We start from the raw sequence: 144,179 nt of genomic DNA on the forward strand, positions 1-144,179 counted from the left end.
CAACAGAGTAGACATTAGCAGAAGAGACAGCTAGGAGGAGAATAAACTACAGGTAAGGTAAACAACCGAGTATAAAGGTATGTAAGTACACAGGGGCTGTGGGGGTGGGGAGAGTACTTCAGTGCCTAGCGGATTGTGTTTTCTTAGGGAAATATTTTCTAAGCCATCCCTTACCTAGGAAGCTGCTGACACATCTAAATGATTCAACTCTCTCACTCCGGTCTGTTTTCTTTCTTTTTGTTCAGTTCCCACCCTCGGGGGGAATCTGACCTTCTTAAGTGTTCTGTCACCACAGCTGAACAAATTAGCAAGTTGGTTTTTTTTCCTGAAGTCTATCATCTGCCTCCTAGTAAAGAGAAAAGCCTCTTCTCTGCCCTCTGCAATCTCCTTTCTGCCTCGAAAGTCTCCAGTTGAGCTTACTCTGGGCCTTTGTCAGGCCCAATGAAGCATTTCCTGTTCTCTGGACCAATTAAACAATGAGTGATTAACTGAAGAGGTTTTCCCAGGATGACACAACCAAGCTTTGAGCTGCCAAAGGAAGATTTAAAAAAACCCTCAGTTTTACTTGAGTAACAATATTAGTTTTAGTCCATCCATTTGCAAGTCGCTTAAGGAATAACACTGTTAAATTGCTAGATTCTGATGGTATCTTAGCGTTCAACCCCGTCTCCCCTCTTCTTCCTCTCCCTCCCCCCCATTTTGTCATGGAATCAATAGCCACATTTTGCCTCTGTCATTCCTGTTTGGAGAATTTTGTCTCATTGACACAAAGCCCAGGAATTGACAATGGCTATTATCCTGCACTCTTATGTGATCATTGCAGACAGAGGCAGTGCATTAGCAAAGTGCTGATAGGTTATGTTATGGTAATAATTAATAATGATGTGTTTGTTAAGCACTTACTATGTGCCAGGCACTGTACTAAGCACTGGGGTGGATGCAAGCAAATCGGGTTGGACACAGTCCCTGTCCCACGTGGAACTCACAGCCTCAATCCCCATTTTACTGAGGCCCAGGGAAGTGAAGCGACTTGCCCCAGTCACACAGCAGGCAAGTGACAAAGCTGGGTTTAGAACCCATGACCTTCTGACTCCCAGGCTCGTGCTTTATCCACTATGCCATGCTGCTTTTCTGATGGTACTGCAGAGTTTAAGCCACAGGAATTTCAGATCATGTCTCCACTGGTCATTACCCAGCTATGATCTCATTCATTCATTCAGTCGTATTTATTGAGAGCTTACGTGAGCAGAGCACTGGACTAAGCGCTTAGAAAGTATCCTTAATAGGCTGATAGCGAGGGCTTGGATTTGCTGGGAAGGTGTTGAGTCAATTGGGTCACCTTGTTTGGTCAATTCACCACCTTGTGAATTTCCTCATTTGCTTTTGTGATTACAAAGGGAAACTACCTTCAGAACTGACAACTGCACCTGCCACTCCCTGCTCCGTTCCACACAGGAGCTTCATTCCAGCACAAATTAAGCAACCCTGTGACTTGGAATTTGGTGAAATATGGCTGGCTTTCTTTTTGTTTTGCCCATAGGTCAAAACTGGGTCTGCCCACCTTAAACTTGGAGAAATTTAGCACTATGTTAAATGGTATCAGCGTTCAACCCCATCTCCCCTCCCTCCCCACCCCCCATTTTGTCGTGGTTTCAATGGCCACATTTCGCCTGTCATTCCTGGATTGGAGAATTTTGTCTCATTGACACAAAACCCAGGAATTGACAATAGCTATTATCCTGCCCTCTTATGCAGTCATTGCAGATGGACCTAGGCAGTGCATTAGCAAAGTGCTAACCACCTTGCCCCCTCCTCCCTCACTTCACTACTCTCCTACTACAACTCAGACAGCACACTTCGCTCCTCTAATGCCAACCTACTTGCCGTACCTCGATCTCATCTATCTCACCACCAACCTCCAGCCCATGTGCTGCCTCTGGCCTGGAATGCCCTTCCTTTTCATATCCAATGGACAAATTACTCTCCCCAACCTCAGAGCCTTATTGAAGGCACATGTCCTTCAAGAGACCTTCCCTGACTTTCTTTTTCTCTCACCCCCATCACCCTGATTTTGCTCCCTTTATTCACCCCCACCTCAGCCCCACAGCACTTATGTGTCTGTCTCCCCCTCTAGACTGTAAGCTCATCATGGGCAGGGAAAGTGTCTGTTACATTGTTCTATTGTACTTTCCCAAGCATTTAGTACAGTTCTGCACACAGTAAGTGCTTAATAAATGCGAATGATTGGGTGAAAAATGTGGAGTTGTGCAGGAGGGAGGGAGAGGCAAGGTGAGCAAGAATAATAATAATAACAAGTGAGGTATTTTTTTAAGCACTATGTGCCGAGCACTTTACTAAAGCACTGGGGTAGATACAAGATAATCAGGTTGGGCACAGTTCCTGTCCCACATGGGGCTCATAGTCTAAATAGGAGGGAGAACAGGTATTGAATGCCCATTTTACAGATGAGGAAATTGAGGCCCAGAGAAGTCAAGTGACTTGGCCAAGGTCACACAGCAAGACAAGTGGCGGAGCAGAGATTAGAACCCAGGTCCTTCTGACTCCCAGATCTGTGCTCATGCCACTAGGCTATGCTCTGCGCTTATTTCTCCCACATGGAATCTAAAACTGGGAAAGAATCAACCCAGGAGCGAAGTAATGAAATCTCCCATCAGGGACATCAGGTGAGTCTTGGGCCTGAAAATTCAGTACCAGGAACCTGCCCAGGAAACTGCCAATGCCCCTCACACTCTCTTGTTGAGTGTGAATCAGTCAAATTCCTGCTGGCATGGAGGGCAAAAATCTAGTGGGTGGGCAGCGGTGGAATAGAGACTGGTCTACCTGCGAGTGACCTAATCCACCTCGTGACGTCCTCTTCAAAGCCATGGGTGGGATTAACATTAGGATGCAGGTGCGAGACAGGTGTGGGTTGGGCCAAGGGGGCAGAAGGATGGGTGCAGGTAAATTCCACTGGGATGAAAGAATGAATGAATAGTTGCTGCCAGTGCTGTAAAGACACTCAGGATAAGCAACCAGTGGGACTGTGCCATGACCCGGCTAGACGCCATCCTGCCTTACCCCCGCCATAGAGCCCGGACCTGGGAGTCAGAAGGACCTGGGTTCTAATCCCAGTTCTGCCACTTGTCTGCTGCATGACCTTGGCCAGGTCACTTTAACTTCTCTGTGCCCCAGTTACGTCATCTGTAAAATAGGGATTAAGACTGTGAGCCCCACCTGGGTCAGGGACTGTGTCCAACATGATTAGATTGTATCCTCTCCAGCACTTAGTACAGTGTCTGGCACATAGTGAGCACTTTAAACACGATTAAAAAAACTTCTCCCTTTCCTTCCTCCTCTCACTCTATCCTCAGCCCCTACCTATGCCACTCTGCCCCAAGGAGAAGAATGGCAGGGCATGGCATAGTGCATAGAGCTCAGGCTTGGAAGTCAGAAGTTCGTGGGTTCTAATTCCAGCTCTGCCACTTGTCTGTTGTGTGACCTTGGGCAAATCACTTCACTTTCATTCATTCAATCATATTTATTGAGTGCTTACTGTGTGCAGAGCACCGTACTAAGCACTTGGAAAGTACAATTCGGCAACAGATAAAGACAGTCCCTATTCAATAACGGGCTCACAGCCTCACCACTTGTCTGCTGTGTGACTTTGGGTAAGTCACTTAATTTTTCTGTACCTCAGTTACCTCATCTGTAAAATGAGGACTACAACTGTGAGCCCCCTTGGGAGGTGGACCATGTCCATTCATTCATTCAATCGTATTTATTGAGCACTTACTGTGTGCAGAGCACTGTACTAAGTGCTTGGGAAGTCCAAGTTGGCAACATATAGAGACGGTCCCTACCCAACAGTGGGTTCACAGTCTAGAAGGGGGAGACAGACAAAACATATTAACAAAATAAAATAGAATAAATATGTACAAGTCTGGGCAGGAGGGTCTAAAACACCACCTCTTTCAGGAAGCCTCTAATCCTGGCTCCATCACTTGTCTGCTTTGTTACCTTGGTCAAGTCCCTTCATCTGTAAAATGGGGAACAAATCTGTGAGCCCCATATGGGACAGGGACTCCATTTGCTTGTGTCCACCCCAGTGCTTAGTACAGTGGCTGGCACATAATAAGCACTTAATACCACAGTTATTACTACTACTCCCCAATTAGCGACTTCCATCGCCCACGCTGAATCAAAGGGCTCCTTGGAGCACTTCTGTATGATGATAGTGGTATTTGTTAGGCGCTTACTTTGTGTCAAGCATTGTTTTAAGCGCTAACGATAGACATAAGCTAGACAGGTTAGACAGTCCCTGTCCCACGTGGGGCTCAGAGTCTTAATTCCATTTTACAGATGAGGAAACTGAGGCCCAGAGAAGTGAAGTGACTTGCCCAAGCTCACACAGCAGACAAGTGGCAGAGCATCCATGATACAAGTGTATCTATTCGAACCAACCTTTTTCACTTGGTGCCAGTCGTATTTATTGAGCACTTACTTCAGGGCACTATACTGTTTGGGAAAGTCAATATAACAATAAATGGACACGTTCCCTGCCCACAGTGAGCTTACAGTCTAGAGGATCAGCATGGCGTAGTGGATAGAACACGGGTCTGGGGAGTCAGAAGATTATGGGTTCTAATCCCAGCTCCTCCACTTGTCTGCTATGTGACTTTGGGCAAGTCACTTGGATTCTCTGTGCCTCGGTGACTCCATCTTTATGATGGGGATTGCGAATGTGAGCCCAAGCCCGGCATAGGAGAGCAGCTGTTTTCAATACGATTTGCATATATCCACCCCAGTGCTTAGTACAGTGCCTGGCACACAGTAAATGCTTAACAAATACCATTATTATTATTAGAGGTGCACAACGCTTAACATTACCCATTCAATCATTTTTGAGTGCTTACTATGTGCAGACCCCTGTACTAAGCGCTTGGAAAGTACAATACAGCAATACAACCTTTATTAGCTTGTATCCACCCCAGTGCTTAGAACAGTCCATGGTACAAAGTAAGCACTTAAATACCATTTAAATAAAGGAAAAAAGGAAAAATTGCTATGCACAAATCTCTCTATAAATGTATATCTACAGAAAGGGTTACCTCTGGTTCATTAATAATAATAATTTTGGTATTTGTTAAGCGCTTACTATGTGCCAAGCACTGTTCTAAGTTCTGGGGTAGATACAAGGTCATCAGGTTGTCCCAAGTGGAGCTCACAGTCTTTCTCCCCATTTTATAGATGAGGTAACTGAGGCCCAGAGAAGTTAAGTAACTTGCCCAAGGTCACACAGCTGACAAGTGGCAGAGCCAGGATTAGAACCCATGACTTCGGATTCCCAAACCCATGCTCTTTCCACTAAGCCACGCTGCTTCTCTAATTGAAAAATATCTTATGTATCTTTCTTTTAAATGAGATGAAGATGTGTCTTGTCAAGATGCTCAAGTCAAAAGCTAAAAAGCTAGTTCATTGTCACAGCTTATTCTGCCTAGAAAAGTGTAATAATAATAATAATAATAATGATCACATTTATTAAGCGCTTACTAAGTGCCAAGCACTGTTCTAAGCGCTGGGGGGGTTACAAGGTGATCAGGTTGTCCCACAGGGGGCTCACAGTCTTCATCCCCATTTTACAGATGAGGGAACTGAGGCCCAGAGAAGTGAAGTAACTTGCCCAAAGTCACACAGCTGACAAGTGGCAGAGCTGGGATTTGAACCCATGACCTCTGACTCCAAAGCCTGGGCTCTTTCAACTGAGCCACACTGCTTCTCTGTAATAAAACCATTAGTCATTGCAAAATGTTATTATAAACATCCAAATACAAGGAATAAGGTGCAACCTAAAGATTTGTTAAGCACTTAGAACAGTGCTTTGCACATAGTAAGCGCTTAACAAATGCCATCATTATTATTTAAACCAGTAAGTAATCTGGGCCTCAGTGACCTCATCTGTAAAATAGGGATTGAGACTGTGAGTCCCATTTGGGATGGGATTGTGTCCAACTCCAGAGTTTAGTATGGTAAACCACTTCCGGATTTTTACCAAGAAAACTCTCTGGATCCACTACCAGAACAATTGCAAATGGAGAGCGGGGCATTCTGGGAGAGATGTGCTCATGGTGTCGCTATGGTTCAGAAATGACTCAATGGCATAAGACAAGACAAGAGCTTAGTACAGTGCCTGGCACACAGAAAGCGCTTAACAAATACCACATTTACTATTTTTATTATTATCGTTCTGTGCCTGTGAACCAGGAAAAGAAGCAGGTGGCGGGTTCATAGGCAACCGCCCAACCAGCCCTGTCCATTTTACCATACAGACTTGCGATATCATAAATTACCTGACATGACCCACAAATGCCCACAGTAAAAGGGAAGTTCCTGTCATCCTGAAGCATGAACCTACCTCAATCGTACTGAATGCTTACTGTGTGCAGGGCACTGTGCTGAACACCTGGGATAGTTCACTATAACAATAACAGACACATTCCCCACCCACAACACTAGGGAAAACCTTTACCTATATTAATGTCTGCCTCTCCCTATAGACTGTAAGCTTGTTGTGGGCAGGGAATGTGTCTGTTTATTCAATCATATTTATTGAGCACTTACTGTGTGCAGAGCACTGTACTAAGTAAGCACTTGGGAAATACAAGTTGGCAACATATAGAGACGGTCCCTACCCAACAGTGGGCTCACAGTCTAGAAGGGGGAGACAGAGAACAAAACAAAACATATTAACAGAATAAAATAAATACAGTAAATATGTACAAGTAAAATAAATAGAGTAATAAATACGTACAAACATATATACAGGTGCCGTGGGGAAGGGAAGGAGGTGAGGCAGGGGGGATGGAGAGGGAAGAAGAGGGGGAGAGGAAGGAGGGGGCTCAGTCTGGGAAGGCCTCCTGGAGGAGGTGAGCTCTCAGTAGGGCCTTGAAGGGAGGAAGAGAGCTAGCTTGGTGGATGTGCGGAGGGAGGGCATTCCAGGCCAGGGGGATGACATGGGCCGGGGGTCGATGGCGGGACAGGCGAGAACGAGGCACGGTGAGGAGATTAGCGGCAGAGGAGTGGAGGGTACAGGCTGGGCTGTAGAAGGAGAGGAGGGAGGTGAGGTAGGAGGGGGCGAGGTGATGGAGAGCCTTGAAGCCGAGGGTGAGGAGTTTCTGCCTGATGCATAGGTTGATTGGTAGCCACTGGATATTTTTGAGGAGGGGAGTAACATGCCCAGAGCGTTTCTGGACAAAGACAATCCGGGCAGCGGCATGAAGTATGGATTGAAGTGGGGAGAGACAGGAGGATGGGAGGTCGGAGAGGAGGCTGATACAGTAATCCAGATGAGATAGGATGAGAGCTTGAACGAGCAGGGTAGCAGTTTGGATGGAGAGGAAAGGGCGGATCTTGGCAATGTTGCGGAGCTGAGACCGGCAGGTTTTGGTGACTGCTTGGATGTGAGGGATGAACGAGAGGGGAGTCGAGGATGACACCAAGGTTGCAGGCTTGTGAGGCGGGAAGGATGGTAGTGCCGTCAACAGTGATGGGAAAGTCAGGGAGAGGGCAGGGTTTGGGAGGGAAGACAAGGAGTTCAGTCTTGGTCATGTTGAGTTTTAGGTGGCGGGCAGACATCCAGATGGAGATGTCCTGAAGGCAGGAGAAGATGCGAGCCTGGAGGGAGCCTATTTATTGTTCTATTGTACTGTCCCAAGAGCTTAGTACATTGCTTTACACACAGTAAGCGCTTAATAAATTAAATTAAAAATAATTCAATAATTAAATAATTATTAAATAATTATTATAATTATAATTATTAAATAATAATTAAATAAACATAATTACAATAAATTAAAGAAATGAATGAATTAATGAAAAGCAATCCATCAAGCAATAGCATTGTCTGAGTTCCTACTGTGGGGAAAAGCACTGTACTAACCACTTGGGAGAAACCAATAGGGTGAGTAGACATGAGCCCTGCCCAAAAGGAATGTACAATCTAGGGGACAGCAGGACAGAACCCCAAAACCCCTTCTGCACATCCTGCTCTCTCCCATCTCCAGACAAGGTGTATGAGAGGGCATGAATGAGTATGCCGCCGTATAAAGAGGAGCTGGCATCGTCACGACAATCTCAGCCCCGTGGTCATTCGGTCGTATTTATTGAGCACGCGCTGTGTGGAGAGCACTGTACTAAGCATTTGGGAGAGTTCAATATCACACTAAACAGACACGGTCCCTGCTGAGATCACCATTTCCTCCCTTCACTCTTATTCAGGAGAAGAGTGAAGCAAGGCCAAAATGGGTGGCACCTCTCATCCTGTTGGAAATGTATTGTTTCTAAGCAGTGGGGCAGGTGATAGGTGCAGACAGGTGAGTTGACACGGAGAGACAACAAGCTTCAATGCAAACAGGCATGGAAACCACTGCCAATTTTGTTAAATTACATAAGTGCAATGACTTATGCTGGACTTAACGTCAGGTCTTTCATCCAAGCATCTTAAAGAGTCTTAGGGACTTTCCATAAAACCTTCCAACACTCCTCTGAGCTGGATCTGAGCATCTAAATCCTGCCACAGTGGGTCAGACCAATTTGTCCATCTAGTTCAATCCTCTGCTTCGGACAGTGGCATCAGGATACTTGAAAACGAGTGGTTTCCTATTTGATTTTGATTATTTGATTGACATTTGATATCCCCCCCACAATCCCACAGCCCTTTGTACATAAATTTAAATTATAAATTATTCATTTACAGTAATATCTGTCTCCCCATCTAGACTGTAAACTCATTGTGGGCAGGGAACGTGCCAGCCAATTCTACTGTATTGTACTCTCCCAAGCATTTAGTACAGTGCTCTGTAATAATGATAGCATTTATTAAGCACTTACTATGTGCAAAGCACTGTTCTAAGCACTGGGGAGTTTACAAGGTGATCAGGTTGTCCCATGGGGGGCTCACAGTCTTAATCCCCATTTTACAGATGAGGGAACTGAGGCCCAGAGAAGTGAAGTGACTTGCTCAAAGTCACACAGCTGACAAGTGGCAGAGCCAGGATTTGAACCCATGAACTCTGACTCCAAAGCCCATGCTCTTTCCAGTGAGCCACGCTGCTTCTCCAGTACTTTGTACTCTGTACAAAGTAAGCGCTCAATAAATAACATTGATTGATTTTCACCAGGCACCCAATGCATGGTGAGGAATAAATCATCTAACCATTCCTGACTTTTCTCTCTAATAACCCATTGTGGACCTCTCACCCATAAATCAAAACAAGTAGAATAATACCTACTTTACAGATGGAGAAACTTAACATCCCGAGATTGGAATGAACTAGCCCAAGTTCACTCAGCAGATTGGGGCAGAGCTAGAAATCAATAGGACATGTGCCAGTGATTAGTAATCAACTACTCTACCCCTGCAACCTGCCCTAAATTTGCATTGATTGTGTCAGCCACCCCCTGGCACTGATTCCAGCACTCCCTCCGACAGGGACTTAGAGGTGTGTTTGCCACGCTTCTCCCTGTTCTGGCCAAGGGGAAGGCAAGAGATTGGCATAGCAGAATAGGCATGGCCGAGTAGCCAGCCACAGCAGGGGAGAGAGGGCTTCAGTCCGGGAAAATGGCATGAGGCAAAACCGGCAAGGGACATTCATTCATTCAGTCATATTTATTGAATACTTAACTGTGTGCAGAGCACTGTAGTCAGCACTTGGGAGAGTACAAGAGAACAATCAACAGATTCATTCACTGCCCACAGTGAGCTTGCGGTCTAGAGGACAAGCTCTGAAATGCAATCCTGGACTGTGTCTGGAATATTGAAATATCAGAACATCTGCCTTGTCTCCCAACTCTCTTACTCTCCCAAGTTCTAAGTACAGTGCTCTAAACACAGTAAGAGCTCAATAACTACCATTGATTGACTGGATGATGATCCAAGACTGGAGGAGGCTTAGGGGTGGGGAGAAAGGGACTGCACACATTTTTCAGAAATTCTATTTTCAATCAATGGTGTTTATTGAATCCTTACTGGGTGCAGAGCACTTGGGAGAGTACAGTGCAACAGAATTGGTAGACACGTTCCCTACCCACAAGGAGCTTACAGTCTAGAGGGGGTGACAGGCATGAATATAAATAAATTACAGACACATAGATAAAGGCTGTGGGGGTGAAGGAGGGTTGAATATCAAGTGCTTGAAGGGTACAGGTCCAAGTCCATAGGTGACGGAGGAGGGAGAGGGAGTCAGGGAAAAGGGGGCTTAATTGGGGAAGTGGTGAGTCTTTTTGAGGTAGTGTGTGGCTTAGCGGAAAGAGCCCGGGTTTGGGAGTCAGAGACCATGGGTTCTAATCCCTGCTCTGCCACTTGTCAGCTGTGTGACTTTGGACAAGTCACTTAACTTCTCTGTGCCCCAGTTACCTCATCTGTAAAATGGGGATGAAGACTGTGAGCCCCATGTGGGACATCCTGATTACCTTGTATCTACCCCAGCATTTAGAATAAATGCCATCATTATTATTATTATTATTATTAGAACAGTGCTTGGCACATAGTAAGTGCTTAACAAATACCATTATTATTATTATTATTATTGTTATTGGTATGACCTAGTGGGTTTGTAACTGTGATGTGGAACATAGAATAATAACAATAATTGTGGTATTTGTTAAGCGCTTACTGTGTGTCAGGCACTGTACTAAGCACTGGGGTGAACACAAGGAAATCAGGTTGGACACAATCCCTGTTCCACATGAGGCTCACAGTCTTAATCCCCATTTTCTAATTGACACACAGAGAAGTCAAATGACTTGACCAAGGCCACACAGCAGGTGTGGCAGAGCTGGATTAAAACCTATGACTTTCTGACTCCCAGGTATGGACTCTATCCACTATGCAATGCTGTCATTGTGACTTTCACCCTAGAGATCAACTGTTCATTTTTAGTTCGGGGGTGAAAAGGGGGCAGGGATATGCAGTTAGGAGTGAAATTGAGAGAAGGCAGACTTCTAAAAACTAATAGGTCAGAAAACCACCATTTGGGGTCTTTGCTATTCCTGATTGGAAACTCTCATGGCTGATCAGAAAATGTTCATCCCAGAGCCCTGCCATGAGCAGAGTGAGATGTATAAATGCTCTCTCTCTCTCAACTTGGATTTCCTGAAATAATTAGGTGTGGTGGGGCACATCCCAAAAGGGCAAGTAGGAGTTATGGGGAAACTCTGACTCTATTTGAAGGAATAAGACACAGTAATGCCTGGCATATAGTAAGCACTTAAATACCATCATCATCAAATGCCACATAAACAGTGAGCAGCTGAATAACCTAATGAGCCCAGGTGAGGTAACTCCAGCCAGGTCTACACTATCATTATTCCATGGACCCAGGCCAAAGGAAAACCATGCTCAACTGGATATTTCAGGTGAAAGTGTAGGGGGACAGGGAGAGGAGAGATTCAGGAAAACAAGGGTGCTATGTCCCTGACTAACTTCCTTGTAACATGAGGCCACTTTCCGAATGCTACCACCCCCCGATAAAACTCCCTCCTCAGTTTGGCCTCTAAGAATTTAGGGAGAACATTTCCCTGCTAAACCTTCATCTTCCTTAAGAGCAGTTTCATTTTTTGGTGTGACTAACAGGCAGAAAGAACCCTGGAACCAGGCTGACAATCCCAGATTTTTCTGGGCCATCCTGGACAATTTTAGAGAAATTCCAAGGTCTCAGACTGAGGACTACCTGGTGAGGTTCGTCAGCCAATCTCCAGCTGCTCTGGCTCACTTTAAGTGCTTGGAAAGCCACATCCTAGCTACAGCATGCTCATCCCATGCTAGGTCCCACAACATTCTGGGATTTATAGTCTGACCATTTCAGGATGCTGTGGGCCTGGTCACCCAAGAGGAAAGGGGAAGAAGGTGTGGGAGCCTGGGATGGAGTCCTCATGGCCCAGTTTTCAACACTGTATGTTCAGCCTGGCTAGGATGAAGTGCCTTGGGACAAATTGCCCAACCTCTAGCTCTGTTTTCTTGTTGTTGGTGAGGGGTTAACTTGGAAATAATCATCTCAACCAACTAGCTACCTATTTCACTGGTGTTTCTGGAAAATTTCACAATGAAGCAGCATGACCCAATGGAAAGAGCATGGGCCTGGAAGTCAGAAGGACCTGGGTTCTAACCCTGGTTCTGCTGTGTGCAGAGTATTCTATTAAGTGCTTGGGAGGGTACAGTACGACAATAAACAGACAAACATTCTCTGACCACAATGAGCTTACAGTTTAGAGGGGGAGACAGACACTAGTGTAAATAAATAAATTACAGATATGGACATAAGTGCTGTAGGGCTGGGGGAAGGGATGAATAAAGGGATCAATTCAGGGTGACAGAAAGGAATGGGAGACAGGGAAGGTCTCAGAATAGATGTGCCTTCGAGAAGTCTTTGAACTGCCAACTTGTTGCCAACTTGTACTTCGCAAGCGCTTAGTACAGTGCTCTGCACACAGTAAGCGCTCAATAAATACGATTGAATGAATGAACTGGGATAGAGGCCCCGTCCAGGTAAAAAGGTATCAAACATCCCCTGGATTCTAATCCCGGCTCCACCACTTGTCTGCAGTGTGACCTTGGCCAAGTCACTTCATTCATTCATTCATTCAATCATATTTATTTAGCGCTTACTGTGTGCAGAGCACTGTACTAAGTGTTTGGGAAGTACAAGTTGGCAACATATAGAGACGGTCCCTACCCAACAGTGGGCTCACAGTCTAGAAGGGGGAGACAGAGAACAAAACATATTAACAAAATAAAATAAATAGAATAAATATGTACAAGTAAAATAGAGTAATAAATATGTACAAACACATATATGTACTGCACCAGAAACACCAGTGAAATAGGTAGCTAGTTGGTTGAGATGATATATGTATATACATCTACAGGTGCTGTGGGGAGGGGAAGGAGGTAAGGAAGGGGGGACGGGGAGGGGGAAGAGGGGGAGAGGAAGGAGGGGGCTCAGTCTGGGAAGGCCTCCTGGAGGAAGTGAGCTCTCAGTAGGGTTTTGAAGAGAGGAAGAGAGCTAGCTTGGCCGATGTGCAGAGGGAGGGCATTCCAGGCCAGGGGGAGGACATGGGCCAGGGGTCGACGGCGGGACAGGCGAGAACGAGGCACAGTGAGGAGGTTAGCGGAAGAGGACCGGAGGGTGCAAGCTGGGCTGTAGAAGTAAAGAAGTAGGGTGAGGTAGGAGGGGGCGAGGTGACAGAGAGCCTTGAAGCTGAGAGTGAGGAGTTTTTGTCTGATGCGTAGGTTGATTGGTAGCCACTGGAGATTTTTGAGGAGGGGAGTAACATGCCCAGAGCATTTCTGCACAAAGATGATTCAGGCAGCAGCGTGAAGTACAGATTGAAGTGGGGAGAGACAGGAGGATGGGAGATCAGAGAGGAGGCTGATACAGACCAAGCGCTTAGCCCAGTGCTCCGCACACAGGAAGAACTTAATAAATATGATTGAGTGAAAGTCAAGGTCACACAGCAGACTTGTGGCGGAGCTGGGATTAGATCGCATGACTTTCTGACTCCCAGGTCCTGCTCTACCCATTAAGCCATGCTGCTTCTCCCAAAGTGTGAGCCTCATGCAGGACAAGGACAGTGTTTGACCTGATTACCTTGTATCTACCCCATCACTTAAAATAGTGCTTGGCATATAGTAAGCACTTAAAAAGTACCATGATTATTATTATTACAAACTTAAGATAGCCCATCAAAACTATAAAATTTGCCAAATCAGCTTTTCATCAGCAGGAAACATTAAGCACAATAAAAATTTTTGGGTATTTTTTTGTTTTAAGCTAGCTCTCTGGGCTCAAATGGTATAGTCCTGCAAACCAGGTACATGACCTAGTGGGAAAAGCATGGGCCTAGGAGTCAAGGCTTGGGTTCTACTCCTGGCTCTGCCAATTGCCTGCTGTGTGACTTTGGGCAAGTCACTTAACTTCTCTGTGACTCAGCTTTCTCATCTGTAAAATGGGGATTTAATACCTGTTCACCCTCTTATACTGTGAACAACATGAAGGACAGGGATTGATTATTTTATATCCACCCCAGAGCTTGACAAATAACCCAGTTACTATTGAAGAAATGTTAATTGTCACTTAGGGAAGAGCAAGAAATGTTGCTAGATAGCAGGAGCAACTAAGTATGAAGATATGTTCATGATGCAGAAGGGAGGGAGAATAAAGTGAGCTCGGAAGAGGTTCCCGAGGAGGCTTCCCGGAGGAGGTATGATTTTTTTTTTAGTAGGGCTTTGAAGATGGGGAGGGTGTGAGCGAGGCACAGTGATTACCTGAGCTACACTTCTGCTGTTAGGATCCATGGGTCAGGTCACCTGAAGTGTGGGTGTGTAGATCTCTCTTTATATTACGTGTATAGCTAAGGCATCAAGAATTTCCAAATGGCTATCAGTAAATGTCAAGAACCTTGCTTTACTGATAAGTCCTCTTTCTACATTCAAACCGCTACTTGCTGGTTCAATTTCTCATCCTATCCTGACTGGATTACTGCATCAGCCTCCTCTCTGATCTCCCATCCTCCTGTCTCTCCCCACTTCAGTCTATACTTCACTCTGCTGCCTGGATTATCTCTGTACAGAAACACTCTGGGCGTGTCACTCCCCTCCTCAAAAATCTCCAGTGGATGCCTGTCAACCTACGAATCGAGAAAAAACTCCTCACTCTCGGCTTCAAGGCTCTCCATCACCTCGCCCTCTCTTACCCCACCTCCCTTCTCTCCTTCTACAGCCCAGCCCACACCCTCTGCTCCTCTGCCGCTAACCTCCTCACTGGGCCTTGTCTCGCCTGTCCTGCCGTCGACCCCCGGCCCACATCCTCCTCTGGGCCTGGAATGCCCTCTCTCCACACATCCACCAAACTAGCTCTCTTCCTCCCTTTGAAGCCCTACTGAGAGCTCACCTCCTCCAGGAGGCCTTACCAGACTGAACCCCCTTTTTCCTCTCCTCCTCCCCATCCTCCCTCTGCCCTACCTCCTTCCCCTCCCCACAGCACTTATGTATATTTGTACAGATTTATTACTCAATTTATTTTACTTGTACATATTTACTACTCTATTTTGTTAATGATGTGCATATAGCTATAATTCTATTTATTCTGACGGTTTTCACACCTGTCTACTTGTTTTGTTGTCTGTCTCCCCCTTCTAAACTGTGAGCCTGTTGTTGGGTAGGGACCGTCTCTATATGTTTCTGACTTGTACTTCCCAAGCGCTTAGTACAATGCTGTGCACAAAGTAAGCGCTCAATAAATACGACTGAATGAATCCCACACTTTTCTTCCTGTGGGCAAGTTGAGTAACTCAGGGGGATGACTCGTCCAATACCCTACAGCCCAATCAATGAGTGGCATTTATTGAGTGTTTACTGTGTGCAGAGTACTGTACTAAGCGCTTGGGAGAGGACAATAGAACAATGTAACAAAGTGGGTAGATGCGTTCCCTGCCAGCAATGAGCTTAAGGTACATCAGTGCTGTGGGGGTGAGAAAACATCAATCATTCAATCAATCATATTTCTTGAGCACTTACTAAGTACAGAGCACTGTACTAAGTGGTTGGGAGAGGATGGTATAGCAATTTAAGTCCATCAGAATATAAGCAATTCCATAGGGATCAACCAAGGTTCTTTCCAACCCAATATTCTAGCTCTGAATAGCATAAAAACATCCATCAATCAGAAGAATTAATTGAGCATTTTACATGTTCCGACCATTGTGATAAGGTTTGGGAAAGTACAATAATAATAATAATAATAATAATAATAATAATGGTATTTCTTAAGCTCTTTCTATATGCCAAGCACTGTTCTAAGTGCTGGGGTAGATACAAGGTAATCAGGTTGTCCCACGTGGGGCTCACAGTCTTCATCCCCATTTTACAGATGAGGTAACTGAGGCAAAGAGAAGTTAAGTGACTTGCCCAAAGTCACACAACTGACAAGTAGCAGAGGCTGGATTAGAACCCATGACCTCTGACTCCCAAGCCTGTTCTCCTTCCACTAAGCATGCTGCTCATCTGTCTACTTGTTTCATTGTCTGTCTCCCCCTTCTAGACTGTGAGCCCACTGTTGGGTAGGGACCATCTCTATATGTTGCCGATTTGTACTTCCCAAGCTCTTAGTACAGTGCTCTGCACACAGTAAGTGCTCAATAAATACGATTGAATGAATGAATAAATATGACAATGAATTAATGAATGCTTCTCTGCTGCATTCAGACAGAGACACAGTCTTTGCTCTCCACATGCTTACAGTTGACAAATCATCATCAGTGGTATTTACTGAGAACTTAACGTGGGTAGAGCACTGTAATGAGCACTTGGGAAAGAACAATATGATAGAGTTGTTGGACATATGCCCTTGCCCACAATGAGTTTACAGTCTAGAGATTAATATGAGGTATTCACAGAAGGAAGAGGAGAAGCATTACGGAGTGGTGGATAGAGCATGGGCCCGGGAGTCAGAAGGTCATGGGTTATCATGGGTTAATATTATCATCATCAAACAGCCACCACCCTGATCCAATCATGTGTCATCTCCTGATTAGTCTGTTGTATCAGACTCCTCCCTCCAGTCCAAACTACACTCCACTGCTTGGATCATTTTTCTAAAATATTGTACTGTGTACCTCTCCCCACTCCTCAAATTGCCCCCCTCTGATAGTTGGCCATGGCATAGTGGATAGAGCACGGGTCTGGGAGTCAGAAGGTCTTGGGTTCTAATCCAGACTCTGCCCCTTGTCTGCTGTGTAACATTGGGCAAGTCACTTCACCTCTCTGTGCCTCAGTTACCTCATCTATCAAATAGGGATTAAGACTGTGAGCCTTATGTGGGACAGGGACTGTGTCCAACCTGATATACTTGTATCCATCCTGATAGTACGGTGCCTGGCACATAGTAAGCATTTAACAGATACCATAAATTATTATTAAGAGAGACAAACAATGCTAGAGATGTGGATACCAGAAATAGGAAAGGATAATGAGACTTTTAACAAAGGTGCAACCTGGCTACCGTCCAGTCATAGGCGAGTTTCACTTCACTATGCCGAAAGACCAAACATTCTCATGCTGGAGATTCTTGGAATTTTAGAACAGGTCCCCGTTCCCTAAAATGGCAGATGACATCACCAGGAGGGGGTGTGGCTTTTCTTCCAAGTGGCTGAAACTTCAGAGGAGCAGCGAAGAACAGGTTTGAACAAAGTGAGCTGGCAAGATCTTTCAGAGGCTGCACACATGGAACTGAAGGAGTCTCTCAGTGCTAACAGAGAAGATGGTCATAGTAACTCTGCTTATCAGGTGAGACTTTATGCTTTAGTTTGGGAAAGCCTTGGATTTTTTACGGGAATTTTTCTGCTGTTGGTGTTTGAGGAACAGATAAACAAAAGTTTAGGATCTCTGAACCGAGATGACATTTCTGTGCGTCCTACCCTTTACCTCGTTGGCAACCTGCTTAGATACAGAAATGACAAAAGTTATGCCCGGGCCAAAAGAGTGACTTTATAAAGCTCTTGGTTTCCTTCTTCCCTCAAACTAGGCAAGTCACTTCATTTCACTTCATTGGGCCTCGGTTACCTCATCTGTAAAATGGGGATTGAGACTGTGAGCCCCATGTGGGACAGGAACTGTGTCCAACCCAATTTGCTTGTATTCACCCCAGTGCTTAGAACGGTGCCTGGCACAAAGTACTTAACAAATACCATGACGATGATTATTATTATTCAACCTGAAAAGTCTCTTGGGACAAATCTATTTGGGTTCCTGACTCTGCATTTATCCATTGGATTTTCTGTTATTATTGCGGGGGGTGGGGGGAGGAAGGCAACTGATTTTGCATTCCAGGCTAAATTGAGCCCATAATGGGCACTAAATAAACATTTATCACGATAAAGAGGTCAGAGTAGCCATCCAACACCTCTGGGGCAATAGAAAAGAACACATATATCAGCTAAGCAGCCTGGCTCAGTGAAAAGAGCCCGGGCTTGGGAGCCAGAGGTCATGGGTTCGAATCCCGGCTCCACCACTTGTCCGCTGGGTGACCATGGGCAAGTCAATTCACCTCTCTGTGCCTCAGTTCCCTCATCTGGAAAATGGGGATTAAAACTGTGAGCCCCACGTTGGGCAATCTGATCACCTTGTATCTACCCCAGCGCTTAGAACAGTGCTTTGCACATAGTGAGCGCTTAACAAATGCCATCATTATTATTATTAGCTAAGCTCTAGCACTTGGACAGAATACCCTTCGTTCATTCATGCATTGTTTCAACAGTGTTGAGTGCACACTGTGTGCAGGGCACTGTACTAAGCACTTAGGAGAGTACAACAGAACTAAAAGACATGATTCCTTGCCTTCAGGAATTGAAAAATCTGGTGGATTATATGCCCAGGACATTTTCATTCATTTATGGACTTGCACCGTAGCTATTAAATTGCCCTCTGGGCCAAAGGGCAAAATATTAGCCATTCAACTAAACGTCACAGGGAGACAGATTCCCTGGGGAAGTTAGGATTCACTGTACCTCCATGTCATCTATCTCGCCGCTGACCTCTTGCCCAAGTCCTGCCTCTGCCCTGGAACAGTCGCCCTCTTCATATCTGATGGACAGTCACTCTCACCAGCTTCAGAGCCTTACTGAAAGCACATCTCCTCCAAGGGGCCTTCCCTGACTAAGCCCTCATTTCCTCTTCTCCCACTCACCTCTGCATTGCCCTTGCACTTGGATTTGCATCATTTTATTCAGCCCCTCCCTCAGCCCTATAGCACTTATGTGCATATCTATCATTTATTTATTTATAATAATGCCCCTCTCTCCTCCTAGACCGTAAGTTCATTATGGGCAGGGATCACGTCTACCAACTCTGTTATAGTGAACTCTCCCAAGCACTTAGTACAGTGTTCTGCACACACTAAGTACTTAATAGGATTGATTGATTTTACAATCAACTTGCTGATGCCAGAAATTACATTGTAAACTCCTCAACTAGATTGTAAACTCCTTGAGGGCTGGGATCGTGTCTACCATTCTAGTGTATTGTACTCTCTGAACTGCTTAGAACGCAGCTGTGCACTCAATAAATAAACGCTCAATAGATACCATTGATTCAAACAGTCTCTGGCCGATAAGCACCCCCGCAAGGGACCATTTTGCTCACTGAAAATTGAGCAGGTTGAAAATACCAGCAGGCTCAAGAGTGGCTTGGATAAATGCAAGGGTCAGAGGTCTCTAATGAGTTTCTAATGAGAGGAACAAGTTAGGGACGTTTGGGAGGTTTTCCCTGACCACAAAGATTTGGTCTGTCGTAAATCTGTTCATAAATGCCTCTGCATTTCCTCTCCATCCTTGGGAGAAGCAACAAGGCTTAGTGGATTAGAACCCCGGTCCTTCCTGGCTCTGCCACTTTCATTCATTCATTCAATCATATATATTGAGCGCTTACTGTGTGCAAAGTACGTATTAAGCACTTGGGAGAGTACAATATAACAATAGACACATTCCCTGCCTACAATGAACTCACAGTCTATAAAGGGAGACAGACATTCATATACATAAATAAATAGCAGATAAATTGCCACTTTTCATTCATTCACTCAATCGTATTTACTGAGTGCTTACTGTGTGCAGAGATTTGTACTAAGCTCTTGGGAAAGTACAGTACAACAATAAACAGTGACATTCCATGCCCCAAATTAGCTGACATTCTAGAATAGTCTTACTTGTCTGCTGGGTGACCTTGGGCAAGTCACTTCACTTCTCTGGGCCTCAGTTTCCTCATCTATAAAATGGATATTAAGACTGTGAGCTCTGTGTAGGACGGGGACTGTGTCCAACCAGATTTGCTTGTATCCAGCCCAAAGCTAAGTACAGTGCCTAGCACATAGCAAGTGCTTAACAGCGACCATGATTATTTATTATTGTAATCATCATTCAAACAGCCTCCGCCCTGATCCAGGCGTGTGTCATCTCCTGTCTAGTCTATTGTATCAGACTCCTCCCTCCAGCCCAAACTATATTCCGCTGCTTGGATCATCTTTCTAAAATATTGTACTGTGTACATCTCCCCCCTCAATAGTTGGTCATGGCGTAGTGGACAGAGCATGGGTCTGGGAGTCAGAAGGTCTTGGGTTCTAATCCCGGCTCCGCCACTTGTCTGCTGTGTGACCTTGGGCAAGTCACTTCTCTGTGCCTCAGTTCTTTCATCTGGAAAATGGGGATTAAGACTTTGAGCCCCAGGTGGGACAACCTGATCACCTTGTAACCTCCCCAGCACTTAGAACAGTGCTTTGCACATAGTAAGCGCTTAATAAATATCATCATTATTATTATTATTACTAAGCTTGTGGACAGGGTTCTTGTCTACCAACTCTAGTGTTTCATACTCTTCCAAGCACTTAGTACAATGCTCTGCCCACAGTAAGAGCTCAATAAATATGATTGATTGATTACTTGACAGGTGCTGAGGATAGTTATATGTACGTAGAAAACTCTATAGTTGTGGAACTTGTTAAGCACTTGCTATGTGCCAGGCACTGTACTAAATGTTGGGGTGGACACAAGTAAATCGGGTTGGACATAGCCTCTATCCCACATGGGACTCACAGTCTCAATCCCCATTTTACAGATGAGGTAACAAGCAACTCGCCCAAGGTCACACAGCAGACAAGTGGTGGAGCCGGGATTAGGACCCGTGACCAGCTGACTCCAGGCCCGTGCTCTACCCACTACGCCATGATGCTTCTATGGATACTCTATCAAAATGATTTCAGATGGATAGACCCCTCTGGGAGAGGGGTGTCCATGGAGTCGCTATGGGTCATAAACAACTCGACAGCATAAGACAAGACATAAGTGCTAGAGATGGTTGATAGGAGGATATGTCTTAGAATGCTGGTAACTAATTGGGGAAGGCAAGATGGGGGATTCAGGAGGGCTTTGAAGATGGGGATAGCTGTAGTCTGTCGGGTGTGGGGAGGGAGGGAGTTTCAAGCCAGGGGAACAGAGTAAGCAAGGGGACAGAGGCAGGAGAATAGAAAGCGGGATGCAGCTAGAAAGTTGAATGAGGAGTTGCAGGAGAAGGGATCAGATCTATGTGGTGGGGCGAGTTGGTGGAGAGTGCCTTGAAGGCTATTATGAGGAGACAGATGAGCCAAACACTGGATCTGGGGGTCTTTCAGCAGACCTCAAAATTGAGATCGGCATTGATAGCTGGCCTAGGCCTTACCTTCATGTAAGACACTGCAGCATAAGGGGCAGCGTGATTCAGGACAAGTCTCTTAACTTCTCATTTGTTCAATGGGGACTCAATATCTGCTCCCTCTGAGACTGTGAGCCCCATGTGGGACAGGAACTGTGTCAGATCTGCTCTACACCTGTGCTTAGCACAGTGTTCTGCACATAGCACGGGTTTAACGAAAAACCCAATTAGTACTTATTTGTGTTCTAAAACTGACAAATCCCGTCTCCAGTTCAACATAAAAATCTCTCCCCCTCTAGACAGTGAGCTTGTTGTGGGCAGGGAATGTGTGTGTTGATTGTTCCATTGTACTCTCCCAAGCGCTTAGTACAGTGCTCTGCACTCAGTAAGCACTCAATAAATACAATTGAATAAAACGGAGGCAATAGCCTGCAGCCTGTTTCCTGCTCACTTCAATCAGGTCCTGGACTTGTTCTCCAGAGCGGTCTGGAGGAGGAAACAGAATCAGAAGGGACTTGGTTTCAGTGACTCCCTGGCCTTCTGTCTAAAGGAATTTGAAAGGATTAGGCCCTCCTTTGATTTTTCAGCTAAAGAAGGAAGTTTAGAACGTGAGAAATCTTCTCAATTCTCAGAAGTCAAATCTAGAGAAGGTCAGGATAGGTCTTTAAGAACCTTTATTGAACTGGAAAGAGCGGTGACCTTCAGCATCAGAAATTATACTCTTTAATAAGTCCCCCGAGTAGATTCCCTGCTTCTCTGATCCTTCTACCTCAGGAGTTACTTTTCCAAACTGGAGAAACCAGTTTGAGAAGGAAGGTCTTCTTCCAACTCCACCCCTGCTTCACCCCTCCTCCTCCTCTTTAGTTCCTTCCCCAGCCATGGGACGAGGTCTCTGAGGTGAAGCAACTACAAACTAACATGTAAACTAGTTTTTTTACAAACATGCAAACAATGCAAACTACATGCAAATGTGCGAATCCTTTTACTCAGAAGGGAGAACTCCTGTCTTGTGGCAGTCACAAAACAGCTCTTTCCCATAAATGGGTACTGGGTATAGTTGGGGCTTAATCACCCTAGGGGAAGAGGAAATTCTTCCAACTCCACCTGGCTTCACCCCTCCTCCTCCTCTTTAGCTCATTCCCCAGCCATGGGACGAGGTCTCTGAGATGAAGCCTGCTAGCCTGCAAACTACATGCAAATGTGTGAATCCTCTTACTCAGCAGGGAGGACTCCTGTCTTGTGGCTGTCACAAAACAGCTGTTTCCCAGAAATGGGAACTGGGTGTAGTTGAGGTTTAATCACCCTAGGGGAAGAGGAAATCCCTCCCCTCCTCCACCCTCAGGAGACAGACCTCACTCACACATTAAGCCCCTGGGCTCTTGACAGAGAGACAAGCAACCTGCTGATCCTGTGCTCAGCACCACCTGATTGAGGTGAATCCTAATCCAAAAATGTCAATCCTCGTTGTCCTCCACCTCTACGGCACCTTTCATTAAGCACTTAGTAATAATTTTTTCTGGCCCTCAGTTACCACATCTGTAAAATGGGGATTAAGATTGTGAGCCCCATGTAGGACAGGGACTGCATCGAACCTGCTTAGCTCGTATCTAAGAGAAGAGGCAGTGTGGCATAGTGGGAAAAGCACAAGTTTGGGAGTCAGAGGACGTGGATTCTAATCCCGGCTTCTCCACTTGTCTGCTGTGTGACCTTGGGCAAGCCATTGAATTTATGTGTGCCTCAGTTACCCCATCTGTAAAATGGGGATTAAAATCTGTGAGCCCCACGTGGGACAACCTGATTATCTTATATCTACCCCAGCGCTTAGAACAGTGCTTGGCATGTAGTAAGCACTTAACAAACACCATAATTATTATTATTATCTACCCCAGTGCTTAGTACAGTGCCTGGCACATAGTAAGTGCTTAACAAATACCACTTAAAAAATAACGATCGGGGTGTTTTTCTAAGTGCTTACTATGTGCCAAGCACTGTTCTAAGTGCTGGGGTAGATACAAACTAATCAGGTCTCACATGGGGTTCACAGTCTAAGTAGGAGAGAGCACAGGTAATTGAATCCCCATTTTGGAGATGAGGGAACTGAAGCCCAGAGAAGTTAAGTGACTTGCCGAAGGTCACATAGCAGACGAGAGGCATAGCCAGGATTAGAACTCATATCCACTGGCTCCCAGGCCTGTGCTCTTTCTATTAGGCCACATTGCTTACTGTAAGCAGAGCAATGTACTGGACCCTTACTCTGAAGAGCACTGTTCAGGGCACCTATTCTGCAGAACACTGTACCGGGCAAGTACTTTGCAGGGCATTGTACTGGGCACCTATGTGCAGAGCACTGATTTGAGGGCCTATTGTTTGCAGAATACTGTAGGGAACCCCCGCTGTGCACAGAGCACTGTACTGAGCATCCACTGTATGCAGGGTACTAATTGGGCCTATAGAAGCATGGAATAGAAGTAAAATATGCCATCCCTGGCCTCAAGGATCTTATAATCAAATGGATGTATCATTCATTCAATCGTATTTATTGAGCACTTACTGTGCAGAGCACTGTCTAAGCATCAGAACGTTGCTTCTACGACCCAGAGCTCGGAAAGGAAATCTTGATTCTCCTCCCTGCTAATCCCTCCTGATTCCTGTTCCCCATTCCCCACTATTTTCAGTTGCCAATTTTTTTTTTTAAGGGCACTTGTTCAGCACTTATCAAGCACTTTTCTAAGGGCTGGGTTAGAGACAAGTTAATCAGTTTGGGCACAGTCCCTGTTCCACAAGAGGCTCGAGGTCTAAGTAAGAGGGAGGAGGATTTAATCTCCATTTTACAGTTGAGGAAACTGAAGCACAGAGAATCAATCAATCAATCATATTTATTGAATGCTTACTGTGTGCAGAGCACTGTACTAAGCGCTTGGGAAGTACAAGTTGGCAACATATAGAGACGGTCCCTACCCAACAGTGGGCTCACAGTCTAGAAGGGGGAGACAGAGAACAAAACCAAACATATTAACAAAATAAAATAAATAGAATAGATATGTACAAGTAAAATAGAGTAAGAAATATGTACAAACATATATACATATATACAGGTGCTGTGGGGAAGGGAAGGAGGTTAAGGGAGGGGGGATGGAGAGGGGAAGGGGGGGAGGGGAAGGAGGGGGAGAGGAAGGAGGGGGCTCAGTCTGGGAAGGCCTCCTGGAGGAGGGGAGCTCTCAGTAGGGCCTTGAAGGGAGGAAGAGAGCTAGCTTGGCGGATGTTGGGAGGGAGGGCATGCCAGGCCAGGGGGAGGACGTGGGCCAGGGGTCGATGGCAGGACAGGCGAGAACAAGGCACGGTGAGGAGATTAGCGGCAGAGGAGTGGAGGGTGTGGGCTAGGCTGTAGAAGGAGAGAAGGGGGGTGAGGTAGGAGTGGGTGAGGTGATGGAGAGCCTTGAAGCCGAGGGTGAGGAGTTTCTGCCTGATGCGTAGGTTGATTGGTAGCCACTGGAGATTTTTGAGGAGGGGAGTAACAAGCCTAGAGCGTTTCTGGACAAAGACAATCTGGGCAGCGGTGTGAAGTATGGATTGAAGTGGGGAGAGACAAGAGGATGGGAGATCGGAGAGGAGGCTGATACAGTAGTCCAGATGGGATAGGATGAGAGCTTGAACGAGCAGGTTAGCAGTTTGGATAGAGAGGAAAGGGCGGATCTTGGCAATGTTGCGGAGCTGAGATCGGCAGGTTTTGGTGATGGCTTGGATAAGAGGGGTGAACGAGAGAGCGGAGTCGAGGATGACACCAAGGTTGCGGGCCTGTGAGACGGGAAGGATGGTAGTGCCATCAACAGTGATGGGAAAGTCAGGGAGAGGGCAGGGTTTGGGAGGGAAGACAAGGAGTTCATTCTTGGACATGTTGAGTTTTAGGTGGCGGGCAGACATCCAGATGGAGATGTCCTGAAGGCAGGAGGAGATGCGAGCCTGGAGGGAGGGGAGAGAGGAGGAGCAGAGATGTAGATCTGGGTGTCATCAGCGTACAGATGATAGCTGAAGCTGTGGGAGCGAATGAGGTCACCAAGGGAGTGAGTGTAGATCGAGAACAGAAGGGGACCAAGAACTGAACCTTGAGGAACTCCCACAGTAAGGGGATGGGAGGGGGAGGAGGAGCCTGCAAAAGAGACTGAGAATGAACGACCGGAGAGATACGAGGAGAACCAGGAGAGGACGGAGTCTGTGAAGCCAAGGTTGGATAGTGTTTTGAGGAGAAGGGGGTGGTCCACAGTGTCGAAGGCAACTGAGAGGTCACGGAGGATTAGGATAGAGTATGAGCCATTGGATTTGGCAAGCAGGAGGTCATTGGTGACCTTTGAGAGGGTGGTTTTCCATGGAATGTAGGGGACAGAAGCCAGACTGGAGGGGGTCAAGGAGAGAGTTGGTGTTGAGGAATTCAAGGCAGCGCGTGTAGACAAAGTGAAGAGTTTGTAGAGAGTTGTAGTTCGTTGAAGTGTAGAGAAGTGAAGTGACTTGCCCAAGGTCACACAGCAATTGGCAGAGGCGGGATAAGAACCCAGAACCACTGACTCCCAGGCCTGGGCTCTTTCCACTAGGCCATGCTTCTTCTCTAATGTTGCTAACGTGGCATTAATTTTAGAAGTGTGTTCGTTTGGCATCACGGCAAGCGTAGACCTTTCGTTGGGAGCATAAGAGATGCTCCTCTTAGCCCCACAACACTTACGTCCACATCCATCAAGTATTTCTTCATATTAATGTCCGTCTCCCCCTCTAGACCGTAAGCTCGCGGTGGACAGGGAACGTTTCTACTAACTCTGTTCTATTGAACTGTCCCAAGAGCTTAGTACAGTGCTCTGGACACAGTAAGCTCTCAATAAATACCACTGATTGAGCATTTGCTCAACTGTGCCCTGGGAGGATGGATGATGACCCAAAGAGGACACCGAGTTCAGGAGGCTGTCACCTCACTATCTCGATTAAAATTCAAAATGGCCCGGCCAAGTATGGAGATCTGGTCCAAAATAAGTAGGAGCACCTTTAAGGACGTCTCCTCCAAGAGGCCCTCCCTGATTAATCGCTAATTTCCCCAGTTTATCTCCCCTCCATGGGCGTGTCAGCATTTCTGAGTCTCCTAACCACTGGTGGACTCACCCAAGCTCCCATAGCATTTGTGTGCATACCTTCCTCAGCCTATTACTTAAGTACTAACACTTGTACATATTCCCTTTCTTTCTTTCTTCCTTCAGTGAATTATTTTAGCATCTGTCTCTCCTGTTAGAGTTTACACATCTTGAGGGCAGGGATTGTCTCAATTTATTGTACTTTCCCAAGTGCTTCATAATGATAATAATAATAATAATTTTGGTATTTGTTAAGCACTTACTATGTGCCAGGCACTGTACTAAATGCTGGGGTGGATACAAGCAAATCAGGTTGGACAATCCCTGTCCCACGTGGGGCTCGCAGTCTCAATCCCCATTTTCCAGATGAGGTAACAGAGGCCCAGAGAAGTGAAGTGAAGCGACTTGCCCAAGGTCACACAGCAGACAAGTGGTGGAGTCATGATTAGAGCCCATGACCTTCTGACTCCCGGGGCCCATGCTTTACCCACTATACCATGCTGCTTATCAGTTCAGTGCTCTGTAAGTGGTAGGTGCTTAATAAATACGATTGTTGGATTAATTGACTGATTGATTGACAAGCCAACCCCATCCACCCGCGGTGAGAAATGCCTGACTAGGTGGAATGCTGGATTGCCTGGATGTGATTGATAGGTGGAAGTTGGACAGACAATGATCTAGAGGTCCTAATGGACCACTAACTAAAATCTAATTTAACAAGGCTATGATTTTGTGAATACGCCAACCGGATACAGATCAGATGGTGTGAATAGGAATGTGACAGGTAGGAACCAGGAAACAATTGTCCCCGTTACTCTTCCGGGTGCTCAGTCCCTTACTAATGGGCCCTACAGCATCAGAGAGATTTGGAAATCTTGGTGATGGTCAGTGGAAATTAGCACATGATATATTGCGCAACTCCTAAATACTTCTGGAGCCCTTTTAACTAGGTACAGAATCTTGCATAATCATTTTACGAACCAGCCCTGTTAAGTAACACTGAGCATAATTTGCTTTATCTTTAGAGAGATTCAAGTCAAGAGGGGGTAAAAATGTATTTGCCAAGCACTCAGGTAAATCTGAATCATAATGATTGCAATCAGAACTTTCTACATTGTTTTTTGCAGCTGAATGTTTGCATTCATCTACAGGTTGAATCAGTCAATTTATCAATGGTATTTATGCAGCACTTACTTTATGCAGAGAACTGTACTAAGTGCTTGGGAACATACAAGAAGCAGCACTTAGAACAGTGCCTGACACATAGTAAGTGCTTAACAAATACCACCATTATTATTATTAAAAGAAGAGTTAGAACAGTGCCTGACACATAAGTGCTTAACAAATACCACAATTATTATTATTAATAGAAGAGTGTTTTACAGATGAGGAAACTGAGGCACAGAGCAGGTAAGTGTCTTGCCCAAGGTCACTCAGCAGACAAGTAGCAGAGCTGGGATTAGAACCCAGGTCCTCTGACTCCCAGGCCTGGGCTCTCCCCATTACACAATGTTGCTTCCTAAAAAGATCAGATCACCTGTAAGACATGACAGGGCCATAGTTAAAATAAATCCCAAACTCTTACCAGCTAAGAGATGAGAAGGCAGTATGATGTAGTGGATAGAGCATGGGCCTGAGAGTCAGAAGATCATGGGTTCTAATCCCTACTCCTCCACTTGTCTGCTGTGTGACCTTGGGCAAGTCACTTCACTGGGCCTCAGTTACCTCATCTGGAAAGTGGGGAGTGAGACTGTAAGTCCCATGTGGGACAGGGACTATGTCCAACCTTACTTGCTTGTATCCACCACCAGTGCTTAGTACACTTCCTGGCATAAAGTAAGCACTTAAAAAATACCACAATTATTACTATTATTGCTATTACATATACTGAGGCCAACCTGATTGGCATTCCCTAGTCCTTGCCAAACTCTGCTCCACCACACATCTGCTGTGTGACCTAGGGTGAATTAGAGAAGCAGCGTGGCTCAGTGGAAAGAGCACGGGCTTTGGAGTCAGCAGTCATGGGTTCAAATACCAGCTCCGCCAATTGTCAGCTGTGTGACTTTGGGCAAGTCACTTAACTTCTCTGTGCCTCAGTTACCTCATCTGTAAAATGGGATTAAGACTGTGAGCCCCCTGTGGGACAACCTGATCACCTTGTAACCTCCCCAGAACTTAGAACAGTGCTTTGCACATAGTAAGTGCTTAATAGATGCTATTATTATTATTATTATTCTCTGGAATTCAGTTACCTCATCTGTAAAATGGGGATTAAGAGTGTGAACCCCATGTGGAACAGGGACTGTGTCTAACCAGATTAATTTGTATCTACCCCAGCATTTACAACAGTGCTTGGCACATAGTAAGCATTTAAGTACCATTATTATAAAGTCTCCAGCCACTCATCAAAGGAGACCCTCCCATGTTGAGTAACTAGTCAGCATCATTCTCAATCAGTCATATTTATTGAATGCCTCCTTGGGTGGGTGAAGCATTGTGCTAAAGTGCTTGAGAAAGGACACTGGAAATGAAAGGCACAATCCTTGCCCTCTGGAAGCTTCCAGTCTAATGGGGGAAGCAGGAAGATGTTAATCAGCACTTAGTACAGTGCCTGGCACCTAGTAAGTGCTTGACAAATACCGTCATTATTAATTAGAAGGGGTGGAAAGAAGACATAGAAGGCATAGAAGGATCTATGCCTTGTCGGGACAAAACAGTTGTACTTCCCAAGCGCTTAGTACAGTGCTCTGCACACAGTAAGTGCTCAATAAATATGATTGAATGAATGAATAAAGTATTGGAAGTAAAATTGACAATGCAGAGAAAGCCAAGGGCTGAGGATGGGCACAAATCTAATTTTGCTAATGGGTTAATGCCAAATATTCCTTTGTGAATAACCAACAGCAAGAACTACAGAGACGCAATGTTGCTAGAGCACAGGCTTGAAGGTCAGAGGTTGTGGGTTCTAATCCCGCTCCACCACTTGTCAGCTGTGTGACTTTGGACAAGTCACTTAACCTCTCTGTGCCCCAGTTACCTCATCTGTAAAATGAGGATTAAGACTGAGCCCCACGTGGGACAACCTGATTACCTTGTATCTACTCCAGCATTTAGAACAGTGCTTGGCACATAGTAAGTGCTTAATAAATACCATTATTATCATTATTATTATTATTATAAGAAGAGGAAAACTCTTGGACTACAAAGATATCAAAAGATCAGACACAGCTTGGTGTCTTCTGTGAGTTTGGATTGCAGAGAATAGAAGGATGTCATCGACCAATCAATTAATCATCATCATCAATCATATTTATTGAGCGCTTACTATGTGCAGAGCACTGTACTAAGCACTTGGGAAGTACAAATTGGCAACAGATAGAGACAGTCCCTACCCAACAGTGGGCTCACAGTCTAAAATTAATCAATCATATTTATTGAGCACTCACTGTATACAGAGCATTGTACTTAAACGTTTGGGTGAGTACAAAACAACAGAGTTAGTAGACACGTTCCCCACCCACAAGGAGCTTGCAAGTCTAGAGTGTAACAGTCTATTACAGTCTAACAGTATAACTGAGAAGGGCATCAATCACCAATTAATCAATAAGATTTATTGAGCACTTACTATGTGCAGATCTCTATTTCTAAGCACCTGGGACAGTACAATGTAATAGTTGGTAGATATTTTTCCAAATGATCATCATCGCTAACATCAATGCTATTTATTAAGCACCCAGGAAGATAGATGAAGTAGCTTCCATATGAGGAGACAGAAAAGGTTAGCTTCAGAGAAGCAGCATGGCCTAGTGGAAAGAGCAAGGGCCTGGAAATCAGAGGACCCAGGTTCTAATCCCAGCTCTGCCGCATCTCTTATGTGTGACCTTGGGCTAGTTACTTCACTTCTCAGTGCCCTCATCTGTGAATGGTGATTAACTCCTACTCCCTCCTACCTAGACTGTGAGTCCCACATGGAACAGGGACTGTGTCCAACCTGATGATCTTATATCTACCCTAGGGCTTAAGTGCTATGCTATGCTCCTAGTAAGCACTTAACACATACCAAAATTATTATGATTATCCATCTGTCTGGAAAGAGGAAGGCTGAAAGTAGTCATGATTGTCATTTGCTGAAAGAGGAAAAGGAAGGAAAAGATGAACATGGAATTGCTGGATGAAGAGGCGCCTGTTGAAGCTTGAGGTGGGAGGGTCAAAACAGGTGACAGACATGAAATTCATTACCACTAGAGGTGAACCTGGTGCCACCGAAAACTGTGGGAGGGCAAGTCACTTAACTTCTGTGCCTCAGTTACCTCATATGTAAAATGGGGATTAAGACTGTGAGCCCCGCTTGGGACAACCTTGTATCTAGCCCAGCGTTTAGAACAGTGCTTGGCACATAATAAGAGCTTAACAAATACCATCATTATTATTGTTATTATTATTTACATTATTTTGGTCTTAAATGGGCCAGGATGGCTGAAACAGAAAGCATTAAAGTAAGAGCATCGCAGGCCAGGAGAGCTGAAGTTTGGAACAAAAGATTTCTTTTGTTTTGGAGTTAGCAATAAGCTTTTGGAATTCAACTGGACCTGAGTCTGGAACCCTAATTCCTAACTGTTCATTTAAGAGAAACTAAGTGACTCCCTAAGGAAGTCGGGAATGGAATGCAGGGAGTCAGAAGGACCTGGGTTCTAATCCCAGCTCTGCCACCAGTCTGCTGTGTGACCTTGGGCAAGTCACTTCATCTTTCTGGGCTTCAGTTATTCCATCTGTAAAATTCATTCAATTGTATTTATTGAGCGCTTGCCCACTGTTGGGTAGGGACTGTCTCTATATGTTGCCAACTTGTACTTCCCAAGTGCTTAGTACAGTGCTCTGCACACAGTAAGCGCTCAATAAATACGATTGATTGATTGTGCAGAACACTGTACTAAGCATTTGGGAAGTACAAATTGGCAACATATAGAGACGGCCTCTATGCAACAACCGGCTCACAGTCTAGAAGGATTAAGAGTGCGATCCCCATGTGGGATTGGGACTGTGTTCAACCTGATTAACTTGTCTCTACCCCAACCCTTAGAACAGTGGTTGGCACATTGTAAGTGCTTAACAAATACCATCATCATCACATAGTAAGCACTTAACAAGTACCATTATTATTATTATTATTAACAGCATGTAAACAAGGAGAGTTCTCATTGATACATAGAAGCAATCTGGCCTAATGAAAAGAGCATGGGCCTGGGAGTCAGATGACCTGGGTTTAATTCCAACTCCGCCACTTGTCTGCTGTGTGATCTTGGGCAAGTCCCTTCACTTCTCTTTGCCTCAGTTACCACATCTGAAAATGGGGATTAAGATGGTGAGCCCCATGTGGGGCAGGGACAGTGTCCAACCCAAATATCTTGTATATACCCCAGCGCTCAATACAGTGCCTGACACATAGTACACACTTAACAAATACCATAAAAAAGAGCTATGGAGTCAGGTGCAGATAAGAAAAACACTGCTTCCCCACCCAGGTTGGTCAAAAGCCTCAGAGGAAAAAACAAATTAGAAGTTCTAGTGTCCTTTCTTTTCATGGTATTTGTTAAGAGTTTATTCTGTGCCAGGCACTGTACTAAGCACTACTCAAACTAATCAGGTTGGACACAGTCCCTCTTCCACATGGGGTTCACAGTCTTAATCCCCATTTTACAGATGAGATAACTGAGGCCCAGAGAAGTGAAGTGACTTGCCCAAGGTCACACAGCAGATAAGTGGTGGAGCTGGGATTAGAAACCACTTCCACATCCAGCTCAAATTCTGGCTTCATCTCAATTTACTCTTCACTGGACCAAACCTATAGGACCCTCTAACTCAGTTTTTCTCATTACCTCTGAATTCAAAGGGCCACTTAGTTAAGCAGGCAAAAGGTTGGCAAAATCAATAATAATAATTACAAGTCCTAGTGGGTGGCAGTAGCAGGAAAAACAGAAAGCTCTTTTCTGTTTTTTTTTTAATTGTATTTGTTAAGCATTTTCTATGTGCCAGGCACTGTACTAAGCACTGGGGTAGATAAAAGCTAATCAGGTTGGACACAGTCCATGTTCCACGTGGGGTCCACAGTCTTAATCCCCATTTTACAGATGAGGTAACTGAGTATCAGAGAAGTGAAGTGACTTGCCTAAGGTCACCCAGCAGACAAATCACGGATCTGGGATTAGAACCCAGATCCTTCTGACCCCCAGGCCCGGGCTCTCTCTACTAGGCCACCTTGCGTCCCTATTTTTATGTACATATCCATAATTTATTCATTTATATGAATGCCTGTCTCCTCCTCTAGGCTGTGAGCTCATTGTAGGTAGGGAACATGTTTACCACCTTTGTTATTTTTGTCCTTTCCTAAGCGTTTAGTACAGTGCTCTGCCTGCAGTAAGCACTCAATAAACACCACTGATTGATTGATTGGAAAAACACTGCCCAGCAAAAGGGGGTGGAGAGATAAGTCAACAGCAACAGAATCCTCTAACACTCCATGCAGTCTCTAAATCCATGCGAGACTCCACTTTGCTGGGTGAAGAAGAGGCCTTCAAACCAATTTAAGGATAACATACAACTAAGGGGACTGGCACACAAAGCAACAGAAAGTCAATCCTATTTTCACCTCTTACAATAGTGCTTGGCACAGAGTAAGCACTTAACAAATACCATAATTATTAAAGAGGAAAAACCTGGAGAAATCCCTACCTATGGGGCAGGTGTCAGTTGTGCAGTTCAGCATGGTCAATGAAAAGCAAAGGGATTAGAGGCAAAGCATACTTCAATTACCTTTACACACATTCCTAAAGGGCTTTGTTCCACAGCAACTCAGAGGAGATAAAACCGGAGATTAGAGTGGGTTAAATTCTTCCATAATCCCCACCACCCCCCTTCAGAAAATAAGCAGTTTGTGAGACCCATCCATCACTCCCATTCAAATTTGTTGTTTGTGATTAGTCAATCGTATTTATTGAGTGTTTTCTGTGTGAAGAGCACTGTACTAAGTGCTTGGGAGAGCACAATAGGGCATTTCATCATCTAGGAAACCCCACTAGCTTATTTGTCCTTGTCCTATATGCATAGAGGGGTGAAATCCACAACATTCACTCCTATCCTCTGCTCAGGACCCTGGCAAAGACAGAGGTTCAGTGATTTGAGCCATCTACTCATGCAAGTCAGTCACAGGGAGAGCCGAGATTGGAGTGTTCTGTGTTTTTTCTGAAACATTCAATCACTTTCCTCGACCCAAGCTTGTTACTGGAAAACATGTTTTAAAGGGTAAAAAAGGTAAAATGCCTGTGAAATTATCTTCATATAGCCCTGCACCTCAATTGCTGAAGGAAAAGAGTTTGAACTCAGATATGCCTAGCCCCAAAGATGAGGTAACTGAGACCCAGAGAAGCAAAGTGACTTGCCCAAGGTCACACAGCAGACAAGTGACAGAGCTAGGACTAGAACCCATGACCTTCTGACTCTTATGACCATATTCTATCCAGTACCATGAAGAGTGGGTAGACGTGTTCCCTGCCCACAAGGAGCTTACCGTCTAGAAGGGGAGACAGACATTAAATTATGGATATATACATAAATTCTGTGGGCCTAAGGGGTGGGTAAAAGGTACAAATCCAAGTGCAAGGGCTCCGTGGTGGTGGTGGTGGGGGGGGGGGGGGGGTGGGGGGGGTGGGTGTGTGTGTGTGTGTGTGTGTGTGTGTGTGTGTGGAGAGACAGAGAGGAAATGAGGGGTGTGTGTGTGTGTAGAGAGAGAGAGAGAGAGAGGGGAAATGAGGGCTTATTCAGGGAAGGCCTCTTGGAGAGATGTGATTTTAATAAGACTTTGAAGGTGGGGAGAGTGATCTCTGTCTGATATGAAGGAGGAGGAAATGCCCCTTCTGCTACTGAGTGCCTATTGTATGTAGAGCACTACGCAAAGTCCTTGGGAACATCAATCAATTGTATTGATTGAATGCTTACTTTGTGCAGAGCACTGTACTAAGCACTTGGGAGAGCACACTACAACAGAGTTGGCAGAGACATTCCCTGCCCATAAAGAACTTACAGTCAAGAGGGGGAAGACAGACAGTAATATCAATAATTTATAAAATATTTGAATTAAAACCAAATTTTAGGAACACATTTTCAGTGGGTGCTTCCAAAAAGGGACCTCTATTGTGGGAACATGTAAGAGTGAAAGATACAGTCCCTGCCCTCAAGGAATTTACAATCTACAGGAGTTACCACATCAGTAACCACTTGGCTGACCAGAACTAAGAGACTGGAATCAGTCAGTCAGTTGTATTTATTGAGCACTTACTGTGTGCAGAGCACTGTACTAAGCACTTGGTACAGTATACAGTACAACAACATAACAGACACATTCCCTGCCCACAATGAGTTTATAGTCTAGGGGGGAAATAGACATTAATATAAATAAAATTACAGATATGAACCTAAGTGCTGTGGGGCTGTGAGGGAGGATGAATAAAGGGAGCAAGTCAGGGTGATGTAGAAGGGAGTAGAAGAAAAGGAAAAAAGGACTTAGGGAAGGCCTCTTGGAGGAGATAGACCTTCAATTAGGCTTCGAAGCGGGTAGAGTCTGTCAGATATGAAGAGGGAGGGCATTCCAGGCCAGAGGCAGGATGTGGGTGAGGGGTCGGCGGTGAGATAGATGAGACAGAGGTACAGCGATAAGGTTGGCATTAGAGGAGCAAAGCATGTGGTCTGGGTTGGAGTAGGAGAGTAGCGAGTTGAGGCACGAGGGGGTAAAGTGATTGAGTACTTTAAAGTATCAAAAGGCCATCAGATTTTGGGCATACTTAACCTCCACGTGGCCCTCCCTGAAACATTATATGTAATTAAAAACAGCACACAAAATGTCTAGGCAAGTTTCGTATGTGACCCTTCCATGTTCTGCCTCTCTCATAAAGCAAGCTACAGTTTCCCTTGTGATGTCATGCAGAACATCGAAGCCCAGAGCTCTCCCCAGACCAGCCACAGAGCAGCAGAGGGCCACACGCATGAACAACAAGGACATCTATAGCAGAGGGGGATGGGGGTACCTTTCTAAAATAACATGGATTCTCGTTTGAAGCAAAGTGCTGTGATGGTAAGGATTAGGAAAAGAAGAAAACTTGCTGAGGGGACAGAGCAAGGGATTAGTGGAAAGTAAAATATAAATCTGGGGTTCTAATCCTGGCTCTGCCAGTTACCTGCAATGTGTCTTTGGGCAAATCACTTTTCTCCTCTGGGCCTTGGTTTCCCTCATCTGTAAAATGAGGATTCAGTGCCTCTTCTGCCTCCTACTTGGATTGTGAGTCCAATGTGGGGCAGGCACTGTGTCCAACCTGATTAATTTGTGCTAATAATAATAATAATGCTATAAGCTTTGTAGACAGACCTAGAATTCAGCATCAACTACAGAAAGTTCCTCGATAAACACTACTGCTGCTGATACTGATAATAATAATAATAATGAAATTGATTAAACACTTACTAGGTGCTGAGACGGTAAGCTTGCAGTGGGCAGAGAATGTGTTCATTTATTTTTTGTAGCATACTCTCCCATGCGCTTAGTACAGTGCTCTGCACACAGTAAGTGCTCAATAAATACGACAATGAATGAAGCACTATGCTAAGCGCTGAGGTAGATACAAATTAATCTGATTGGATTCAGCCCTTTTTCAAATAGGGCTTACAATCTCAGAAGTAAGGAGAAGCGCTATCTCATCCCCATTTGACAAGTGAGAAAACTGAGGCTCAGTGAGGTTTAAGTTCTCACAACAGGTCAATGGATGAGCTTTGGTCATGAGATATCAGGGCGCAGGAATCGATCGGAGTGCTAATTGCTTGCGCTTAGTGGAAAGAGCATGGGCTTGGGAGTCAGAGGTCATGGGTTCTAATCCTAGCCCCACCACTTGTCACCTGTGTGACTTTGGGCTAGTCACTTAATTTCTCTGTGCCTCAGCTACCTCATCTGTAAAATGGGGATTAAGACTGTGAACCCCATGTGGGACAACCTTGATTACCTTGTATCTATCCTAGAGCTTAGAACAGTGCTTGGCACATAGTAAGCGCTTAACAACTACCATTATTATTATTATTATTCCTGTTGTATTCCCGCTGGGAATCAATAAATTCATAGTATTTCTCCGCTAGACTGTAAACTTTGTGTGGGCAGGGAACCAGTCTACTAACTCTGAGAAGCAGCATAGACTAGTGGACAGAGCCTGGGCCTGGGAGTCAGAGGACCTGGTTTCTAATCCCGGCTCCGCCACTTGTCTGTGTGTGAACTTGAGCAGGTCACTTCACTTCTCTGAGCCTGTTACCTCGTCTGTAAAATGGGGGGTAAGACTGTGAGCCCCATGTGGGACATGGACTGTGTCCAATCTGGTTATCTTGTATCTATCCCAGTGCTCAGTACAGTGCCTAGCACATAGTAAGCGCTTAAATACCATTAAAACCCCCCCAAAAAACTCTGTTGTGTTGTATTCTCCCAAGTGCTTAGTACATGCTTAGTACAGTGCTCTGCACACAGTGCTCAATAAATATCACCTGAGTACAATAAAGTAGGTAGACACAATCCCTTACACTCTATTGTGTGCAGAGCACTGTACTAAGCATGGGGAAACAGTGCAGTGAGCAAATAGGCAGGGCAACAGCACATTGCGAAGTTTATTCTGCCCATTCAAACCAGGTACAATAAGTCAATCAGTCAATTGTATTTATTGAGCGCATACTGTGTGCAGGGCACTGTACTAAGTGCTTGGGAGAGTACAATAGAACAGTAAAACAGACACATTCCCTGTCCATATGACCCGATAGTCTAGAATCCAGGTCTCCCGATTCCCAGAGACTCCACTGTGGGAAGGCTTTACTGGAGACAAAAGTGCAAATCAATCAATCAATTAATAGTGTTTATTGAGCGCTTACTACATGCTGAGCACTGTAGTAAGCAGGTTCTGCTGAGAGTTCTGAGGGAACAATCTTGAAAGGGAAAATAAGAGGTACATTTCCGAACCTGAATAAACTATGTCTAGAGCCAGTCCAGAAAAGGAACTGCCCATTCTAGAAACACCCATTTCCTCCAGAATGCATCTGGGTTGGAAAGAGAAAGAGTGAACTGACAGCAGGACTTTCTGCAGTAAAAGAGTTTCAACAGCTGGAGTTTTCTAGTGTCTAGGGGTTTTCCATCAGTGATAATGCAATATTGAGAGAGAAAGTGGAATCCGACCAGCGACTGGCACATAAAGGCATACACTTTGTTGACTTTCTCAACTCTAAGCTGGTAGTGATAGGTGTAATCAGTTCAGCCCTGAGTTGCAATTAGAACACAATTGTAGCTGTAGGTGCTGGATGCCTATTAGTGCTAATTGCTTAATGAAAGGAAGGGGAACAAATGCTGGAAGTGTTAGTGGGTCTTTCTACTGTAGCTCTTTCATTATCTTAGGGGGAAAAAATGAGGAGTGTGCAGATAATATATCTTAAAGGTTACATTCCCTAGTTCATTCATTTAATCGTATTTAATGAGCGCTTACTGTGTGCATAGCACTGTACTAAGCGCTTGGAAGAGGACAATGCAACAATAAAAAGACACATATATTCCCTGCCCACAATGAGCTTAGGGTCTAGAGGCGGGGAGACAGACAAATAAAAATAAATAAATTACAGATATATACCTAAGTGTTGTGGGGCTGGGAGAGGGAGAGCTAAAGTGCCAGTTTAGTATTCTGTGTCCTCTGTTTCATCACCTATTTGGGGAAAACCCCCACAGAGGTTGAAGTGTAAAGCCATGGAGTCAGTCACCCAATAGACACTTGCAGCAAGCATCTATTGATCAATTAATGGTGTTTATTGAGTGCCTGTGTACAGAGCACTGTACTAAATGCTTAGGAAAATATAGTACAACAGAATTAGCAGACATATTCCCTGCCCATTATGAGTTTACAGACTAGAGGGGGAGACAGACATTATCCCAGCTCCTCCTCTTTTCTGCTGTGTGACCTTGGATAAGTCACTTCACTTCTCTGGATCTCAGTTCCCTCATCTGTGAAATGGGGATTGAGAATGAATCCCACATGGGACAGGGACTGTGTCCAACCCGATTTGCTGTGTCCATCCCAGCGCTTAGTACAGTGCCTGGCATATAGTAAATGCGACCTTGGGCAAGTCACTTAACTTCTCTGAGCCTCAGTTACCTCATCAGTAAAATGGGGATTAAGACTGTGAGCCCCACGTGGGACAACCTGATCACCTTGTACCCCCCCAGTGCTTAGAACAGTGCTTTGCACATAGTAAGTGCTTAACAAATACCATAATTATTATTATTATTAACAAATACCACAGTTATAATTTATAGCATATAATTTAAATTGATGAAAACAATGGCAAAGAGGATGATGAAAGGCTTTGGTTTTGATGTTTTGGTTGGTGTGGGTTTTTTTATTTAAAGATCATATGTACACTAGGCTTTGACATTTTCAAACAATAGCTCCGGTCCCTTCATTCATTCATTCAGTGGTATTTACTGAGTGCTTACTGTGTGCATAACACTGTACTAAGCAGTTGGGCAAGTACTTCCTTCATGCTCTGAGGTAGGGAGCTTATTTGCAGATCTAGGCTGGGATTAGACATTTCCTGAAGAAGGAGAAAGCAGTTTCATGCTGTGGTTAGCAGCCGGTTAGTAATCTCTCTAGTTTGTAAACTCCTTGAGGGCAGGTATCTTCTCAACCAACTCTATAGGATTATCATCTCCCAAGCACTTAATAAAGTGATCTGTGCATGGTAAGTGCTCAATAAATACCACTGGTTGGCTGATAGGGGCCTTTCTCTACAGAAGTGCTTGAGAGAATCCAGAGGGAAGAGGAGAGTCAGAGGAATGTTTGCTTGGTCAAACCGAATAGTTGTGTTCTAGAGCTAGTCCAGAAAGAGAACTGCAGATTCTAAAAACACTCGTTTCCTCGAAAAGAGTGTTGTTGGTTTTTTACTCCCTTTAGACTGTAAGTTCACTGTGGGCAGGGAACTCTGCTATCTTGTGCTCTCCCAAGCACTTAGTAGAGTGCTCTGCACACATTATTCATTCATTCAATCGTATTTATTGAGCGCTTACTGTGTGCAGAGCACTGTACTAAGCTCTTGGGAAGTACAAGTTAGCAACATATAGAGACGGTCCCTACCCAACAGCGGGCTCACAGTCTAGAAGGGGGAAACAGACAACAAAACATATTAACAAAATAAAATAAATAGAATAGTAAATATGTACAAGTAAAACAGAGTAATAAATCTGTACAAACATATATACAGGTGCTGTGGGGAGGGGAAGGAGGTAGGGTGGGGGGGATGGGGGAAGAGGAAAGAAGGAGCTCAGTCTGGGAAGGCCTCCTGGAGGAGGTGAGCTCTCAGTAGGGCTTTGAAGGGAGGAAGAGAGCTAGCTTGGTGGATGTGCGGATGGCAGATGTGTGGAGGGAGGGCATTCCAGGCCAGGGGGAGGATGTGGGCCGGGGGTCGACGGCGAGACAGGCGAGAACGAGGCACAGTGAGGAGGTTAGCGACAGAGGAGCGGAGGGTGCGAGCTGGGCTGGAGAAGGAAAGAAGGGAGGTGAGATAGGAGGAGGCGAGGTAATGGAGAGCCTTGAAGCCAAGAGTGAGGAGTTTTTGCCTGATGCGTAGGTTGATTGGTAGCCAGTGGAGATTTTTGAGGAGGGGAGTAACATGCCCAGAGCATTTCTGCACAAAGATGATCCGGGCAGCAGCGTGAAGTATAGATTGAAGTGGGGAGAGACAGGAGGATAGGAGATCAGAGAGGAGGCTGATGCAGTAATCCAGTCAGGATAGGATGAGAGACTGAACCAGCAGGGTAGCGGTTTGGATGGAGAGGGAAGGGCGGATCTTGGCGATGTTGCGGAGGTGAGACCAGCAGTTTTTGGTGACAGATTGGATGTGAGGGGTGAACGTGCTTAATACACCACATTAAGCACTCAATAAATGTAATTGTTGGATTGATTGACTGAAAATGGTGCCAAGTTGAGGGGAGGAGAAAGAAGGGTGAATGAATGGGGGGAAAGGGGCTGGATTTATCCAAAGGATAATTTAGCTCATTTTCTCCTATTGTTTGCTGTCATAAAATGAAATGTTTCATGAACCACTAAAGGAATCCAGTATTAAAGCTGAGCAAATGAGGCATTTCTGAAGAAAATCATCCAGGTAATCTAGAGTTCCCACATTGAGTTAACTGTGGCTCCAATTTTTCTTCAGGTCATTCACAGATGGGTCATAAATTGCCAAACTTTGACAATTGGGAGAAAATGCAAGACAGCAGAGCCCTGGGTGGGCAGATTCTGAGTCTGCTGTAATTACCCCGCATCAATCAATCAATGGTATTTATTGAGCATTTACTATGTGCAGAGTACTTTACTAAATGCTTGGAGCATGCAATTCAACAGAGTTGGCAGACTGGTTCCCTGCCCACAACTAGTTTACAGTCTAGAGGGGAGTTTAAAGTCTAGACCTTAAAATGTATTTCAGCACCTAGCACACAGCATCGCTTAATACCATTATTATTGTTATTATTATTACAAATAGCATGAACATGGCTTTTTTAAAACTTTTGAACTGCTTTCTTTTTTGTGATCTCTGTGTTGCTCAGAATGAGGAAGACTTTGGAAGACAGAGCCCATCAAACAACAGAGTAAGAAACAGGAACATGGTAAATGGAGAGGACAGAAATGTGACCCAGGTAGGTTTTCTTTCAATGGAGCAGAAACACCAGAGTAACTATTGCTCAGTTTCAAAAATGTGATCATAATGGCCACTTATGATATTGGACCAACAGAAAATATACTCTGCTTGCAGTTACATGTCCAGGGTCGAGATCATAAAAAAGAAAGAAAAGAGATTAGTTAAGTTAAAAAAGACAAATCATGTTTCATGTTAATTGTAATAATATTTAAGCACTTTCCCTACTAATAATAATAATAATAATTGTGGCATTTAAGTACTTACCGTGTGCCAGGCACTGTACTAAGCACTGGGGTGAATGCAAGCATATTAGGTTGGTCATGATCCTTGACCCACTTGGGGATCACATTCTCATTCCCCATTTTATAGATGAGGTAATTAAGCCCAGAGAATGAGGTGACCTGCCCAAGATCACACAGCAGACCAGTGGTGGAGTCAGGATTAGAACCCATAACCTTCTGCCTCTCAGGTCCATGCTCTATCCACTACTCCATACTACTTCTGGGGAAAAAGCACTGGGTTAGGAGTACAGGAGGCCTTAGTTCTACTCCTGGCTCCTCCCTGAGCCTTCTGGGTGACCGTGTGCTAGTCACTTAGCCTCTCTGGGTCTCAGTTTCCTCATCTGTGAAATGGGGTTACATCTGCCTCTCCCTACCTCACAGGAAGGTGGTGAGGATTTTTTTAAAAAAGAGATCGTTGAAAGGGCTTTGGAAAAATAAAAGAGGTGCCACAGAAAAACCAGGAGTCCTTATTATTATTATTATTACTATATGAAACAAATAAATATTAAATAAATAAATAAGGCTTCAAGGCTCTCCATCACCTCGCCCCCTCCTACCTCACCTCCCTTCTCTCCTTCTCCAGCCCAGCCCGCACCCTCCGCTCCTCTGCCACTAATCTCCTCACCGTGCCTCGTTCTTGCCTGTCCCGCCATTGACCCCCAGACCACATCATCCCCCTGGCCTGGAAGGCCCTCCCTCCCCACATCCGCCAAGCTAGCTGTCTTCCTCCCTTCAAGGCCCTACTGAGAGCTCACCTCCTCCAGGAGGCCTTCCCAGACTGAGCCCCCTCCTTCCTCTCCCCCTCCTCCCCCCTCCATCCTCCTCACCTTACCTCCTTCTCTTCCCCACAGCACCTGTATATATGTATATATGTTTTCACATATTTATTACTCTATTTATTTTACTTGTACATATCTATTCTATTTATTTTATTTTGTTAATATGTTTTGTTTTGTTCTTTGTCTCCCCCTTCTAGACTGTGAGCCCACTGTTGGGTAGGGACCGTCTCTATATGTTGCCAACTTGTACTTCCCAAGCGCTTAGTACAGTGCTCTGCACACAGTAAGTGCTCAATAAATACGATTGATTGATTGATTGATTAAGGTCAGAAATCTTAGAAGCAAAACATGAGGGAGAAATTCCGTTTAACCTGGTTCTCCTAAAAGTCTCCCAGCCATAGAAATGACCGGAAATGATAAGCCACAGATCTTCCAAAAAACTCACATCAACATTTTAAGATCACCCAGCCTCCCCAGTGTACAGACAGAGCTGAAACGCTGAATCTGGAGATGCTGCTGGAACGTCACTGAGGGGATATTCCCCATTTGGCAGCCCAGTCTGACAAGCAGCAGAAAGCCTAGAGCTGTAAGGGTGGGGAGAGAAAAAGGCAAACTGACAGATCTCGTCTTGGCTTGTTTTATGCTGTCGAGTCGTCTCCGACAGATCTTAGTTTACACATAAATTTCTCCAGCCCATTTAGCATAAATATTTCAGGCAATACACACTGTAAAATTACCTCAGCTTCATGGTACCAAATATATTTTCCCTCTGGACACTGAGGTGCCGTCTCCAGTGTGCCCTTGATGCTGTGTATGAAAGCTCACTGTCCCACTCCATGAATTGAATCACACACTCTAGCCACACCACAGGGAAGGAGGCATGTCAATGAGGCTTTTTTGAAAATTTGATCTTTTCATTTTCCAGTTGAAAAAAAATTCTGGACACACACACCAATCCCAGCTTTCCCTCTTAAAATAGATTTTTTTTAAAAGAACTAACTCTTAATCAGTGATATTTATTCATTCATCCATTCTATAATGAGTGCTTGCTGTGTGCAGAGCACTGTACTAAGCACTTGGGAGAGTCTTCTATAACAGACACATTCCCTTCTCACAATGAGCTTACAGTCTAGAGGATGAGCTTTCAGCACTTACTGTGTGCAAAGCACTGCACCAAGCACTTGGAAGAGTAAACTATAGTAGGAAGACAAGATCCCTGCCCTCAATTATACTAATAATCGCGTTATGTGTTAAATGTTTACTAAGGGCCAGGCACCATTCCAAGAGCTGGGGTGGGTACAAGCAAATTGGGTTGGACACAGTCCCTGTCCCACACGGAGCTCATAATTTTAATCCCCATTTTACAGATGAAGTCACTGAGGCCCAGAGAAGTGAAGTGATTTGCCCAAGGTCACACAGCAGACAGATAGTGGAGCCGGGATGAGAACCCAGGTCCTTCTGACTTTCAGGCTCGGGCTCTATCCGCTGCTTCTCAAGAAGCTTAATATCTAGCTGGGGAGTCAGACATTAAAATAAATGCACAGCTAAGAGAAGCAACAGAGTATACGGCTAGGTACATAAATGTGAGGGGATGGGGGAGGTATCAAAGTGCTTAGGTGCATAGGTGACGCAGAAGGAAGGGAAAATAGAGTGGAGAATAGAGAAATTAGACAATAGTCAGGGAAGAGATGTGATTCTAGAAGGGTTTTCAATATGAGGAGAGCAGTCGTCTGTCAGAGTTGATGGGGAGGGAGTTCCGGGTAGGAGGAAGGGACATGAGCAAGGGCTCAACAGCCAGAGAGGTGACATCAAGGTACAGTAAGTACTTTGGGGTTAGAAAAGTGAAATGTGCCAGCTGAGTCACAGTGGGAGAGGAGCAAGGGCAGGTAAGGAGGGAGAAAGCTGACTGAGTGCCTTAAAGCTGATGGTGAGGTGTTTCCGCTCAACGCAGTGGTGGATGGGCAACCACTGGAGGGTTTTGAGAAATGGGGAGACATACACCAAATGATTTTTTTAGAAAAATGATCTGGACGGCCGAGTGAAGTGTGGACTGGAGAAGGGAGAGGTTGGGAGGTCAAGCACTTAGGTATAGTGCTCTCCACACGGTAAGCGATCAATAAATATGTTTGAACACATGAATGAACAATCCCTGCCCTCAATGGGGCTTATACTCTACTGTACTGTTGAGAAGTACTGTGGCTTAGTGGAAAGAGCATGGGCTTGGGAGTCAGAGGTCATGGGTTCTAATCCCGGCTCCGCTACTTGTCAGCTGCGTGACTGTGGGCAAGTCACAACTTCTCTGTGCCTCAGTTACCTCAACTGTAAAATGAGGATGAAGACTGTGAGCCCTATGTAGGACAACCTGGTTACCTTGTATCCCCCCAAGCACTCAGAACAGTGCTTGGCACATACTAAGCACTTAAATGCCATCATCATTACTGAGTACTATACTGAGCGCTTCAGAGAGGACAACAGAGTTAGTAGACACAGCTCCTTCCCTTAAACTTACGGCCTACTTGACGATCAGAAGACCAGAGTTCTAATTCTATTGTCTATTTGTATTCCAGGAGACAGAGCACTCCACCATTGAAGTTGATCCACTTGACGACAAACTCGATGAAGAGGCTGGTGGACAGACTGGCAGTAAAGGGTACAACTGTCATGTTCCTTACTCCGGGGCCTTGAACCCTCTCCCACTGTCCAGTAGAAAGAGCATGAGACTGGGAGTCAGAGGACCCAGGTTCTAATCCCAGCTCTGCCATTTTTTTATGGTATTTAAGCGCTTAGTATGTGTTAGGGACCGTTCTACATGTCCCACATGGGGCTCACAGTTTTAATCCCCATTTTACAGATGAGGCACCTGAAGCACAGAAGTTAAGTGGCTCAGTTTCCTCATCTGTAAAATGGGGGTTCACTACCTACCCTCCCTCCCCCATAGCCTGTGAGTCCTAGGTAGGACAGAGACTGTGTCATTCATTCATTCAATTGTATTTATTAAGCGCTTACTGTGTGTAGAGCACTGTACTAAGCTCTTGGGAGAGTACAATACAATAATAAACAAGGACATTCCCTGCCCACAATGAGCGCACAGTCTAGTCTGTCCAACCTGCTTACCTTCTATCTTCGCACTGTATTGCACAGCTGAAAAGCAATGTTCCCTAGTGGAAAGAGCACAGGCCTGGGAGTCAGAGGACCTAGATTCTAATTGCAGCTCTGCCACTTACCTGCTATGTGACTTTGGGCAGGTCACTTCACTTCTGTGTGTCTCAGTTCTGTCATCTGTAAAGTGGGGATTCAATACCTGTTCTCCCTCCTACTTAGACTGTGAGCCCCATGTAGGACCTGATGATCTTGTATCTATTCCAGGGCTTGGTACAGTGCCTGGCACATAGTAAATGCTTAAATACCGCAATTATTATTATTATTCTTTCCTCTGAGAGGCTTTAGAAAAATCAATCCATCAATGGTATTTATTGAGCACTTACTATGTGTGAAGCACTGTACTAAGTGCTTGGGAGAGTACAATACAACAGAGTTGGTAGACATGTTCCCTGCCCACAATGAGCTTACATTTTAGAGGAAAAGCCTGTATTCTGATTTGAGTAAAGAAAATTCAGACCTTTTTCTAAAATTTGCCCTTGATGTCTGTAAGGACCCACTGCCAATTCTCATTTATCCTGGAAGATGACATCTACAAAGGATTTGAGTCTGATAGGACATGATCAATTCTGGGAAAAAGTATGGTTTCTCTCTTGGCCCAGGTGATCTTACACTTGGACAGCTGTTTTTAGTTGCATAACTAGGATTTGAAAAGCAGCATGGTGCAGATGGATAGAGCATGGACCTGGGAGGCAGATGGTCATGGATTCTAGTCCCAGCTCCGCCACTTGTCTGCTATGTGACTTTGGGCAAATCACTTCTCTGGACCTCAGTTCCCTCATCTGTAAAATGGGGATTAGGACTGTGCACCCCACAAGGGACAAGGACTATGTGCAACCTAATTACTTTGGTTAACTGATTCTCCCATTCCAGGAGAGGTGTTGGGTTCTAGCTGTTGGCACTGTTCCCAATGTCAAATGGGAGTTGAGCTCCCCAGGGAGTCAAGGGGGAATTTGGGGAGCGGGAGGTGGCATCCTCAAAGAAATCAGAGCTGCCAAACTCTAAGCAGCTGCACATACAAGGGGAAATCGGTCTCTTGGACCTCCCCCTGACTCCCTCTGCCCCTTCCTCCCAGCCTTTAAAGTCACTCAAGGGTCCAGGGAAGTCTCGAGGGAATGACCGTGAGATGTGTATCTATAATTCTATTTATATTAATGTTGGTTTACTTGTTTTGATATCTGTCTTCCCCCTTCTAGACTCTAAGCCCTATGTGGGCAGGGATTGCCTCTCTTTCTTGCTGAATTGTACTTTCCAAGCGCTTAGTGCAGTGCTCTGCACACAGTAAGTTCTAGACTGTGAGCCCACTGTTGAGTAGGGACCGTCCCTGTATGTTGCCAACTTGTACTTCCCAAGCGCTTAGTACAGTGCTTTGCACACAGTAAGCACTCAATAAATACGATTGATTGATTGCTCAATAAATACGATTGAATGAATGAATGAAGTTTGAACTTCAAGCTCTAAAATCCTCTGAATGACCACCAGATGTTGCTGTTTGGCTTCTTCCTTACTATAGATTGTCTCCTTGAAACACACATCCAGCTAGGGTTTCAAAACTCTTAACTGGACTTGGAATTACCCCCTGGACAAAAAAAGTCATCAGATTCAGTGAGGATGGGTCACCAGGGCCCCCATCTAGTTGAATCCTCCCCAACTCTGAGCTGACTCTGATTACTTCACCCTGCCCCTAGATGAGACAGGACAAGAGAGGAGGAAATGTCTTGCCCTGTTCCCACCTTCTGAAGAATTCATAATAATAATACCAATAATAGAACAATAATAATTGTGGTATTTTTTAAGTGCTTACTATGTGCGAGGCACTGTACTAAGCACTGGGGGTGGGGGTGGAATACAAGCAAATCGGATTGAACACAGTCCCTGTCCCATGTCAGGCTCAGAGTCTTAATCCCCATTTTACAGATGAGGTAACTAAGGCCCAGAAAAGTGAAGCGACTTGCCCAAGGTCACACAGCAGACAAGTGGCAGAGCTGAAATTAGAACCCAGGTCCATCTGACTCCCAGGCCCGGGCTCTATCCAATAGGCCATGCTGCTTCTCTAATAATTGTGACCAACCTGATTACCTTGTATCTACCCCAGCACTTAGAACTGTGCTTGGCACAGAGTAAGCATTTAACAAATACCATTATTGTTATTATTTTGGTTGTTGTGTGCTTATTCTGCACCAAGCACTGTGCTAACTGCTGGGATAGATAGAGGTCAGACATAGTTCCTGTCCCACAAGGTATTCACAAAAGGAGAAGGAGGAGGTGGTGGTGGTGGGAGTGGAGAAATCTTTCCCTGAAGCTCCAGTTCCCTTAGTCTCTGCATCTGGCAGGTCCCTGCCAGAGATCAGGGCCTTAATGGACCTGCTGGGGGCCTTCCAGGTGGCAGGATGGAAACCCAAAACTTGAGAGTCCTGCTTAATGTGGGACATCTGGTCTCATTCTCCTCCCCCTCCTTGTTTCAACTACGCACAAGGAGGCTCCATGTGACTAGGGGATAGGCCCCTAATGGCCAACTCAGTTTAGCCAATCATATTTATTAAGTGCTTACCATGTGCAAAACACTGTACTAAGCATTTGGGAGAGTCCATTTTAACAGTTGGTAGACACAGACTCACCGTAAAAGGAAGAGGTGTCGGTTTCCTTCTCGCCCCCCAAATGTTGCTTTCGCACTATCCCTCCTCCCACCTTCCCTTTACTTCCCTTCCTTTGAAGCCCACATTATTCGCCTCTACCACCCCCTCCAGATTCTTGTAGCTGTCATCTACCGCCCACCGGCCCCACCTCCAACTTCTTTAACGATTTTGACCCCTTCCTCACCTTCCTTCTCTCCTTTTCCATGCCCACTCTGATCCTCGGAGACTTCAACATCCACATGGATATCCCTGATGACTCCTCTGCTGCCTGCCTTCTATCTCTCCTTGATGCTGCCAACCTCTTGCTCCACCCCACCTCGCCCACTCACCAACTTGGTCATACCCTCGACCTCATCATCTCCTACCGCTGCACTGTGTCCACCCTCACCAACTCTGAAATCCCTCTCTCTGATCATAATCTTCTCACCTGCCTCCTCACTCACACTCCTTTCCCCTGTAAATCCATATTCCTCACAGAGATCTCCGCTCTCTTGACCCCATCCATCTTTCTGAGCGCCTCACACCCCACCTCACCTCCCTCTCCTCTCTGCCCAGTCTTGATGATCAGATTACTGCTCTCAACTCTACCCTTTCTACTCAGCTAGACTCACTTGCTCCCCTTTCCCTTCGCCACTCTCGTACCACTAACCCACAGCCCTGGATCACTGCCACTGTCCGCCTCCTTCGCTCTTATGCTCGAGCTGCCGAACGCTGCTGGCGAAAGTCTAAACACCATGCCAACCTCGTTCACTTCAAGTTTATCCTTTCCTGCCTTAACTCAGCCCTCTCCTCTGCCAGACAAAACTATTTCTCCTCCCTTATTGACACCCATGCCCATCATCCCTGTCAGCTCTTCCGTACATTCAACTCCCTTCTCAGGCCCCCGGTTCCTCCCCTTCCTCCTTCCCTCACCCCCAACGATCTGGCCTCCTACTTCATTAATAAAATTAAATCCATCAGGTCCGACCTCCCCAAAGTCACTCCCCCCCCCACTTTCCCAACCCCCTGGCTCTCAACACTGTCTGCTACTCTCCCATCCTTCCCAGCAGTATCCTCAGAGGAGCTCCCCTCCCTCCTCTCAGGTGCTACTCTGGCCACCTGTGCTTCTGACCCCATTCCCTCTCATCTCATGAAATCTCTCGCTCCGTTCCTTCTCCCCTCCTTAACTTCCATCTTCAACCGCTCACTCTCCACTGGTTCCTTCCCCTCTGCCTTCAAACATGCCCATGTCTCTCCCATCCTAAAAAAAACCTCTCTTGACCCCACCTCGCCTTCTAGTTATCGCCCCATATCCCTTCTACCATTACTTTCCATACTCCTTGAACGAGTCATCTACATGCGCTGCCTCGAATTCCTCAACACCAACTCTCTCCTCGACCCCCTCCAGTCTGGCTTCCATCCCCTACATTCCACGGAAACTGCCCTCTCAAAGGTCACCAATGACCTCCTGCTTGCCAAATCCAACGGCTCATACTCTATCCTAATCCTCCTCGACCTCTCAGCTGCCTTCGACACTGTGGACCACCCCCTTCTCCTCAACACGCTATCCAACCTTGGCTTCACAGACTCCGTCCTCTCCTGGTTCTCTTATCTCTCCGGTCGTTCATTCTCAGTCTCTTTTGCAGGCTCCTCCTCCCCCTCCCATCCCCTTACTGTGGGGGTTCCCCAAGGTTCAGTTCTTGGTCCCCTTCTGTACTCGATCTACACTCACTCACTTGGTGACCTCATTCGCTCCCATGGCTTCAACTATCATCTCTATGCTGATGACACCCAGATCTACATCTCTGCCCCTGCTCTCTCCCCCTCCCTCCAGGCTCGCATCTCCTCCTGCCTTCAGGACATCTCCATCTGGATGTCTGTCCGCCACCTAAAACTCAACATGTCCAAGACTGAACTCCTTGTCTTCCCTCCCAAACCCTGCCCTCTCCCTGACTTTCCCATCACTGTTGACGGCACTACCATCCTTCCCGTCTCACAAGCCCGCAACCTTGGTGTCATCCTCGACTCCGCTCTCTCATTCACCCCTCACATCCAAGCCGTCACCAAAACCTGCCGGTCTCAGCTCCACAACATTGCCAAGATCCGCCCTTTCATCTCCATCCAAACCGCTACCCTGCTCGTTCAAGCTCTCATCCTATCCCATCTGGACTACTGCATCAGCCTTCTCTCTGATCTCCCATCCTTGTGTCTCTCCCCACTTCAGTCCATACTTCATGCTGCTGCCTGGATTGTCTTTGTCCAGAAACGCTCTGGACATGTTACTCCCCTTCTCAAAAATCTCCACTGGCTACCAATCAATCTGTGCATCAGGCAGAAACTCCTCACCCTCGGCTTCAAGGCTCTCCATCACCTCGCCCCCTCCTACCTCACCTCCCTTCTCTCCTTCTACAGCCCAGCCCACACCCTCCGCTCCTCTGCCGCTAATCTCCTCACTGTGCCTCGTTCTCGCCTGTCCTGCCGTCGACCCCCGGCCCACGTCATCCCCCTGACCTGGAATGCCCTCCCTCTGCCCATCCGCCAAGCTAGCTCTCTTCCTCCCTTCAAGGCCCTACTGAGAGCTCACCTCCTCCAGGAGGCCTTCCCAGACTGAGCCCCTCCTTCCTCTCCCCCTCGTCCCTGTCTCCATCCCCCCCTTCTTACCTCCTTCCCTTCCCCACAGCACCTGTATATATGTATATATGTTTGTACATATTTCTTACTCTATTTATTTTACTTGTACATATCTATTCTATTTATTTTATTTTGTTAATATGTTTGGTTTTGTTCTTTGTCTCCCCCTTCTAGACTGTGAGCCCACTGTTGGGTAGGGACCATCTCTATATGTTGCCAACTTGTACTTCCCAAGTGCTTAGTACAGTGCTCTGCACACAGTAAGCACTCAATAAATACGATTGATTAATTGGTTGATTGATTCCCTGCCCACAGGGAGTTTACAGTCTAGAGGGGAGACAGACATGAATATGAAGAAATGACAGATATGGACGCAGGTGCTATGGGGCAGAGGGAGGAGTGAAGAAAGGGCACAAATCCAAGTGGAAGGGTGATACACAGGGAATGGGAGAAGATGAAATGAGGGCCTAGTTTTTTTGTTGTTGTTCTTTTGGGTTTTTTTATGGTATTTGTTAAGCGCTCACTATGTATCGATCACTGTTCTAAGCGCTGGGGTAGATAAAAGGTAGTCAGATTGGACGCAGTCCCTGTCCCACATGGGTCTTACAGTCTTAATCCCCATTTTACAGATGAGGGAAGAGGCACGGAGATTGAAGTGATTTGCCCCAGCTCATATAGGTGGTAGAGTCAGGATTAGAACCCAGGTCCTTCTGACTCCCAGACCTGTGCTCTAACCACTAGGTAATGCTGCTTAATCAGGGAAGGTCTTGGAGCATAAAATAGCCCATAAAATTCCTAAAAGTGATAGTATTTAAGTGTCAACTATGTGTGCAGCATTATGTTGAGCCCTGGGAAAGAATATATAGGTGGGAATTATAGGTGGGAATCTGTCCCTCAAGAGGACCACTTTAGCTCTGAAGGCTATTCAGGTCAACAGTGCTGATTGAAATTCTTCTGCAGAATTGTACAAACTTGAAAAATCTCTTCACATTCAGACTTGTCTGCCCATTTAGCCATGAAAACATAAACTTTGTTTTTTGGGGGGGGTTTAATAGCATTTATTAAGCACTTACTATGTGCCAGGCACCGTTCTAAGTGCTGGGGTTGATAGAAGGTAAATAGGATAGACACAGTCCATGCCCCATGAGGGGTTCACAGTCTTAATCTCCATTTTAAAGATGAGGTAACTGAAGCCCAAAGAAGAGAAATAACTTACCTAAGGTCTCACAGCAGACAAGTGGAGGAGCTAGGATTAGAACCCAGGTCCTTCTGACTCCCAGCCCCATGCTCTAACCACTAGACCACGCTGCCCCTCATGCTGCTTTGTTCCCCATTTCACTTCTCCTTTTAGTTCCCTTGTAATGGGTGAAATAGTGCTAGCCCTGCTGTGGGCCCAATGGAAAGAGTCGGGCCCTAGGAAACAGGACAGTGGGGTTCTAGTCCCGGCTCGGCCTGCCCGGGCCATGCCATCGGAGGGAAAGGTTTCTGAGCAAAGAACCATCCCGGGAATTCCCCAAGGTGGATGGGCCCGGCAGGAATCTTGAAAATTAGCTGGTGACTTCCGAGGCCACCCCCTGCTGGGTCACGCGTCAGTCACTGCGGCCTTCAGGGAGTCCTGATGCTAAAGGCCTCGGCGTGCACTTTACAACACGCTGCACCCTCAGCCTACCCACTTGCTTGCTGAAGTTCCTGGTCCCAGAGGGAATTTGATGGGGCAGGGACAAAAGATCGCATGAAGCGTTGGGCAAGCCACCGTCAATTCCTGCCCATGGGTTCTTGGTCCCGAAGTCTCGGGACGAAGCTCTCCCGTCATTCTCGACGGGAGATTCTATCAATAGCGTAACCCTCTACGGCAGGGATGGGCAAGGCCCAGATCTGGCTTCAGGCAGGGAATGTCATCCTGATCCACGAAGGCCCAGAGACTAAGAGCACATGGGGTTACAGACAGTATCGGTGGCCGGCTCTGAGTAGCCACAGCCTCCACACACCTCCAAAGCCCGCTAAACTATTATCCCTGCTCCCATTCTGGAAACTGAGAAAGCTACACAGCGCCATCAAGATAGAAAAGAAGTTACAAAAAAGGTGCTCAAATGACCCATCATGCCATCAGCCAATACACCACCAAATCCATCTGGAGGAACATCTTATTTGGGCCGTCAGAAGTTGCTATCGGTGTGCATCTGGTTTTTCTCAAGCCATGCTTCAGCTAGGGCAAATTTGAAATCCAGGGCAGTTCAAGTTTTAAAATTCAAGTGACCAGAGGAGAGGCAGTGAGGAATGGAGCCTAAAGGTCCCCTTTGAAAGGCACTTAAGCTTTTTTAATCTTTTATCAGAATTACCCTTTGGGGAAAGCACATTGTCCCTGGAACTTCATCATCATCAACAATGGTAGTTATTGAGCGCTTATTATGTGCAGAGCACTGTACTAAGCCCTTGGGGAGACAGTACAACAGAATTGGCAGACACGTTCCCTGCCCACAACAAGCCTCCCTCCCATCTCTCCCGAATCAGGCCAGGAGAAAGCGGAGCCTTCTTGACACCTCATGAGCATTTGATCTTTTAGCCAGCTCTTGAGACTGCACACCCTTGCCCGAGCCATCTCAGGTCTGGTGCTTGCCAAGGCAACCTGCTTTGGAAAGGGCTAGCTCTTCTTGAGCAGAAACTTTGGGAAAACCAGGAGGCATGTGTGACTAAGATCCGTCTTCAAGTCCCCAAGACAGCTCCACTGCTCCTACTGTCTCGAAGGGATGCATGGATGGTTTTTCCTCAGTTACCCCCAAGGTAGCCCTAGCCAGCAAGATGCCTTCTTGGGTCCACACCTGGTCCTTCTGATTCCTGGTCATTTTCCTATGTGAGCACTCACCTGTTTCTTGTCTCCTTTTTTGACCTCTTCTGTCTTGTGATAGGTTCCTGGAGACCAAGTATGATGAAGGTTGTGAGTTTTGTAGGAAACACAAAACCGTGATTCGCTACGTGATCATTGGCCTTTTATCAGCAGGTACTGGGAAAGGCCTGGGACCTCAAGCCCCTTCAGTTCCTTTCGTATCCCCTCCCCACAACTCATGGTTGGTTAACCAATCGGACAGGAAACTTCCACCAGGTTAGGTGTGTCATGCCAAACTTGGCAGAGTAGAGACGGTTTCCTGGATATGCTTCCCAGCCTTTGTGCCACTGAGCCACTGGCGGGCGACGGGGAGGAGGGTGGTCTGCTTTTGGAACCCCCAATGCAGGGTACAGAGGGGTAGATTGGTGAGCAACCGGAAGATTGAGGACCAGGCAGTAGATGGGCTGACTGAAAGCCCAGTGGGGGGGCCACTGTTTGGGCAGGGTGTGGAAACGCCCTAATTACATGCCTCGATACCCCATGTCTCCAGTTACAAGGGGTGAGGTCATCATTTGGGTACTTACACCAGTTAGGACCGAACTCCCAGATTCACTCATCCCAGGTCTCTGTCAAGACCCTTGAACTTCCAAACATGGTGGGAAAGACCCCAAATTGGGTTTTCATGGCCCGTCAGTTCTTCAAAGCTCACCACCCAATTGCTCCCTTACCTAAAAGCTCCATCCTCTTTTGGCTTCTCTTTCTTTCTCTCTTTTTCCTCTCTCACACACAAACGCACACACCCAAAATAAATAAAAAGATCATCTAATTCATCCCCCTGCCTTCAGATCAGACTGCCTCCAGGACATTCCACAACCCAGTTCTACAGGTTGTTCAATGTAGGTATCCTAATAATAATAATGATATTGTTAAGTGCTTACTATGTGTCAAGCACTGTTCTAAGCACTGGGGTAGATACAAGCTAATCCGGTTGGACACAGTCCCTGTCCCACATGGAGCTCACAGTCTTAATCCACATTTTCCAGATGAAGGAACTGAGGTACAGAGAAGTGAAGTGACTTCCCAAGGTCACACAACAGACAATAATAACAATAATGATAATGATGGTATTTGTTAAGCGCTATGTGCCAAGCACTGTTCTAAGCAGCGGAGCTGGGGTTAGAATCCAGGTCCTTCTGACTCCAATGTCAGAAAATTCTTCCTAATATCCGAAACCTCAGTCAGCCAAACATTTGCCACCGAGACTGTGAGTCCGCTGTTGGGTAGGGACCGTCTCTATATGTTGCCAACTAATACTTCCCAAGTGCTTAGTACATGCTCTGCACACAGTAAGCGCTCAATAAATATGATTGAATGAATGAATGAATGAAAGTGGGACTCAGACCACCGAAAAGGTGGCAGGGGCTGGAAAGCTAAAAGGGCACTCTCCTACCCAGCAGGACAGAGGGCCCACTGTTCTCTACTCCCCAGATCAATAAGGTGCAGCCTGATATGTTTTATTTTCTTTGCAGGTTTTCTTGCTATGGTCATTGCAGCCTGCGTCCTGAACTTTCAACGAGCCCTTCCTCTTTTCCTGTTTTTGGTGGCTGTCATTCTGTTTGTGTCCTGGGATTATCTGATACCCAGATATGAAGAGAAGATTGTTGCACTCTTCTCTCGGGGCCATGGATTCTTGAACAAGCAGTGGTTCTGGCTGAAGTGGTAAGGACAGTGGTTCTCCCAGTAAGACTGAAAGTCAGCCAACAGAAAGCATTGAGCAACCACTGGTGCAGAGCCCCACTTGGTTCCGTAGGAAAGAACAAAGGCAGGAGAAAAATGCAGGCTGAAAGTCGGGGAGCAATCATAATAATTGTGGTATTTGTTAAGCACTTACTATGTGCCAGGCACTGTACTAAGAACTGGGGTGGATACAGTCAAATCGAGGTGAACACAGTCCCTGTCCTACATGGGGCTCACAGTCTTATTCCCCATTTTACATTTGAGGTAACTGAGGCACAGAGAAGTGAAGTGACTTGCCTAAGGTCACAAAGCAAAAGCAGCGGGGCTGGGATCAGAACCCATGACTTTCCAACTCCCAGGCCCATGCTCTATCCACTACACCATGCTGCTTCCCTATCTTTTATTTTCATCTGTCCTGTGGATAAATCCTTCAGTTCTTTTAACCCAGTGAGATCTAGTGGAAAGAGCATGGGCCTGAGAGTCAGAGGACCCAGATTCTAATCCTGGTTCTACCCCTTGCCTGCTGTGTGGCCTTGGGCAAATCACTTCACTTCTCTTTGCCTCAGTTTCCTTAACTGTAAAATGGGGGTTAAATACCTGTTCTCCCCTCCACCTCCAGATCGTGGGACAGGCGCTGTGACTGGCCTGAATATCTTGTAGCTACCCCAATGCTTTGTACAGGAATTGGCACATAGTATGCCCTTAATAATTATGATTATTTTGTACTCTCCCAAGCTCTTAGTACAGTGCTCTGCACACAATAAGCACTCCCTAAATAGGACTGATTATTATTATCATTATTACAGTAAAAAAAGGATCAGTTTGCTGCCCACAAGATTCACCTTCCCAAGAGCTGATGGTGGCACCAGGACACAAGGCTAGAGATTGTGAGGAATCTGGAGGTCAGGAATCAGCAGCATAGCAAGAGGCTGGAGCCAATTCTTTTAAGAGCCAATGAGTGACCCATCGTTCCAGAAGGTTTCGCGCATCAGCATTCACCTGTCCCTCTCTGACAGAAACCGTTTGGTCTTCTGATGGGTGGTGATTCCAATCCATTCCCTGCCCTGTTGGAGCCTCACCAACCCACCCATTCTGTCAAACTCGCCATTTGCATTAGAGAAATCACTTTCTGTGGCTTCTTTCTCCTGACTTTATTTCTTTCCATTGAAGAATTCCTTTGGTTGGAGTGGTACTCTTTGGTTTCAAAAATGAAAATGAGAGACCGTGTTGCCCTGTTGAAACTGAGCCACATTTCCCCATAAGTAGAATCCAAGGTGATCGTAACGAGATCTTTAGTACAGATCACGATGGTCGGTTCTGTCACAGAGAAATTCTTCCAATTCCTCAGACTCCCTGTGATTCTGGTGGAGCAGAGACTACCAAACTCAGAAGGGGGAAATAGGGCAGGGGCTAGATCAGTCACCTTTAAGGTTATTTTAGCAATTTGGCAATCATTTATTCATTCAATCATATTTATAGAGCACTTATTGTGTGCAGAGCACTGTACTAAGTGCTTGAGAGAACAAAATAACAATGAACAGACACATTCCCTGCTCACAACGAGCTTACAGTCTAAAGGGGGAGACAGACATTAATATAAATAAATAAATAGCAGATGTGTACATAAGTGCTGTGGGCCTGGGAGTGGGGGATGAATAAAGGGAGAAAGAGCGATGTAGAAGGGTGTGGGAGAAGAAGAAAGAGGACTTAGGGAAGGCCTCTTGGAGATGTGCCTTCAAAAAGGCTTTGAAGGTGGGGAGAGTCATTGTCAGTCAGATATGAAAAAGGAGAGTGTTCCAGGCCAGAGGCAGGAAGTGGGTGAGAGGTCGGCAGTGAGATAGACGAGATGGAGGTATAGCGAGAAGGTTAGCATTAGATGAGCGAAGTGTGAAGGCTGGGTGTAGTAGGAGGTAGGAGAGGGCAAGGTGATTGACCATAGAAGCTGATTCATTCATTCAATCATATTTATTGAGTGCTTACTATGTGCAGAGCAATGTACTAAGCACTTGGGAAAGTACAGTATAATCAATCAATCGTATTTATTGAGTGCTTACTATGTGCAGAGCACTGTACTAAGCGCTTGGGAAGTACAAATTGGCAACATATAGAGACAGTCCCTACCCAACAGTGGGCTCACAGTCTAAAAGGGGGAGACAGAGAATAAAACCAAACATACTAACAAAATAAAATAAATAGGATAGATATGTACAAGTAAAATAAATAGAGTAATAAATATGTACAAACATATATACATATATACAGGTGCTGTGGGGAAGGGAAGGAGGTAAGATGGCGGGGATGGAGAGGGGGACGAGGGGGAGAGGAAGGAAGGGGCTTAGTCTGGGAAGGCCTCCTGGAGGAGGTGAGCTCTCAGCAGGGCCTTGAAGGGAGGAAGAGAGCTAGCTTGGCGGATGGGCAGAGGGAGGGCATTCCAGGCCCGGGGGATGACGTGGGCCGGGGGTTGATGGCGGGACAGGCGAGAACGAGGTACGGTGAGGAGATTAGCGGCGGAGGATGCGGGCTGGGCTGTAGAAGGAGAGAAGGGAGGTGAGGTAGGAGGGGGCGAGGTGATGGAGAGCCTTGAAGCCCAGGGTGAGGAGTTTCTGCCTGATGCGCAGATTGATTGGTAGCCACTGGAGATTTTTGAGGAGGGGAGTAACATGCCCAGAGCGTTTCTGGACAAAGATAATCTGGGCAGCAGCATGAAGTATGGATTGAAGTGGAGAGAGACACGAGGATGGGAGATCAGAGAGAAGGCTGGTGCAGTAGTCCAGACGGGATAGGATGAGAGCTTGAACGAGCAGGGTAGCGGTATGGATGGAGAGGAAAGGGCGGATCTTGGCAATGTTGCAGAGCTGTGACCGGCAGGTTTTGGTGACGGCTTGGACGTGAGGGGTGAATGAGAGAGCGGAGTCGAGGATGACACCAAGGTTGCGGGCTTGTGAGACGGGAAGGATGGTAGTGCCGTCAACAGAGATGGGAAAGTCAGGGAGAGGGCAGGGTTTGGGAGGGAAGACAAGGAGTTCAGTCTTCGACATGTTGAGCTTTAGGTGGCGGGCAGACATCCAGATGGAGATGTCCTGAAGGCAGGAGGAGATGCGAGCCTGGAGAGATGGGGAGAGAGCAGGGGCAGAGATGTAGATCTGGGTGTCATCAGCGTAGAGATGATAGTTGAAGCCGTGGGAGCGAATGAGGTCACCAAGGGAGTGCGTGTAGATTGAGAACAGAAGGGGACCAAGCACTGAACCTTGGGGAACCCCCACAGTAAGAGGATGGGAGGGGGAGGAGGAGCCTGCAAAAGAGACTGAGAAATAACGACCGGAGAGATAAGAGGAGAACCAGGAGAGGACGGAGTCTGTGAAGCCAAGGTCAGATAGCGTGTTGAGGAGAAGGGGGTGGTCCACAGTGTCAAAGGCAGCTGAGAGGTCGAGGAGGATTAGGATAGAGTATGAGCCATTGGATTTGGCAAGCAGGAGGTCATTGGTGACCTTTGAGAGGGCAGTTTCCGTGGAATGAAGGGGACGGGAGCCAGACTGGAGGGGGTCGAGGAGAGAGCTGTTGTTGAGGAACTCGAGGCAGTGCGTGTAGACAACTCGTTCAAGGAGTTTGGAAAGGAATGGTAGGAGGGATATGGGGAGGTAACTAGAAGGTGAGGTGGGGTCAAGAGAGGGTATAAACAATAAACAGACACATTCCTGTCCACGACAAGCAGGGTTACTATGGCTTTTTTTTTACCTATCCGAGATCTAAACAATGTGACCTCCACAATAATTATAATTATAGTATTTCTTCAGTGTATACTAGGTTCCATGCATTGAGTAAATACAAGATAATCAGATCAGACTCAACAGCCTAAGAGATTGCATCTGACTTCCTGTTTCTAAGACAGAGACAGACACATCAACACCCAGAACCCAGATTCATCCCTTCAAGGGGCGGAAATGGTTAAACCCATAGCTGGATAAAGACTACCTTGGAATCCTTAAATAACCTAATGCTGGGGGCCTGGAGAGAATATCTCCTTTCTATGCACAAGTTGTTAATCAAATCAAATCTGAGAGCTTATTGTGTACAGAGCATTCATTCATTCAATCGTATTTATTGAGCACTTACTGTGTGCAGAGCACTGTACTAAGCACTTGGGAAGTACAAGTTGGCAACATATAGAGACGGTTCCCTACCCAACAACAGACTCACTATACTAAGCACTTGGGAGGGTGCAATATAACAGACATATTTCCTGCCCACAGTGAGCTTACTATGTGTTACATAGTTGGTAGACACATTTCCTGCCCACAACGAGCTTGCAATCTAGAGGGAGGAGACAGACATTACTATAAAGAAATAAATGATGGATATGGACATAAGCGCTGTGGGGCTGAAGGAGGGGTGTCTAGAGGGAGCAAATTCAAGTGCAAGGGTGATGCAGAAGGGAATGGGAGAAGAGGAAATGGGGACTTAGGGAAGGCCTCTTGGAGGAGGTGTGCCTTCAAAAAGGTTTTGAAGAGGAGCAGGGTCACTGTCTGTCAGTTATGAGGAGGGAGGCCGTTCCAGGCCAGAGGCAGGATGTGGGCAAGAGGTCAGCAATGAGATAGAGGTACAATGAGTAGGTTGGCATAATGCTCATTGTGAGCAGGGAATGAGTCTACCAACTCTGTGGTATTGTACTCTCCCAAGTACTTAGCAGAGTGCTCTGCACACAGTAAGTGCTCAACAAATACAATCGATCGACTCAGAACGTCTGCTGGAACAGAACTGCCAGCAGTGGAATGGTTCCATTCAATCGGTCTGTCAGAGTGGGAAGCAGTGTGCTTCGTCACAAGCCCTGTCTTCAAGGAGCTTACAATTTAAACATCCAGTCAATAGAAATTAACATCCAGTGACTGCAATTTTTCCCAGGGCCTAAAGTTACTCCCTGGCCAATGTTAGGCACTGTGGGAGAGGTACTAACCCTTGCAGACTGCTAGGAGATAGTTTAGTACATCACAGCCTAAACATTTTCAGGGCCTTACATCATCTTTCAACAATCTGAAAGACTTAATACTGTTCCCTAATAATTGTGGTATTTGTTAAGCACTTACTATGTGCCAAGCACTGTACTAAGGGCTGGGGTAGATCCAAGATCATCAGGTCCCACAAAGGGCTCACAGTCTAAGTAGGAGGGAGAGCAAGTATTGAATCCCTGTTTTGCAGATGAGTTAACTGAGGCACAGATAAGTGAAGTGACTTACCCAAGGTCACACAGCGGGTAATCAATAAGTGGTATTTGAGCACTTACTGTGTACAGAGCACTGTACTAAGCACTTGACAGGTAAATGGCAGAGCCGAAATTCGTACCCAGGTCCCCTGACTCCCAAGCCCATGCTCTTGCCACTAGGCAACACTGCTTCCTTACATGCCTAAGGAAATTATCAACGAGTAAGTTTAGGCCCTGGGAGGAAAGCATGTCAGCTGGGTGATATTTCATCAGGCTTCAGGTGTGATGCCGTACTAGAATACAATTCATTAATATTAATAATTAACAATGCTATTTGTTAAGCACTTACTATGTGTCAAGCAATGTTCTAAGCAGTGGAGCTGGGGTTAGAATCCAGGTCCTTCTGACTCCACTGTCAGAAAATTCTTCCTAATATCCCCATTTTACAGATGAGGTAACAGGCACAGGGAAGTTAAGTGACTTGCCCAAAGTCACACAACTGACAATTGGCAGAGCCAGGATTTGAACCCATAACCTCTGACTCCAAAGCCCGTGCTCTTTCCACTGAGCCATGCTGCCTCTCTGGGTTTAAATCCCAGTTCCTCTACTTGTTTGCTGTGTGACCTTGGGCAAGTCACTTCACTTCTCTGGGCCTCAGTTCCCTCATCTGTAAAATGGGGTTTAAGACTGTCAGCCCCATGTGGGACAATCTGATCACCTTGTAACCTCCCCAGCACTTAGAATAGTGTTTTGCACATAGTAAGTGCTTAATAAATGCCATCATTATTATTATTATTAAACCCACACCCTCTGACTCACAAGCCCGTGCTCTTGCCACTAGGCCATGCTGATTCATTTTCAGACCAAAGACCTGGGGAAAAGCAGAGAGGCCTGGGGGCTCATGGGACCTGAGCATAGTTTTAGAAAATCCTCTTTAATTTAAATCCCAAAATGGTGCCAGGAGATGAGTCTCTTTAGCAACTGTGGTGTGTTAAGCCTGGGAGAATTAGGCTCAATGCAAATAGTACCATAGCAGTACAGTGGAAAATGAATAACCAGTGACTGTTTGCAAATTGTTTGACTTCAGTTCTCACTGATATTTCACTTTAACCCATATTGCCCTTTCTTAGTAACAAGTAGTTAAGCATTTGCCAAGTGCTGGGGTAGATAAGATCCTGTCCCACACTCACAGTTTAAGTAGGAGAAAGAAAAGGAATTTCATTCCCATTGTACAGATGAGAAAACTGAGGCAGGGAGAAGTTAAGTGTACTCTCCCAAGTGCTTAGTACAGTGCTCTGGATACAGTAAGCACTCAATAAATGCAACTGACAGACTGAAGTGACTTCCACCCAATGTCCCACAGCGGGCAAGGAGATGAGCTGGGATTAGAACCCAGGTCTCCTGACTTCTGGTCCTGTGCTCTTTCCACTAAGCCAGGCTGTTGGCACTTTCTTAATAATGATGGCATTTATCAAGCGCTTACTATGTGCAAAGCACTGTTGTAAGTGCTGGGGAGGTTACAAGGTGATCAAGTTGTCCCACAGGGGGCTCACAGTCTTAATCCCCATTTTGCAGATGAGGTAACAGGCACAGAGAAGTTAAGTGACTTGCCCAGAGTCACACAGCTGACAATTGGTGGAGTCGGGATTTGAACCCATGACCTCTGACTCCATAGCCCGTGCTCTTTCCACTGAGCCACACTGCTTCTCCAGCTCTCTTGAAGTTGCTTCACTATTCCCCTTCAAGAATTTCCTTAGTTAGCTGAAGATCAGGATTAAAGGGGCTAGAAAGTAGGAGGGGGTCGTGGGGGGTGCGGGGCAGAGGGAGAAGTACACAGCACTGGTCACAATGGTCTCTTTTCCTTTCTCTTAGGGTTCTGTGGAGCTCCCTGGTATTAGGGGTCATTCTCTGGCTCATCTTTGATACAGCTAAACTGGGAAAGCAGAACCTGGTATCCTTTGGTGGACTCATAGTGTTCATTCTTCTGATGCTGATATTTTCCAAATACCCAACCAAAGTAAGTCCTGGATACTCTTCAGAATCTTTTTCAGTTAATCTGTGATTCCACTCTACTAAGGACTAACTAAAACAACAGCAAGATGCCCATTCCCTACCCTCAAGAAGCTTACAATCTAGTGGGGGAGACAGAGAGAAAAACAAAAGTTAATTTCCTGCACCTCTACTATCCATCTTTACCATGTGAGCCAGAAACTCTGTTGTATTGGGCTCTGTGCACAGTAGTGCTCAATAGACACCACTAATTTGATTGATTACTAGCAATAGAATGCATTGAGCACTTTTCCCCTAAACAATCAAAACTTTCAGATTCTGCTCCAAGTCAATAAATTACACATAGAGGAACAAGCAGAATATATGAATATGTAGATAAGGGCTGTGGGAGAAGGGCAACTAAGCAAGTGCTTAGGTGATAATGATAGCATTACCACCTACAGACCCAAGCACATAAGCGACGCAGAAGGGAAGGCTAATATGTTAGGAAAAAAAAAGGTTGGTCAAGAAAGGTTTCCTGGAGATGTGATTTTAGTAGGGCTTTGAATGATGATGATGATGGCATTTGTTAAGTACTTACTATGTGCAGAGCACTGTTCTAAGTGCTGGGGGGATACAAGGTGATCAAGTTGCCCCACATGGGGCTCACAATCAATCCCCATTTTACAGGTGAGGTAAGTGAGGCTCAGAGAAGTTAAGTGACTTGCCCAAGGTCACACAGCCGTCATGTGGTGGAGTCAGGATTCGAACCCATGACCTCTGACTCCAAAGCCCGTGCTCTTTCCACTGAGCCACGCTGCTTTTTGGGGAGGGTGGCAGATGTCAAATATGAAGGAAGAAGAGAGGGTGTGCGCAAGGGGTCAATGGCAAAACACACAGGATGGAGATATATTAATCACTTGCTTAATTTAAGTGTGCTCCCCAGGCCTTGCTTTAAAACGCAGCATGTCGGCTACTAACTGTTTTTATGGTATTTGTTAAGTGCTTACTATGTGTCAGACACTGTTCTAAGCTCTGGGGTAGATACAAGTGAATTATTTTGGATACAGTCCCTGTCCTGCCTGGGGCTCAGAGTCTAAGTAGGAGGGAGAAGAGGGGAATTGAGGCATAGAGAAGTTGACTTGCCCTGTTTCCTCTGTTTCCCCCATCACCACCACCAATCACCCGGACTCGCTCCCTTTGCCTCCCCGCCCCATGACACTTGTGTATATATGTACATATCTATAAGTTTATTTATATTAATGTCTGTTTACTTGCTTTGATGTGTATGCATATCTATAATTCTATTTATATTGATGCTATTGATGCCTGTTTACTTGTTTTGATGTCTGTCTCCCCTCTTCTAGACTGTGAGCCCACTGTGGGTAGGGATTGTCTGTCTTTGTTGCTGAATTGTGCTTTCCAAGAGCTTACTACAGTGCTTGGCACACAGTAAGCGCTCAATAAATACTATTGAATGAATGAATGAATGAATGAATGAACAGCAAGCATTTGACAGTGCTGCTGGGAGTAGAACCCAGGTCCTCTGACTCCCAGGCCTGTGCTCTTTCCACTAAGCCATGCTGCTCCTCTAAACTGGGGCAATACTAACAATTAGTAATTATGGTATAGATTGTGCACTTACTACATGTGAAAGAATTGTGCTAAGCACTGAGATAGAGACAAGATAATCAGACAAAACTTCTACTTCTTTACATATACCTAGTATTGGCCACGTATCCATTTCATTCTCCACACGATTTATTTCTTTTTCTTCTGGCATAGGTGGTGTGGAGACCTGTCATTTGGGGAATAGGATTACAGTTCTTTCTCGGCCTCCTTATTCTAAGAACGAAAATCGGCTTTGAGGCTTTTGACTGGTTGGGTTCCCAAGTACAGGTAAAAACAAAAACAAACAAAAACAACTTCAGCCTGAAAGTAAGCTGTGATTCTGAAATGAACCTAATATCTTAAAACGGGGCAAAGTCATTGAACCACCCACTTTATCTCATTCAAATTTGGATTCTACAAAATAGGTATTTGGAAAAAAGCACCCAGAGAACCAAACTGGGATTTATAATAATAATGATGGTATTCGTTAAGCGCTTACTCTGTGCCAAGGACTGTTCTAAGCACTGGGGTAGATATGGGTTAATTAAGTTGGACACAGTCCCTGTCCCACATGGGGCTCACATTCTTAATCCCCATTTTCCAGATGAGGTAATTGAGGCCCAGAGAAGAGAAGCGATTTGCCCAAGGTCACACAGCAGACAAGTGGCGGAGCTGGGATTAGAACCTGGGTCCTTCTGACTCCCAGGCCCAGGCTGTGTCCACTAAGCCATCGTCGCACCCATTATTTGCATTTTATACTAAACTAGATATTCTCCATCCGGGAACTCCCTAGGAATACGTTTGGTTCCTTTTGGAAGCTGCACTGGGCCCACCATGAGCCAACATGGGTCTCAATCCCTGAAATCCCTGGTCTGCTCCTAAATCCACAGTTACTAAGAATTATGGTGTTTGTGATGCTCTTACTATGAGCCAAACCCTGTGCTACGCACTGGGGTAGATATACTACAAGCCAATCAGATGCGGTCCTTGTCCCACAAAGGGCTCACAGTCCAAGGGAGAAGAAGAATTTTACAGATGAGGAAACTGAGGCTCAGAGAAGTAAGGTGACTTGTCCAAGGGCACATAGCCAGCCAGTGACAGAACCGGGATTAGAACTCAGGTCTCCCGACTCCCAGGCCTGTGCTCATTCCACTAAGCCACCCTGCTTCTCAGGTGCCCTTGGGATGCCGGAACTGGGTGGGAAGATGTTAAGGAGCTTGGGTCCCTTGGGTACCCAACCCCCTACACCAGCCTGATACAGTTTGAATGCTTTCAGTAGCCCTCAAGGGGGTGCTCATTGGGTATTGGCACTTCCTCTGGATGGCAAACCGTCCCTCCATCTTCAAACAATCCCTTGCCCTTGGCCACGGGGACAGGACACTATACCTTGTAGTTGCCCTAAGAGATTGAAAGAGCAAGAAGCTGTTCGGAAATGCTCTATCTCCTGAAGAACAAAACCATTACTCTTTGGGGGCACTTTTTCATGCCTACCCTCTCTCCCTGCCAATGCTCTAATGTCATACTGTTGCCCCTGGGTCTAACATCACTGTTTGAATCACTGTCCGCTTCTTCACTTATTTAACCTAGACATTCCTGGGATACACCGATGCCGGGGCTGAATTTGTCTTTGGGAAGAAATACACGGATCACTTTTTTGCTTTTAAGGTAAGATCTGCCAGTCTTTCCATCAAATCCGCAGCCACTCCATCCCTCTTCGATATGTTCATTTCCGTCAGATTCAATCATAGACTCCTTTCTTAGGCAGTAAGTCGAGAGACCCATAAAAAAATATTTTGGTAGGAGACAGGGCCCATTCAAAATCCCTGCATTTCCAAAACAGTTATTTTTATTTTAAACATCACCCTCCATCTTGGAAATCTGGGAGAAGCAGCACTGGGCTCCAGACCTGAAAACAGACAGGTCATCTGCCACGAAGGACCTGCATTCTAGTCCCGGCTCCGCTATTTGTCTGCAATGTGAACTTGGGCGAGTCACTTCACTTCTCTATGCCTCACTTACCTCATCTGTAAAATAGAGATTATAACTGCGAGCCTACTGTGGAACATGGAATGGGTCCAATCCAATTACCTTGTATCTATCCCAGGGCTTAGAACAGTGTGCCTGGCACACAGTCAGTGTTTAACAAATATCATTAAAAAAATGCTCAATATCTGGGACCACAGTTTACAAGATTCATACAAAGATTCTGTTGGGTTGGAGACTGTAGAGGTATTTACTGCCCCCCTTCTGTTCACAAGAGTGCTGTCTCTGTCCTCCTGGAGCTGAGGGAAGGAGGCAATCAATCAATAGTATTTACTGAGTGCTTAGTCTGTGCAGAGTGAGATCAATAGTATTTGAGTGCTTAGTGAGTGCTGTACTAAGCACTTTGGACAAGGCAACAGACATGATCCCTCCTCTAAGAAAAGAGTTTAGAATCTACTGTGAGCAGTGCATTGTACTAACATCTTGGAAGAGTACAATAGAGTTAGTAGACTTGATTCCTGCCCTCAAGGAGCTTACAATTCACTTTATCCTGTGAGCCTTGAACTAAACACTTGGGAGAGTATAATAGAAGGCCTGATTCCTAAAGTTTGCAGTCTAGTAGGACCACCTGATGCACATGTTTATTTTTGAGCATCAGTTTTTCCAGGGTTTTTTGGGGGGTTTTTTATGGTATTTGTTAAGCATTGACTATGTGCCATTAATTCATTCAGTCATTTGTATTTATTGAGCGCTTACTGTGTGCCAGGCACTGTATTAAGCGCTAGGGTAGATATAAGCAAATCAAGTTGGACACGGTCCCTGTCCCACATGGGGTTAACTCTTGATTCCCATTTTACAGATGAGGTAACTAAGGCACAGAGACTTGAAGTGACTTGTCCAAGGTCACCCAGCAGACAAGTGGTGGAGCTGGAATTAGAACCCAGGTCCGACTTCCAGCCCCATGCTCTGTCCACTAGGCCATGCTGCTTCTCTGGTCTGAAACCATAGGACTCTTCAGGGGAGGTACATTATGGGCTCCTACCTCCATGTAAATCACTCAGTCAGTACATCCATCATAGTTATTGAGCGCTTACTGTATGTAGAGCACTGTACTAACTGCTTGGGAGAGGACAATAGAACACAGTAGGTAGACATGTTTCCTGCCCACAAGGAGCTTACAGTTAGAGAGGAAGACAGACATTAAAGTCATTTATGGATCTGGACATAAGTGCTCTGGGGCTGAGGGTGGGGTGAAAAGGGTACAAATCCAAGTACGAGGGTGATGCAGCAGGGTGAGGGAATAGAGGAAATGATGATAAGCGCTTAGAACAGTGCTCTGCACACAGTAAGTGCTCAATAAATATGATTGAATGAATGAATGATGATGGTATTTAAGCACTTGCTAGGTGTCAAGCACTGTTCTAAGTGCTGGAGTAGATACAAACTAATCAGGTTGGACACGGTCCCTTGTCCCACATGGGGCTCACAGTCTTCATCCCCATTTTACAGATGAGGGAACTGAGGCACAGAGAAGTTAGGTGACTTGCTCAAGATCACCCAGCAGACAAAAGGCAGAGCCGGGATTAGAACCCAGGTCTTTCAGACTCCTAGGCCCGGGCTTTATCCACTCTCTCTCTCACTTGGTTGGAAGCTAGTAGAATCACTGGCCTTACATAGGTGGCCTTCATTGATCTCTTTTTCCTTCTCCAGTGGCTATTAGAGCCACTAGCCTTTTCCTTCTCCAACCTTGATCTGGTCTGGGGAACCCAGGGCCAATGGGGAGTCATCGAACCCAAATTTCTATGAGGGCCAACAGGGTGGCCCATCCCCCCTTTAGGAAATGTTTACTGTGGTAGTTGCAACTCTCTCTTTGAGTGCAGGAATAGGTACTTGAAGAGGGCAAAATGGCCTTCTAATCCAAAATGAAACTGGGCTGGTCATTCCATGTTTATTCTTTTAAAATCTGCATGCTGATAAAACCCAGAGATTAGCAAGGCCAACTTCAATCAGCAGGATGAAGTCATGAAGAGCTTGGGTGTGCCCCAGTTCTCGGTGGAAAGATTAATCAGCCAAAAACGCAATCCTAATCACTCGTGCTTGTCAAAAATCTCACTCCACGGGTCAGCAAAGCCATTTGAATACCCAGATGAGAATGACGAGGGTCCCCGCTAACAAGCCAGTGAATTGATTTTGATTTTTCTATCTGATTAATCCCTCCTCATTGAGAAGTATTTATCCATGCTCATTTCCTTCCAGTTCAGATGCAGCAGTCCCCAGCCCATTTGATTTGTTGGAACATCTGAAAAGGTGTTAACTGCATTCAGGTGGTACTTCTGGGGCTCGAACGATCATTTCTCATTTTTTTGGCTCCTGATTCGGGACACAGAACAACCTGACTGATCAAAAGCAGATCATCCCATATGAATTAATGAGCTATCAAATTGTCCGAATGAATAGCAGGGATTATTTTGTCCTTCTGTCGTTTTAGTTTTCTTTTGGTCCATTGCCAGAGATTTAGACAACACCTAACTTGAAGGAGTGTATATTGAGAAGCAGCATGGCTTAGTGGATAGGACACAGAAATGGGAGTCAGAAGGATGTGGGTTCTAATCCCACTCCACCACATGTCTGCTGTGTGACCATGGGCAAGTCACTTCACTTCTCTGTGCCTCAGTTACCTCATTTGTAAAAAAATGGGAACTAAGAGTGTGAGCCCCACGAGGGACAGGGACTGTGTCCAACCTGATTTGCTTGTATCTACCCCAGCATTTAATACAGTGCCTAGTACATAGTAAGCACTTAAATACCATCATCATCATTATTATCATCATTATGGAAGCAAAGGCCCCCAAGGATTCAGAGGTTTGCAGAAACCTCAGGGGGACAGTCAGGGAGTTGCATCAGGTGCCTCATACTGCTATGAGAAACAGTGGATAGAACCCAGATCTGGGAGTCAGAAGAACCTGGATCCTAATCCCAGCTCCTCCACTTATCTGCTGTATGACCTTGAACAAGTCACTTCACTTCTCTGGGCCTCAGTTACCTCACTTGTAAAATGGGGCTTAAGAGTTTGAGCCCCATGTGGGGCATGGGCTGTGTCCAACCTGATTTGCGTGTATCTACTCCAGCGCTTAAAACAGCACTTGACACATAGTAAGTGCTTAAATAAATACCATTATTATTAGGTGGTTTCATGGAGCCAGGTAGCTTGACTTCTGAGGGAGACATTTATAATGTCAGTTTATAATTACTATGATTAGTAACAATGAGTAATTCATTAAGTGGTTACTATGTGCCATGCACCATACTAAGTACTGGGGTAGTTACCCACAATCGAGCAGCATGGCCAATGGATAGGGCACAGGCCTGGGAATCAGAAGGATCTGGGGTCTAATCCCCACTCCACCACTTGTCTGCTTTGTAAGCTTGGGCAAGTCAGTTCACTTCTCTATGCCTCAGTTACCTCATATGTAAATCAATCCATAGTTATTGAGTACTATGTGCGGAGCACTGTACTAAGCACTTGGGAGAATACAAACAGAATTAGCAGACATTCCCTGTTGATAGCAAGCCTACAGTATAGAGGGTAAAATGGGGATTAAGACTGTGAGCCCCATGTGGGACATGAACTGTGTCCCACCTGATTGACTTGTATCTACCCCAGCACTTAGTACAGTGCTTGCCACATAGTCAACACTTAAATACCATTTAAAAAAAGTTCCTGTCCCACATGGGACTCATAGTCCGAGAGGGAGAGGGAGAGAGAATCCCCATTTTTTCAGATAAAAAGCAGCATGGCTTACTGGAAAGAGCCCAGGATTGGGAGTCAAAGGTTGTGGATTCTAATCCTAACTCTGCCACTTAGCTGTGTGACTTTGGGTAAGTCACTTAACTTCTCTGTGCTTCAGTTACCTCATCTGTAAAATGGGGGTTAAGACTGTGAGCCCCACATGGGACAACCTGATTACCTTGTATCTACCCCAGTGCTTAGAACAGTGCTTGGCATATAGTAAGCGCTTAACAAATACCATCATCATCAGATAAGCGGAAACTGAGAAGGTGACTTGCCCAAGGTCAAGCGGCAGGCAAGTATCAGGGTCAGGAGCCAAGTTTCCTGACTCCCAGGGTCACACATCTAACACAGGGCCACATTGCTTCTCAATTTAGAGGTTCATGCAACAATAATAATAATAAAAATAGCTGTGTTATTTGTTACATGCTTACTGGGTGTCAAGCATGTTCTATGCACTGAGGAAAATAAAAATAAAAAAACAACCACCGTAGACAGTTCCTGTCCCATACAGGGCTCACAATCTAAGTAGGAGGGGAAAACAGGTATTGAAGCCCAGATAAGTAAAGTGGTTTGTCCAAGGTCTCACAGACAGCAGATGATGGAGCTGGGATTGGAACCCAGGTCCTCTGACTCCCAGGGATATATACCAAAATCCACATTATCTAAAACGGGTCTCAGAAGGGGCCGCGGCTGAAAACTGGTAGCAAGTCCCCAGCTGTGGGGTTAATAGCTCGTCACAATTTGACTGGTCATTTTGGTAGAATCCTCTTAACCTGACCAGTGAATTGAAAAACTCTCAGAGATGTCGATGAGGAAATAAAATCCTATAGCCACCGATTGATGTATCTAACCTGTGTCAAATGCCCGACAGCTTTCAACCCATAAGAAACATTTCCCTTTACCACTGACAGCAGTAATTTGGGCTTTATCTCTTCCAAGCAGCTCCTATAAACCATCTCCTTCTTCCCCACGGAACTCCCGACAGTGGAATCTGGAGTTCAGACCAGGGTTAAAACTGGGTCAAGGTCACCCGGTCAGGAGCACCACAGTGGGGCACAGGTGCTTTGGTTCCTAGCCCATGCCCCCTAGTCAAAATAGCATGATGAGTCCTTCAAGAAAACACAAAACTACCAGTTTCTATTTCTCTGACAGGGAAAAAGAGGGCAGCCTAGATTTGCAGCAACACCACTGGCCCAGTTGAGGCAAGTTATCATTTAGCTGAATTTGGTGGGAGGGGGCTTCCAGAAACATACACAAAGAAATGCAGAAAGCCCACAGAGAAGAGAGAATGCTGAGGAGCAGATAGGAAGAGAGGTCATGGGGATGAGAAGGGAAGATAACAGGGAGGAGTAGATTTGTTTTCCCCAAACTAGTTTAGAAAAAAGGTGTCAAAGTATAGTTTTCTACTCACGGCCAGCCAGGGGTCACTTGCTTGGACCACTGTCCCAATCCATTGAGAGTCGACGATCTTCTGGTCTGCCCCAGAGCAGAGCCACTGCTTGAACTGGGATGGGTTGTGAGTATAACCAGAGAAGCGGTGGGGTGTGTGTTTAGGTTCAAGAGAGAGACAAATCTGGCTCCAGGCCCAGTGGATTCACTTGGAGACGGTCATTTTTACAGCAGAGAACTGAATTTGACCGACTCAGAATCACCCACTTTGGATTCTGCCACCCGCTCTCACGGAGACAAGGCAAAAACTGAGGGGAATGATGCATTTAAGCTATTTCACCTGCTTCTCCCTCATTCTGGATTCATGCTGGGTGAGTCCTTCCATTAGAAAAACTCTCTGGCTTTAGAGCTGCCGAGTTTTGTCTCTGTGGTTTACGTCAGGCAGGTTTGAAATCTCCTCTGAATTCACGTGTAGGTGCTGCTTCCATGGGCATTAAGAAGTTGTGTGTCCACAAGTCGAGGTCTGAAGGTGTCCCATTTTCCAAAGGTGATTGGGGGAGGGAAAATAAGGACAGGTGTTACCTGTTTGGTAAGGTGGGTGAACCCAATTTAAAAGCAAACTTCTGCTGTGGTGGTTGTAACTCACTTTCAATTGGAGTGAGACAAAGAAAGCACTCTGTCTCCACTCATGGTCTCAGGAATACTCAGCGCGCACATTAAAATAGGGGTTATAAAAGGCATGCGAGAGAGTAGCCTTTAAATAATGGAAGGAAACATCTTTTCATAATATATATTATTAATATACTTGTCCAAAGTGGATGGTGGGTTCCAGTACAAATTGTCTTGTATTTTGCTCATTTGTGCCTCCAGTAAGCGCTTTGTACAGTCAATCAATCAATCGTATTTATTGAGTGCTTACTGTGTGCAGAGGACTGTACTAAGCGCTTGGGAAGTACAAACTGGCAACATACAGTCCTGTGTGCAGAGTAAGTGCTCAATAAATATAATTCAGTGATGGATTGATTGGTACCTATCTGGTTTTCTCTTTGCCCATGTTGGAGCAGTAGGAGGATGGAGTCCCCTATGAACCACCCAGACTGGAAAAAGTTTAGTAGAGAGAACACAGGTGTGGGAGTCAGAAGTACCTGAGTTCTAACCCCAACTCTTCCAATTGCTTGCCGTGTGAGCTTGGGCAACTCACTTCACTTCTCTGTGCCTTAGTTTTCTCAACTGTAAAATGGGGATACCTTTTCTCTCTCCCTCCTCCTACAGATATGTACATAGCTATAATTTATTTATATTAATGTTGGTCTCCCCCTCTAGATTGTAAGGAATGTGCAAGGAATGTGTCTGTTTTTCTATTGTACTCTCCCAAGCACTAACTACAGGGCTCCACACATAGTAAGCTCTCAATAAATATGACTGACTGCATGATTACTTAGATTGTGATCCCCATGTGGGACAGGGATTGTGTCCTACCTAATTAACTTGTATGTACCCCAGTGCTTAGAACAGTGTTTGACACATAGTAAGTGCTTAACAAATACCATAAAAAAATCAGTCAATGAGTGTTATTTATTGAGCATTTACTGTGTGCAGAGGCTGTTCTTGGGTTAATACAATAAAGTAGGTAGACCTGATCCCTACCCACAAGGAGCTCAATGAACCAAGTCAGGCTCTCCCATCCTTTCTCTTTAAAAGCCCTATTTATTTTAGCAAGAGGCTCTCTTGAGGGCAGGGATTGTGTCTACCAACTCTATTGTATTCTCCCAAGTGCTTAGCATAGTGCTCTGCACAAAGCAACTGCTTTTTTAATGGTATTTCTTAAGCGCTTACTATATGCCAGGCACTGTTCTAAGTGCTGGGATAGATACAAGGTAATCAGGTTGGACACAGTCCCTGTCCCATGTGGGGCTCACAGTCTTAATCCCCATTTTACAGGTGAGGGAACTGAGGCCCAGAGAAGTGAAGTGACTTGCCCAAGGTCACACAGCACACAGCAGAGCCGGGATTAGAACCCAGGTCCCTCTGACTCCCAGGTCCTAGTGGCTCTACCCACTAGGCCATGCTGCAAATTCTGCACTTCACTTCCCTGTGCCTCAGTTATCTCATCTGTAAAATGGGGATTAAGACTGTGAGCCCCACATGGGACAAGGACTGTGTCCAACCTGATTACCTTGTTTCTACCCCAGCGCTTAGTACAGTGTCTGGCACTTAGAAAGCATTTAAGAAATACAATTTTAAAAAAAGATGATAGCAACTTGGATGGACAGAGAGGAGCCTAAGGAATATTTCCACAGCTGGCCTGGCAAGTGAAGAGATGAGTTCATATCCACTAGACTGTAAGCTCCTTAAGGGCAAGGATTGTGACTACCCATTTTATTGTATGCTACTCTGCCAAGAGCTTAGTACAATGCTCTGCACACAGTAAGTGCTCAATAAATACATTGATTGATTGATTGATTGATTGATGAGTGCTAAGGTGGCTGATGGGATAACACAACCTGGAAGGTGGGGAGGAAAATCAGGGCACATCTCCCAGAAGAGATGACTCTTTTATGAAGTATTAGAGTCATAATAAATTATTCCCAAAAAACTAGAGTTAAAGTCATATCGTACTCCCAGACAACTAAAGCTATAATACAGTACTCACAAATGTAAGGACATTCTCAGGCCTTGCCTCAAGAAAAAAACTGTTTTCCCTGTTTGAGTTGAAGAAAAAAAAATGATAATTAAAAAGAAAAAAAAGGGAAAAAAGCTGAAAACTTTTAAATCCATGAACAATTTTGCTTTTTTATTTTAAACTAGGTCTTGCCAATAGTGGTTTTCTTCAGCACCGTGATGTCTATGCTTTACTACATTGGATTGATGCAGTGGATCATTAAAAAGGTACCATGCCCATTTGGGAGATGCAACATGGAATGTTAGCGATGTATTTCTAAAGTATAACATGAGGGTTGTGTTCTTATAAAATACCACATTAAGGAAAGCTCATGTTGTGGTACTTATCCAGTCCTTTGCCACACACTATGCACAATTGTTTCTTCTGACTGGACGGCATGCCGTGACCAAACAAGTCCACTCTGCCAGACAAACATCCAAGCCAAAACGTGTCGTGCAAACCTGCGTTTCAGCAAAACAGGGTGTATAGCCACGGGGGAATCCCCAAGGATATTATTCACTCAGTCGTATTTATTGAGCACTTACCATGTGCAGAGCACTGTCCTAAGTGCTTGGGAGAGTATGATACAACAATAAACAGACCCGTTCCCTGCCCACAACGAGCTTGCAGCCTAGAGGACTGTAGATCGCCTTCACCCATGCCAGTACTTGTGAAGATCCAGTTCTAGAGAGGGAGCATGGGAGAGAGTTTGCTTGTGCAACTGGCATTCATAGGTCCATGAAATTAGAACGGGGAGTGGGAAGGGAGAAGAACACTGGCAAAAGTTCTACAGGAGAGCATGTCTGCTGGGAAAAATTCACAGTAAAACTTCTTCCTCATCTTAGCCTTTTAACCACAGTCACGCTTACCCAACTCGTGATTCCAGTAACTTGCAGGCATCTTATAGGTATGAGCCGTGGCCTCTGGGAAATAAATTCAGTACGGAGTCTGCGATGTGGACAAGAGTTAGTTTTGGTTTCTCCTGGAGAAGCCAGCATTCACATGGGGCTCTTTGCTGACTTACTAATGACAGCCCCAGCTGCTTCCAGAGGGTCTGGAAAGGATTTGGAATCCATAAACTAAGCCCTGGGAATCACCCTGAAAAGCACCATTGCCTAGTGGTTAGAGTATGGGCCTGGAAGTCAGAAGGACTTGGGTTCTAATTCCAACTCCTCCAATTGTCTGCCGTGTGACCTTGGGCAAGTCACTTCACTTCTCTAGGCATGTTACCTCATCTGTAAAATGGGGATTAAGACTGTGAGCTCTATGAGAGACAGGGATTGTGTCCAACCCAATTAGCTTGTATCTACCCCAGTGACTAGTACAGTGCCTGGACCATAGAAAGAGCTTAACAAATACCACAATTATTATTTTTACTCTCCTAAGTGCTTAGTACAGTGTTCTGCACACAGTAGGTGCTCAAAAATATGATTGAATGAATATTATTATTACCCTGCTAGAGAAGAAAACTCCCAGCAGCCTCCTGGAATAATAACAATAATAATAATGATGGTATTTGTTAAGCACCTAATGTGTGCCAGGCACTGTACTACGCGCTAGAGTGGATACAAGCAAATTGAGTTGGAAATGGTCCCTGTCCCACGTGGGGTTCAGTCTCCATTCCCCATTTTCTGGATGAGGTAACTGATGCCCAGAGAAGTGAGGTGACGTGCCCAATGTCACCCAGCAGATAAGTGGTGGAGCAGGGATTAGAGCCCACAACCTTCTGCCTCCCAGGCCCCAGCTCTATCTCCCACGCCTTAAGCAACAAATCATTCAGCTTTAGCGATGCCTTCTGAAGGAGGAGTTTGGCAAGCTAATGGATCCAGAACACATAGGGCTTGAGTCCTGGGTATAGATGGGACTACTCAATTAGATGCTTCCTTTTAATGTGCAACAGTGTTCAGGGAGATCTAGAAAAGCAGAGCCTGGAAGGTGAGCAGGACTCAGGAGAGAGGTGTCAGCACCCAGATTTGGCTCAAGTGGAGGTCCAAGTCAAGCATTCCAGGTTGCTCAGCTGTATCCATGTTTCCACAGAATGCACCAGGAAGCAGGGAGGACAGTAAATAAAAGAGAATGGCAGATGAGAATGGTATTTTCCTCTTGTCACTGTCTTTTTTCTTTAGGTTGGTTGGGTCATGCAAGTCACCATGGGATCATCTCCTATTGAATCCATAGTCGCTGCGGGCAATATATTTGTGGGACAGGTGAGTTGTGGAATCAAAAATACCCACATTGAATTTGGGTGTTGGATGTGTGTGTGTGTGTGTTATTATGGTATTTGTCAAGTGCTTACTATGTATCAAACACTGTTGGAAGCACTAGACCAGCCTGTGGGTGGGTTCTGGTCCTCTAGACTGTAAGCTCATTGTGGGCCGGAAACATATCTACTAACTCTGGTTTATTGTACTCTCTCAAGTGCTTAGTACAGTGCTCTGCACCCATTAAGTGTGCAATAAATATCACTGATTGATTGATTCTAGACTATTGTGGGTGCTCAATAAATGTGAAACAACAATCAAGAAGGATACTTTCTGTTTTGGTTTGGGTTTTTATGGTATTTGTTAAGCACTTACTATGTACCAAGCACCATTTTAAGCACTGAAATAGATACAAGATAATCAGGTTGGACACAGGCCATGTCCCACATGGGGCTCACGGTCTTAATCCCCATTTTCCAGTTGAGGTAACTGAGGCACAGAGAAGTGAAGTGACTTGCCCAAAGTCACACAGCAGACAAGCTGACAGACCTGGGATGCTGCTTCTCTCAGACTCTATGGTCTGAGTATTGAATCATTTTATTGAGAAGCAGATTGCTATTGAGACCCAAGGTGATCTGAGCAGTCTAGGTTGGCATCATCGGTGATCCTTTTGAGATTCCAGGTCTCTATGATCATCTCAGTATTCCTCTCTGGCCTGTCACCAAAGCGAATTTAGGCTCTTAATTTACCACCTCCACCCCCCCATCCCCAAGGATGGCTACATATGCCATTTCTGGAAACCTCGGCACACCAAGGAAGAGGGATATCAAGAAAAGCCACCTAAGATGTAACCATTTACTAGGTATAGATTTACCAGAAACATTTAGACTTGGCACTCTCCCAAGCATTTAGTACAGTGTTCTGAGCTCAAACAATATGACTGATTTGATTGATAACTTGGGGACATGTCACTCCAAGCAAGAGCAAAGAGGAGTAGACATGAAGTCAGTCAATGGTGGTATTTACTGAGCACTAACTGTGTGCAAATCACTGTACTAAGCACTTAGGAGAGTAGAATATAAGAGTTGGTAGACACATTCCCTGACTACAAGGAGTATGAACATTTGCTAAGACCGTTGCCTAAGGAAATTGAATTTGCGGCAAAACTCAAGTCATCCAGAAAAGTGCTAATAGTCATAGAAATACTACTCTTCCAGGCAATTGTCGGTCAGCAATAATTCTTAGAAGGTGCTGTGGCCTATAAGAGCATAACCCCATCCTTCTTTCTTTAGGAGCCGAAAATGATTATGATTCCAGTAATAAAATTTCTCCATACTAATTATAGCTGCACCCTGAGTTGATTACCACTCCATGCAGAGTAATAGGAGTTTTAAGGGCTCATAATCTCAGCTTCTCTTTAGTTCCTAAAGAACAGTTGAACACACTCGATGTTCCAGGACAATTAGGAATAATGAGGGGAAAATTGTGAAATTGCACATACGCTTCCAAGGTCCTCAGTTTGGTACTTATAACTCAAAAATATAGTCGATATTAATGATCACCCCGAAACTATCTGTCATTGTTCCTGCTGGCTGTTAAACCTCCCTTTCAGCTGGGCAAGCTGTTCAAGACCCCGCAACCCTTTTCCACACGTTGGGGTGAGGGGGAAATTCTGCCCTTGTGTCAGGACTATCTTCCTTCTGGAAGCTGCATGGTCTAGTGGCTAGAACCCGGGCCTGGGAGTCAGAAGGACCTGGGTTCTAATCCCAGCCCTGCCACTTGTCTGCTGGGTGACCTTGGGCAAGTCACTTCACTTCTCTGGGCCTTAGTTACCTCATCTGGAAAATGGGGATGAAGACCATGAGCCCTGTGTGGAACGGGGACTGTGTCCAACCTGCTTAGCTTGTATCTATCAGTCTATCTATCCTTTAGTACAGTGCCTGGCAAATAGTATGCATTTAACAAATACCATTAAAAACAACAACAACAAATAAAAAACATAATAATAACTGTGGTATTTGTTGAGCCCTTACTATGTGCCAGGCTCTGTATACTGCTTGTATCCAAATCAGGTTGGACCCAATCCCTATCCCACGTGGGGCTCACAGTCTGAATCCCCATTTACAGATGAGGTTAGTGAGGCCCAGAAAAGTGAAGTGACTTGCCCAAGGTCTCACAACAGACAAATGGCAGAGCCCGGATTGGAACCCATGACCCTCTGACTCCCAACCCATGCTCTAACCACTAGGCCATTCTGCTTCTCATCTCTGAGCCAGGTGGAAAGGTAATAAGAGGCCAGGAGATTTTCCAGTCCAGTTTCACACATGGGTAACTCCTTTTAGGGTAACTCCCAAATATGAACTCTAATCCTCGTACTCTCTTAATTATGGTATAGTTGCCGATTCCAAGCTACTGTCTCTTCAGATTGAATCCCTTGAGGGCAGGGATTCCATCTTTTACTTCGTTTTGTAGCTTGTCATTGGGTCACGGCACACCGAATACAATAGGTATTCGGTCAGTGTTATTGCTACTTATACTGTTTTAGTAGTTATGGCATTTACTAATAATGATAATAATGATAATCATGGTTCCGTTAAGTGCTAAGTGCTGGGGTAGATATAAGGTAATCAGAACCCACGTGGGGCTCGCAGTCTAAGTAAAATGGGGATGAAGACTGTGAGCCCCATATGGGACGGGGACTTTGTCCAACTCAATTATCTTCTATTCATTCATTCAATCATATTTATTGAGCGCTTACTGTGTGCAGAGTACTGTACTAAGCGCTTGGGAAGTACAAATCGGCAACATGTAGAGATGGGCCCTACCCAACAATGGGTTCACAGTCTAGAAGGGGGAGACAAACAACGAAACAAAACAAGTAGACAGGTGTCAATACCATCAGAATAAATAGAATTATAACTATATACACATGATTAATGAAATAAATATAGTAAGTACGTACAAATAAAATAGAGTAATAAATATGTAGAAATATATACAAGTGCTGTGGGGAGGGGAGGGGGGTAGGGCAGAGGGGGGTTGGGGGGGGATGGGGAGGGGAGAAGGAGGAGGGGAGTGCTTAGAACCCTGATGCTTAGAACAGTGCTCAGTACCCTTGCCCTGGTGCCAGAGAACTCAAATATGGAGTCAGGAACTTGTAAGAAAGGAATTCAGGACAGGACATAAAAAAAAACCTCAATGTTATCCCAGAGTTTAAATCCCAGATCATTCACCCAGATGCTGGTTTTTGTTTGCAGACAGAGTCTCCGCTCCTGGTCCGACCTTATTTAAGTTATCTCACCAACTCCGAACTCCATGCCATAATGACTGCGGGATTTGCAACTATCGCCGGAAGTGTCTTGGGGGCCTATATTTCTTTTGGGGTAAGAAAAACTTATTTTTAAAAAACTGTGGGGCTTAGGATCTACTGGCTAATTCCTTTCCATCTATAGCCAGCTGTGGAGAAAGGCTGGGGGAGGAGGTGGGGGCAAGGAGGAAGAAAGGGGAATAGGACCCACTGCCCTCCCAAATATCCAAATCATTGGCCTGGATTTGCATAAATTAAGCATACAAAAAAACGCCAATACAAGCTGCTGCCTTTGACTGATTGATTGATTTTTAAGAAACTTAGAAAGGAAAGGTCTGTCTCCTCATCTTGATTATAAAATCCTTGAGGGCAGGGATCCTGTCAACCAACTCTATTGTATTGTACTCTCCAAAGTGCTTAGTACAGTGCTCTGACTGTAAATACTGTACTGTATGTACTATATACTTAGTTGACAGTAGATTGTAAACTCCTTAAGGGCAGGGATCTTGTCTACCTAATCTATTGGACTCTCCCAAGTGCTCAGCACAGTGTTCTGCACAGAGTGATAATAACAGTGGTATCTGTACAGTGCTTACTATGTGCCAAGCACTGGAGTAGATACAAGATCATCAGGCCCCACCTGAGGTTCACAGCCTAAGTAGGAGGGAGAACAGGGATTGAATCCCCATTTTGCAGTTGAGAGAACTGAGGCACAGAGAAATTAAGTGACTTGCCCAAGGTCACACAACAGGAAAGGGGCGGAGCCAGGATTAGAACCCATGTCCTCTGACCCTGAGGCTCAAACTCTTTGCATCAGGCCATGCTGCTTCTTGAGCATGCAAAGGAGACTGTAAGCTCCTTGATCAATCAATTGTATTTATTGAGTGCTTACTGTGTGCAGAGCACTGTACTAAGCGCTTGGGAGAGTACAGTATAAAACTCAATACAGTGCTTAGCACACAGTGAGCTCTCAATAAATACAATTGACTGACTGACTGACAGAGTTGGTAGACATATTCCCTGCCCACAACAAGCTTGGATTGTTAGAGGGAGTAGGGGAAATGAGGGTTTAATCGGGGAAGGCTTCTTGGAGGAGATGTGATTTTAATAAGGCTTTGAAGAAGGGGAGAGCGGTGGTCTATCAGATATGAAGGGGGAGGGAATTCCAGGCCAGAGGCAGGACATGGGTGAGATGGACGAGATGGAGGGACAGTGAGTTGGTTGTTGTTAGAGTTAAGTGTGCGGGCTGGACTGGAGTAGGAAATCAGCCAGATCAGATAGAAGGTAGGTGATTGAGGGTTTTCAAGTTGATGATAAGGAGTTTTTGTTTGAGACCGCGGTGGTTGGGAAACCACTGGACATCTCTGATTACCCCGATTTTATTTATTCCCCCATCCGAGCCCCACGGCACGTATGTATATATCTATAATTGATTTATTTGTATGAATGCCTGTCTCCCCCTCTAAACTGTAAGCTCTTTGCAGGCAGGGAATGTGTCTGTTTATTGTTGTACTGTACCCTCCAATGCGCTTAGTACAGTGCTCTGCACACAGTAAGTGCTCAGTAAATATGATTGAATGAATGAATGAATAAATACAACTGAATGGATGAATATCATCAAAAATGTGTTTTGGATTTCTCCCTGACACCCAAACCCAGTGAGATCATTAGCATTATTACCCCAGGGGATTTTCCTTTGGCAGCCTCTAGCATTTCCAGTTGACACCAGAGTCCTCTCATGCTCCTTCCTGACCTTCCCATCCCCTCACAAAGCCGTTTTTAACTCCATCTCCATCATGCAGTCCTCTCCACCTGCATTTAGGTTTAATGAACAAATGTTAATGTCTATAAAGAGGCTGGAGAGGAAAAGAGAGAGGTAGCGACACAGATTGACAAAACAAAGAGAGTCTCTATTTCAAAGAGCAAAATGGTTACACTGAGTGTAAATGCATGAAAAGGACACAAATTGATGCATACCTAATGCAAATGGGCCACGAATGACCTAATAACAATTATTCTGTCCTCCCAAGAGAGTAAAGTAAAACCTTTACCCACAAAAAAATACACACATCCCATTTCAAATGTGATCTTAAAATGCTGGCTTTGAGGAGATGGCCTTATTCTTAATCAGAGAAGGCTTAGCATTGGTCTCTTTATGGATGTTGTATTTCTGAAGTACAAGATTATCAGCTCTCAGCCTCTTCATTGTCCCAGCCTGAACCTCCCCTCTCCCCTCCCTTCCATTCCACTTTTCCTTGAACAGAGATAGCCAGAAGAGCCTCTTGATTTTGCTAGGTTCCTGTACCTCAATCTCATCTATCTCACAGCCAAATTCTTGCCCACGTCCTGCCTCTGACCTGGAACGCCCTCCCTCTTTGTATCTGACAATCACTCTCCCCACCATCAAAGCCTGACTAAAAGTACACCTCCTCCAAGAGGCCTTCCCTGACTAGTCCCTCGTTTCCTGTTCTCCCACCCACTTCTGCATCACCCTTGAACTTGGATTTTCGCCCCTCCCTCAACCCCACAGCACTTATGTATACATCCATGATTTAATTATTTATATTAATGTCTGTCCTCCTCTAGACTGTAAACTGCTTGTGGGCTGGGAACGTATCTACCGATTGTTATATTGTACTCTCTCCAAAGCATTTAGTATAGTGCTGTGCACGCAGGAAGGGTTCTAATCCCGGCTCTGCCATTTGTCTGCTATGTGACCTTGGGTAAGTCACTTCACTGGGCCTCAGTTCCCTCATCTGTAAAATGGGGATGAAGACAGTGAGCCCCAGGTGGGCCAGGGACTGTGTCCAACCTGATTAGCTTGTATCTACCTCAGTGCTTAAGGTGGTGCCTGGCACAGAGTAACCACTTAATAAATACCATAAAAAAAATTACCATTGATTGATTGACTGATTGAAGGGAGACATGGTCAGAGTGGTTGAAAAGGTCAAAGGCACTTTTGAAGGAAAGACAAAGTTTTGAGAGCCCAAGGTTGCTTAGTACCTGAAGGTACCAAGCTCCACAAAATTGCAAGTGATACTGAAAGCCCTCAAGGAGCTAGGTTTACTCATTCCTCTGCACACAATAAGTGCTCAATAAATATGATTGAATGAATTCCTGTAGATTTAATCACAGAACCGATTTTAAGTATACACAGCTCTAAAGAGCTGGGCTCCAGGATCACAAAACCTACATTAAGGAAACTCATACTGTTCTAACAGGGAGGGAAGTTAAACCGAGAGAAATGGGAATTATCATTTTCCCAATACCTTAGAACCAGAATTAAGGGGAACCCACTGAAGCCAAACCAAGCCCAGCACCATACCCCATTCTCATGGCTTTTGTCACTGACTGCTCATTGACGTCTTCCCTTCAAGCCTGGAACTCCCTCCCCCTTCAAATCTTGCAGAACACTGCTCTCCCCATCTTCAAGGCCCTCCTGAAACCACATCTCCTCCAGGAAGCCTTCCGTGATGGTTACTCCATTCCCCACCTTATTTCCCTCCAGCTGCAACTTCAGCACTTCCACGTTACCTAAGAACTTGGTCGTCATCCCGCCCCACACCCCCACGTTGCACTAATGTACACTGAGAATCAGCGAGGCTTAATGGAAAGAGCATGGGCCTGGGAGTCAGAGGACCTGGCTCTGCCACTTGTCTGCTGTCTGACCTTGGGCAACTCACTTCACTTCTCTGGGCCTTCAGTTCCCTCATCTGTAAAATGGGGATTAAGACTGTGAGCCCTATGTGGGACAGGAACTGGGTCCAACCCGATTATCTTGTATCTACCCCAGTGTTTAGTACAGTGCCTGGCACATGGTAAGTGATTAACAAATACCACAATTATTATCTTTACACTCTGTTGTTTCTCCCTACCTGTGAGTTATCTTAGTGTCTGCCTCCTCCATTAGATGGTCACCTCTTTGAGGGCAGGGATCATGTCTACTAACTCTGTTGTATTCTCCCAAGCTCTCAGTACAGTGCTTTGCACACAGAATGCTCAACAAATACCACTGACTGACTGAGGCCAGAATCCCATTTTCTGGTGTAGTTTAGATGCAGTCTCACCCAAGGCAGGAAGTTATTTGTTTCCATCATCATCATCAATGGTATTTATTGAGCACTTATTGTGTGCAGAGCACTGTACTAAGTGCTTTACCTAGGGGCTGTGATAGCCAGTGCAATACTAGTCACTCTTCTAATATATTGTAAGGTTGGCCTTCTCTACCTCAACTCTATCTCTGTAAAATCATTTATTCTTTCTCTCCTAACTTCCACGAACTTGACTTTTTAAATGTCTCCTTGCTGAGGTTTAAGTTCTCTTCTGATGACCCATTGCCGTCTGAAGGGATGCCATACTTACCAAGAATGTTTCCCTTATGTGTTTCCTTTGGGAATTCCAGGTTCCAGCTTCACATTTGTTAACTGCTTCAGTAATGTCGGCCCCTGCATCACTAGCAATTGCTAAGTTGTTTTGGCCTGAGACCAAGAAGCCTAAAATAACCCTCAAGGATTCCATGAAGATAGAGAAAGGGTAAGTGGAGCGTTATTCACCCATCTGTCTGTGGCAAGGCAAGTTCCCACACAAGCTCTCAGGCATACTGCTGTATCACCCAGAAAAAGAATGATGATGATGATGATGACATTTGTTAAGCTCTGGAGTAGATACCAGCTAATCAGACTGGACACAGTCCCTGTCCCACATGGGGCTCACAGCCTTAATCCCCATTTTACAGATGAGGTAACTGAGGCACAGAGATATTGAGTGATTTGCCTAAGGTCACACAGCAGACAAGTGGCAGAGTCAGGATTAGAACCCAGGTCCTGCTGATCCCCAGGCCCATGGTTTATCCACTAGGCCATGCCATGAAGTTCAGATACAGGTACACTTTTACAACTGACATTTTCCCATTCCCTACAGAAAATCCCCAATTTGGGAATGGTGAATTAGGAGCAGAGGCTCAATAGCTTGGCTTGCTAAATGCAGTGTAAAATCGGGATTTATCAGGCAAGGTTCCTCAGTATCTCTGATCCAGCACCTTTCTCGATGAAATTGGGCAAGTGAATTGGGAAATGTATTAACAGGAGGAGACAGAGAGACCTGGGACTGCTTTTTTTTTTACATTAGAACCCTGAGATGAAGAAATTATCTTTCAATAATTTGCTTTTTTACCCTCAGCAGAAACACTAAAACAACAATAATAATGGGGGTGGGGAGAAGAGTGGGAATTGATTTTTTTTTCTTAATTCACAATAGTCAAATGGACGTAACATTTACTTTTCTGGTCAAGTCAGATACTGGTTGTGAAATAAGTTCTCTTTCCAAGTTAGAGTGCCTATCACGCTCCAGGGAAATGTCTTCACACCAAGTTGGAAGAGATGTCTTTTACAGTCCTTCCCATGATTCTTTGTGATATACTGTGGTCAAAGCAGAGGCTTGTGGGTATTTTGTTGTTGTTGTTGGAAATAGCCCTGTCTTTGGACTGGAAATGGCTCTTTAGCATTCAAATTCCACTTTTTTGGTTAAAGGGACTCCATCAACCTTCTAGAAGCAGCCAGCCAGGGAGCCTCCTCTTCTATCTCCCTAGTGGCGAACATCGCAGTAAACCTGATTGCGTTCCTGTCCCTGTTGGCTTTCGTGGACTCTGCGCTCTCCTGGCTGGGGAGCATGTACAACTATCCCCAGCTGAGTTTTAAGGTAATATTCTTTTAGGCTCTCTTTGTGCTTATGGTGATGGGCTGTTACAATTTTAGTGTTCATGATGGAGACCCACAATCCTGACCTCTTCAGGGGACACTGGATGCTTCATCCACATCCTGACCTTTCTCCAAAGCCCCAATCCCATCCTAATCATTATTAATTGTCGTATCTCTTATATGCTTACTTTGTGCCAAGCACTGTTTTAAGCACTGAGGTAGATACAAAGTAATCAGGTTGGACACAGTCCCTGTCCCACATGGGGCTCACAGTCTTAATCCCCATTTTACAGGCGAGGTAACTGAGGCACAGAGAAGTGAAGTGATTTGCCCAAGATCACACAGCAGACAAGTGGCGAAGCCTGCTTTAGAATCCAGATCCCTCTGATTCCCAGGCCCGTGCTCTTCCCACTAGATCATGCTGCTTCCCATACTGGAATAATAATAATAATATTTATCAAGCACTTACTGTGTGCCAAGCACTGTACTAAGCACTGGAGTAAGTATATGATAATCAGGTCAGACACAGTCCCTGTCCCATACAGGGCTCACAGTCTACAGGGGAGAGAGAACAAGTGTTTAATCCCTATTTTACAGATGAGGTAACTGAGGCCCAGAGAAGTTAAGTGACTTGCCCATGGTCACACAGCACACAAGTGGCAGAGCACTCCCAGGTCCGGGTTCTCACCACTAGGCTTCACTGGAGATCCCGTCAGATTCTGCCCATTCTGGAGAAATTCTGGCCTAATAATAATAATGGAACTTAAGCACTTACTGTGTGATAAACTCTGTACTAATCCATGGAGTTGAACCCGAGTCTCCTGATTCCCAGGCCTTCACCCTTTCCAATAGGCCACACCGCTTCCCTTGTTCAAATGAAAGTTATTCTGTGCTTATCAGTCACTCAGTCAGTCATATTTATTGAGTGGTTACTGTATGCAGAACATAGTACTAAGCGCTTGAGAAAGTACAGTATAACAATAAACAGACACATTCCCTGCCCACAACGAGCTCACAGTCCAGAGGGGGAGACAGACATTAATATAAATAAATAAATTACAGATATGTACATAAGTGCTGTGCTTGCTTTCATAGATAATCTGTTCGTATATCTTCATGCCCTTATCCTTTTTGATGGGGATCGACTGGCAAGACAGTTTCATGGTTGGTGAGCTCCTCGGCTACAAGACTTTCTTCAATGAATTTGTAGCTTATGAACATCTGTCCAAACTGATCAAGTTACGAAAGCAGGCTGGACCGAAGTTTATTAACGGTGTACAGCAATATATGTCCGTGAGTAACTTCATTTTTTTGTTTTCTGAAGTTGGGGTTTCAATTAATAGTATTTATTGAGCACCTACCATATTCAAAGTCCTTGTGAGTTGGCAACAGAAATCAGGGACATGATCCCTGCCCTCAAGGAGATGGACACAGAATATGTTACAGAGAGAAGGGAAAAGGGAATGGAAAGATGGATAGGTGAAGGAATCAGTGCTATAAGACTAGAATATATAAATTGATAGGAGACCAGTGGTAGAAAAAGCAAAGAGAAATATTTTGAGGGGAATATTTCGGAAGCTTCTGAGTATGAGACATCAACTGCCTTTCGGGAATTTACAATCTAAGCCCTTCATTTCTGTTTCCCGCCATTCTTATGACCCTCCTGACATGGTCCCAGAGGTCATGAGGAGGCTTTAGAGGGCAAGAGAAGTAGCCTTAGAAGTCAAAATCATTAAACCAAAACCAGATGTAGTCTCTATCCTCCAGACACTAATCAGAAAAAATGATGAACATAGGTGAGACGAACATTTAGTAGACCATTGGGTCAAAATATATGTAGGGAGTGGAAAGGAAATAAAATGTTGATGAGTTTTGCCGGTTCAGGGGTTAGTCCAGGAACCCGCAGACACCTTTCCATCATGTGACATCGGCGCGGAGTGTTCTCTCATTTCTGAGGGATCAAAATGAAAACTGGCACACCGCTTTGCAGCACGTTATTCTGTCGGCTAGATAGGGGAGGCCAAGAACCGGATTGCAGACAGGATGGATTTTGCCATGATTTCTGCGTTGGCGTGTTAAGCAAGCCTTGGACAAAGGAGTCAGGGGCTGAAAATAACTCAGCGGGGAGGCCGGCGGTCAATTCTAGCCCAGCAAGAAGGGATTCAGGCTTTAAGGAGTTGCTATGAGGACTAGGCCAGAAAGCCAAGGAGGAAGAGGGTTTTTTTTTTTTTTCCAGCACTAGGGAGCCCATCCTAATAATGATAACTATGGTATTTGTTAAATGCGTACTATTCATTCATTCATTCATTCATTCATTCAATCGTATTTATTGAGTGCTTACTGTGTGCAGAGCACTGTACTAAGCGCTTGGGAAGTACAAGCTGGCAACATATAGAGACTGTCCCTACCCAACAATGGACTCACAGTCTAGAATGTGATAGGCACTGTACTAAGCTCTGGGGTGGATACAAGCAAATCGAGTGGGACGCAGTCCCTGCCCCGTGTGGCGCTCCCAATCTCAATCCCCATTTTACAGATGAGGTAACTGAGGTCTGGAGAAGTAAAGTAACTTGCCCAAGGCCACACAGCAGACAAGTGGCACAGCCGGAATTAGAACCCATGACCTCCTGACTCCCAGACCCGAGCTTTATCCACCATGCCATGCTGCTTCCTCTTCAGGAAGACAGACATGCCCCAGGGTAATGAGGAGTCCGGCTCATGCGTGGCCTATGGCTACAAGAGAAAAAATCTGTTTTTTAAAAATCCTATCTGTCTTTCTCAAGCACCGCCGCTGAAGTTCCGATGAACCCTGAATCCATCCTATTCTTCAGAGCGGTTCTAGCAGGGAGAGAGCCAGGGGTGGGGACTCAAGACATCTGACATCAATGCCGCTTTGGCTTCTCCCCTGACTTCCCTTCGTTTACAGCTTAGAAACAGAGAATCAGAGTATCAGGAACTGTGAAGACTAAGGAGATGCGTAAATAATCTATGCCTCTCTCCACATGTCCCAGATTGACCCAGGGGTGAGGGGTTGGGGGGCAAGAGGGGAGAGTGTCACAAATTTGGGGGCTTCTGAGGGTAACCCCTTTGACTGGGATGTCAAAAGGGGGACCCCACACACACACAAGCCCATGGCCTTCTTGGGGATGGCAGCAGTCTCGCTTCCAGCCTAGCCCTCCCCATCCTCTTCTTCAGCTGTTCTGGCCCACATGGGCCTGATGCTAACTTCTCAGGTGGCTGAAACTACCTCATTGCCAGCTGAATCAGAAAATCCCATTCATATATACTCTGGAGGCAGACCAGTTGCAGATGGAATCAGGATGGCTTCCGAGATCCCTGCTGCTTTTCCCCCTTTGTTCCTCTACCACCTTCTTTCCCAGCCTCCCTCCTTCTTCCCCCTCCCCCCATTTCCTCTACTCCCTTTAGAATCTGTCCTCAGCCTTCTGAAATTGATGGGAATTCTCTACCCTTCCTAGGATCCAAAATTAGGGCCTTGCACAACCAGTCAGTCATAAGTATTTATTGAGCGCTTACTGCATGCAGAGCACTGTACTAAGTGCTTGGGGATGTATAATATCACAATAAATGAGAATATATGCATAAGCAAAATGAATAGGAATAATACGAATAAACAATATACAAGATGCAGCGTGGCTCAGTAGAAAGAGCACAGGCTTGGGAGTCAGAGGTCATGGGTTCTAATCCTGGCTCTGCCACTTGTCAGCCGTGTGACTTTGTGCAAGTCACTTCAGTTCTCTGTGCCTCAATTACCTCATCTGTAAAATGGGGATTAAGACTGAGAGCCCCACATGGGACAACCTGATTATCTTGTATCTACCCCAGAGCTTAGAACAGTGCTTGGCACATAGTAAGCACTTAACAAATGCCATCATTATTATTATTATAAACAAGGCCTAGCCCAGAGGGCCCGTGTCGTCTAGCCTGCAGGTGTGAATGAGGCTGGTAACAAGGTACAATATAATATCACCTGAACGAGTTGTCCAAACAGCCAACATGGAGTCTTCCCAGCTCCTTGAAAGCCACCCCCAAAAATGGTTTAATCCTGGCAGTTTATGTGCATTGCCTCTCTGTTCTGCCCTGGCACCTTCCCTGCTTAAAGCAAGGAGAGAGTGAGGTCACAGTCTCTGGGAGCCATTTGCACCCCCACGGCTTCCCAACCAGTCCCTCCCGCACTCCAAACCCACTGGGCCAAAAGAAGAGCAAGAACTGGGGAAGAGGAGAGAGGAGGGCAATACGAGAAACAAAAAGCATTTCCAGGAAAAGCTGATGGAACACTCTCTTGAAATCACTTTTCATGCCTGGCCTAAGCATGTTGATTGGAAATAGCCACAAAAGTGTTCTCAGAAAATACGGTGAAAAGGGAACTTACTTAAGCCTCTCAGTAGCCTTGAATAAGAGACTTATGAGCTAAGTTAATAAGGGAAGGAAAAGGAACTCTGGACAATTTTAAAGCCTGCGTTCCTGACTTTTTCTCTAAGTCTTGAGCTCCACTTGTTTTCTCAAAATGGCACAGTGCCTGGCACATAATAAACACTTACCAAATACCATTTTTTGGGTTTTTTAAAATAATTTTTCTTAGATCAGGGTCCAGGAACTGGTGTGTCCTCACTCCATAACCAAACTCCAATCTGAAGTGGGTAGCAGGAGTTGGAGTCTTGTGTGCTCAAAGCAGTCTGAACAGCCACTTAAGCCCCCCCCCCTTTTTTTTTTGTTAAGCACTTAGTATGTACCAGGCACTATACTAAGTGCTGGGGTAGATACAAGATCATCAGGTTGGACAGAATCTTTGTCCAACGTGGTGCTCACAGTCTTAATCCTCATTTTACAGAAGAGGTGACTGAGGCACAGAGAAGTGAAGTGATTTGTCCAAAGTCACCGAGCGGACAAAGGGCAGAGGCGGGATTAGAACCCACAGCCTATGACTTCCAGAACCGGGCTCTTTTGTCTTGGCCACAATGCTTTTCCTGTCCCGCCTTCCCTCCCCCTCACCACCCAGGGCTTGAGCCCCTGAGCAGGGGCAAGGCGGGTACATAATAATAATAATAATAATGTCATGTATTAAGCACTTAATATGTGTAATGCACTGTTCTAAGCGCTGGGTAGGTTACAAGATCAATCAATCAATCAATCAATTGTATTTATTGAGCACTTACTGTGTGCAGAGCACTGTACTAAGCGCTTGGGAAGTACAAGTTGGCAACAGATGGAGACAGTCCCTACCCAACAGTGGGCTCACAGTCTAAAAGGGGGAGACAGAAAACAAAACCAAACATACTAACAAAATGAAATAAATAGAATAGATATGTACAAGTAAAATAAATAAATAAATAAATAGAGTAATACATATGTACAAACATATATACATATATACAGGTGCTGTGGAGAAGGGAAGGAGGTAAGATGGGGGGATGGAGAGGGGAACGAGGGGGAGAGGAAGGAAGGGGCTCAGTCTGGGAAGGCCTCCTGGAGGAGGTGAGCTCTCAGTAGGGCCTTGAAGGGAGGAAGAGAGCTAGCTTGGCGGATGGGCAGAGGGAGGGCATTCCAGGCCCGGGGGATGATGTGGACCGGGGGACGATGGCGGGACAGGCGAGAACGAGGTACGGTGAGGAGATTAGCGGCAGAGGAGCGGAGGGTGCGGGCTGGGCTGTAGAAGGAGAGAAGGGAGGTGAGGTAGGAGGGGGCGAGGTGATGGAGAGCCTTGAAGCCCAAGGTGAGGAGTTTCTGCCTGATGCGCAGATTGATTGGTAGCCACTGGAGATTTTTGAGGAGGAGAGTAACATGCCCAGAGCGTTTCTGGACAAAGACAATCCGGGCAGCAGCATGAAGTATGGATTGAAGTGGGGAGAGACACGAGGATGGGAGATCAGAGAGAAAGCTGATGCAGTAGTCCAGACGGGATAGGATGAGAGCTTGAACGAGCAGGGTAGCGGTATGGATGGAGTGGAAAGGGCGGATCTTGGCAATGTTGCGGAGCTGAGACCAGCAGGTTTTGGTGACGGCTTGGATGTGAGGGGTGAATGAGAGAGCGGAGTCGAGGATGACACCAAGGTTGCAGGCTTGTGAGACGGGAAGGATGGTAGTGCCGTCAACAGAGATGGGAAAGTCAGGGAGAGGGCAGGGTTTGGGAGAGAAGACAAGGAGTTCAGTCTTGGACATGTTGAGTTTTAGGTGGTGGGCAGACATCCAGATGGAGATGTCGTGAAGGCAGGAGGAGATGCGAGCCTGGAGAGATGGGGAGAGATCAGGGGCAGAGATGTAGATCTGGGTGTCATCAGCGTAGAGATGATAGTTGAAGCCGTGGGAGTGAATGAGGTCACCAAGGGAGTGCGTGTAGATCGAGAACAGAAGGGGATCAAGCACTGAACCTTGGGGAACCCCCACAGTAAGGGGATGGGAGGGGGAGGAGGAGCCTGCAAAAGAGACTGAGAAAGAATGACCGGAAAGATAAGAGGAGAACCAGGAGAGGACGGAGTCTGTGAAGCCAAGGTCAGATAGCGTGTTGAGGAGAAGGGGGTGGTCCACAGTGTCGAAGGCAGCTGAGAGGTTGAGGAGGATTAGGACAGAGTATGATCAGGTTGTCCCACAGGGGCTCACAGTCTTCATCCCCATTTTATAGATGAGGGAACTGAGGCCCAGAGAAGTGAAGTGACTTGCCCAAAGTCACACAGCTGACAAGTGGCGGAGCGGGCATTTGAACCCATAACCTCAGACTCCAAAGCCCGTGCCCTTTCCACTGAGCCACGCTGCTTCTAGATATTGGGCGGGGAGGGCATGAGTCTAACCAACCACACCTGAATAATTCACAGGGTCTCTAATGGGTTTGAATGTGTCTTCTTGCTTATAGGTCCGCTCCGAAATCATCGCCACCTACGCCCTCTGTGGCTTTGCCAATTTCGGTTCTCTGGGGATTGTGATCGGAGGACTCTGTAAGTGAAATGGCTGACCTGGGCTTTTGGGTTTGATTGGGGCCACTTAAAGAGATGCCACCCCTTCTCCTTGTCCAGCAGGTTGCCACCCTCAAATGCCCCGAAGTGGGGCAATATCCTAGGATGCAGAATCCAACGCCCTTAAAACACAAATATGTCAAATTTTCCTTGTTTCCCCTTCCACATTTTTGCCTTTGAATGCTGAAGCTTGTATATGGATGATCAAGGCAGACTTCTAAAGTGCCCGATGCTATCTAGACAGAGACACAGTGTATAGCAAAAGGCTTGGGACCCCTGGGAATTTACACGCTTAACTGGACCCTAAGTACTTACAATCTAGCCATGTGGTGGTGGCAGAGCAGCTTGCCAAAACAGTGTGGGAAGGAGGAGAGGAGCCAGAACATGGAGGCCCATCTGTCTTTGATTTAAAAAAACAACAACTCTGTCTGACCTGCTGATTGGCTGAGCTCCTCCCAGGTCTCTATTGGCCAATCCCACATCTTCCCCAAAGTTCATGTCTACCTGAGGACTCTGGGAAATGTAGCTCCCAGAATTTTTTTTTTTGTGTGTGTGTGAGTGAGAGTGAGAGAGAGAGAGAGAGAGAGAGAGAGAGAGAGAGAGAGAGAGAGAGAAAGAGAGAGAGGAGGCAGGGAGAGACCGAGAGGCTGACTTGTACTTTAATATCAGTCCCACCCCCAACAGAGGGTCTAGACATTTATTTAACTAGGGTAGCAGCATGGCTAAGTGGAAAGAGCATGGCTTTGGAGTCAGAGGTCATGGGTTCGAATCCCAGATCCGCCACATGTCTGCTGTGTGACCTTGGGCAAGTCACTTAACTTCTCGGAGCCTTAGTTACCTCATCTGTAAAATGGGGATTAAGACTGTGAGCACCACGATTGGGACAACCTGATCACCTTGTATCCCCCCCCCCCCCGAGTACTTAGAACAGTGATTTGCACATAGTAAGCGCTTAACAAATGCCATTATTATTATTATTATTAGGCTGTGCAGGCAGCATCCTCTTCTCTGTCCTTTCATCTTCCAAGGGCTCCCCTGAGGTTACATTTTTGCCTGTGCCTCATATCTGCAGGGACTCCTGTTGGATACATGATGAGGTGGATGAGGTGGCTGAGGCACAGAGAGGTTAGGTGACTTGCCCAGGTCACACAGCTGACAATTGGCAGAGCCGGGATTTGAACCCATGACCTCTGACTCCAAAGCCCAAACTCTTTCCACTGAGCCATGCTGCTTCTCTACTGTCTTCAAGAGATCACAAGAATACTGAGAGTGCTATAAAGACTAGCTTGGAATGCCTATTGAGTATCTGTGGTGGCTTGTGGCCATTTTTGTAGTTTTGTTCTTTTTTTTTTAATCCTCCAGTAAATTTCCAGTGCCACCAAGGAAGAACATAGAGTTAGCGCTGCATGTGCCCAGTAGGCTCAAAATCCCAACTAGATTTCTAAGGCACGAACATAGAGAAAAATCACAGGGATAGGTGAGAGTGGGTGCTAAGAACAGTTGACGTAGGTTAATGCGTGATTGAGGGCTGTGGATGGGTGGGATGATTATTTCACAGACCTAATGAATTTTGGAAAATTTCCGATTGATTTAATGAAAATGTTTGTACATATTTATTACTCTATTTTACTTGTACATATTTACTATTCTATTTATTTTGTTTTGTTAATATGTTTTGTTTTGTTGTCTGTCTCCCCCTTCTAGATTGTGAGCCCGTTGTTGGGTAGGGACTGTCTCTATATGTTGCCAACTTGTACTTCCCAAGCGCTTAGTACAGTGCTCTGCACACAGTAAGTGCTCAATAAATACGATTGAATGAATGAATGAATGTACTGCAATCAGGGGCCTTGGCTAAGAGGTGAAACCTTGAGGCTTTCTAGGGCAGTAGACACCAGGGGTTTGGCTCTCAGCAGCTCATTCCTTTGGCAGTCTGAACACCATAGCCCGAAGGCCCTTTCAATGTGGAATAGTCTGGATGACTTCCAGGCTGGGCTCTTGCCTGACTAAGGCCAGAGACACCTTCGTCTTGGGCTTCGGTCCAGAAAGTGAGATGTAGTGTCCTGTAGAACTCCCCACACCCAGTTCATTCTCAATCTCCTTTCCAGGCTACTCCTCTGCCTCCTACCCCCTAAAGGTGGGAGTCCCTTAAGGTTCAGTTCTGGGCCTCCTTCTATTCTCCATCTACACCCACTCCCTTGGAGAACTCATTCGCTCCCATGACTTCAACCACCACCTCTATCAATCAATCGTATTTATTGAGCGCTTACTATGTGCAGAGCACTGTACTAAGCGCTTGGGAAGTACAAATTGGCAACACATAGAGACAGTCCCTACCCAACAGTGGGCTCACAGTCTAAAAGGGGGAGACAGAGAACAAAACCAAACATACCAACAAAATAAAATAAATAGGATAGAAATGTACAAGTAAAATAAATAAATAAATAAATAAATAGAGTAATAAATATGTGCAACCATATATACATATATACAGGTGCTGTGGGGAAGGGAAGGAGGTAAGATGGGGGGATGGAGAGGGGGACGAGGGGGAGAGGAAGGAAGGGGCTCAGTCTGGGAAGGCCTCCTGGAGGAGGTGAGCTCTCAGCAGGGCCTTGAAGGGAGGAAGAGAGCTAGCTTGGCGGAGGGGCAGAGGGAGGGCATTCCAGGCCCGGGGGATGACGTGGGCCGGGGGTCGATGGCGGGACAGGCGAGAACGAGGTACAGTGAGGAGATTAGCGGTGGAGGAGCGGAGGGTGCGGGCTGGGCAGTAGAAGGAGAGAAGGGAGGTGAGGTAGGAGGGGGCGAGGTGATGGACAGCCTTGAAGCCCAGGGTGAGGAGTTTCTGCCTGATGCGCAGATTGATTGGTAGCCATTGGGGGTTTTTGAGGAGGGGAGTAATATGCCCAGAGCGTTTCTGGACAAAGATAATCCGGGCAGCAGCATGAAGTATGGATTGAAGTGGAGAGAGACACGAGGATGGGAGATCAGAGAGAAGGCTGGTGCAGTAGTCGAGACGGGATAGGATGAGAGCTTGAATGAGCAGGGTAGCGGTGTGGATGGAGAGGAAAGGGCGGATCTTGGCAATGTTGCGGAGCTGAGACCGGCAGGTTTTGGTGACGGCTTGGATGTGAGGGGTGAATGAGAGAGCGGAGTCGAGGATGACACCGAGGTTGCGGGCTTGTGAGACGGGAAGGATGGTAGTGCCGTCAACAGAGATGGGAAAGTCAGGGAGAGGACAAGGTTTGGGAGGGAAGACAAGGAGCTCAGTCTTCGACATGTTGAGCTTTAGGTGGCGGGCAGACATCCAGATGGAGATGTCCTGAAGGCAGGAGGAAATGCGAGCCTGGAGGGAGGGGGAGAGAGCAGGGGCAGAGATGTAGATCTGGGTGTCATCAGCGTAGAGATGATAGTTGAAGCCGTGGGAGCGAATAACCAAATCTCCATCTCCAGCCCTGATCTCTCTCCCTCTCTCCAGTCTCACATCTCCTTCTGCCTTCAAGAAGTCCCTGCTTGAATGTCCTCCCGTCGCCTCAAACTTAACATGTCCAAAACAGAACTCTTTATCTTCCCACCCAAACCCTGTCCTCCCCGTGACCTTCCCATCACTGTATATGGCAATAAATTTGATCGAATGAATGAATGAACCCAGACTCAAATTTCCAGTCACCCCCAGCGAGCTGGAGACTGTACATTCCGGGCTCTGATGCAAAACATATAGACCAGACTTATTTTTCTTTCCATTTCCCAGCTTCAATGGCACCTACCAGAAAACACGACATCTCCAAAGGTGCCATTAGAGCCCTGATTGCTGGTACTGTCGCCTGCTTCATGACGGCCTGCATTGCTGGTAATATACTGTGTTTTCCTTGTCATGCTACGAAATGCCCACAAGGCAGTCAGTGTTTTCGGCTACTGTCGGTTTTCTACCCGAACGAACGGAGGGCCCAGTTTTCTGGTTTCGGTTTTGGTTTTTGCCTTTCTATGGTATTTATTAAGTGCTTACTATGTGCCAGGCACTGTAGAAGGCACTGCAGTAGGTGCAAGATAATCAGGCTCGAGATAGTCCGTGTCCCAGATGGGGCTCACGGTCTTAACCCCCATTTTAAGGATGAGCCAACTGAGTTAAGTGACTTGCCCAAGGTCACACAGCAGACAGTTGAAGTAAGATCTCCCTCACACCAACTACGGAGGGTAGTGGGCTGAGTCAGCTGCCTCTTTGGGCAGGGAATAGGTAGAAATTCCGAAGTTGGAGGGCGTATAGCCAGGAGTCTCAGAGAGATTTCCATTGCTTCTCGTGACACCAATGTTCTGTTCGATTCCAGGCATGCTTTCCAGCACCTCTGTGGATGTCGAGTGTCATGGCTTACTAGAAAATGCATTCAACTCAAGCTTACCCAGCCACACACCGGAAATAGTAACCTGTTGCCAGAACCTATTCCACAGGTATTGGGCCCTCTGTGTCAGCCTCTGATTTCTGTATAAGAGGCTTGTGGTGATCATGGGCACTTCTGGGAAGTTGCAGAGGGAGATCCTGGGAAAGGGGGAGGGAGTAAATTCCAGTAAAGCATCGATCCACTTTCCCTTTAGCTCTCCTCTGCCACTGCTGGCTCCCAATCCCGTCGAGATCTTCAGTTTGAGTTAAACAAGTAGAATTCATTGACCGGAGACCCTGAGAATAGGTGCCTGGATCTGGGATTCTAGCCCCAGCTCCATCTCTGACAGTAGGGGCCCCTCTCTGTGCCTCAGTTTCCACATCCATAAAATGGGGATAACTCGCCCTGAAGTGGCCCACCTCATGGGATGTGAGGACACCAGACAGTGTAAGTGAAAGGGCTTTGAGTTCTAAGGAGAAACGTCATTCCCCTGGCCTGGAATGTCCTCCTTCCGCACATCCACCAAACTATCTCTCTTCCTCCCTTCAAAGCCCTACTGAGAGCTCACCTCCTGCAGGAGGCCTTCCCAGACTGAGCCCCCTCCTTCCTCTCCCCCTCCTCCCCCTCCCCCCACCTTACCTCCTTCCCCTCCCCATAGCACCTGTATATATTTATATATATTTGTACGTATTTATTACTCTATTTTATTTGTACATATTTATTCTATTTATTTTATTTTGTTAATATGTTTTCTTTTGTTGTCTGTCTCCCCTTCTAGACTGTGAGCACGCTGTTGGGCAGGGACCGTCTCTATATGTTGCCAACTTGTACTTCCCAAGCGCTTAGTACAGTGCTCTGCACACAGTAAGCGCTCAATAAATACGATTGAATGAATGAATGAGAAAAGACACTCTATAAATCCAAGGGGAAATCCCATTACAACAACCCCATTTTTACACACTTCTTTTCCTAAATCCTGGCCCATCACCTTGATTTATTAGACACCTTAGAGCCCATTACAGCGAAACACACTGAGAAATTTGATCTAATGAAATGTTTAGGTGAGAGGCTGGCCAGACTTGACAAATCCTGGGATGTCCATCATCATCATCATGTCCAAGGCAGGGAATCCAAAGTCTTGGGGGAAACCAGGGTTCACCCCTGCAAGAACCCCATCTGCCCTGCCTCAGACCATATAGTCAGCCCAAAGGGTGAAGATTCCAAAACCACACTTACCCTGGGAAAGAGAACCAGGTTGGATCTAAGGGATCTGAATTTTCAGTCCCAGAGTCTATCCAGTCTTGTCCTGCAGTTCAAGAAGTCTGTGGCCAGGATCCCAGCTAGAAAAGCCAGCACCAAGCCCCCTGGGCCCATAAGAACCTCAATCCACACACAAGGCCACACATGCACACAGGCTAGGAAGCAGCGTGGTCCTAGTGGGTAGAGCCCTGGCCTGGGAGTCAGAAGGACCTGGGTTATGATCCCAGCTCCACCACTTGTCTGCTGTGTGACCTTGGGCAAGTCACTTCACTTCCCTGAGCCTCAGTGTCCTCATCTGTAAAATGGGAATGAAGACTGAGCCCCCATGTGGGTCAGAGACTGTGTCCAACCTGATTTACTTGTATCCACACCAGTGCTTAGTGCAGTGCCTGGCACATGGTAAGCACTTAACAATCACCAAAATCATCATTATTATTATTAGTAATAGTAGTATTATTAAGTCCATTACTGGATCAGACCAATGGTCCAGCCAGTCCAGTGTTCTGTCTCTGGAAAAGTGGTAACAGGACACTTGGTGAAACCATGGTTAGGGTTGGATTTTCCACTCCCCATGATTTTTCCCCTCTCCATTTTTGTTTAAATGGTATTTGTTAAGCACTTACTACATGCCAGGCACTGTACCATACGCTGGGATAGATACAAGATCATCAAATTGGTCACAGTCCCGGTCCCACATAGGGCTCACATCTTTATCCCCATTTTACACATGAGGTAACCGTGGTATTTGTTAAACGCTATGTGCTACGTACTATACTAAGTGCTGGGGTAGAAACAAGAGCACTATCTGGGGTAGATCACAAGATCATCAGGTCCCACATGGGGCTCACAGTCTAAGTAGGAGGGAGAATAGGTATTGAATCCCCATTTTACAGATGAGGTAACTAAGGCACAGAGAAGTGAAGTGATTTGCCCAAGGTCACATTGCAGACAAGTGGCAGAGCCGGGAACAGAACCCAGGTCCTCGGCCTCTCAGGCCCATGGTCTTTCCACTAGGCCATGTTGCTTCTCCATCTGAGTGGTAATGTGCTCAGTGCTTGGAATGCTGAAAACTTCAGAAATGTGTCCCCCCATCATGTCGGATCTGATATGCTGTCAGATCATGCTGTCATGGACCCAACAAGAACTTTCCAACCAATCCAGGAGGAGAAGCACTATCCAACCGTGCACTGCATTGTGGGATTTTTCAGCCCTTCCCAACTCCAGACCCTCTTGGCAGTCAATCCCATGGCTCAGGTGCCCGGCTCTCCTATCAAGGTAGTGGCTTGCTTGCCCTAAAATTCAACTTGCTCTGAGGTTTAATTTTCTTCCTCACAATTTCCCCCAGCACTCTTGTCAACAGCTCCGGTGAAGTCATTCCCGGCGGAAACCATACCCTCGGGTCCTTGAAGGGTTGCTGCCAGTTGCTGAACCCCACTACATTTAACTGCAGTTGGACCACTCCGTTATTCTGAGCATGCGTTCTTCTGGGCCTGGACCCCATTTCAAGTTTTCACCTGCTTGAAAAGAAATCAGCGTGGCTGTGTTCTAAGTAATAAACAAAAACGCTGCTGCTTTCGGTGGATCGATTCTTCCATCTTCATACCCGGCGGGGCTCTCAGTGGATTCAGTTCGGCCTTCTCTCCAGTGTTCGGCCCCAAGTGTTCGCAGGTGGAATCGGCCATGTCGAACGACCCATTTGAAAGGGATTTCCCTCATTTAAAGGCCTCATTGCTCTCAGGGGCCTGTTTTAAATGGTTCTCCTTATTGGGAGTCACGTGTCAGCTTGTCCTCTAGACTGTAAGCTTGTTGTGGTCAGGGAACGTGTTGTACTCTGTTATACTGTACTCTTCCAAGTGCTTAGTCTGGTGCTCTGCACACACTAAGCGCTCAGTAAATACCACTGATTGATTGATATATGGGGAGCAAATACCAGGAGTAGAGGGTTGGGGGGTTGGAGTGGGGCAGACCTATGCCCGCTTGTGTCTTCCTTCAGGAAGACATAACTTCCAGGAGCCAAAGAGGATTAAGCAGCCACATCTCATCCAGTGGATTGCCTACCCAGCATCCTCTCTGGCTGTCAGCTTTCCAACTCAACTCCCCATGACCGTACGGAGTTCTGGGCTGCTGCATGGGGATCCATCGCCCACCACTGGGTCAGACAGGTCATTGGGTTGCTCTGTTCAGAAAAGAGGGAGAGCCTCCTCTGCTGAAGAGGCTGAGGGCCAATGGTGGCCGATGGCGACTGCAGAGACCCAGGGTTTCTGGGCTATGATGACACAGGCCCAGTGTTAGAATCACTGGATGGTAACAACCTCCCATCAGCCCTTCCTCCAGGCAGGAGAGCGAGTTAAGCAATGCCCTGTCCCTAGCATGTCTAGCATGGTCCTTGTATTGTGTGTCCTTTGGGCATTGCTATCATTTCGTTGTTCCTTATCTGGCACCCATCTGCTCTCCCCTCATTAGGATGTGAACCCTTTGGGCATCACAGTTCATGTCTAATTCTCTCCTGTGTATATTTTCCCAGTGCTTAATTCAGTTTTCTGCACACAGGAGGTGCTTAATAAATACTAGTACTACTACTACTACTATTACTACTAAAATCCAGGTCTCCAGAATAAATCTCAGGTCCTCAAGAGCAGATTAAATGTGACTCCAGCTTTCCAAAGCCAAGAGAAGCAAACAGGTTCTTGCTATTAAACATTTCCTGTTTACAACATCGTGCGTATTCGTGTCCCAGGACACATGGATGTGTTTGCATTGTATTTCTTTTTTTAAAATAAACAAAAGTGCTTTGAAGGAGTTTCTCTCATGGTCTCTGGCTTGGAATCCACAAACTGGAGAGCTGAGAAATCAACCCATCAGTAGCCCCCGCTCAGTTGGGCGGCCTCACTACAGTGCTGTGCAGACAGCAGACTGTAAGCTTCTCGGCGGTTTGAGATCATGTATACTGACTCTATTGTGCTCTCCCAAATGCTTAGTACAGTGCTCTACACACAGTAGACTGGAAGCTATTTGAGGGCAGGGATCATATCTACTAATTCTATTGTCCTCTTCTGAGCATTTAGTGTAGTGGTCTGCACAGAAGAAGCACTCAGTAAATACTATTGATTGATTTATCTCTGTCCTCAAGGAGCCTAAGGGGAAAGATGAGCGAGTATAAATTGACAAATACAATAGACAGTAGGTAAAAGAGCACGAGAGTTGACACAAATAATAAAACTACAAGTGGACAAATGACTCGATATGACCTGATGGGAAAGAGTGGAGGATTGATCACGTAAGGAATCCTGGAGAAGGTGGCTTTTTTTGAAGGGCTTTGAAAGAGGGGATGAATGTAGTTTGGCAAACTAAAGGGGAGACAGAAATTAATATAAATAAAGAAATTACAAAATGTACATAAGTGCTGTGGGGCTGAGGGTGGAGTGAATATCAAGTGCCTGAAGGAGATGGATCCAAGCACAGAGAAGACACAGAAAGGAGAGAAAGTCGAGATAAAGGGGGTTTGATCGGGGACTGTGAGCCCATTGTTGGGTAGGGACTGTCTCTATATGTTGCCAACTTGTACTTCCCAAGCGCTTAGTACAGTGCTCTGCACACAGCGCTCAATAAATACGATTGATTGATTGATTGATTGAAGGCCTCTTGGAGATGTGACCTTAATAATGGCTTGAAGGTGAAGAGATTGGTGGTCTGGCATATTTGGAGGGGGAGTAATTGATTGAGTAATAATAATAATAATTTTGGTATTTGTTAAGTGCTTACTATGTGCCAAGCACTGTTTTAAGTACTGGGGAAGATACAAGGTAATCAGGTTGTCCCACATGGGGCTCACAGTCTTCATTCCCATTTGACAGATGAGGGAACTGAGGCACAGAGAAGTTAAGTGACTTGCCCAAAGTCACACAGCTGATAAGTGGTGGAGCCAGGATTAGAACCCATGACTTCTGACTCCCAAGCCCGTACTCTTTCCACTGAGCCACGCTGCTTCTCCAGTAGACCCGATCCCTGCCACAAGGAGCTTACAGTCTGGAGCGGTAGACAGAAATGGAAATACATAGATATTGAAAGAAAGTTCAAGTCAAATTGGCTCTGTGGCTATAAGAAAGGGCTTAATCATTCTCCACCTCTGGTGGAAAACAGGAGGACAGCATGGGAACCTGGAAAAGATGAACAACTCCTCGGTGAGAAGTTGTGGGTTTTTCTGCCAGTGGGTGTCATTTTTTTTTTAATGGTATTTAAATGGTATTTTAACTGTTCTCCTGGCACAATGGGAGTTCCAGCCTCTTGTGAATGAAGGACTTAGTTTGGAGTTTACATCTCGGGAAGGGAGGAGGGAAATCTTTTCAACTCTCCAAAATGTCTGCACCTGATATTCAAGCAGAAAACGCTCAGAGCCTCAGGAGATGGTAGATTTACCATCTCTGAAATCACTGTGGGCAGGGAATGTGCCAACCAACTCTGTTGAATTGCCCTCTCCCAAGAGCTTAGTACAGTGCTCTGCACACAGTAAGCTCTCAATAAATACCTTTGATTGATTGATTGATTGAAAGCAGAACATCCCATGGAATAGGAGAAAATGATAGCTGCTTTAAATGGCTTGTTTTCCATAGGAAGGCCTAATAAATTGGTTTATCAATCAATCATTGGTACCAAAGAGGAAGCAGCATGTCCCAGTGTATAAGAGCACAGGCCTGGGAGTCAGAAGGACCTGGGTTCTAATCCCAGGTCTGCCACTTGTCTGCCTTGGGACCTTGGGCAAGTCGCTTCACTTCACTGTACCTCAGTTACCTCATCTGTAAAATGGGGATCAAGGCTGTAAGTCCCATGTGGGACAGGGACTGTGTCCAACCTGATTACTTTCTATCTACCCCAGCACTTAGAGCAGTGCTTGACACATTGTAAGCGCTTAACAAATACCACTATTATTATTATTACTATTTATTGAGCACTTACTATGTGCAGAGCACTGTACTAAGCACTTGGGAGAATACAATGTAGCAGAGTCGGTAGACACCTTCCCTTCCCACAACAAGCTTATGGCCTAGAGGTTTGGGGTTGACAAAGTCTAAAAGCACTTACTGCCCCCCAGCCCACTCATACCACTCAATCAATCAATGATATTTATTGAGTACTTACTGTGTTCAGAGCACGGTACTATGCGCTTGGGAGAGTCCTCTATAACAGTCAGTAGACACCGTCCCTTTCCACAACGAGCTTAGAGTGTAGAGGGGAGACAGATATTAATATTAAGAAATTACGGCTATGGACATAGAAGCAGAGAAGCAGCGTGGCTCAGTGGAAAGAGCCCGGGCTTTGAAGTCAGAGGTCATGGGTTCAAATCCCGGCTCTGCCACTTGTCAGCTATGTGACTTTGGGCAAGTCACTTAACTTCTCTGGGCCTCAGTTACCTCATCTGTAAAATGGAGATTAAGACTGTGAGCCCCCCGTGGGACAACCTGATCACCTTCTAACCTCCCCAACACTTAGAACAGTGCTTTGCACAGAGTAAGCGCTTAATAAATGCTATTATTATTATTATTATTATTACTTTGGGCCAAAATTGCTTGTGGCAAATTCAAGAAAGATTGACTGATCGACCAGAAAACCAGCATGGCTCAGTGGCTAGAGCCTAGGCCTGGGAGCCAGAAGGACCTGGGTGCTAGTCTTGGCTCTGCCACTTGTCTGCTTTGTGATCTTGGGCAAGTCACTTAGCTTCTCTGAGCCTCAGTTACCTCATCTGTAAAATGGGGATTAAGACAGTGAGCCCCATGTCGGATAGGGACCTCGTCCAATGTGATAACCTTGTATCTACCTCAGTGCTTAGAACAGTGCTTGGCACATCATCAGTGCTTAACAAGTACGATTATGATGATGATGATTATAACTATCACTAAAGGAACGGCCACAAGAGTCCAATATTCAAACCCAACCACCTGGCAAAGGTGCCAGCATAGGTCAAAGGGCCAGAGGCAGTCGAGAGGAAAACAAATCACCCAGGCCACCAGAGGGAGCGAGATCTGCAGGATTCAGCTGTGGCTAGTACAAGCTGAAGCAGAGCGGCCTGCAGCCTTGCACAGAAGTAAATCCGGCCAGGAAGTAATTCAATGGCCCTACATCAACATGGACCTTTTCTAGATGCCCTATGGGAAAAGAGAGAGGCCTGTATGGAACGGCTGAGGAAAACCCAAATCCTATAAAGTAAGAGGGCAGTTCAAAGTTTTCATTGACCTCTCACCTACATCAATCAATCAATCAATCAATCGTATTTATTGAGCGCTTACTGTGCGCAGAGCACTGTACTAAGCGCTTGGGAAGTACAAGCTGGCAACATATAGAGACAGTCCCTACCCAACAGTGGGCTCACAGTCTAGAAGGGGGAGACAGAGAACAAAAGCAAACATGCTAACAAAATAAAATAGAATAGATAGGTACAAGTAAAATAAATAAATAGAGTAATAAATATGTACAAACATATATACATAAATACAGGTGCTGTGGGGAAGGGAAGGAGGTAAGGCAGGGGGGATGGAGAGGGGGACGAGGGGGAGAGGAAGGAAGGGGCTCAGTCTGGGAAGGCCTGCTGGAGGAGATGAGCTCTCAGTAGGGCCTTGAAGGGAGGAAGAGACATTGTACACCTACATCCTGTCTCTGGCCTGAAACATCCTCCCTCTTCATATCTGACAGACAATTTCTCTCCCCCTTCATTCAAAGCCTTATTGAAGGCCCATCTCCTCCAAGAGGTCTTCTCTGACGAAGCCCTCCTTTCCTCTTCTCCCACTCCCTTCTGCGTCATCCTGACTTGCTCCCTTTATTCATCCCCCCTCCCAGCCCCACAGCACATATGTACATATCTGTCATTTATTTATTTTAATGTCTGTCTCCCCATCTAGACTATAAGCTCATTGTGAGTTGGGAATGTGTTCCTAATATTGTACTCTCTCAAGTGGTTAGTACAGTGCTCTGCACACAGTAGGCACTCGATAAATAGGATTGAGTCATTGATTGATTTCCTATGCAGACAGTATAAATGGACAAACCCTATATTTACAACTTGCAGTGTTCTACTCTCTCAGATCACTTATTCTCCAGGGACATGGTTTCCATGAAGGCAAGATAGGGACACTATATCTTGAATTCACCTGAAATTTACTGCCTCTCTAAATCCCTCCTCCTCTGAATTCTGGAAAATGGGGATTCAAGCCTCGTTCTCCCTCCTATTTAGACTGTGAGCCCCATGTGGGACCTGATTATCTTGTACCTACTCCAGTCCTTAGTGCTATTCTTGGCATATTGTAAGCACTTAACAAATACCACAATTATTATTATTATTATTCATACTTGGACCTACTGTGCTTGGGAACATTTTTGCTTTGTAATTGCAAATTCAAGGTTTTAGTGAAGTATTTGTCCAAGCGAAATTGCCAATCAGTTAACAAAGCCATTTTATTTCCTTGACGCATGGAGATGTGACAGCCAATTTGCTCTGATTAGTACAATGTCTCATTAAAGTATGGGACAAAGGGCCCAGCCTCTGAAGGCCTGCAGAAGGAAAGGACCCAACCTTTTAGTGCCGACCAGTTCTCTACAGGATTTATCTCTCCAAAATTCATTCTTTCATTTGTTCAATTGTACTCACTGAGCGATTACTGTGTGCAGAGCACTGTACTAAGCACTTGGGAAAGTAGCGCTTAGAATAGTGCTTGGCACAAAGTAAGCACTTAACAAATACCAAAATTATTATCATAAACAGACACATTACCAAGAGAGCCTCAGGGGGAGAGGGAAAAGGAGAGTAGGAAGGCTGTGGGGAAAAAAACACTCAGAGGAAGCCAATGCAGAAAAGAGTCCCATGTCCAGCGCTCCCGCTCCCCCTCCCATTCAATCAGTATTTATTGAGTGCTATGTGCAGAACACTGTACTAGGTGCTTGGGAGAGTACAACAGAATTAGCAGAAACATTACCTGCCCATAACGAGTTTACAATCTAGAGGGGGAGACCTACATTAACATGAATAATTCATACTTCACGCCGCTGGCTGGATTGTCTTTGTCCAGAAACGCTCTGGACATGTTACTCCCCTCCTCAAAAATCTCCAGTGGCTACCAATCAACCTACGCATCAGGCAGAAACTCCTCACCCTCGGCTTCAAGGCTCTCCATCACCTCGCCCCCTCCTACCTCACCTCCCTTCTCTCCTTCTACAGCCCAGCCCGCACCCTCCGCTCCTCTGCCACTAATCTCCTCACCGTGCCTCGTTCTCGCCTGTCCGGCCGTCGACCCCTGGCCCACATCATCCCCCTGGCCTGGAATGCCCTCCCTCCCAACATCCGACAAGCTAGATCTCTTCCTCCCTTCAAGGCCCTACTGAGAGCTCACCTCCTCCAGAAGGCCTTCCCAGACTGAGCCTCCTCCTTACTCTCCCCCTTCTCCCCCCTCCTTCCCCCTGCCATACCTCCTTCCCTTCCCCACAGCACCTGTATATATGTACATATGTTTATACATATTTATTACTCTATTTATTTATTTTACTTGTACATATCTATTGTATTTATTTTATTTTGTTAATATGTTTGGTTTTGTTCTCTGTCTCCCCCTTCTAGACTGTGAGCCCACTGTTGGGTAGGGACCATCTCTATATGTTGCCAACTTGTACTTCCCAAGCACTTAGTACAGTGCTCTGCACACAGTAAGTGCTCAATAAATACGATTGATTGATAATATCTCATTCCCCGCCACTTAGAATGGTGCTTGGCACATAATAAGCACTTAACAAGTACCATAATTATTATTATTATTATTAGATATGCACACAAGTGTTGTAGGGCTGGGAGTGGGGCGAATAGCAAATGTCCAAAGGTCACAGGTCCAAGTGCATAGACGATGCAAAGGGAGAGTGAGCTGAGGAAAAGAGAGCTTAATCAGTCAATCGCATTTATTAATAATAATAATGATGGTATTTGTTAAGCACTTACGACATGCCAAGCACTGTTCTAAGCACTGAGGTAGATACAAGATAATCAGGTTGTCCCACATGGGGCTCACAGTCTCAATCCCCATTTTACAGATGAGGTAGCTGAGGCACAAAGAAGTGAAGTGATTTGCCCAAAGTCACACAGCTGATAAGTGGTGGAGCTGGGATTAGAACCCATGCCCTCTGACTCTCAAGCCCGGGCTCTTTCCACTAAACCATGCTGCTTTTCTAATTTATTGAGCACCCACTGTGTGCACAGCACTGAACTGAGCACTTGGGAGAGTACAATATAACAGAGTTGGTAGACAGGAGGAAGGCCTCCGACACATACTCCTTGGAAAGACTTTTTTCCTGGGCCTTAGCCGGTGAGATTGCTGCAAACCACCACCATGAATGAAATTTCCTTTGTTCTCCCACACAGTCTCATTTCTCTCATTTCCTGCTGGGAGTGTTAACAGCTCTAATTTGCCCAACTCTGCCACCTCTTCAAGCTCCCCCCTCTTTCTTCCACTGCCTGGTCCCCTGGATGCCAGTGTTCGGGATGAAGTGGGCCCCGGTTTCTATTATAACCTGGAGAGCCCAGAACCCAAGCATCTTTCTCTAACATTCATTGGTAAGGACTGTAAGCTCCTCCTTCTAGACTGTAATCTCCTTGGGGATGGGGACATGTCTACCAACTTTGTTATCTTGTAATCAATCAATGGTATTTACTGAGCACTTACTGTGTGCAGAGTACTATATTAAGCACTTGGGAGAGTACAATAGAACAGTTGGTAGACACCCCCCTGCCTGTACTCTCCCAAGTGCTCTGCAGACAGTAAGCACTCAATAAATATGACCGATGGATGAATATGATTGATTGATCCCGGGAACTCTGATCTGTGTACTCTGGATTGTCTATATTTGTTGCTGAATTGTACTTCCCAAGCACTTAGTACAGTGCTCTGCACCCAGTAAGTGTTCAATAAATACGATTGAATGAATGAATAATACCGCATACTTGAGTCCCACGCACTTGGTACAGCGCTGATCATCAGGTCGAACAATATAACAAGTCAATCAGGTCAGACACAGTCCCTGTCTCACATGGGGCTCACGGTCTAATAATAATAATAATGATAATTAGTGGTATTTGTTAAGTGCTTACTAAGTGCCAGGCACTGTACTAAGCACTGGGGTGGATACAAGCAAATTGGGTTGGGCACAGTCCCTGTCCCACGTGGAGCTCCCTTCCTCAATCCCCATTTTACAGATGAGGGAACCGATGAGGCACAGAGATGTGAAGTAATTTGCCCAAAGTCATCCAGCAGACACGTGGCAGAGGTGGAATTAGAACCCATGACCTTCTGACTCCCAGACCCCTACTCTACCCACTACACCATGCTGCTTCTCTTTTTCTCTAATGGGGAGGGAGACCGGGTACTGAATCCCCATTTGCCAGATAAGGAAATTGAGGCCCAGAAAAATGACTTGCCCAAGGTTATACAGCAGGCAAGTGTCCTAGGGGAAAGAGCATGGGCCTGGGAGTCAGAGGACCTGGGTTCTAACCCCAGCTATGCCAATTGCTTGCCATGTGGTCTTGGGCAAGTCACCTAACTTCACTCCGCCTCAGTTTCCTTAAATACCTGTTCTCCCTCCTACTTAGACTGTGAGCCCCCAGTGGGACAGGGACTGCGTTCGCCCGGATTAATTTGTAATCTACCCCAGTGCATAAAACAGTGTTTGACACATAGTAAGTGCTTAACAAACCATAAAAAAAAGTTGCAGAGCTACGATTAGAACCCAGGTCCTCTGGCTCCCAGGCCCAAGCTCTTTCTACTAGTCCATGGTGTTTCTCCAAAGTCTGAGTGAATTTGCAATAAATTTGCTATATATTTGCTTAGAGAAGCAACATGGCATAGCAGATAGAGCACAGGCCTGGGAGTCAGAAAGTCATGGGTTCTAATCCCGGCTTCGCCACTTGTCTGCTGTGTGACCTTGGGCCGGTCCCTTCATTCTCTGGGCCTCAGTTACCTCATCCATAAAATGGAGATCAAGACCGTAAGCCCCACTTAGTACAGTGCTCTGCACATAGTAAGCGCTCAATGAATATGATTGAATGAATATGGGACAGGGGCTGTGTCCAATCTGATTTGCTTGTATCCACTCCAGCGCTTAGTACAGTGCCTGACACATAGTAAGCACTTAACAAATACCATCATTATTATTATTAATATAAACACCTCAGGTGCTGTCACCTCCTGTTCTCTCAGGCACACGGTGAGGCAGAGAATCTTAAAATTGGATCTGATGTTGTCTAGCCAGGTTTCAGCGACTGCCGTAAGGTGGCAGAAGATCCTCAGCCAAAGATTTTCCCTAGCCAACGAACCTCGTGGAGCAAAACTGTTTGGCTCCAGGAACCACCGCACACCATTTGTTCGTGTCTGACACCCCAGACAGACAAGGGGAGGAGTTCTTGTTCATGCAAAGCTAATGCAAAACCCATGACTATCTTTGTTCTTTGGCTAGACCTCTAGGTCTTCCACAAACGACAGCTAAGGAAACATTATCGCCAGCTGGGGGGGCAGCAGAGAAGTGACCTAGTGGCCTAGTGGAAAGTGGCCAGGCCTGGGAGTCAGAGGACCTGGGTTCTAATCCCGGCTCTGCCACACATCTGCTGAGTGACCTTGAGCAAGTCACTTCACTTCTCTGGCCCTCAGTGACCTTATCTGGAAAATGGGGATTAAGACCATGAGCCCCATGTGGGACAGGGACTGTGTCCAACCTGATTACCTTGCTTCTACTCCAGCACTTAGAACAGTGCTTGGCACATAGTAAGTGCTTAAAAAAATCCCACAATTATTACTAGAAAATGGGGATTAAGACTGTGAGCCTCACATAGGACAGGGACTATATCTGAACTGATTAGATAGTATCTACCCAGTGCTTAGAACAGTACCTGGCACATAGTAAGTGCTTAACAAATACTATTTTAAAAAAATTAATTCAATTATATTTATTAAGTGCTTACTGTGTTCAGAGTACTGTACTAAGAACTTAGGAAAGTACAATACGACCATAAACAGATACGTTCCCTGCCCACAACAAACAAATAAGCAGCAGCAACAGTATTTCTTGAGCAACTTTTATTGGCAAACTGTGGGATACTGACTGTTTGAGGAGTCACAGTCCCTGTCAGCTCAAGTCACATGGACTGGGCACATGTACACATATGAAACAAGCCATGGACTACTCAGGTACAGGCTCACCCTCTCCCAGTTTCAGGAAGCCCCTTGCCCAGTCTGCTAGAAATGACCCTGTGGAAATCTACTGGTTTTCTGCTTTAATACAGACAACCATACACCTCATTGCCAACTGTCATGGCTTTCTTCTAGGGTGTGGGTTTGCGGGTGCATTTTGCAGTTTTGAAAAGCAAAAGCATCAGTCAGTCAATTGTATTTATTGAGCACTTACTGTGTGCAGAGCACTGTACTAAGTACTTGGAAGAGTACAACACAACAATGCGTCTATTAAGACACATTCCCTGCCCAGAACGAGTTTACAATCTGAATCAACAAGACCAATAAGCTCATCATCTAGACTATAAACTCATCCCCTAGACTGTCAGCTCATCGTGGGCAGGGAATGTGTCTGTTTATTGTTCTGTTATACTCTCCCAAGTGCTTAGTACAGTACTCTGCACCCAGTAAGCGCTCAGTAACTATGATTGAATCACAGGCTCATGCTTCAGGACAATAGCAACCGTTCCTGGCCCTGGGAATCTGGAAAGGAAAACCATCAGCTAGAGTTACTCCAATCATAAACATCTAAAAATAAAATGCTGAGGAGATGGTCCAGATGGCCTAGAATCTGCCAAGTCATGGCTTTAGATCATGAGCACATGAGACGGTGCCAATCCTGGGTTGGACGCATGGTCCATTTCTCTGGGGAGAGAAGCAGGAGCAATAATTTGCATCCCGAGAAATGGTCATTCCAGGTCCCTAGGGCATCTGAACGCAGGCTTGACGTAGAGTCGGGGACGGGGTATCCAACAGGCTTCATTCTGGTATTTATTAAGCACTGACTAGGTAATAATAAGAAAAAAATGATAATGATGGTATTTGTTGAGCGCTTACTATGTGCCAGCCACTGTACTAAGCGCCGGGGTGGATACAAGCTCATCAGGTTGGACACAGTCCCTGTCCCACATGGGACTCACAGTCTTAATCCCCATTTCACAGACGATGGAACTGAGGTCCAGAGAAGTGAAGTGACTTGCCTAACGTCACACAGCTGACAAGTGGCGAGGCTGGGATTAGAACCCAGGCCTTTCTGACACCCAGAGCGGTGCTCTATCCATTAGGCTGTGCTGCTTCGTGCCAACACTGGGTTAGCTACAATCGGATGGGACAAAGTTCCTGCCCTACTTCTGATCCCCATTTTACAGATGAGGAAGTTGAGGCCCGAGCGGTTAAGGGCTTGGCCCAAGGTCACACAGCAGACCAGTCAGTCACAGGGTTGGGATTAGGACCAGGTACCTTTTCCCATTTTTATCACCCTCCAGTCTCTGACCCCCTTGGTTTATTCCATTTTTTGGTTTGTTTATTTTAAAATGGTATTTAATATTAAAAATGATAATAGTGTTATTTGTTAAGCTCTTACTATGTGCCAGGCACTATACTAAACTCTGGGGTGGATACAACCAAATCAGGTTGGACAGAGTTCCTATCCCACATGAGGCTCACAGTCTTAATCCCCAATATGCAGAAGAGGGAATTGAGGCCCAGAGAAGTGAAGTGACTTGACCAGGGTCACCCGGCAGACAAGCGGTGGAGCTGGAATTAGAACCCGGATCCTCTGACTCCCAAGCCTGTGCTCTTTCCATTAGGCCACGCCACTTCATGCTCTTAAGGTAAAGATAAGGAATCTGGTGCCACATCCATTCAGGACAGGGGACAGAGCAGCTGTAAACTGGACTGTCCAGTATAAAACTAGATAATTGGCACCCTAGTTGTGCGGGATCAGCTTGGGCCTCCACCTGAGGAGTTAGGACTTCCCGCTGCCCTCTAGACTGTAAGCTCATTGTGGGCAGGGAATGTCTCTGTTTATTGTTCTACTGCCTCTCCCAAGAGTTTGGTACACTGCTTCTGACCCCATTCCCTCTCATCTCATGAAATCTCTCGCTCCGTCCCTTCTCCCCTCCTTAACTTCCATCTTCAACCGCTCACTCTCCACTGGTTCCTTCCCCTCTGCCTTCAAACATGCCCATGTCTCTCCCATCCTAAAAAACCCCTCTCTTGACCCCACCTCACCTTCTAGTTATCGCCCCATCTCCCTCCTACCATTCCTTTCCAAACTCCTTGAACGAGTTGTCTACACGCGCTGCCTCGAATTCCTCAGCACCAACTCTCTCCTCAACCCCCTCCAGTCTGGCTTCCGTCCCCTACATTCCACGGAAACTGCCCTCTCAAAGGTCACCAATGACCTCCTGCTTGCCAAATCCAACGGCTCATACTCTATCCTAATCCTCCTCGACCTCTCAGCTGCCTTCGACACTGTGGACCACCCCCTTCTCCTCAACACGCTATCCAACCTTGGCTTCACAGACTCCATCCTCTCCTGGTTCTCCTCTTATCTCTCCGGTCGTTCATTCTCAGTCTCTTTTGCAGGCTCCTCCTCCCCCCTCCCATCCCCTTACTGTGGGGGTTCCCCAAGGTTCAGTGCTTGGTCCCCTTCTGTTCTCGATCTACACTCACTCACTTGGTGACCTCATTCGCTCCCATGGCTTCAAGTATCATCTCTACGCTGATGACACTCAAATCTACATCTCTGCCCCTGCTCTCTCCCCCTCCCTCCAGGCTCGCATCTCCTCCTGCCTTCAGGACATCTCCCTCTGGATGTCTGCCCGCCACCTAAAACTCAACATGTCCAAGACTGAACTCCTTGTCTTCCCTCCCAAACCCTGCCCTCTCCCTGACTTTCCCATCACTGTTGACGGCACTACCATCCTTCCCGTCTCACAAGCCCGCAACCTTGGTGTCATCCTCGACTCCGCTCTCTCATTCAACCCTCACATCCAAGCCGTCACCAAAACCTGCCGGTCTCAGCTCCACAACATTGCCAAGATCCGCCCTTTCCTGTCCATCCAAACCACTACCCTGCTCATTCAAGCTCTCATCCTATCCCGTCTGGACTACTGCATCAGCCTTCTCTCTGATCTCCCATCCTTGTGTCTCTCCACACTTCAATCCATACTTCATGCTGCTGCCCGGATTGTCTTTGTCCAGAAACGCTCTGGGCATGTTACTCCCCTCCTCAAAAATCTCCAGTGGCTACCAATCAATCTGCGCATCAGACAGAAACTCCTCACCCTCGGCTTCAAGGCTCTCCATCACCTCGCCCCCTCCTACCTCACCTCCCTTCTCTCCTTCTACAGCCCAGCCCGCACCCTCCACTCCTCTGCCACTAATCTCCTCTCCGTGCCTCGTTCTCACCTGTCCCACCGTCGACCCCCGGCCCACGTCATCCCCCGGGCCTGGAATGCCCTCCCTCTGCCCATCCGCCAAGCTAGCTCTCTTCCTCCCTTCAAGGCCCTACTGAGAGCTCACCTCCTCCGGGAGGCCTTCCCAGACTGAGACCCCTCCTTCCTCTCCCCTTCGTCCCCCTCTCCATCCCCCAGTCTTACCTCCTTCCCTTCCCCACAGCACCTGTATATATGTATATATGTTTGTACATATTTTTTTTACTCTATTTATTTATTTTATTTGTACATACCTATTCTATTTATTTTATTTTGTTAGGATGTTTGGTTTTGTTCTCTGTCTCCCCCTTTTAGACTGTGAGCCCACTGTTGGGTAGGGACTGTCTCTATATGTTGCCAATTTGTACTTCCCAAGCGCTTAGTACAGTGCTCTGCACATAGTAAGCACTCAATAAATACGATTGATGATGATGATGATGATGATAATAATAATTTTGGTATTTGTTAAGTGCTTACTATATGCCAAGCACTGTTCTATGTGCTGGGAGAGATACAGTGTAATCAGGTTGTCCCACATGGGGCTCACAGTCTTAATCCCCATTTTTCAGATGAGGTAACTGAGGCACAGAGAAGTTAAGTGACTTGCCCAAAGTCAATCAATCAATCAATCATATTTATTGAGTGCTTACTGTGTGCAGAGCACTGTACTAAGCACTTGGGAAATACCAGTTTGCAACATCATCATCAATCGTATTTATTGAGCGCTTACTATGTGCAGAGCACTGTACTAAGTGCTTGGGAAGTACAAATTGGCAACATATAGAGACAGTCCCTACCCAACAGTGGGCTCACAGTCTAGAATGGGGAGACAGAGAACAATACAAAACATATTAACAAAATAAAATAAATAGAATAAATATGTACAAGTAAAATGAATACATAAATAGAGTAATAAATACGTGAAAACATATATACATATATACAGGTGCTGTGGGGAAGGGAAGGAGGTAAGGCGGGGGGATGGAGAGGGGAGGAGGGGGAGAGGAAGGAGGGGGCTCAGTCTGGGAAGGCCTCCTGGAGGAGGTGAGCTCTCAGTAGGGCCTTGAAGGGAGGAAGAGAGCTAGCTTGGCGGATGGGCAGAGGGAGGGCATTCCAGGCCAGGGGGATGATGTGGGCCAGGGGTCGATGGCGGGACAGGTGAGAACGAGGCACGGTGAGGAGATTAGCGGCAGAGGAGTGGAGGGTGCGGGCTGGGCTGTAGAAGGAGAGAAGGGAGGTGAAGTAGGAGGGGGCGAGGTGATGGAGAGCCTTGAAGCCGAGGGTGAGGAGTTTCTGCCTAATGCGTAGGTTGATTGGTAGCCACTGGAGATTTTTGAGGAGGGGAGTAACATGCCCAGAGTGTTTCTGGACAAAGACAACCCGGGCAGCAGCGTGAAGTATGGATTGAAGTGGGGAGAGACAAGAGGATGGGAGATCGGAGAGGAGGCTGATACAGTAGTACAGACAGGATAGGATGAGAGCTTGAGCGAGCAGGGTAGCGGTTTGGATGGAGAGGAAAGGGCAGATATTGGCGATGTTGCGGAGCTGAGACCGGCAGGTTTTGGTGACGGCTTGGATGTGAGGGGTGAATGAGAGAGCGGAGTCGAAGATGACACCAAGTTTGCGGGCTTGTGAGACGGGAAGGATGGTAGTGCCGTCAACAGTGATGGGAAAGTCAGGGAGAGGGCAGGGTTTGGGAGGGAAGACAAGGAGTTCAGTCCTGGACATGTTGAGTTTTAGGTGGTGGGCAGACATCCAGATGGAGATGTCCTGAAGGCAGGAGGAGATGCAAGCCTGGAGGGAGGGGGAGAGAGCAGGGGCAGAGATGTTGATTTGGGTGTCATCAGTGTAGAGATGATAGTTGAAGCCGTGGGAGTGAATGAGGTCACCAAGGGAGTGAGTGTAGATGGAGAACAGAAGGGGACCAAGAACTGAACCTTGAGGAACCCCCACAGTAAGGGGATGGGAGGGGGAGGAGGAGCCTGCAGAAGAGACTGAGAATGAACGACCGGAGAGATAAGAGGAGTACCAGGAGAGGACGGAGTCTGTGAAGCCAAGGTTGGATAGCGTGTTGAGGAGAAGGGGGTGGTCCACAGTGTCGAAGGCAGCTGAGAGGTCGAGGAGTATTAAGTCACACAGCTGATAAGTGGCAGAGCTAACCTCTGACTTCCAAGCCCATGCTCTTTCCACTGAGCCACGAATCCTCCCCAGCCTCTCAGCTGTCTTCGACCCTGTAGACCACCCTCTTCTCCTTGAAACTTTATTCAACCTTGGCTTCACTGACGCTGTCCTCTCTTGATTCTCCTCCTAACTCTCTGCCCGCTCTGTCTCAAGTTTCTTTTGCTGGCTCCTCTGCTTCCCACCCTCTGACAGAGGGGTGGAGTCCCTCATGGCTCAGTTCTTGGTCCGTTTCTATTCTTCATCTACCCCCTTGAAGAATTCATTTGCTCCCATAGCTTCAATTACCATCTCTTTGTGGATGATCCCCAAATCAACATCTCCAGCCCTGATCTCTCTCTTTCCCTGCAATCTCGCATTTCCTCCTGCCTTCTGGACATCTCTACCTTGATTGTCCCAGTCACACTATACCTGTCCAAAACTGAACTCCTTATCTTCCCAACCACTGTATCTTCCCTCCCAAACCCCTGCTCTATCCACTAGGCCATGCTGCTTCTCATCTATATTCCCTCCCCAATTTAATAATAATAATAATAATGACGGCATTTATTAAGCACTTACTATGTGCAAAGCACTGTTCTAAGTGCTGGGGAGGTTACAAGGTGATCAGGTTGTCCCACAGGGGGCTCACAGTCAATCCCCATTTTACAGATGAGGTAACTAAGGCACAGAGAAATTAAGTGACTTACCCAAAGTCACACAACTGACAATTGGTGGAGCCGGGATTTGAACCCATGACCACTGACTCCAAATCCTGTGCTCTTTCCACTGAGCCACGCTGATTCAGAACTTAAACTCTTTGAAGGCAGGGGCAATGTCTATCCCTGCTTTCTATATATGTTTTCTCCAGTGTCTAGAATAGCACTCTGCTGGAGGTAGTGTCCTTAATTGAAATGAATGACGGATACTGATAAAATAAAAATATTAAGTAACAGTACTGAAAGAACTCAGCGAGTCCAGCCTTCTAAATGGGCCAGTGTTCCTGAGGGAAAACTACAAGTGGAGAAAAGCAGGAGAAGAGAATGCAGAAGGTTAAGATCTCCCCAGGTAAATAATTAGCAGACAAGGTAATTATTGGTCTTTGAGCACCAACAACTGATGTCAATCCAAGCAACCCCTTGCTTATTCCAGAACTGAACTCAATTCTAGCCCAACACGTGTTTTCGCCACCCGTTTTGGCTAGAACGCAAGGACAGAATTAGGTAACTTCCATCCAAGAACACGAGCCTGTCTGGATAGAGTGCCACGCGGAGTTGGAAGAAGTGGCTGTGCTTTCCTTAACACTGGTTCTCCACAATCACCATCATCAGTGGTATTTATTGAGTGCTTACTGTGAGCAGAGCACTATAATAAGTGCTTGGGAAAGTACAACACAACAGAGTTGGTAGACGCATTCCCTGCCCACAGCAAGCTATTCTACAATAATAGTAACTGTGGTATTTGTTAAGCACTTAGTATGTGCCAGGCACTGCACATAGCACTGGAGTAGATACAAGCAAATTGGGTTGGACACAGTCCCTGCCACATGGGGCTCACATTCTTAATCCCCATTTTACAGATGAGGGAACTGAGGCCCAGAAAAGTGAAATGACTTGCCCAGGTTCACACAGCAGACAAGTGGTGGAACTGGGATTAGAACCCAGGTCCTTCTGTGTCCCAGGCCCGTCCTCTATCTACTAGGCCAAGCTGCTTATCTAGGAGACCTGGATTGTAAGGAATTCTTTCATTCATTCATTCAATTGTATTTATTGAGGGCTTACTGTGTGCAGAGCACTGTACTAAGTGTTTGGGAAGTACAAGTTGGCAACATATAGAGATGGTCCCTACCCAGCAGTGGGCTCACAGTCTAGAAGGGGGAGACAGACAACAAAACATATTAACAAAGTAAAATAAATAGAATAGTAAATATGTACAAGTAAAATAAATAGAGTAATAAATCTGTACAAACATATATACAGGTGCTGTGAGGAGGGGAAGGAGGGGGGAAGGAGGTAGAGTGGGGGGATGGGGGAAGAGGAAGGAGGGGGCTGAGTCTGGGAAGGCCTCCTGGAGGAGGTGAGCTCTCAGTAGGGCTTTGAAGGGAGGAAGAGAGCTAGCTTGGCAGATGTGCGGATGGCAGATGTGCGGAGGGAGGGCATTCCAGGCCAGGGGGAGGACGTGGGCCGGGGGTCGATGGTGGGACAGGCAAGAATGAGGCACAGTGAGGAGGTTAGCGACAGAGGAGCGGAGGGTGCGAGCTGGGCTGGAGAAGGAAAGAAGGGAGGTGAGGTAGGAGGGGGCGAGGTGATGGAGAGCCTTGAAGCCGAGAGTCAGGAGTTTTTGCCTGATGCGTAGGTTGATTGGTAGCCACTGGAGATTTTTGAGGAGGGGATTTACGTGCCCAGAGCGTTTCTGCACAAGGATGATCCGGGCAGCAGCATGAAGTATAGATTAAAGTGGGGAGAGACAGGAGGATGGGAGATCAGAGAGGAGGCTGATGCAGTAATCCAGTCAGGATAGGATGAGAGATTGAACCAGCAGGGAAGCGGTTTGGATGGAGAGGGAAGGGTGGATCTTGGCGATGTTGCGGAGGTGAGACCGGCAGGTTTTGGTGACAGATTGGATGTGAGGGGTGAACGTGCTTAATGCACCACATTAAGCACTCAAAAAATGCAATTGTTGGATTGATTGATTGAAAATGGTGCACGGTTGAGGGGAGAAGAAAGAGGGGTGAATGAATGGGGGGAAAGGGGCTGGATTTATCCAAAGGATAATTTAGCTCATTTTCTCCTATTGTTTGCTGTCATAAAATGAAATGTTTCATGAACCACTAAAGGAATCCAGTATTAATGCTGAGCAAATGAGGCATTTCTGAAGAAAATCATCCAGGTAATCTAGAGTTCCAACATTGAGTTAACTGTGGCTCCAATTTTTCTTCAGGTCATTCACAGATGGGTCATAAATTGCCAAACTTTGACAATTGGGAGAAAATGCAAGACAGCAGAGCCCTGGGTGGGCAGATTCTGAGTCTGCTGTAATTACCCCGCATCAATCAATCAATGGTATTTATTGAGCATTTACTATGTGCAGAGTACTGTACTAAACGCTTGGAGCATGCAATTCAACAGAGTTGGCAGACTGGTTCCCTGCCCACAACTAGCTTACAGTCTAGAGGGGAGTTTAAAGTCTAGACCTTAAAATGTATTTCAGCACCTAGCACACAGCATCGCTTAATACCATTATTATTGTTATTATTATTACAAATAGCATGAACATGGCTTTTTTAAAACTTTTGAACTGCTTTCTTTTTTGTGATCTCTGTGTTGCTCAGAATGAGGAAGACTTTGGAAGACAGAGCCCATCAAACAACAGAGTAAGAAACAGGAACATGGTAAATGGAGAGGACTGAAATGTGACCCAAGTAGGTTTTCTTTCAATGGAGCAGAAACACCAGAGTAACTATTGCTCAGTTTCAAAAATGTGATCATAATGGCCACTTATGACATTGGACCAACAGAAAATATACTCTATTTGCTTGCAGTTACATGTTCAGGGTAGAGATCATAAAAAAGAAAGAAAAGAGATTAGTTCAAAAGTTAAAAAAGACAAATCATGTTCATGTTAATTGTAATAATATTTAAGCACTTTAATAATAATAATAATAATTGTGGCATTTAAGTACTTACCGTATGCCAGGCACTGTACTAAGCACTGGGGTGAATGCAAGCATATTAGGTTGGTCATGATCCTTGACCCACTTGGGGAGCGCTCAATAAATACGATTGATGATGATCACATTCTCATTCCCCATTTTATAGATGAGGTAATTAAGCCCAGAGAATGAGGTGACCTGCCCAAGATCACACAGCAGACCAGTGGTGGAGTCAGGATTAGAACCCATAACCTTCTGCCTCTCAGGTCCATGCTCTATCCACTACTCCATACTGCTTCTGGGGAAAGAGCACCGGGTTAGGAGTTCAGGAGGCCTTAGTTCTACTCCTGGCTCCTCCCTGAGCCTTCTGGGTGACCGTGTGCTAGTCACTTAGCCTCTCTGGGCCTCAGTTTCCTCATCTGTGAAATGGGGTTACATTTGCCTCTCCCTACCTCACAGGAAGGTGGTGAGGATTTTAAAAAAAAAGAGATCATTGAAAGGGCTTTGGAAAAATAAAAGAGGTGCCACAGAAAAACCAGGAGTCATTATTATTATTATTATATGAAACAAATAAATAAGCTCAGAAATCTTAGAAGCAAAACATGAAGGAGAAATTCCGTTTAACCTGGCTCTCCTAAAAGTCTCCCAGCCATAGAAATGACTGGAAACGATAAGCCACAGATCTTCCAAAAAACTCACATCAACATTTTAAGACCACCCAGCCTCCCCAGTGTACAGACAGAGCTGAAACGCTGAATCTGGAGATGCTGCTGGAACGTCACTGAGGGGATATTCCCCATTTGGCAGCCCAGTCTGACAAGCAGCAGAAAGCCTAGAACTGTAAGGGTGGGGAGAGAAAAAGGCAAACTGACAGATCTACATTTCCCCCACCACCCCCAACCTCACCTCACAGAGTCGTATCCCTGAACATGTAAACCCCAAACTCTCATCATCTGGCAAGCAGTCATGCTGAGGGGGCTGAGACTCAGTAGATCGATGGAAGGTTTTTTGGGAGTTAACATGATCGAACCTCTTTGCTCCCCCCCGCCCCAAATTGACTTAAATGTCAAAAACCTTTTCCTCTGGCGGCCAGCAGTTTAACATTTAAGAACTGTTCAACCTCACTAATGTGCTCTGATTTCCTTTGGGTCTCTTCTGAATGCAGCAGCATTTCCTCTCATCCCACGGTGGGTTTTAAAAAGATGTCACTTTGTTAATAAAATGTTTCATAGACCACAGGCACCAAAGGTCTAGGAGAGAGTCAGGCCGACAGCCTTACCACACCACAATCTGCAGAGAAGTCTCTAGGCATCTGGGAGCAGTGGCCCAGTGGATATAGAATAGGCCTGGGAGTCAGAAGGACCTGAGTTCTAATCCTGGATCTGGCACATGTCTGCTGAGTGACCTTTGGGCAAGTCACTTCACTTCTCTGGGCCTCAGTTCCCTCATCTGGAAAATGGAGATTAAGAGTGTGAGCCCCATGTGGGACAGGGACTGTGTCTGACCTTTTTTTTATGGTATTTGTTAAAGCGCTTACTATGTGCCAGACACTGATCTAAGCACTGGGGAAGATCCAAGATAATCAGGTTGGATGAGCTTGCATCTACCCCAGCACTTACTACAGTGCCCGCACACACTGTGCCTGCTTAACAAAAACCATTAAAAAAATAAAACCACCAAAAAGTAAATCCCAGCCTCAGCCCACCCTGTGCTTCATGTCCACTAAAAGCCGGGAGACAGCTGTACCAGCCAGATGCATTGCACTTAGGAAAGAAAAGCTCTTTTCGAGGCCACTGGAGCTGCAGAGTAAACAGTCACCACCAGCGAGGACATTCTTTGCCCAGTAGGGACAGACAATCCTAGACCAGTCTAATCCACCACCCTTACACCCATAGGCGAACTTCACAGACAGAGGCTTTTTTGTCAAAGCTTTTTCATCCGCAGGAGCTGGGATATTGGGGACTGATTGAGCAACAAGATCAATGCCTGGCCCTTTAATGGAGGTCATGAGGGCCAGGCAGAAAGCTCGATGTGACAGGCACTGTTAAAAGTACTGGGTTAGATACAAGTTAATCATGTTGGACACAGTCCCGTCCCATGACCTAAGTAAGAGGGAGAACAGGTATTGCACCCCAATTTACAGTTAAGGAAACAGAAGTACAGAGAAGTGAAGTGACTTACCCAAGGTCACGCAACAGATAGTGGCAGAGCCAAGACTAGAACCCTGTCCTACCTTTGGCCCAGAATGCCCTCCCTCCTCAAATCCGCCAATCACTCTTTCCCAATTCAAAGCCCTACTGAAAGTGCACCTCCTCTAAGAGGCCTTTCCAGACTAAGCTCCCCCTCCCTTCCTCGTCACCTCGACTAGCTCCCTTTCCTCTTCCCCCACTCCCCGACCCTCAGCACTTATGTATAATGCCCTCCCTCCATACATTCGCCAAGCTAGCTCTCTTCCTCCCTTCAAAGCCCTACTGAGAGCTCACCTCCTCCAGGAGGCCTTCCCAGACTGAGCCCCCTTTTTCCTCTCCTCCTCCCCATCCCCCCCCAGGCCCTATCTCCTTCCCCTCCCCACAGCATTTGTATATATTTGTACAGATTTATTCTTCTATTTTACTTGTACATATTATTTACTATTCTATTTATTTTGTTAATGATGTGCATATAGCTTGAATTCTATTCATTCTGACAATTTGGACACCTGTCTACATGTTTTGTTTTGTTGTCTGTCTCCCCCTTCTAGACTGTGAGCCCATTGTTGGGTAGGGACCGTCTCTATATGTTGCCGACTTGTACTTCCCAAGCGCTTAGTACAGTGCTCTGCACACAGTAAGTGCTCAATAAATATGATTGAATGAATGAAAATGTATACATGTATATACATATATATAGATATATATAATATTAATAATAATGACTGTATTTGTTAAGTACTTACTATGTGCCAGACACTATACTAAGCACTGGGGCGGATACAAGCAAATAGGGTTGGACAGAGTCCCTGTCCCATGTGGGGCTCACAGTCTCAATATATCTATAATTCTATTTATTTATATTGATTCCCATTTACTTGCTTTGATGTGTATATATCTATAATTCTATTTATTCATATTGATGTCTGTTTACTTGTTTTGATGTCTGTCTCCTCCCCTCTAGACTGTAAGACTGGTGTGGGCAAGGATCGTTTCTTTTTATTGCTGAATTGTACCTTCCAAGTGCTTAGTACAGTGCTCTGCACACAATAAGCGCTCAATAAATATGACAATGAATGAATGAATGCTCTGCACACAGTAAGCACTCAATAAATATGATTGATTGATTGATTTCAAATCCTCAATTTCTCCCTCAGTAGCAGCACTGACAGGAGAAATCTTCCCCCTTTCCTGGTCACTTCTCTTTAGTCCAAATAAATCTGAGAGAAGTTCTCTCTTTGTTTCTCATTTTTCTTTTGCTCTAGTTTTGTGTTCTACCAAGAGATTCATTCATTCAATCATATTTATTGAGTGCTTACTGTGTGCAGAGCACTGTACTAAGCGCTTGGGAAGTACAAGTTGGCAACATATAGAGACGGTCCCTACCCAACAATGGGCTCACAGTCTAGAAATACCTTCCCTATATCTACTGGTGCAAGCTAGTAGTAGTAGTAGTAGCAATAATAGTCGTACTAGAGTAGCAGCATAGCGTAGTAGATAGAGCACGGGCCTGGAAGTCAGAAGGTCATGGGTTCTAATCCCGCTCCGCCACTTGTCTGCTGTGTGACCTTCGGCAAGTCACTTCACTTCTCTGTGCTTCGGTTATCTCATCTGTACAATGGGGAATAAGACTGTGAGCCCTATGTGGGACAGGGACTGTTTCCAACCAATTTGCTTGTATCTGCCCCTGCGCTTAGTATCATCATCATCATCAATTGTATTTATTGAGCACTTACTATGTGCAGAGCACTGTACTAAGCGCTTGGGAAGTACAAATTGGCAACATATATAGACAGTCCCTACCCAACAGTGGGCTCACAGTCTAAAAGGGGGAGACAGAGAACAAAACCAAACATACTAACAAAATAAAATAAATAGAATAGATATGTACAAGTAAAATAAATAGAGTAATAAATATGTACAAACATATATACATATATACAGGTGCTGTGGGGAAGGGAAGGAGGTAAGATGGGGGGGATGGAGAGGGGGATGAGGGGGAGAGGAAGGAAGGGGCTCAGTCTGGGAAGGCCTCCTGGAGGAGGTGAGCTCTCAGTAGGGCCTTGAAGGGAGGAAGAGAGCTAGCTTGGCGGATGGGCAGAGGGAGGGCATTCCAGGCCCGGGGGATGACGTGGGCCTGGGGTCGATGGCGGGACAGGCGAGAACGAGGTACGATGAGGTATGGTGTCTGACACATAGTAAGCGCTTAAGAAATACCATAATAATAATAATACTCCCCTCCTCAAAAACCTCCAATGGCTACCGATCAATCTGCGCATCAGGCAGAAACTCCTCACCCTGGGCTTCAAGGCTCTCCATCACCTCGCCCCCTCCTACCTCACCTCCCTTCTCTCCTTCTACTGCCCAGCCCGCACCCTCCGCTCCTCCACCACTAATCTCCTCACTGTACCTCGCTCTCGCCTGTCCCGCCATCGACCCCGGGCCCACGTCATCCCCCGGGCCTGGAATGCCCTCCCTCTGCCCATCCGCCAAGCTAGCTCTCTTCCTCCCTTCAAGGCCCTGCTGAGAGCTCACCTCCTCCAGGAGGCCTTCCCAGATTGAGCCCCTTCTTTCCTCTCCCCCTCGTCCCCCTCTCCATCCCCCCGCCTTACCGCCTTCCCCTCCCCACAGCACCTGTATATATGTATATATGGTTGTACATATTTATTACTCTGTTTATTTATTTATTTATTTATTTTACTTGTACATTTCTATCCTACTTATTTTATTTTGTTGGTATGTTTGGTTCTGTTCTCTGTCTCCCCCTTTTAGACTGTGAGCCCACTATCGGGTAGGGACTGTCTCTATGTGATGCCAATTTGTACTTCCCAAGCGCTTAGTACAGTGCTCTGCACATAGTAAGCGCTCAATAAATACGATTGATTGATTGATTGATTGATAGTAACAGTAGTAGTAGCAGTAATCTTTATTAAGCACCTTCTGTGTGTATGGCACTGTACTAAGTGCTTGGGAGAGTAAAATGGAAGTATAAGGCATGATACCTGCCCTCAAGGAAGTTGCAGTCTAATGGAAGAGTTTATAGTCGAGTCCTTGTAGACTAAAGTAAAGCTATGTTTGTCATCTTCCTTTCTTTCTCTCTTCATACAATCTACTCTCCTCTGCCCTTTAAACCAAAGGTAGGCAGGAGAGGAAGGAGAAATGGGGATATAGAAAGCTCAGACCCCTCCAATCTTGATCTCGCTTATCTCGCCGCTGCCCTCTCGCCCACATCCTGCCTCTGGCCTGCAACACCCTCCCTCTTCATATCTGACAGACAATTACTCTCCCTCTCTTCAAAGACTTACTGAAGGCACATCACCTCCAAGAGGCCTTCTCTGACTAAGCCCTCCTTTCCTCTTCTCCCACTCCCTTCTGTGTCACCCTGACTTGCTCCCTTTATTCATCCCCCCTCCCAGCCCCACAGCACTTATATACATATGTATTTCTCTGTACTTATGTACAGAGAAGCAGTATGGTTTAGTGGAAAGAGCACGGACTTGGGAGTCAGAGGTCATGGGTTCTGTCAGCTGTGTGACTTTGGGCAAGACATTTAACTTCTCTGTGCCTCAGTTACCTCATCTGTAAAATGGGGATGAAGCCTGTAAGCCTCATGCGGGACAACCTGATTACCTTGTATCTACCTCAGTACTTAGAACAGTGCTTGGCACAAAGTAAACACTTAACAATTAAAAAACCCCCATAATTTATTGATTTATACTAATGTCTGTCTCCACCTCTAGATTGTAAGCTCGTTGCAGGCAGGGAATGTGTCCATTCTATTGTTCTATTGTCCTCTCCCAAGCCTTTAGTACAGGACTCCTCACACAGTAAGCGCTCAATAAATACTGGCTGACTGAAAATCTCTTGGGATCTCAGCCCCACCTTTTCCTGGAGCAGGGGTCGGGAGGGCCAGAAACATGTCTTCAAACCAGTTTGGAATGATGAGGTAAATGTCAAAACTTGGAATCTCTGTGCCAGGAGAAGACTCAGTGTACCAAGACAAGTTGGCACCTTTTATCCTCCAACTGGCCACTGGTTTTTAGGAGGTTTATTTATTTATTTAATTTTTCATGGTATTAAGCACTTAGTATGAGTCAAGCATCTACTAAGCACTGGGATAGGATACGAGATCATCAGGTTGGACAAAGTCCCTGTCCCACTTGGGGCTCACTCTCTAAATAGGAGGGAGAACAGGGATTGAATCCCCATTTTACAGATGAGGGAACTGAGGCCCAGAAAAGTGAAGTAACTTGCCCAAGGTCACACAGCAGACAAGGGATGGAGCTGGGATTAGAATCCAGGTCCTCTGACTCCCAGGCCCATGTACTTTCCACTAAGCCACTCTGCTTCCCCTGCAAGCTTTTTCCTCTTTGCTGCTCTTGTAAAATTATTTTCTTTTCTGTGTGTGCTGCCTCTCTCGCTCCTTCCCCCAACAATGTGTGACATGTCTTTGATTTCTTCCTAACTTCCCTGAGGCCTAGTACACTGTCCTCCCTTAAAAAAAATTGGAAATGATTGAATTATTTGTGATTTTTTTCCTCCCTGTTACTCTTCAACATCGTATTTTTCAATTGATAAGTCGTACTTACTGTGTGCAGCTCGTTGTGGTCAGGAATGTGTCTGTTGTTATATTGTACACTCCCAGGTGCTTAGTACAGTGCTTTGCACACAGTAAGTGCTCAATAAATACGATTGGATGAATGAATGAATGCAGAGCACTGTACTAGGCGCTTGGGAGAGTACAATATAGCACAGCTAGCATATTTTCCTGTGCCCCCCCCACACCCTTGTCCAGCTTTATTTCTACTCCTTATGAGAGTCTTTATGTATTTTTTTCACCTCCTGGCCATTCCCAGATGTTTTGGAAAAGGAACAGTCTTCAATGTTAAATCCGCCATCACCTCTGCCTCTTCCTGTTCTCTTAGAACAGTGCTTTGCATGTAGTAAGTGCTTAACAAATACCATCATTATTATTATTAAACAGAATTTACTCCTTCTCTGTACTTCCTTTCCAAGGTTCACTGTAATCCTTCCCATTGTGTGATATGAAAAGTACTTCCTTTCCTCGGCAGTCCATCATATCACTGCTTTCTTGCTGCTTGCTCATCTTGATTCAGAATTGACCCCTCTCTCCTCTCCTAAGGGAATTCTTTCACCCTAGGCTGTGTTTTTGAGGAATTAATCCTTCATCCCTGCCTTCTTCCATGAAGTCTTCCAATCCTTTGCCTGGTATCTGATTCTTTTTGCCATCTCTCTCCCTTGATGGCTTTTCCCATTATGTAATCGTGCTCCCTTCCAAATATTACTCTTCTTGGAGAAAACAGGAAGGGACCTACTGTTACACCACTTTTTTCTTTCTGCTGTTTTATTTTCTTCTGCGACTCCCTCTCTGCTGAAAAGAGGCTTACTTACCTTTCCCCCTCCCTTTGGATGTCCAGGATCAGCTTGAAAATCTCACCCACCCCCATCTTCCGAGCAAAAAACAAAACTAAGAGCATGGCCGTGCCCATAAGGACTTTCTTCTCTAGATTGTAAGCTTGCTGTGGGCAGAGAATGTATCTACCAATTGTGTTATATTGTACTCTTCCAAGCACTCTCTACAGTGCTTTGTGCACAGTAAGCGCTCAATAAATAGCATCAATTGACTGATTCCCTCACAGACCAAAAGGAAGGTTGAATGTCCTGTGGGAGTAAACCTGAGCATTTTTCTTCTTGGAAAGTCTCCCTGGGCTACGTTCCAGCTTTCTGGGCCTAAATTTGGTTTACACTGAATGTCCCACTCCTTCGTTTCACCTTTGTCCTGGGTTTCCTTTGCCCCAATAAACTCCCAGTTCCAGAGCTGATTTCAGACTCTACCTTCCTCCTAAACCTCTTGCCTTCTTTACATTCACAGGTGGTTTTCGCTTATCTCTCTGTTTTTGCTCTCCGGCCCTTGCAGGTGGTTTTCGCTTATCTCTCTGTTTTTGCTCTCTGGCCCCACCCTTTCCCAGCCAACCTCAGACAACATTTTCTCTCACACCCCCTTGCTTCTTTACTGACTCAAGTTAGCTCAGGGTCAGGATTACCTGCCTCCATTCATTGGATCCTGCTCTTCTATCATGCCTTCCTCTGCTCTATCCTTCTTTCCTCCTGCTCCTGGTTTAAGTTTCTCCTTTTCCCTCTCTCCCCTGCTGCTTCCTGTTGCCCCCTCCCATTCACCTCTCAATCCTTTAGTGAAACTGTTTCCCCTTAGACATCATTGAGCCATCCCCCACCCCCACCCCCCAACCCATCTCCCTGAGCTGGGACGCTAGAAACCAGGGATCTTCTGGTTATCCCAACTGCCTCTACACACTCTCTCACACTCTCACTCTCTCTCTCTCTCTCCCCCGCCCCCCCCACCAGAGAACAGGAACTGATCCATTCTCTCTTGCCTGGTAGCATTTCACAAGATGCTAGTTTAACCCTGTCATCTAATGAGTACCCACACTTCACAGTGGAAAAATTTATGGGTAAGGCAGTCTCTTGGCAGGAGTGTGACTGCCCAATAAATCAATCAATCTCTCTCTCTCTCTCTCTCTCTCTCTCTCTCTCTCTTTCCTGTCATATTGTTAATTGGTCTTGCCTTTCTGTGGACCAAACCCCTTCCTTTTCTTTATAAATTACCTTCATCTTCCTCTTGCTATAAATATTGTTGCTAAAGGTTCATTAGGCACTCCTGATTCTTCTTCTCCAATCAATCAATTGGATTTATTGAGCGCTTACTGTGTGCAGGGCACTGTACTAAGCGCTTGGGAGAGTACAACGCAAATTACAAACGTGTTCCCTGCCCACGAGCTTACAGTCTGTGGGACAACCTGATCACCTGGTATCCCCCCAGCGCTTAGAACAGTGCTTCGCATATAGTAAGCACTTAACAAATGCCATTATTATTATTAGAGGACTCTCCAGGTTGCATCTTCCAAAAAAAACAACTTGCCCCACTCCTAAAATTTACATACTACTTTCCCAAATGCTTAGCATTGTACCCTGTGGCCACCCGATAATCAATCAATTGATCAGCTGTATTTATTGAGAGCTTACTGTGTTTCAGAGCATTGCGCTATGTGCTTGGGAGGTACAGTGTAACAAAGTTGGTAGACTTGTTCCCTTCCCACAAAGAGCTATAAATACCATTAAATAAATATCAATTTGATATCAATTTATCAGTTTTGTTAAATAAATATCAATAAGTATCATTACTACAACTACTACTATCAATCAATGGTATTTATTTAGTGTTTACTATGTGCGGAGCACTAAACTAAGCAGTTGGGAGAGTACAATACAACAGATTTGGTAGACACATTCCCTGGCCACAAGAAGCTTAATAATTATGGTATTTGTTAAGTGTTTCCTGTGTCAAGCACTGTACTAAGTCATTGTCCTACATGGAATTCACAGTCAAAAGAGGAGTGAGAGCAGGTATTAAATCTCCATTTTAAAGATGAGGAAACTGAGGCATAGAGAAGTTAAGCGACTTGCCCACTGTCACACAGCAGAAAATTGGCGGAGGTGGGATCAGAAGCTTGGTCTTCTGACTTCTGGGCCTGGACTCTTTCCACTAAGCTACCTGCTTCTACTCCTCCTCATCCTCCTCCTACTACTACTTTCATCACAGGGAATCTGAAACCTAAAAAGTATCTCTGTGAACAATTTCTAATGATTTCTTAGATGAAGTTCCCACAACATAATATTTATCTTTGAATCCTGTGTTGACTACAAATTGTCCTTTGAAGGTTTCATGATCTGTCCTCTTCCTCCAGGGACTTAGCCGGCCTTCTCTGAATCCTCCCCAGACCTTAGGAAATCAACAGTCTCACCTCTGCAACATCGCCAAGATCTGCCCTTTCCTCTCCATCCAAACTGTTTCCCTGCTGGTTCAATCTCTCATCCTATCCCAACTGGATTACTGCATCAGCCTCCTCTCTGATCTCCCATCCTCCTGTCTCTCCCCACTTCAGTCTATACTTCACGCCGCTTCCCAGATCATCTTTGTGCAGAAACACTCTGGGCATGTTACTCCCCTCCTCAAAAATCTCCAGTGGCTACCAGTCAACCTACACATCAGGCAAAAACTCCTGACTCTCGGCTTCAAGGCTCTCCATCACCTCGCCCCCTCCTACCTCACCTCCTTTCTTTCCTTCTACAGCCCAGCCCGCACCCTCCGCTCCTCTGCCACTAACCTCCTAACTGTGCCTCGTTCTCACCTGTCCTGCCATCGACCCCTGGCCCACGTCATCCCCCTGGCCTGGAATGCCCTCCCTCTGCCCATCCGCCAAGCTAGCTCTCTTCCTCCCGTCAAAGCCCTACTGAGAGCTCACCTCCTCCAGGAGGCCTTCCCAGACTGAGCCCCCTCCTCCCTCTCTCCCCTCATAACCCCCGCCCTACCTCCTTCCCCTCACCACAGCACCTGTATATATGTTTGTACAGATTTATTACTCTATTTTACTTGCACATATTTACTATTCTATTTATTTTATTTTGTTAATGATGTGCATCTAGCTTTACTTCTATTTATTCTGATGACTTGACACCTGTTCACATGTTTTGCTTTGTTGTCTGTCTCCCCCTTCTAGACTGTGAGCCTGTTGTTGGGTAGGGACTGTCTCTATATGTTGCCAACTTGTACTTCCCAAGCGCTTAATAAGTGCTCTGCACACAGGAAGCGCTCAATAAATACGATTGAATGAATGAATGAATGTATATATGTTTGTACATATTTATCACACTATTTATTTATTTTACTTGTACATATTTATTCTATTCATTTTATTTTGTTAATATGTTTTGTTTTGTTCTCTGTCTCCCCCTTCTAGACTGTGAGCCCGCTGTTGGGTAGGGACCGTCTCTAGATGTTGCCAACTTGGACTTCCCAAGTGCTTAGTACAGTGCTCTGCACACAGTAAGTGCTCAATAAATACGATTGATTGATTGATTGATTAATACAGTGCTCTGCACACAGTAAGTGCTCAATAAATACGATTGAATGAATGAATGAACAGTCATCAAACCAGAGTCAAGAACATTTTTTGTCCTAGTCTTATCTCCCTTTCTTTTCTTTTTTTCCTTCCCCTAACAGATATCTCCACACTTTCTCCTCTACTTGGCCACTTTGAGGCAGGGAAAAGTTGGCTGTTCCCTTCTACCTCATATGATGTCATTTCAGAACATTGGGTACACCCATGGCCCAATAATAATAATAATGGTGTAGGTTAAATGCTATGTGCCAAGCACTGTTCTAAGCACTAGGGTAAATACAAGGTAATCAGGTTGGACACAGTCCCTGCCCCACATGAGGCTGACAATCTTAACCGCCATTTTACAGATGAGGTAACTGAGGCACAGAGAAGTGAAGTGACTTTCCCAAGGTCACACAGCAGACATTTGGCAGAGCCAGGATTAGTACTCACTTATCCTGACTCCCAGGCCCGTGCTCTTTCCACCAGAACATGCTACGTCCTCATCACACAACAGGATGATGTCATCTGGGAGACCCTTCGAATCTGCAAACGTAGAACGTTTCTCAATCAGTCATATTTATTGAGTGCTTACTGTGTACAGTGTAACAGAATCTGTAGACACATTCCCCACCTACAACGAGTTTACAATCTAGAGGATCATAGGAGGGGGAGACGTGGGATTTTTCAGGAAAGCTCTTAACGTGTCTACTAACCCTGTCACATTGTACTCTCCTGAGAACTTAGTACAGTGCTCTGCACACAGTAAGTGTTCAATAAATACCATTGATTGATGGGCTGATTGTCAGATTTGGGGGCAGGGACGGAGTTCCAGGCCGGGGAAACAACGAGGGGCTTGCATGGGGAGAGGTGAGAATGTAAGGGATCTGTATTAATAGATCCCTGGGGTTATTAATTAATATTAATAACCCCAGACTCACCGGAAAAGGAGGAGGTGTCGGTTTCCTTCTCGCCCCCCAATGTCGCTTTCGCACTATCCCTCCTCCCCCTTCCCTTTCCTTCCCTTCCTTTGAAGCCCACATTATTCGCCTCTACCACCCCCTCCAGATTCTTGTAGCCGTCATCTACCGCCCTCCGGGCCCCACTTCCAACTTCTTTAATGACTTTGACCCCTTCCTCACATTCCTTCTCTCCTTCTCCATGCCCACTCTGATCCTCGGAGACTTCAATATCCACATGGATATCCCTAACGACTCCTCTGCCGCCCGCCTTCTATCTCTCCTTGACGCTGCCAACCTCTTCCTCCACCCCACCTCACCCACTCACCAACTTGGTCATACCCTCGACCTCATCATCTCCTACCGCTGCACTGTGTCCACCCTCACCAACTCTGTGATCCCTCTCTCTGATCATAATCTTCTCACCTGCCTCCTCACTCACACTCCTTTCCCCTGTAAATCCGTTTTACTCCCTCACAGAGATCTCCGCTCTCTGGACCCCACCCATCTTTCGGAGCGCCTCACACCCCACCTCGCCGCCCTCTCCTCTCTACCCAGTCTTGATGATCAGATTACTGCTCTCAACTCTACCCTTTCTACTCAGCTAGACTCGCTCGCTCCCCTTTCCCTTCGCCGCTCTCGCACCACTAACCCACAGCCCTGGATCACTGCCACTGTCCGCCTCCTTCGCTCTTATGCTCGAGCTGCCGAACGCTGCTGGCGAAAGTCTAAACACCATGCCAACCTCGTTCACTTCAAGTTTATCCTTTCCTGCCTTAACTCAGCCCTCTCTTCTGCCAGACAAAACTATTTCTCCTCCCTTATTGACACCCATGCCCATCACCCCCGCCAGCTCTTCCGTACATTCAACTCCCTTCTCAGGCCCCCGGTTCCTCCCCCCTCCTCCTTCCCTCACCCCCAACGATCTGGCCTCCTACTTCATTAACAAAATTAAATCCATCAGGTCCGACCTCCCCAAAGTCTCTTCCCCCCTTTCTCCAACCCCCCGGCTCTCAACACTCTCTGCTACTCTCCCATCCTTCCCAGCGGTATCCTCAGAGGACCTCTCCTCCCTCCTCTCAAGTGCTACTCCGGCCACCTGTGCTTCTGACCCCATTCCCTCTCATCTTATGAAATCTCTCGCTCCATCCCTTCTCCCCTCCTTAACTTCCATCTTCAACCGCTCACTCTCCACTGGTTCCTTCCCCTCTGCCTTCAAACATGCCCATGTCTCTCCCATCCTAAAAAAACCCTCTCTTGACCCCACCTCACCTTCTAGTTATCGTCCCATATCCCTCCTACCATTCCTTTCCAAACTCCTTGAACGAGTTGTCTACACGCGCTGCCTAGAATTCCTCAACAACAACTCTCTCCTCGACCCCCTCCAGTCTGGCTTCCGTCCCCTTCATTCCACGGAAACTGCGCTCTCAAAGGTCACCAATGACCTCCTGCTTGCCAAATCCAACGGCTCATACTCTGTCTTAATCCTCCTCGACCTCTCAGCTGCCTTTGACACTGTGGACCACCCCCTTCTCCTCAACACGTTATCTGACCTTGGCTTCACTGACTCCGTCCTCTCCTGGTTCTCCTCTTATCTCTCCGGTCGTTCTTTCTCAGTCTCTTTTGCAGGCTCCTCCTCCCCCTCCCATCCTCTTACTGTGGGGGTTCCCCAAGGTTCAGTGCTTGGTCCCCTTCTGTTCTCAATCTACACTCACTCCCTTGGTGGCCTCATTCGCTCCCACGGCTTCAACTATCATCTCTACGCTGATGACACCCAGATCTACATCTCTGCCCCTGCTCTCTCCCCCTCCCTCCAGGCTCGCATCTCCTCCTGCCTTCAGGACATCTCCATCTGGATGTCCGCCCGCCACCTAAAGCTCAACATGTCGAAGACTGAGCTCCTTGTCTTCCCTCCCAAACCTTGTCCTCTCCCTAACTTTCCCATCTCTGTTGACGGCACTACCATCCTTCCTGTCTCACAAGCCCGCAACCTCGGTGTCATCCTCGACTCCGCTCTCTCATTCACCCCTCACATCCAAGCCGTCACCAAAACCTGCCGGTCTCAGCTCCGCAACATTGCCAAGATCCGCCCTTTCCTCTCCATCCAAACTGCTACCCTGCTCATTCAAGCTCTCATCCTATCCCGTCTGGACTACTGCACTAGCCTTCTCTCTGATCTCCCATCCTCGTGTCTCTCTCCACTTCAATCCATACTTCATGCTGCTGCCCGGATTATCTTTGTCCAGAAACGCTCTGGACATATTACTCCCCTCCTCAAAAACCTCCAATGGCTACCGATCAATCTGCGCATCAAGCAGAAACTCCTCACCCTGGGCTTCAAGGCTCTCCATCACCTCGCCCCCTCCTACCTCACCTCCCTTCTCTCCTTCTACTGCCCAGCCCGAACCCTCCGCTCCTCCACCACTAATCTCCTCACCGTACCTCGCTCTCGCCTGTCCCGCCATCGACCCCCGGCCCACGTCATCCCCCGGGCCTGGAATGCCCTCCCTCTGCCCCTCCGCCAAGCTAGCTCTCTTCCTCCCTTCAAGGCCCTGCTGAGAGCTCACCTCCTCCAGGAGGCCTTCCCAGACTGAGCCCCTTCTTTCCTCTCCCCTCGTCCCCCTCTCCATCCCCCCGTCTTACCTCCTTCCCTTCCCCACAGCACCTGTATATATGTATATATGGTTGTACATATTTATTACTCTATTTATTTATTTATTTATTTATTTTACTTGTACATTTCTATCCTACTTATTTTATTTTGTTGGTATGTTTGGTTCTGTTCTCTGTCTCCCCCTTTTAGACTGTGAGCCCACTGTTGGGTAGGGACTGTCTCTATGTGATGCCAATTTGTACTTCCCAAGCGCTTAGTACAGTGCTCTGCACATAGTAAGCGCTCAATAAATACGATTGATTGATTGATTGATTGATTAATAGATGACAGTAATAAAAATTGTGGTATTTTTTGAGCACTTACTATGTGTCAGACACTGTACTAAGCACGGGGGGTGGGGGGGATACAAGCAAAGCAGAATGGACACAGTCCCAGTCCCACGTGGGAATCAAAGTCTCAACTCCCATTTTACAGATGAGGCAACTGGAGCCCAGAGAAGTGAGGCAACTTGCCCAAGGTCACACAGCAGACAAGTGGCAGAGCCAGAATTAGAACCCACGACCTTCTGACTCCCAGGCCCATGCTCTATCTACTCTGCCAAGCTGGAATGAAGCCGAGTCCGGGGCCAGCCAAGGCAAGGTCGGCAGTTTCTGTTTTTCTCCCTGTGCTGAAACTTGCAGGAAAACCAGTCGCATGTGATTCCTCACCAGCAAGAGCCTGTTAGTCTTCAGGCAGCAGTTGTCAAAGCGGTCACCAGAGACCACAACAAACGGCTCCTGAGCTCCCCTGTGGGTGGGAAAAAGAGGATAGGGAGGATGTTAGGGAACCAATCCCGGCTCCCAGTTCTAATCCTGGTTCTGCCACTTGTTGGGTGACCTTGGGCAAGTCACTTCACTTCTCTGGGCCTCCGTTCCCTCATCTGGAAAATGGTGATTGAGACTGTGAGCCCAATGTAGGACAGGGACTGTGTTCAACCCGATTTGCTTGTATCCACCCCAGCTCTTAGTACCATGCTTGGCACGCAGTAAGTGCTTAACAAATACCATTATTATGTTTATTATTATTATCAATCAATCAATCATATTTATTGAGTACTTACTGTGTATAGAGCACTGTACTAAGTGCTGGGTTAGTCAGGCCAAATCACACTTCAATTTCCTCATCAGTTCAAAGGGGCACAGACTATCAAGCATCCTTTCATGGTTATGAGGATTAAGAAAAATGACCCCAAAACAATATCTTAGGTATGGACCTCCTGAATATGGATATGAAGAAGGGAAAAAGTGGGTAAAGTCTCCTTTCCCAGAGAGCTTTGCGTAAGGTAGCTGAAGGCCCCCTTCTTCTTAAGGGGCAGAGAATCCAGCACAGCCGACTATATTTCTTCCCAGTGTGTGCTGATCAAAACGAGACCCACGTGTCATTTCTGCCAAAGTAAAAGCAAATTAGAGAAATGTTCCAGAAGCTTCCAGACACTGGAATCCTTACCTTAGCCATCCCAGTCTCTTCAAAATACATATTAACACCTCACAAGACTTCAGTGCTTCCAGCAGCCATTACTCAAATGGAGGAAAAGAGAGAGAAACAAAGAGGTAAGGAGGAACGGGAGGAGAAGAGGACTGATGTTTTGTGTTTTTTATGGAAGTTAAACCTATCTGGTGTGGAGATGTTGAACTGAATATTTGTCATTACCCCAGGATTATATGAAGTCATCAGCAACCAAACGAGAGGACCAAAAGGAGCGACAGAGCTTCCTAAAACCATTTTTCTCCCAGGTGGCTAGTTTTTAATGGCATGTTTCAGTGATTATCTTTGGCAAAAACAAGCAGCTGCATCTCAACAAAAAAGCTTAATGGGGGACAACAAAAAAAAAAAGAGAAAAAAAGAGGGTAACAATGTCCGTTTCTGTGCCAGCTACACAAACCCAAGCCACGCAAGGTGAAACTGTTATCTCCTGTGTCCATAACATGAGACAATGAGGGGTCGCTAATTAACAGGCATGATTTGGAAAGTATTGTTCTGAACGAAACTGCAGCAGTAAATGCACTAATGTCCCTCCGCATCATCTGGGAAAACACATATTATGCAAAAAAGGAAGGACAAAAATAACCCGTCCCGCTAGATCATCAGTTTACCATAGTGGACTGGTTGCTCTTAGTTTCTTAAAAGAAACCTATGATTGCAATTTTAAATCCATTTGGATTTTTGGAAGTGCTTCTGACCTGCACTTTAGTGTTTTCACTGGTCTCCCTCATCTTCTTTTCTTATTTGCACTAATAAGCAACATGCAAAGAAAAGACTAAGGCCTGTTTGAGTTTCCTTAGCAAATTCTGCCTCATCATTGGAGACCACACGCACATACTGCTTAACTGAGAAATTCAGATATTGCAAGGGAGCAATTTTGACAAGAGCAATGCAGAGACTCTAGAATATGAACTTATTGGGCCAGGGAACGTCTACCAACTCTGTTACACTGTATTCTCCCAAGCAGTGCTCTGCACGTAGTAAGCGCTTCAATTCATTCATTCAATCGTATTTATTGAGTGCTTACTGTGTGTAGAGCACTGTACTAAGAGCTTGGGAAGTACAAGTCGGCAACATATAGAGACAGACCCTACCCAACAACGGGCTCACAGTCTAGAAGGGGGAGACAGACAATGAAACAAATCAATAAATCGACTGATTGAGAAACCCTGAAATGAATCATAAACTCTGCTTAGATCAAATGAGTAATGTAGGTGACAAAACAGAATTTTTAAATGCATATATTACTTGGTGGAGAATGAATTATGTAAATTCATTCATTCATTCATTCAATTGTATTTATTGAGTGCTTACTATGCGCAGAGCACTGTACTAAGCGCTTGGGAAGTACAAGTTGGCAACATATAGAGACGGTCCCTACCCAACAGTGGGCTCACAGTCTAGAAGGGGGAGACAGAGAACAAAACAAAACATATTAACAAAATAAAATAAATAGGATAAATATGTACAAATAAAATAGAGTAATAAATACATACAAACATATATACATATATACAGGTGCTGTGGGGAGGGGAAGGAGGTAAGGTGGGGGGATGGGGAGGGGGAGGGGGGGGAGAGGAAGGTGGGGGCTCAGTCTGGGAAGGCCTCCTGGAGGAGGTGAGCTCTCAGTAGGGCCTTGAAGGGAGGAAGAGAGCTAACTTGGCGGATGTGCGGAGGGAGGGCATTCCAGGCCAGGGGGATGATGTGGGCAGGGGGTCGACGGTGGGACAGGCGAGAACGAGGCACGGTTAGGAGATTAGCGGCAGAGGAGCGGAGGGTGCGGGCTGCACTGTAGAAGGAGAGAAGGGAGGTGAGGTAGGCGGGGGCGAGGTGATGGAGAGCCTTGAAGCTGAGGGTGAGGAGTTTTTGCCTGTAAATGTAATTCATAACATTAATTTGGGTTTGTAAATTTAATCCACACAAATACAAAGAGGTTTCCGTGCAATGAATAGTTTTGAGGTGATTTAATATGTTTAAAGTAAGTGTTGAGCCGCTAACAGGAAAACATGCCCTCCGTACCACAGAGGCTGCTTTAACACAATCGTTTAAGTAGCTAATGAATATTTACTGCTATGGGTTTTTAACTCTTACATGAATTTTCTTTCTAAAATATTTATTGGGTGGTCTATATGGGTGATGGGTATTGACGCCAGCGGATCAGAAGTGAGCATGCCAAAAGAATATTAGGGAAATAAGGGCTAGTGCATGGCAGAGAGTCCTGGTGAATCAAGCATTGGTATTTACTGAGTGCTTAGTATGTGCCAAGCACTGTGCTAAGTGCTTAGAAGAGTACAATGCAACAGAATTGGTAGACACTTTCCCTGCCTACAATGAATTTACAGCCTAGAGGAAGTAGAGCACTTTTAGATATCAAACGGAGTGCAGCAGAGAATAAAACTATTACCAACATCTCTGGGTGACAGAGTCACCTCTTACTGTCCAACAGCCAGATAGCTTGCTGAAAAGCTTTCCATGATTCTCTTGGGACTTTTCTGATTAAGCTCCAGATACACAACTTTTGAAGGGAGAAAATAATCCTTTCAGCTGAAAATTTACTTAAGTTCATCCTCAACCCAAAAATAAATGTTTCTCTGGAGCTTAGGAAAATTACTTGTTAGTTTAGAGATCTCCAAGCACAGAGAGTGTTTTGAAGAAAACCTCTTGAACTCTTTCCTTAGGCCTGGAAAATAACATTGTAAATAATAATAAGACAATAATTTGCATTCAGAGCATATTTCTTCAGATAAACTCACAAAGTTTTTCAAGCATTGCCTCGTTCATTTTCATGGCATCAAATGCAGTGAAAGCTCAATAATTCTAAGGATGTGAGGTATATAAAAATTTGTGCTTGTCCCTTATCCTGTTTTAATGTTTTATTGTTTCTTTGTTCCAGATGTGTCTGCCTCCAGGGAAGAAGTGTAGCTTAGTGGATAGAGAATAGGCCTGGGAGTCAGAAGGACCTGGGTTCTAATTCTGTGTCTGCCCCTTGTCTGCTGTGTGACCTTGGGCAAGTCACTTCACTTCTCTGGTCCTCAGTTACCTCATCTTTAAAATGGTGATTAAGAGTGCGAGCCCCGGGGATTGTGTCCAATCTGATTAAATTGTATCTACCCCAGTGCTTAGAACAGTGCTTGGCACATGGTAAGCACTTAACAAGTACCATATTGTCTTTTCTCCCCCATTTACATTCATAGACTGTGAGCCCCTAGAGAGACAGGGTTCATGCATAGATGATTCTATTACTATTACTCATGCAAAGATGATTCTCAGTTCTTGGTAGGGTCTCAGGCATAGAATAATTGAAAAGCCATTAATCACTGAGTCAATGGTTGCTGGGGGTTTTATGGTAATTAAGTACTTACTGTGTGCCAGGCACTGTGTTAAGCACTGGGAAAATAATAATAATGATAATTATAGTATTTATTAAGTGCTTACTCCATGTCAAACACTGTACTAAACACTGGGGGGAGATACAAGATAATCAGGTTGGACACAGTCTCTGTTTCACATTGGGCTCACAGTCTAAGTCGGACTACTCCTAGTGTAGTGGATAGAGCCCGGGCCTGGGAGACAGAAGGTCATGGGTTCTAATCCTGGCTCTGCCACTTTTCTGCTGGGTGACCTCGGGCAAGTCACTTCACTTCTCTGGGCCTCAGTTACCTCATCTGTAAAATGGGGCTTGAGACTGTGAACCCCATATGGGACAAGGACTGCTTCCAACTCGATTTGCTTGTATCCACCCCAGCACTTAGTACAGTTCCTGCCACACAGTAAGTGCTTAACAAATGCTATCACTATTATTATTATTACTTTAAATGCAGAAGTGATGCAGGGGAACCATGTAGAACCCATGCTTCTGGATTGCTACCACTTTATTGCCTACAACATAAATTGCACCCTGAGCATAATAAGAATTACACTTTGTTGAACTAAAAAACCATCCAAATGTGAGACAAGCTTTTTCTTAATGACCAAAAATATGTGTTCACTCTGAGTTGAAAAACTTTGAAAGGCAAAAGCTGCAGAGTGTTCCTTTGGGAGAGACAGAAATTAGAAACCAATTAGAGCTTCCGACAGCATTAAAAAAAAACAGGACTCTGTTTACATCTAAAAGCAACTCGAGCACGTACTGCTAGTTGTTCTTCAAAATTTAAGTGTTCCATACTCCCCTTCTCTTACGTGGGAGCAGCTGTTTCAGCCGGACTAGTGGGAATGTAAAAATTCTTGTCATTGTTTGGCTTCTTAAGGAAGGACAGTTCGGTTAAGTGGAATCCCTCTAAACCCTAATCTCATGTGGACGGGTAAAGTGTCTACCAACTATGTTACATTGTACTCTCCCAAGCGCTCCGCACATAGTAAGTGCTCAATAAATACCGGGAGCCCCATGAGGGACACGGATTGTGTCCAACCTGATTAGCTTATATCTACCCCAGTGATTAGGACAGTGCCTGGCACATAATATGCGCTTAACAAAAACCATTAAAAAATTAATATGGTTGCTTGATCGATCCAATTTGGGGAACAAAGCAGCAGCAAACATAATAACTAATAATTATGGTATTTGTTGAGTGTTTACTATGTGCCAGATACTGTTCTAAGTGCTGGAGTAGATAGAAGTAAGTCAGGTTGGATACAGTCCCTGTCCCACGCAGCATTCACAGTCTTAATCCTCATTTTACAGATGAGGTAACTGAGGCACAGAGAAGTGAAGTGACTTGCCCAAGGTCACACAGCAGACAAGTGGCAGAGCTGGGATTAGAACCCATGACTTTCTGACTCCCTGGCCCGTGCTGTATTCATTACACCAATGCTGCTTTCCCTCCTGGCCTGTTCTGGTTTTTAGAATATTTTCACCATTACTCAGAGAACTTCCAAGTGAAAATACCAGTGACATTCTGTGACTAAATCTTTGCCTCCTGGCCTTTTCTTCTAGGAGCATACCCTTTCAAGATGCTCGTTGTGGGCAGGGAACATGTCTATCAACTCTGTTATTATTGTACTCTCCCAAGTGCTTACTATAGTGCTCTGCACATGGTAAATACTCAATAAATATAATTGATTGATTGATCAGTTGTGCATAGGCTGGAGAACCCACTGATAGAATTGATCTGCGGGTCCATGAAAAAATGGCAGCAAAATCTTCTAGATGTAGTCCCCTTCCTCCTTTAATGGGTATCCTTTTTCAGTTCTGTTGAAGTTCCAGGAATCAAATTGGATAAAACTTCAAAGGGCACTGTAGCTTCTGCATGGGTGAGCATTCTAAAAATAGCTTTCACAAAAGGTATTGAGATTTTATAGGGACTTTTATTGTTAATTTTGGGAAGTTGAGTGCCTATAAAAGCTGCCACCATAACTCTCTAGAAATCCAACTTTTTGGCTCACTCCCAGAACAGATTTATCCTCTGGGGGTGTTTGGGACTCTGAGAACTGTGCCATCAGCTTGCTACTTTTTTTTTAATGGTATCTCTTAAGTGCTAACTATGTGTCACCATGTGTTACTATGGGTAGAAACAGTATGGCTTAGTGGATAGATAACAGGCCTGGGAGTCAGAAGGATGTGGGTTCTAATCCTGGCTCTGCCACATGTCTGCTGTGTGACCCTGGGCAAGTCACTTATATCTATATTTACATATCTATAATTCTATTGATTTATATTGATGCTATTGATGCCCATCTACTTGTTTTATTTTGTTGTCTGTCTCCCCACTTCTAGACTGTGAGCCTGTTGTTGGGTAGGGATTGTCTCTATTTGTTGCCGAATTGTACTTTCCAAATGCTTAGTATAGTGCTCTGCACACAGTAAGTGTTCAATAAATATGATTGAATGAATGAATGAATGAATGAACTTAATGTCTCTGTGCCTCAGTTACCTCATCTGTAAAATGGGGATAAGAGTGTGAGCCTCCTGTGGGACGGGGACTGTGTCCAACCTGATTAACTTGTATCTAACCCAGCACTTAGAACCATGCTTGGTACATAGTAAGCACTTAACAAATACCATAATTATTGTTAGTTACAATAATAATAATAAAAACTGTTCCAAGAGCTGGGATAGATACAAGTGAATTGGGTTGGACACAGTCCCAGTCCCACATAGGCTCACAGTCTAAGTAGGAGGGAGAATAGGAGAACTAAAGCACAGAGAAGTTAAGTGCCTCACCCAAGGTCATGCAGCAGACAAATGATGGAGGCGGCATGAGAACCCAGGTCCTTCTGGCTCCCAGGCCCATGTTCTTTCCACTAAGCCATGTTGCTTCAACTTGGGTTGATACTAGCATCTCTAGGCCTGAGAATCTGTCCAGTCTTCTGTGACAAGCCTTGGCCATTCTGCTGAGGTGATTTGTGTCAGATAGGTGCTTTAGAAACCATTAAATGAGTCCTACTTATCCTCGCTCCTCTCCCCCTGCGATCCGACCCCCACTTCACCCTCTAACGCCAACCTACTCATTATGCTTCACTCTTATCTCTCTCCCCACCGACCTCTTGTTCACACACCCCCCATCTCCTCCCTGGAACTCCCCCCACCCCTTCACATCCAACAGCCCACTGCTCACCCCATCTTCAAAGTCCTACTGAAATCACATCTCCTCCAGGAAGCCTTTCCTGACTAGCCTCTCGTCTCTCCGTCCTATGCCCCTCCTACTGCATCCCCTAAGCACTTGAGTCCATACCCCCTAAACACTAAGGTACTCACCCCATCCCCACAGCTGTCAAGTACAAAACTTAATTCCTTCCCCTACCTGAAATTTATTTTATTGTCTGTCTTCCCCTCTAGACCGTAAGGTCCTTGAGGGCAGGGATCTTGTCTAACTCTATTGTACTCTCCCAAGAGCTTAGTACAGAGCTTAACACAGAGTAAACACTCAATAAATATGATTGATTGATCGGTTGGTTGATTAAATAAAGAAACAATACCTGTCCACATGTTTTGTTTTGTTGTCTGTCTTCCCCTTCTAGACTGTGAGCCCGTTGTTGGGTAGGGACCCTCTCTATATGTTGCCAACTTGTACTTCCCAAGCGCTTAGTACAGTGCTCTGCATACAGTAAGTGCTTAATAAATACGATTGAATGAATGAATGAATGAATGAAATACGCCACTAACCTAGAGCCTGGAGAGGATCACTTTAACCACTGGGCAATTAATTGCACAGGGCCCACATGAGAACATCATTCAATGGCATTTTTGTAGTACTTACTATGTGCAGAGCACTGTATGAACATGAGACTCTATTGCCATGCGCAATGCTCCCCAGTCCAGAAAGATACTGTCTCCATAGCAACAGGATGCTCAAAGGAACAGTGAGGTGGTTCTCCTCCTGGACTTCCATTTTCATAGTAGCAACAGAGAGCTACCCACAGCCATAGGAAATCTGCCAGTATAACTGAATTTGTCTGTTTATTGTTACATTGTACTCTCCCAAGCACTTAGTACAGTGCTTTGCTCACAGAAAGCACTCCCCCTCAGTTAAATACAATTGAATGAATGATCTAACAGGCCCTTTCTTTCTCAATCCTCTGGCCTCTACTTTGAGAAGCAGCATGGAGTAGTGGCTAGAGCCCGGGCCTGGGAATCAGTGGTCATAGGTTCTAATCCTGGCTCTGCCACTTGTCTGCTCTGCGACCGTGGGCAAGTCACTTCACTTATCTGTGCCTCAGTTACCTCATCTGTAGAATAGGGATTGAGACTGTGAGCCCCATGTTGGGCAGGGACTGCGCCCCACCCAATTTGCTTGCATCCCCCCCACCCCCGGCGCTTAGTACAGTGCCCAGCACAGAGTGAGCTCTTAACAAATACCACAATTATTATTAAAATAATAATAATAATAATGGAATTTATTAAGCACTTACTATGTGCAAAGCACTGTTCTAAGCACTGGGGAGGTTACAAGGTGATCAGGTTGTCCCACGGGGGTTCACAGTCTTAATCCCCATTTTACAGATGAGTCAACTGAGGCACAGAGAAGTTAAGTGACTTGCTGACAATTGGCAGAGCCGGGATTTGAACCCATGACCTCTGACTACAAAGCCCATGCTCTTTCCACTGAGCCATGCTGCTTAAAATGCACTGGTTACTTCTGACTGATACTTTTATCTAAAAGTTAGGTTGAGTTTTATTACATGCAAAATATAGTTTGCATCATTCTTTCCTAAGTATCAATTTACTCACATGACAGTGCCTTCAATCAATCAATTGTATTTATTTAACACTTACTAGGTGCAGGCCACTGTACTGAGCACTTGAAAGAGTACAATAAAAGCAGAAGACATGATCCATGCCTTCAAGAAACACAAGAACAGAGAAATAAAGTGCATGGCTAGATTTTAAGCTCCCTGAGGGTAAGGTGGTGGTGATAGTAGTAACAGCAGTAATAATAATAACAATGTTGGTATTTGTTAAGCGCTTACTATGTGCAAAGCACTGTTCTAAGTGCTGGGGGGACTACAAGGAGATGAGGTTGTCCCATGTGGGGCTCACAGTCTTAATCCCCATTTTACAGATGAGGGAACTGAGGCAGAGAGAAGTGAAGTGACTTGCCCAAGGTCACACAGCAGACATGTGGGGGAGGTGGGACTCGAACTCGACAATTAACTGAGCGGGTGAGGAGTGAAGCTGACAAGTTGTGGAGTAAAAAGAACAGATAGGTACAAAGGAAAGAACTGGTGGAGAGCCCGGAAGCTCAAGAGTTCAAGGGAAATGTGCTTTACAAAGTACAAGCAAAATATTAGTGAATACTAATATCAGTAGTTCATTCAATTGTATTTATTGAGCACTTACTGTGTGCAGAGCACTGTACTAAGCACTAAGCAGTAGTAATAGCAGGAGTAGTTGGAGTAGTAGCAGTAGCGGCAGTAATAATAATGGTATTTGTTAAGCACTTTACTATGCGTCAAGCACTGTTCACTAATAGCAGTAGTAGTAGCAGTAGTAGTAATGGAATTTATTGAACACCTACTGTATCCGATGTACTGTACTAAATTTTTGGAAAGGGTACTGGTCTTTAGCACAAAAGTTAGCAAAGTATTTTTCATCAACCAAGTATGACAGGAGAATAGCCCTACTTTCTTGAAATCCGAAAAAAAAGTCAAAATCCTCTGC

At 45.8% G+C, this 144,179-nt stretch overlaps 1 protein-coding gene across 3 annotated transcripts; it reads left to right on the forward strand.

Annotated features, from left to right (window-relative positions):
* Nucleotides 1–17,274: 17,274 nt before the first annotated feature.
* On the forward strand, nt 17,275–99,366 carry SLC28A3 (solute carrier family 28 member 3). 3 transcript variants are annotated; one of them, XM_038769845.1, is made up of 18 exons: nt 17,275–17,338; nt 41,003–41,092; nt 44,722–44,804; nt 53,466–53,557; nt 54,913–55,102; nt 62,190–62,334; nt 64,092–64,205; nt 65,505–65,582; nt 73,891–73,971; nt 75,871–75,951; nt 79,203–79,328; nt 83,655–83,785; nt 84,781–84,949; nt 86,044–86,241; nt 91,814–91,895; nt 95,659–95,757; nt 96,233–96,353; nt 98,889–99,366. In XM_038769845.1, the coding sequence occupies exons 1-18, from the start codon at nt 17,276–17,278 to the stop codon at nt 99,013–99,015; spliced, it is 2,070 nt and encodes a 689-aa protein (XP_038625773.1). In that variant the 5' UTR covers nt 17,275; the 3' UTR covers nt 99,016–99,366. The 3 variants fall into 3 exon arrangements, with proteins under 3 accessions (XP_038625773.1, XP_038625774.1, XP_038625775.1); XM_038769846.1 differs by lacking the exon at nt 17,275–17,338 and adding an exon at nt 35,372–35,467 and having other exon boundaries at nt 98,889–99,363; XM_038769847.1 differs by lacking the exon at nt 17,275–17,338 and adding an exon at nt 40,684–40,733 and having other exon boundaries at nt 98,889–99,365.
* Nucleotides 99,367–144,179: the final 44,813 nt, after the last annotated feature.

The sequence above is a fragment of the Tachyglossus aculeatus genome, chromosome X4 (genome assembly GCF_015852505.1).
Source record: "Tachyglossus aculeatus isolate mTacAcu1 chromosome X4, mTacAcu1.pri, whole genome shotgun sequence".
Classification (NCBI taxonomy): Eukaryota; Metazoa; Chordata; class Mammalia; order Monotremata; family Tachyglossidae; genus Tachyglossus; species Tachyglossus aculeatus.

What these genes read in the sequence shown, in the direction of transcription:
- SLC28A3 (XM_038769845.1), top strand. Translation starts at nt 17,276, where the DNA reads ATGGAACTGAAGGAGTCTCTCAGTGCTAACAGAGAAGATGGTCATAGT. An exon ending in CATTGGCCTTTTATCAGCAG is followed by an intron (nt 53,558 to 54,912) that starts GTACTGGGAAAG and finishes TTTTCTTTGCAG; the next exon opens with GTTTTCTTGCTATGGTCATT. An exon ending in TTTCCAAATACCCAACCAAA is followed by an intron (nt 62,335 to 64,091) that starts GTAAGTCCTGGA and finishes CTTCTGGCATAG; the next exon opens with GTGGTGTGGAGACCTGTCAT.